Source organism: Accipiter gentilis, chromosome 2 (assembly GCF_929443795.1).
Source record: "Accipiter gentilis chromosome 2, bAccGen1.1, whole genome shotgun sequence".
Lineage (NCBI taxonomy): Eukaryota > Metazoa > Chordata > Aves > Accipitriformes > Accipitridae > Astur > Astur gentilis.
Genome location: NC_064881.1, coordinates 23,228,189 through 23,372,014, shown reverse-complemented (window position 1 = coordinate 23,372,014; position 143,826 = coordinate 23,228,189). Strand labels below are relative to the sequence as shown.

General features: G+C 41.6%; 1 protein-coding gene across 3 annotated transcripts; it reads left to right on the top strand.

Annotated features, from left to right (window-relative positions):
- The first annotated feature begins 23,222 nt into the window (after window positions 1-23,222).
- ZNF704 (zinc finger protein 704) lies at window positions 23,223-120,835 on the top strand. Of its 3 annotated transcripts, none has more exons than XM_049823130.1 (9): window positions 23,223-23,265; window positions 44,509-44,756; window positions 95,058-95,161; window positions 99,232-99,464; window positions 102,967-103,067; window positions 105,126-105,387; window positions 110,392-110,496; window positions 115,935-116,029; window positions 117,820-120,835. In XM_049823130.1, the coding sequence occupies exons 2-9, from the start codon at window positions 44,530-44,532 to the stop codon at window positions 117,929-117,931; spliced, it is 1,239 nt and encodes a 412-aa protein (XP_049679087.1). In that variant the 5' UTR covers window positions 23,223-23,265; window positions 44,509-44,529; the 3' UTR covers window positions 117,932-120,835. The 3 variants fall into 3 exon arrangements, with proteins under 3 accessions (XP_049679087.1, XP_049679077.1, XP_049679068.1); XM_049823120.1 differs by lacking the exon at window positions 23,223-23,265 and adding an exon at window positions 23,790-24,081 and having other exon boundaries at window positions 44,554-44,756; XM_049823111.1 differs by lacking the exon at window positions 23,223-23,265 and adding an exon at window positions 23,790-24,081.
- The last annotated feature ends 22,991 nt before the right edge of the window (window positions 120,836-143,826 follow it).

The following is a 143,826-nucleotide window of genomic DNA, read 5'->3' as shown; positions in this document are numbered from 1 at the left end:
GTAAAAGTTTTTTTGTGACCTGCTCTGAGAAGTACATACATGCTCCACATTTATGTAGTTAATCTTGGAATTCTGGCAAGAACAAAACTCTAAGGCTATCATTGTGGTTTTCCTTTGTCCCATAAAATTCTGTAAGGGTTTGGCTGAGCTACAAAAGCCAGATTATCCTAAAAGTCCTTGTTTTCCTTCTTTAATTTTTCTGGGAAATGATGGGAGCCTGCAAAAAAAACCCCAAATCCTGAACCTGAGCTTTCTAACGCTGCACTTGTGCCTCAAGCCAAATGGCAGAGAGCCAAACCTTGTCCAGCAGATACTCAAAGGCTAGCACTCAAACTAGCATTCAGAGGTCTTCTTCCTTTCTCCCCTGCAGCTTCTTTTCAGCAGCAAAGTACAAAGAAAAAAGATCTGGGCAAAATGAAGTCTGGATGGGATCTGAAGGGAGCAAACAGCTGCTGCTCCATGTAATGTAATGAGTCTTGTAACCCAGCAGCAGAACCAGCATTGTGCTGTTTCTGGGTTAGAGGGCTGAGGCTGTCACAGGCTGAAGAAGAAAGTTATCAGTAGCTTGTCTTTAAAATATCTAGGAATTGATACAAAAAATGCCTGTATTAAAAATTAAGTCACAAAATCAAGCACTCAGAACATGAGGAAATGCTAGATTGCCAGTTGTTAGATAAGCTCAGTTCTTTCCACAGTGCACTCACAGAATGGTTGAGGTAGGAAGGGACCTCTGGAGGTCATCTGGTCCAACCCCCCACTCAAGCAGGGACACCCAGAGCAGGCTGCCCAGGACTATGCCCAGACGGCTTTTGGATATCTCCAAGAATGGAGACTCCACAACCTCCCTGGGCAACCTGTGCCAGTGCTCAGTCACCCTCACAGTGAAAAAGCATTTCCTGATGTTCAGAGGGAACCTCCCGTGTTTCAGTTTGTGCCCATTGTCTCTGGTCCTGGCACTGGGCACCACTGAAAAGAGCCTGGCTGTGTCCTCTTTGTACCTCCCTTCAGGTACTTATGGACATCAAGAAGATCCCCCCTGAGCCTTCTCTTCTCCAGGCTGAACAGTCCCAGCTCTCTCAACCTCCCTGACAGGAAAGATGCTACAGTGCATTCATCATCTTTGTAGCCCTTCACTGGATGCTCGCAGTATGTCCATGTCTCTCCTGTACTGGGGATCCCAGAACTGGCCCCAGCACTGCAGGTCTGGCCTCAACAGTGCTGAGTGGAGGGGCAGGATCACCTCCTTCCGCCTGCTGGCAATACTTTGTCCAATGCAGCCCAGGCTACCATTCACCTTCTTTGCAACAAGTGCAAATTTCTGGCTCAAGTTCAACTTGTCCACCAGGACCCCCACACCTTTTCTGCAAAGCTGCTTTCCAGCTGGGCAGCTCCCAGCATGTACTGGTGCCTTGGGTTGTTCCTCCCCAGGTGCAGGACTTCGCATTTCCCTTTGTTGAACTTCATGAGGTTCCTGTTGGCTCCTTTCTCTAGCCTGTCGAGGTCCCTTTGGATGTCAGTATGACCGTCCAGTGTATCAGCCACTCCTCCCTGCTTTGTGTCACCTGCAAACTCCTCCCAATCACTTTCTTGTCTCACATGGGCCTGCTTCCACCTTCTATAGGCTTTCTTTTTGTGTTTGAGTTTTGCCAAGAGCTCCTTGTTCACCCATGCTGGCCTCCTGGCTTTTTTGCCTGACCTCCTGCTCCTTAGGATGGACCGTTCTTGACATTGGAGGAGGTGAGGCTTGTGTATCAATCAGCTTTCTTGGACCCCTCTTCTCTCCAGGGCCTTATCCCATTGGACTCTTTGAAGCAGAACCCATCCAACCACCTCATTCACCAAATAAGAAGATTCTTGTGGAAAAGTAGTATTGTGACCTTCTTTTCAATGACTTCATCTTTAATTGCTTGATCAGATGTGGTTTTTTTTCACCACAGAAACTGTCTAAGTGAGTTTTAAGCATATAGCAAGAAACTGTATGGAGTATGTGAAGGTATTTGTAAATCTGAGATTTCTTTCCCTCCACATTTTGAAGCCTAGGTAACACTTAAAGGTTTGGTACATGACTGAAAGGTGTTGATTGCCACATGCCTGTGACATGTGTGTAGGTGACACTATAAAGACTGCTAACTGGAAAGATAAGTTGACAAGGATCCTGTCCTTTGTAATTTGCAACTAAAATACTCATTGGGCAGATGAGTGCAAAGAGATGAGTGGGAAGAAAGGCCATTCTCCATTGTTCATTGTAATAGGATCCTTATGATACACTGGACAGTGGGATTATTTTTTTCCATGGCTTCCAAATCCCTGCTAGGTCCTCCTGGGTTCATCTACAGTGCTCTCCAATACATGTGATGTCTAGAGAGCCTCCTAGCTCAGACACAGCCTGCTTTTTCAGCCCACGTTAACAGAACATACATCTGGCTCTGGCACACAGTCTGACATCTTCTGAGCTGCCTCAGCACAGCTCCAGCCTTGGTCCCACAGGTCTAGCACCAAGCCGCAGCTAATGAGCCTCCTTGGAGCCAAGCAAGCCTGTGCAGAGGGAACTGGTATGTCTCTGCACCAGCACCGTGGTTTGGCCACAAACTAGGTAATTTCCACACATAAGGGAGATAATTGGGTGGTTTTATTTGTTTAATTATGTGTCTGCGTGTATGTCAAAGGGGAGGGGAGAAGACAGAGAATCACAGGTTTGATATCATGTAACTTCCCTTTTCAAAGCTTTTCTTACATACTTTTCCACTTTGAATTGTCCGAGCAATGGCCTATAGTGAAAATTGTCAGAAAACTCAAGATAGCATGAAAATGGGGGAAGAGCCTCCCACTCTGAGAAAGATTTCTAGTTGTTTGTGATCAGTTCAATGTGGTTCACAGAAGACAGTTTGGAAGCAGAGAACTCTACCACTGAAAATGTGTGAGCTGGAGGCAATGCCATCATGAGGTGCTACAGCAACAGAAACACTATTCATGAAGAGAAGAAGGCCTGGGGATTATCCTGCACCTTTCAGCCACATGTATGACAAAACTAAAACCAACATGACTATCCTGCTGCCTGGGGTGGCTGTACAGGCATGTTCTTAATAAATTAAGTAATTTTAGGTTAACCTAAAAAATCTTCAAAATACAAATGATTCCTTTTTAGACCCGAGCCGAGCAACTTTCCATTTGCTTTAAAAAAAAACAAAAAACAACAACAACTTTAACATGTATCAAGGATACTTGTGAGGATATTATAGCCCTAGATGCTTAACACAACTTAAGAGTTAAGTGTCTGGGTCCCCCGTACCACTAACGGAGTTACGTGCCTTCAAAGGAGTCTCAAACACGCAATGTACTGAAAACAAACTGCTTGAGGTAGTCAGTGAGGAACACAGAGGACAATATTAAGGGTTTCCCAGACCCTTTCAGGGACCAACCTAAAATGGGCAGGTACTTCCTGGTAGCCATCTTTCACAGATACAAACCATTCCAGTTTGTTCCGACAGCTTGTGTCTTGAAGCCTGTGTGTTAGGTGAGACGACGACAACTACTATTTGTAGCATGAAAAAAAATTAGCCTGAAGAAATACTTAGAACATGTTCTCTTCTGGAGAAGTGCAAGTATGAACTCATTCAGAGACTAAGCAGCCATGACTGCATCCATATGGGGAGCACGCGTCCTTTCAGTTAAAAATGTCTCTACTTGTGCATCCTTGCCCTCTTGGCAAATCTGCGTAAATCCAATGCTTTAAAGCACATGTCATCTCCATTATAGTATATTGAGAAATGTAAAGTGCTATGGAACACTTTAGACTGCATTCAGAATTGATTAGAGGAGTGTTTGGACTCATTTGAGATGAAGATCTGGTCAGGCCAGGACATCCCTCACTGATTTCAGTGAAGTCCAGATTTCCCTCTAGTTGTTTCAGAACTAACAACAGAAACTGCTTATTGAAGGACTTGTCTCCAGTGATGTGTGTGCAATTTTCATACTTCAGGAAGAAGAAAGTTACAGCACTGAAAGCCAGGCAAGTCAAATAGTGCCATTTGAAGTGTAGTTAATTCACGAAGTTAATTCACCTGTTCCTCTGTAAAGGACATTTTCAACAGAGGAAAAAGAATGAGAATGCTAGCACATCACAAGGGGTTCTTGCTACTGCTACACTTACTCTTCATGGCCAGAGAGGACAGTTTGAGGTAGGTGAACGAACTACAGGAATTTTCTTCAGACAGACTTTGCCGTATTCTGATTGATTTATATTTATTTTTTAAGTACACATTCACTGAAGGGGACTGCTAACCTGAAAGCTCCTGTTCTTGGCTTGAGAGATCCAGTTTGGTAGAAAGCAGTCATGTTAGGCTTGGGGCTAGAGCCAAGGGATGACTTAGATGCCAAATATCACCCAAAATCCGGAATTGCAATCTAGACCCACTGCTGTTTAGCAGCTACTTGGTTAGCCCTAGAAATATGTGACCTCACTCCATGCTCCCCTGTATAACCTGCAAGTCCTCTGAGCGTTTGCTTGCACACCAACAGGGCCATCCCAGCAGCAATGTAATTCAAGTAATTATGTAGGTGCCATTGGGATCCAGAAACTAGACAGATCCTATTCTGAGGGCAGTGATCCAGCAGGCACGTGCTGAGCACACCTACTGCAACTCCATATCATGGAGTTCAGCATAAAAACAAACAGCCACAGGCACATTCAGAGAAGGTGGGACATTTTCTTGTTAAATGATAGGCGAGGCGATGTGCTCTATTCCCAGGCAAAAGCCTCCCAGGAGGCTTTAAAACCACCTTCCTGCCTCCAGAAGAGATCTTCAACTATTGTGTTACCTGACATAAGGGAATGCTTCACCTCTCCTGTTGAAACAGGGCCACGTTACTGCACCCAGCTTGTGGATTTGACACCAAAGGCCTAACCAGTAACTGCTGTTGTATGTTTGCCTTTCCTCACCATACTGAAAGTGTTCTGTCTTTCCCACACAGCTGAAAGCTCTTGGCATGGCTGGCTCTGAAATCCATCAGTGGTCTCCACAGGGTCCAGGACTTCAAATGCTTTTCTCAATGCACTCCTGAGGGTGCTGTGTACATTTTGTTATGTACATTTTGGGGCCCCCACATAGCTTTCCTCAGGCACTAGAAAGGTACCTTGACTGTTTAGTTCATGAACTGCACTCCATGTTGGGTCAGAAATAAAAAGCTTGCCGTTAAGCTGCCAATAATTCCCCAACGCATTTCTGTATCTGATGAACAGATTCTGTAGCAAAAGGATAAGAGAGGCAGTCTCCAGAGTCCATGGTCTTGGACCACTTTAGTGTATTTACTGTTTACACAACATACAACCACTTGTAATAACAGCCGCTAGTGAACAATTTCTGCTCCTGCCCATTTTATTGTGAGCAATATTTGTGCTGCAAGGGATGCACCCCTCACTCCACTGAGTATAAAAGAAAGCATGCATCCCAGAGACAATTTTGGACCAGCACAGCCATCCAGGGAGATTGCCAAGTCTTCTGTTCCTAACGGGAAGAAATGGGTACTGCAACGTACAAGAAACTCTATTGTTTGTGCCTGATGGGGTGAAAGAGCCAGGAGGGGAGGGAAAAGAACAGGAGACAGAACACGGTCAGGATTAATTTTTGGTTTTAAGATTCCAAAATTTCAGTCTTGGGTTCTGGCAGATATGCAGGGCAGCAAGCACCCTCCATACGGATGTCTCAGAGTTCTGGGAGGTTTTAAGTTCAAAACAGTGACTTCAGTATTCAATAGCCCTGGCAAGTGTTAAGAGGAAAGCTTTGGCATGTGTTAATGATCTCAAAAGGGGGGGGGGGGGGGGGGACGGGGACGGGGACGACTGCTGCCAAAAGCTCCCCATTTCAGTCTTAGTTTTTCTCACAAACTCAGTTTCTACTGCTGTTCATTAAAGCTGCTATTCCTACACCTGGAAAAGAAGAGAGACAAAGGACAAGGAGAGGATGAGGATCTTCATTTCGAAGAACTGTTCACCTCTTGCATTCCCACCCCTAGGTTTTTGCTGTACATTCTTAAGTGAAATAATTATTGACTATGCTTCCCAACTAGAGTTTGGTTTAGGCAGTAACAAAGGCTTTTTTGGCAATTGGGCTTAATCTAGACACTGAAAACAATGCTCAGTGTTTCTTAAAAACAAACAATGTCCTTACTGTTTGTTAAGGGTGGGGGTTTTTTTGTCCTCTGGTGCTATTTTGAGTTCTAGTATGTCTATTGTACACAGGCTGGAGCACTCACTCTGGTTGTTTACAACTATTTCCCTCATGTTGCCAGGCTTTTCTTCTACGAAGCATAATTTTGTAGGCAACATACAAAACAAGCCACAGTGTAAATAAACCAAATATGTGTGAAAAGTGTTGGCTCAACACCCCTCAAAATTGTCTCTAGCCCTAAAACTGTCATGAGAGCATGAAACACTCATGACAAGTCAAAAGCACAGTTAGGTACCTACTTGGATTCAATGTTAAAGGATTGTTTTATTTGTGCAAAGCTGGAATTGAAAAAATTACTCTAATTTCAGTGTCTTTAGGAAAGGCTCTGGTGGTTACCCAGATTTCACTCTGGCTCTGCTGAGCTCACTGTGGTCACAGCTGTTGTTGCCACCAACACAACTGAGACCACTGATTTCAGGGCTGGAGGAGACTTTTTAATTGCAGTAGCCAGAAACTGTTTTTGTGGGGCAGCCATGTCTGACTGGCCACATCTGGGAGCTAATAGGGGATAGAAGTGCTTTGTACCATTGTGCTTCCATGTTCTCCCCAAAAGGTCTAACTAGCTCACATGATACACACCTGGGAGTGCCTTATGGTCCTAAGACAAATCCGGTAGTTTGCTGACTTTTTTATTAAACTTTCCTGGAAGAGGAAATAGTAAGCAATACAACATCTCACTGTGATGTGGGTTCTCTGGAGAAACAAGCAGAGAGTGAAGCATTGGGGAGTGCTCTTCTTATCTGTTCCCTCAACCTCAAAGATGGCTTGATAGGTGGCTACCGCACAGCATCCCCCCAGCCATATAATCTAACACACACACATCAGGCACTTCCACCAGCCCAGTCCTGCATGGTGGTCCCCTCATCAGACACCACTTGTGCAAGGAAAAGCTTTAAGAACCATTGTCTGAAGTTTAAAAGGGGGAAAAAAATGTTTCCCAGCCCCAAAGAAGAATGAGGACACTGCAGGACTGGAAGAGAAGAATCTCCCTGGGCTAACAGCACACTGTCAGTAAATCAGTTATTGGTTGTGATAGTACGCCAGCTCCCACAACATATCCCACAGGTGGTTCCCAGGAACTGAACAGGGCAATTTATGTACATCTTGAGCTGCTCTTTTCTAGCTGCTCCCTGACTGCAGCTCCAGAGAATGGTTCTGCAGGTGGCACATGCATTCTGTCTGCATCATTAGCTCTGATGTGCTGCCAGGATTTGGGCTTCAAAGCACAGTGAAGTTGGTGCTCGTTAACTTAGTAAGCTGCACTGAAGAACTTTTGCTTCCTTGCTTCAGAAAGACCAAGATGAGACCAAGGACAGTTCATGAAGTGGTTCACAATGTGCACATACAAATTACTGAATGCTCCTGCTCCCCCCCACTATGTAATACTTGCCAGCAAGCACCATTCCTTGGCTAGGACCATCCCTTGCTAGCCATTTTTCACTGCATAAAACAGTTCCTGGAAGGCACTGTAATGAACACATATGTAATGAACATATGTAATGAACATATTACATATGTAATGAACATATGTACCAAATACAGCGCCAAAGAGGGTCAATCTGTGGCTGGACAAACCTACCGCCTCGGCTGTAAGGGCAGGGTCACTTGCACCTGATGCCAATGTTGCTGTTTTCTCATTGGGTTTGCCCATCATGTCACATGTATTTTCACATGCTGTGCTGCGGGTCCCGTATCATTCCTATCTCTTCACCACCCACTCGTGCCTATGGCTTGTAGCCTAATCCTCCAACCAGGTGAACCACTCAGCCACTGATGAGCAGACAAACAAATCCAAGGCGAAGCAAACCTAGCAGTTTACTGCAAGTACTGCTAGCAGTGCTAGCAGAAAACTCCAGCTAGGATATTGCTGAGGGATCCACGTGTACTAAGGGCACCAATACATAGCCTTGTATCAGAAGAGCATTCTAAGATGAACACTAGCAAGTCAGGAAAAGCCTGAGGTAAGGTTGCCTGTGCACCCTTAATTTGGCATCCTTGTGTGCCTATGTCATATAAAAGTCTTTAATTATAGTCACATGCTGTCTTTAACCACTAGCCCTTTGTTTGACTCAGTGCGCAGAATGGACAATACCTACTTAATGAGCAGCTAGTCACTATTTTATTTTTTGCTTGCTGCTTAGCATGTGGCCCCATCCTTTGTTTACCACATGCTTCACAAATCCTGCTATGAAAACCTAATGATTAAGTCCCTTGTTGGGTGCTTCTGTCCTGCCCATCATTAGAGCATTTGATTGTTTCATGAACATTAATGGCATTCACTTCCCTAGCCCTATGGCATACTTATTATTTGGTGACTGTGTGTGTGGTACAACAAAGCTGAATACAGTAATACTAAAAAAGACAAAAGCAAGCATGCAAGGAAAAATTGTCCATGAAAGGGCCACACGTGAACTGCTGAGTATCTTCAAGTTAGAAGATTGTGGTCTAGAACACATCCTCAGGCAGTCTACATGAAAAGGGCTGCTTAATGGATGTGTTATTCTGACCAGTGACAGCTCTAACTCTTCTTATCTAGTGAGTATCTAAACAGAAAATTTGGTATGTGCATGCAAGTGTATATGTATAACACAAGGGAGATTTAAGAGAAAAATATTGCATAAAATAATATTTAAAAAAAAAAAATCCTTAGAGCACTGAAGCATAGAGTTATACTGTAAATTCTCCCTACTAGCTTCATGACCAACATCAGGGGCCAGCAGACAGGAGCTGGTGTCATTCTCCTGTGTGCCCCTTTTCACAGTTAGAGTTGTTACATGCTCATCCTTGCAAGTTTGGGGACAGCCTCTGAAACCCTCACTGATGGCTACTGCACAGACACATTTTCATTTGTTGTCATAACCACACTATGTAAAAGTTAGCCAAGAAATGCAGCTTTTGTGAATGGGTGTCTTATCTCCTCCACATGCTAACACGTGCACCTTCTTCTCAGCATCAGAGAAAAATCTGACACAAACAGACAAGAACACTGTCATGTATTTAAGAGCTAGGAAATTTGTTACAAGTCATTATTAAAACAGAATGACAAAGGAAGGTATTAACAAGTCTTACAAACTTCTCACTAGGATGCATGCCACTGTCCCCAAGAGCTGCCCCAACTTGAACATACTCTCAGACTTCAAAAGCAGTTTCTGAATGCTCAGAAATACTCATTGCCGGAATTACCTCCTCCTGAATCTGAAACAATTAGGCTGGCCCCAAATATGGTTAAGTAACTCAGAAATGGTGTTTTGGTAGAGTGTATGATCATGTAAGCCATCACAGAAAAGAAGATCCCTTTCTATTTACCAATTGCTTAAGAGATAGTTAATAACACTGCCCAGTTTTCTGATGAGCTGATGAAAAACTGTGTCCAGAACCTCTGAGAACTGGCAGTTGTAGTGCATCTTAGATTGCCTCAAGAAAGAGGTCAGCTGCACTCTGACACCTAACGTTAGAAAAAATTAGGGCTGCTGCCAGTGGGATTTCCCAAATAGAGTATGTACATATGCTATGTGGAACACAGGCAAGATAAATTCAAAACTTCATGGACATCTTAATTTTCTAGAAGGCTGCAAGAGACCCTGTGTTTCCTAGAGGTGTCAGAGGTATTATGTGTACTGCATTGCTGATCTGCCCATGTGCTAGATATAGCTGACTTTGACCAAAAGAAGAGACGTTTTGTTTACCTCAAATTGGCATGGATTCTTTGGTGCTTGTTTGCTCATGTTAGTCCAGTTTCCTAGCCATAATTCTACCCATCTCCCCAAATGCATGCTGTAATTTATTTTCAATATGCACTTTTCCACTTCTGTGGAAAGCTAAGGGGGATGCTTTGCTTCTAGAGGAGGAAGCTTTCCAGGAAGGAATTGCAGTGAAGTGCTTGAGGAAGCCATTGGCTTGTCAGTTGGCTTCCCAACCTGAGGATTTCAAAAGGTCAGGGGAAATGGATTACTCCTCCTCCTTTTTCTTTACTACTGAGTCTAAAAAAAAAGAAACTTCTAACCACAGTAAGACACTGATTTTAAGTCTATCATTGAGTCATTCTCCAATTTTTCAGTTGTAAGAGCTACCTAACTAACAGTGACATAGTAAGAGAACTTTATCTCCCCAGGTACCACTTGGTGTGGTTAAAGAATACAGTAAAACTGAGACTAACTCACTGTGAATGCTGGTGCACTAGACCATGAGGTTGTATGTCAGCAGAAAGCTGCATGTGACATGCAGATTACAGGCTATTTTTTATTGTCAAACTCAGTCCTTCATTCAAATGAATACATAGTCAGAACCCTAATTATTTCTTAGAAATGCTTCAGCTTGTTAAAAAAGGGGCATAAAGTCTTTCTCTGTAAATTCTTGATCATTACATTACAACTGCAAGCCATTTGTGAAATACTCCATCATTTAATTTACAGCCTGTTTCTCTCTGTGTGGGCTCTGATTACAGAATCATCAGTCATTGTACAGTATTAGCCATTTGATGAACAACGCACTATTTTTTTAGCTCTGGCCCCCAAATAATACCATTTCTTCCTCATTATCTCCTGTTCCTCATAACTGCTGTCAGGGAAGCTGGAAAATCTTGCCTTTTATTCAGTCGTCTTGCTTTTTTTCAGCAGTGGGAATTTTGGACAGATTCAGTAACAATCCTTCTGGCTTCATCTAAAGCTACCAAGTTTCATGGACAGGTTTTAAAATTCTTCATTATCAAGCAAATGTTCTGTGCATGCATTGGAAGCTGCTTCCCTGATTGTAACTCTGAATGAATTCAAGTTTGATCAACAGAAAAATTTCAATAGGCCCAGCCCCTATTGGTGCATGTCTACATGCAAAACTCGTAGGTTAATTATGCTTTGAGGGAACAAATGCACCAAAATAATAGTATCTCTTGCCATTGCTGGTATCTTCAGGCCAAGTCAGCATACCAGAACTGAGATGGCTGGAGCACAATTAGAACTCAAGAAGTAGAGATCTGTATTTTTTTACCTTGGATGGAAATGCTGACAGCTGAAAGATGTTTTAGCTACAAAGTGACTTGTGCTGGAAGCTATGTAAATCTGTAAATGTGATGTGATTCCAGTGGAGCACAGCCCAAAACAAGTGTGTGGAAGTGCTGGGTCTGGTAAGAAGAGCTTGAGGTGGCTACCTGAGTAGCAAAGACCAGGGTCACGCTGCAGGAAACTGTCTATTTGAGTACAAAACCAAAAGCCATGTTTTTAACACTTTGTAATGATATAAATCCCACTAAGCAAGATTTACTACATCCCTGGGCAAGTAATGATGCAGAGGCAACCTTGCATTGCTGGGTGGCAGTTCAGACACTGCCTTTAGTGAAACCTTGCCCTAGATTTAACAGCCCCAAGGCTATGGTATCTTTCCCACCCAACATCTTGAGCACCTGGTGGAAGTGATCAGTGGCTCACAGCTCAGGCTGATCTGGCACTTGAAGCGAGCGAGAAGTGACAGCAGTTATCCCAGGCAGGGGGCTACAGTGAACACATTCTTCATGGCTTATTGCCGTGAGTGTAGCACATCACTGACATAGCTTTCTTGCAAGATTTTTATGCCACCACCTTTGGTTTTAGGCTGCTGATGTCAGAGTGTGTGTTATATACAGAAGCAAATGCCCTGACTGACCCATTGGATTCATCAGTGGGAAACTGTACCTCAGAGGACAGCATAGGCCTTTGGAATGCAGGTAAACATACTGAGTAGGACAGATCTTCAAAGACTGGCCTAGAAGAAGCCTCTGAAATACCTTGAATAAATTATATCCTTTGCTGCGCACGGATTGGGAGTACAACAGCCAAATCCTGAACTGGGAGCAACTTCCCTGTAAAGAAACTACCATCAAGGTCTATTTGAGGTTTTTTTCAGCATTGCTTAATACTCGCTACTTCTCTTACCTGTTTTAGGTCTGTGTTGGTTGTTCTGGATTTTCTATAAACTAAGAGCTTGGAACACTTTTGCTTTTATTCTTTTGAGAAAGTTGGTTTAGTAAATTTCTTTAGTTTAGTAAGAAATTCACTGTCCTCATCCATTTTCTGAAACGAAACCCAGCTTTGGATATTAATTGCTGTTCTCCTGCAGCGATTAAAAGACAAGTCTACAGCTTGACCTGGCCGCAACACAAGGCTTTTGGGGCCTGTTTGCTTCCAGAAATTTAACCTAGGATTTTTGAAGGGTTTATAATTTTCTGTCTCATACATCAAGATAAAATAGTACTCCTTGTCTTAAGAAATTTTTGGGAAGGAGGAAGAGGCTGATCACCTTTCTTTGAGAAAATTTAAAATTTGTCATTCCAGGATCCTGCTTTATTATACAAGGTTGCGTTCAATGCATTGACAGAAGTAATGTGATAAACCGATATAAGATACTGTTTAGCTACGTGGTATTTCTTACTAACATGAACAAAAATAAACCCCAAATTGCAAATACTCCTTATTCAAAAAAGCCTAACTCCTGGTTTTACTTCTCTATTGCTGCCTAGTTCTTTTCACTGAAATAAATGAACAACATAAGGCCGTGTTTCCACAAGGGTTTTCTCTAAATGAATATATTTTCATGAGTTAGATGATGATAATGGTGATGCCGTGCTCCAGCTGGAGTAAGAGAAATACACAAATGGAAGATCTTTTCATACCTAGACCACCATACTACACCATCATTACTCATTAGAAAATCTTACGTGCGTGACAGTTTTGCAGTGAGTAGTATGAAACAAGGATGAGTTTGTGAATACTTGTTTTATTTTTAAAAGTATGCTATTCAGAACTGCTGAGCTCTGACTACACAAGAGTGCTTTACCTCTTAAATCTCTTCATTTCAGAAAAGAAATACTTCTTAAAATTGGGGGCAAGAAGAACTTTTAAACCCAAATGTTCTAGTGGTTAGGAATCCCTAGAGGAGACTAGGGACTACAAGTATAAAAGAAAACCTCTGGAGGTGGCAACATACAATGTGGCTCATGCCCATGACCATAATTGGAAAATTAGAAATTAAGATGATGGATGTCTCTAATGTTTCTAGATTTCACTGCATTTATTTTGTTATTACATCATAAAAAATAAATACCCATCTAATATCTCTCTTTCTAACTCAGACAAAGTTGAGGCATGTGTCTGGGGCAGAAAGATGAATTTGTTATGTTGCAGTGGAGAGAAACCTTTACAAGAAAACAATACTAAATAGATGATTTGAAGATAAAAGATCCCAGTTTGAAAAGCATGCTCAGCACAAATACTTTGGTCAGACTTAACAGCTAAATGAGGTCTGTATGTGTTACCTGCTAACATGTGAAGAGGTTAGTGGAGACATCCGCATGAAAAAAATAGAAGGGTCTGCTAATGTGACGTCACCTAAGGTTTTACTGTTTCCCATTCTCTAATTCTTGTGGCCAAATGAGACATATGGCCACATCAGGACATGTAATTGGGACCTCCCTACTTTAAAACCACCGGCCTTTTCCTGTTCAACTGAAGAACAATTTCTGTTAACCTTTCCTTGGGAGAGAAAGTTAAGAGGGAGATAATACATAGACATTTGCAATGTATTCACCCAAAATAAAATCAAAGAGGGGGGGTTGCATTCAAGGATTAAAACCACCAACAGATGTGTTCATGTATCTCAAAGAAGCAACATAAGAAGAAAGAGAAATTTTGAATTTAAACACTTTTGAATGGGATGGAGAATCAAACAGCAATGGAAAGCAGAACTACTGAGGTATTATCCATTCAAAGGCAAGAACACGCATGAAAATGACTACTAAATCCATTGTCACAAATGTCTTTGAGATCAGTGAAGCGGAGATATTTAGTGAGTTGGCATTGCTCAAACCCCACTAATCTCCATGAGCAGACTGAGATTCAAAGCAGACCAGAGAGCAACCCTTTGTTAATCATAATAAAGAATTTGCTGTATTCAAATGAAGTCACAGCAAAGTGGATGCGTGCCAGTGCAGCACTAGTGTTCCAAGAGAAAGGCAAGCTAGGAAATTATAGACCCTTCATCTCAATGTCTGCAATTTGCAAAATAAAGAGTACAACCGAGGAGTAAGTTTGCAAAATGCATGTGCAAATGGAGTATCATTCTCTGTAATCTCGTTGCAGATAACTAGCAGGGATGGATGGTGTCGGTTAACTCATCTCCTTTTTGAAAGAACTATGCTACACTTTAGTTATTAAACTTAAAATACTCAGAATAATAATTCACATGATAGGCTGCTCACCTAATGCTCTGTGGCAGAAGAGGTTAATTCTCCTCTAAAATCAGTATCTGTTATTCTGTAAGAAGAATTTCATGCTACTGTAGGAAAATGGTAATCTAGGTCCCAAGACTCCTAAGTTTGGGTTTTGCAGACAGCTGAACTTGGGAGCAGCATGAGGGGCAATGTGACCACAGAAATTGAGTCACAGAAATAAAATTATCCAAATTTTAACAAGAGCTGTATCGGGTATCTTCAGGACACTTACCTGCGCCATGCGTAATTATCCCAAGCCTCTTTCACAAGGATGTAATGTCAGTTTGATTACCTACTTCTCCTCTGTTCCAGTAAACTGCCTATGAGAGGAGTTGTGTTCAAGGGAAAATTGAAAAAAATTATCGGTTTCATCAACATCTCTGCTATCATTCACTGCCCCAGGGCTACTTTCCCATTCCTCTTACTTGATCCCCCTGCCTCCCCCTCCTCTTTTGCTGCATTTCCGCTGTGACTATAGCCATCTTCTGCTATTCCTGTTGCTCCTTCTCTATATTGTGTTTCCCCGAGCTGCTTCACTCTGCCTTTGTTTTCTGCTTTCAGACTGTGTTTATCTAAGTAACATGTTCCAAATGACTAACTCAGACAAGGCAGTAGATGCTTCATTAAACTGTAGCTCAAGTGAAACTCATTATCTTGCCATCCACACCAAACTTGTGCACTGTGTTAGCGCCTTTTGACCAAAATATCTTTAATGCCAAGAGGAGGGAAAGCCTCCAGGAGGACTTGGGTGGGCTTTTCCCTGTGCTCCCCTTTTACCTGCTGCTCCATTCCTCCCACAACAAAGCCTGGCATAGCTGTTCATTCATATTAAAAAAAAAAAAAAAAAAAAAAAAAAAAAAAAAAAGAAGTATATACACAAATAAGTTTGTTCTATAAACACTGGAAAAGAACCCTTTGTATTTAGTAACACTTTCAGTTCCTGCAAGGTTTTCTTTTTGCTTACACAAATGAGATTAAAATATAACACACCTCTACCAAAGGAAGCCAGCAAAACAGAACAGCTCTAGTGTTTCTAAACAAAACCCAACCATTTAGAAACCAAAAATTAATTAAAGGAACTTAGAAAATCAAGCCAAAACATTACACTTGAAAAAAATAATCACAAGAAAACACTTAACACAGTGCCACTTCAAAATTCAGTTTTGCTAGATCTTCTGTCTCAAAACAAAACCAAAGCCCTAACCAGCAGCCAGAGGAAAAAAAAAAAAGAGATTTAGTAAGTGAAATTTAAGAGCTTTTGCTATTTGCTGGGGGGGGGGGGGCTGCAGTTGAAAAACTGAACTTGCCACAGCAATTAGTGTGACCTTGATTGCATTTTATACTAAATGTATTCTACCCCAAACCCACAACGTGTTTAATATTACATGCTTACATTTGTGTTATGTCTGTAAAACAGGGAACTGCTAGAGTACAAATTGTCCCAACCTAATTCAAGTCCTAGGTTCCCAGTTAGTCAATTTTAGCTCAACAGTCATGAGGTGTGATGGAGCCACATTTTATATATTTGCTGTTTTCTGGGCTGTTTAGTTGTATCAAGTTTCCAACCTTTTTTTTCCACAGAGGAAAATTACCAAGGCTTTATTTGTTTGGTCTTTTTTTTAAGGAAGCTGAAAGTCTTACACAACGCTCCGACTCCAGTAACGGGGGCTTCGAGATGTTTATTTATAGCCAACTATAAACCTGACTATCGCAGAGAGCGCACCTCACAAAACGGAGAGGGCTTAAAGGAACGAGCTTTGCAGAGGAGGGGTGTACCGTACCGCAGCCGGGACCACAGCCCGCCCGCCCCCTCCCTCCGCCATCGTGTAGGAAATACGCAGTTACTAACAGCGGCGGGACGGCACCCCGAAAGGGCACAGAGCGGGCGGGCCCCCCTCCCGCTCGGCAGCCCAGGCCTTAACGCCTCCTCTTCCGAAAGACCGGGCGGCGCCGGGGCCGTCCCGCCGCCTTCCCCTCAGCGCGGCGGACGCCCCCCCTCCCCCTCTGCCGCCCTGCTCCCCTTGTTCCCCTTCCGCGTCGCTGCGCAACGAACGCCCCGGCGGCGGCAGCTGGGCGGCGGGGGCGGCGGGGCGGGCGGGCATGGCGGACCCCGCTGACAGGGCCGCACATGTTTACGGGCCGCGCTCCGCCGGCAGGAGGAGAAATCTGAGGCAAAAGCTGAACAGGATCGCGGGCGGGAGCATGGAGCAAGCGCTGTGGGAGCTGGCCCGGCCCTCGCACGCCCCGGGGGCAGCGCTGCGAGCGGCTGGCGGGCGGGTCTGTGCGGAGAGGGTGGCCTGCGGGCTCCCCGGGCGCCTGCCTCCGCTCCTCCTCGGTGTGACAGCAAAGGGCATGCACGTTCCTGGAGGGAGAACGTCCGTTTTCCAAACGAGTCCGCTTTATCTGTGCCTTTCCAGGTCCGTGGGGTGGGTTGTTTGGGCTTTTTTATGGAGGAGAGCTGGGTGGGAGAGGCAGGAAGAGGTCGGCCGGGTTTCTATGTGGAGAACGGGGCCGCTAGTTCCTGAAAGAGGACGGAGGAGAAAAGCAGAGCAAACAGTCTAGAGTTGTCTCTTTCAGCCTTTTTTATTAGGGAAAAACAGGCTATCAAAACCGTCAGTTTTTCTGACGACTCCTAAGGAGTTGACTGGAAGCAGCACCTCCAGAGAAACTTGCACGAGGGAGCTTCCCTGCAAAACCAAAACAAACAAACAAAAAGCTTTAACGAGCCCTCTATACTCACAGGAAAATGGGAACATGTACAACATGGAAAATGTCTCTTACATCTCAAGCTAGTGATCTGGCTATCAGCTGATTAATGAAGAAATCTTTGAGGTGTGGGTGATGCTCAAGTTGTCTGGCTATCCGGTGTTTCCCTTAAATTTTGGTTACAGTGCTATGTACTTAGAGAGCCTTTAGGGTTAACGTCAGTGTGGTACGCAAGCCCCCAAAAAAATGCAGAGTGCCGTTTGCAAAGCAGAGTATTCATCTCCAACATTAAGAATTTATGCAAATAAAACTATACTACCTTATGATAGGTAGCAAGATGATCAAAATAAAACTGTAGCCATTGCTGAATTTATTTGAGTAAATATTTTTATTGCTGGTGTTGACTGACAGCTGTGTAGGTTTTTTTCTCAGTTCCACAAGATTTACAGTGGAGTTTCCGTGTAAAAAGTGAGTCTGAAGTACTGTTTTATGTGGTCCTGTAATATTTATGTTTTCCTGAGTGCCTGATCTAATTTGTTCATTTTGAAAGGAACAGCTAGTTTCTTTGTAATTGCTACCTCAGCAAATTCAGCCTTGGCTCTAAGAATCAAGCTGAGTTCTTTGACACTTCACTGAGGAGGAAGTTGACATGCCAAGCTTGCATTTTTCTTAATATATGTTTAATCAAACTTACAGAGGATGTTCCACCTAAATTAAGACAATTAATGAATACACTTACTTAATATTTCAATTATCGTCTTTCCTTTTCTATATCCTTCCTTTAATTGTGGTGTAATTTTAGGTGTGATTATTCACCATGTTGCTGTTACCACATATGAGTGAGCACAAACAACTTTGAAATGCCCCCAAATAGGTTTTTTTGTGTAAAAAAAGAAAAAATATTTGTAGTATGTGCTCAAACATTCGCATGACAGAGGCCTATGTTTTCTGTGTGTCTGCCCTCAGTGTAGACTGATTATGGGTTTTTTGGTCCTGTGCTTCTTTTGTTAAGGAAAAGTGTTTTCCCTCTCTCTCTCTCTCTTCCCCACCTCCCCACCCCCATGGTGGTCACTCTGGGCTAAGTAAGTAGGAAAATGTTACTGTTTTTCAAATTCATCCCTTTGTCTTCCTCAAACTAGTTAATTTGAAAAAAGGGGAACTGTAACCATTGTATTAGTACTAGCATGAAACTGCAATAAGCTGACCTGTTTTTCTGGGAAACAAAGCCTTCTGAGAGACATAAACATGTAAATTGCGTGAAATTACTTCTGGATAACAGCAGAAACTTTGGGGAGGGGTTTCAAAAAAGCCGTGCAGTTCTGGTTGATGTTCCTTCTCACACAGTCCAAGGACAGACTATCCGGAATTCCTTTCCATACCAGTAACATTATTCAGAACTAGTACATGTTTCAGAGCAGTAATTGAAAAGAGTAATGCGTAATGGCTGATGAATTTTGCCACTTCATTCCAATGCATGGCTGGCACTGGAACCTCCTTCAAGCAGAAGGCGTAGCCTTGTCTGCAGGGTGGCATTTTGCTGCACAACAGCCAGACACAGAAGTGACCTTGTGCTCCCCGCTCAGTTGATGAGTGGGGCAGAGGCATGTCACAGAAGCGACGATTTCACTTACTGAGAAGGGGGTCGGAAGGTTGCCACCTCTCCTTTTGAGCAGCATCTGGTAGACAATTTTCTGCCTAATATTGTCAATCATTCCCTTGTTCTTGAAGGTGCCTGACTGTCCTCCCAGCTGGAGTGAGAACTTCAATGATCACTATAAAGCAAAACAAATGCAAAGTTTACAAAGGGGGTGTGGAGAAGGCAGGTCCCCAAATAAAGAAGTTGGCAGGGGCTCAAATGCCTGGGATTATGAGAGAAATGGAACACACACATGGTTAGTGCACATGCTGGTATGAATACTAAAGCTCAAACAAATGCATTTGTTGCACGCTAAAAAGTGAAAGACTACTCAAGCAGGTTATGTTTAAAAAAAAAGTGGTTAAATGCATAGAAAATTGAGGGTTCTTTGCTTCCTTTTGCTGCTAGACTTTTTTTAAAGGCGAGGAACTGTAGCATAGCATCAGTCTGGGAGGAGGTTGGAGCAGAGGGGATCTTGCCTCTAGTGATAAAAAGTTGGCACTCATGGGCAAGGGGAAGAAGTTTTCAGAGACTAAAGAAAATAAATCAAGAAATGTATTCTTTCCTGGCAGGCACATCAGAAAAAAAGACCAAAAAAAAAAAAGGCAGAGCTAGCCGAGGCAGGATTCTGGGTGGTCCAGCAAAATGCACGCTGCAATGTATCCGCCTGCTCCTGTGAGGCAAACTAAAGCATGTCCGTACTACTGGTTGTTAGCCGTGGTGCATTGCTGACTGATTGTCCCTGATGGAAGCAGTTCTGGGACCAGCAAACCAGGTGGTTACAGAGCAGTGCTTCCCTGAGCTTTATGGAAGAATCTCTGCTTTTGGAAGCAAAAGGAACTCTTTCTGCAATGTGATATCAGGCAAGCTTTGCCTGCAGTCACGATCACAGTATAAAGTAGCAGTGGCTGAATGGAACAAAGCATCAAACAGATCAGTAAATAATTGTATTAAAAATGAGAGGAACACTTCACTGAGAGATGGACTGTATTAAATGTTTGGAAAAAGTATGTATCATAAGAAAACTCCACCAGATGTTAATCAGTATAGACTAGTTAAGGCTGTGCTAGGGAAAGCTAGATCTTCTTCTGTGGTTAGTGCACAGAACTGCCCAGTGGATTTACTGAAAGAAGTTAGACAATAATTATTCAAGATGAACTGCAAAGCTGTCACTGTAATTCACCTTCACAGAGTGTTCTAGAAGAACTTATGGAGGGAGATATATATGCTTATATATACTTATAATTTGAATTATCTCACGTCTTTAGAGAGAGAAGCATTTTTTTTTTGGAAATATGAACTGATTGCTAAGGTTAGAGGCAAAGAAGCATCTGAAACACTTCTGCTGTGTTGGAAAGCTGTATACACACAGGGAGTGCAAATGTGCACATTAACTTTTAATAAGCTTGGAAATCATTGACATGTAAACAGCTATCATTACAGCCAGAGCCTGTACTTTCATTAGAGGCATATTAGGCTGTACTACAATCATGAGATAGCTCTGTTTAGCTAAGTGATACCATATTACCCTGTATATCACAAGAATTTACTCGATGTCAGGATGTGGCTATGGGCCAGAATTGTTCAGCAGTTCACCCCAAGAGTGCCAAGACTGAGTCTCGGGGAAAAAATGTTGATGGGTGGTAGGGGATTATGGTTTGTGTTTGACTCTTAACTGTTAGTGAATATAAAGATACTGAAGAGGACTGTGTCTAGGACTCCCTGACTGTCCTTAGAAAACTTTCACCACAATTTAACTCCCCTGGGAAGCACTGAAAAGGCAATATGGGTTCAGCTTCAGCTCCATTCATACTGCAAGTCAGACAGACTGGAAGAAATGGAGCAAACAGTCATTTCTATCTTTTGTTTGTATCAAATATTGTGAGAGAAGTTATTCTTACTAGAGCTCCAATCTGGCTCGCCTGAGAAGTGCTAGAAATCTTTAACCAATCTGTTGTAGAGTTGTCAACACTGGCTTCTCATTGCATTTGATAACCTAGCAGGAGTAAAAAGCATTAGCAGCTCAGATTACTAATCAAAAGTCAGCAGTATTCTCTAAACTCCTTCCTGGGATTGCCCTGCCCATCAGCCCAGTGAGCTCTGGACTGCCATTCCTTATCCCTCCTGACCCCAAAACTATTTTGCCTCCTCTGCCTCCACCAGAATTTGGTTACACTCTTCCTCTGTCACCCTGCCCACCTTTTCCAGGGCTCACCTGCTGTCCTGCTCTGCTTTGGGAGCTGAGGGGCCATGACCTGCCAGAGTCCCGGGGAGAAGAGGGAGCATCCTGGAGGATGGAGCAACCTCCTGCAGGCAGGCAGGCCAGCAGGCAGGCAGGCTGGACAGCCTGGGACATTTTACGTGTCCCTAAGAACCTCTCTGAGCCTCTCTTCTCTGCATCCTGCCACCATGCTCCCAAACCAGAGAGCCCAGCTAGTAATTTTTGAAACGATTGTTGCTGAACTGACAGCTAAAAGCCTGATTATTGGTTAACAGTCTCTGCTTTTATGTTTACCCACCAAAACCTCCGGGCAAGAGGCGTCCGGTCAGCTGTATCTTAGAGCGGGTCCTGGAACTAACCTGACAAAAGAGCTGAATACAGAGTTCAAATACAGGCTGAAGCGTGAGCTGTCCTGGAAGTTGACAGACATGTCTGTGCAAGCCCAACTATCCTTTATCATCACTGTTTTCTACAAGAGATCCTTTGGTCTCCATTCTGTTATTTGCGGTGTCCATGCTAGCACCTATTATCCAATTCAGTGATAACACATTCGGTGCATATAATTTCTAATTTTGGTTCTGGTTTTGCTACAATTAAAACATACAGACCTTTGAAAACCTCCAGGAAGTCTCTCAACACGTATCCCAGTGTGCGGCATATAGGAATAGGACCTTCAGTAAGGTGATTATCATTCCGATAACTGTGAACACAGGCCACTACAGAAGATCACAATTAGATTTAGGTGGTATTCAAATGATACAAAATATTTAAAATAATTTTAATACCAGGAGGTATTGGAATGATTCCATTTCTATGCCTTTGAGGTACAAGTATGAAGGAACTGAGAACACCATTTAAATTCATGGTGGAATTCATGTTTAAGGCAAAATTTAAGCATAACTTTTTTGTCCAATCTAAATCTTTGAATTCTGAACATTCAGTGTAGGAATAAAACTAAAAAGCATTTATCCTTTTTTTTTTTTCTTCCTCAAACCTATCTTTTATGCATCATCAGCTTCAAAAAACCATGACTGATCCACTCGACCAGGTATCAAGAAGCTAAATACTCATGCAGTGGCAGGAAAAACGACGGGGCATCTCGTGGTGGCGCGTACCAGGGGTTTTGACTGCTGTTCTGCTGCGAGACGGGCTGTGCCGACATTGCAGTGCAGCTGATCAAAGCCGCAGTAAAACATCTAGAAGTGTCATTTTTAGCTGGATGGGGAAATACTGCTGGAAGGCCTGATAGGCCAGAATTTGCCAGTGATTCTGTTGCGGATCTTGTCAGGAGATGCAGTCTCTGGAAACCTTGAAAGAGTGAACGAAAACAACTGGTTTGTGGGACTGAGTTGAGAAAGTTGAAACAACTTCGATAGTTTGACATGAAAAGTAACTTCATTATTTCTTTAAGAGTGGGTACTGTATGATCTATAATTTCTTGCATAGAAAGCACTGCATGCTATGTTCCAAAATGAATAAATGTAATTACTTTTTGACAGGGACAAATTAACTTAGCCTTAGAGGTGAAGCTTGGCCCCGTGCCAACATATTACGTGTACATTTGGCCTGTTGGCATGCCTCTAAAACAGAGTGTGTGGGGAGAAAGGTACTGAACACTGAAAAGGGAATTACTGTAATTCGCTTGTAAATGGAGAAGAGTATATATATGGCTCAAAAATAACATGTAAATGCAGACTTGAAACTTACTTATAGAGGAAGAGGTTAGGAAAAGCACGTGACAACCTTAAGTATAACTCAATTTCAGGAGGCTTTAATAAATGGTATAGAAGCCTGTAATAAATTTAAATGGTGACTGCAATAACTTAAAGCTCTGTTTGGAAACTATTTTAATTTAAAAACTTTTCAGAAAGGTATTTTAAAGCTTAAAGTGCAGAAGTACTGCAATTTAAACTGGGAGTTATTTCCCTAGCCGTCCTGGAGAGGTTTCTCCTCAACAGAGCGTAGATAGCTCTGCTTCGAATTTTCGTCTGGGAAAAACCCCAGTTTCTTCTCAGCTTTTCTCCCAGAAGTTCCATTTTTTCCATCAGTGTTTTCTGGGGAGGGGTGAAATAATTTTCTTTCACCCAGGCCCGAGACATCTGGCAGCCTGTCCCGCGGGCGGAGGCTGCCGGGCACCCCCGGCCCTCCTGCCGTTTGAACGGACTAAACGCCGGCGGGGGTGCGGCGGCGGGGGACGGACCGGCGCCCCGCTCCCCGCGGCGTACCCGGGGCGAAGCAGGTGGGCGGCGGGGGCCGGCGCGCTGCCGCTCCGCTCCGCGCCGCGCCGCAGGGAAACCCGCCTGCGGCTGCGGGCGGAGGCAGCGCGGCCCCGCGCAGCGCCTGGCGGAGCCGCGGTCGGCGGGAATCCAGTCCGGGTTTTGGTGCCGGGGACCAGCGGCGGCGAGGAAGGGCGAGCGGGAGCGGACCCCGCGCCGCGCCCGACAGCCGGGCCGGGCCGGGCCGGGCGGGCAGGCAGGCCGGCCGCCGGAGGAGGAGGAGGAGGAGGAGGAGGAGGAGGAGGAGGAGGGGCGGCGGCGGGAGCAGGTGGGCGAGCGGCGGGGCGGCCGCGCCGGCACCGGGCCCGCCTCGCCGCGCCCGCGGGCCCCCATGGCCGCGGCGCGCCGGCCGCACACACCCACCGCCGCCCCCCGGTGAGCGCCGCCGCCGCCCCTTGGGCTCGGCGCTGCCGCGGCGGGGCCGCTGCCCGCAGCCCGCAGCCGGGGCTGAGCGCGGCGGGAGGCGGGCCGGGCCGGGCCGGGCCGGCGGCGGCACCATGCAGGCGCGGCGCTTGGCCAAGCGCTCCAGCATGGGCAGCCGGCGGCTGAGCGCGGGGCCGGCGGCCGCGCAGGCGGACGGGGTCCGGCCCCCCAAGGCCGAGAGCGCCTGGAGGCCGCCCCGGCGGGAGGGCTCCGCCGCGGCGCTGGAGGAGGAGGACGAAGACGAGGACGTGGTGGTGGAGGTGGAGGAGGAAGAGGAGGAGGAGGAGGGCGGCCTGGGGAGCCCCCCCCCGGCGCCGACCGGCCACGGCAAGGGCCCCCTCCGGGGGAGCCTGAAGGTGCGTCCCGGGAGGGCGAGGGCGAGGGCGGGAGCGGGGCGGTGACGGCAGCCGCCCGGCCCGGCCCGGCCCGGCGCCGTTGGAGGGGCCCGGGCGGGGGTGCCGGGCCGGCCGGTGCCCCGGGCCGGGCCGGGGGAGCGGCGGGGGCGGCCGCCCCGGCCGGGCGGCCTGCGGCTGCCGGTGGGGCTGGGGGCGGGCTGGCGGCGGGGCGGCCGCCGGCGCGGCTGGGGTGCTGCTGGAGGGGCTGCGGGGGGCCGGGCGCGGACGGGCCCGCGCTCTACGAGTCCCAGAGGAAGCGGGTGCCCGCTGCGGCCCGCCGGGAAGGCGGCGGCGGGCCGGCGCCGGGGGTCCGGAGCCCGGGGGCGGCCGGGGCGGGCAGCTGCGCGGCTGAAAGGGGGCGTGCGCGGGGAGTCACCGGTACCTGAAGTAGTTTGAGTGCTGAGAATGAAAGAGTTTTCCTGGGTAAAGTGCGCGGCGGGGGCGGGGGGGGGTAGTGGAGGCTGTGCGGGCTGGGCGCTTGCACACAGGTTTCTTCAAGAGCTGGAGTCGTGCCTGCGGCGTGCGTGGGTTACACGGTGCTGGGCAGGGCGCTGGAGGGCTCCTGCGAGGGCAGGTGGCTATGGTAAGGAGATCTGGATGGGCGATTCGTGAAAAGTTTCTGAACGGAGCAGTACTGTGCAGAGGCCCTGTTAAAATCCCGTCGAAGCGCGCTCGGGCAGTCCTCTGAATTTGGTGCGTTTTGGAGCAACCTGCTGAACACGCTTGCAGGCTGAGATCCTGCAGACTTAGGCTTAATTATTTTATCGTGAGGGGTTTCCTGTAATTATTTTTCTCTTGGGATAACCCTGACAGTAGGGTTAAGTCTGTGTGTAGGTCTGCGGAGGATTCATGTGATAGATGTGCACTGGTTATGGTAAATAAATGTGTATGGAAGTCTAAAGGGTATCCATTTGGATTGATTTTATTTTATTTTATTTTTAAAATCTAGATAATGATTCTTAACTTAACAAGAGATCAGGGTTGGCCTAATGGTAGTGCCATATTAGCATATTATCATTGGGGTCTTCCCTGTATCCACAGAAGAAGAAAAAAAAAAAAAGGAACTAAAACCAAACCAACCAACCAACAACAAAAAATCCCTAAAGGAAAGTAGCAGCAGAATTACAAGTTATCCCCATATTGCTTCAGAGCAAGTTTGTTATAGCAGTGACAGGATATATCTGATCCACTTGAGTCATTGGACCCTGTCTGTGTAGCTCTTCAGTCAGTCTGTCAAAGGCAACGAGATGTGGTTACAGTCTGGCTGGGTCAGACTGTCCGTGCTGCTGAGGCCCAACAGGCTGGGACAATTTTGTTGCTACAAAACCTTTTGGCACTTGACTGGTAGCCTAAGGATGAAGGGTACCATAATGGGCTTCTGGTCCCACCAGTCTCCCCATCGCACTGAAACTCCAAGTGGTAGAGGAGGCTTAGAGAAACTTCCTCTGTGTGCCTAATAGGAAGAAAGTGTGAAATTCTCAAATGGAGCACAATAATCTGAAATATCAAATTACATAGGTATAATCTGCATATAGTGTTGGTTATTCTCTTTGTCAGCCCTCAACATGCTTTTGAGTAGTAGGTCTGTTCATATAAGTAAAGGTTGCTGGTATTTCTGCCTTGCATTTAAGACTGTATGTGCTTATAAGAACATTGTGCTTGCATGTATTTACTTCCCTGGACAGTAAATCTGCCTCATAGATGAAGTGAGTGGAGTAATGCGTATTAGGCTACTTTTAGTGTGTGTAATAAACTCTCAAGTCCTCTTCAGTAACCAGGTGCAGGTATCTACCCTCTTTGGAAGAATAATTTCTAACTGTCATGACCTGCTCGGTTTTTGCTTTCACTATTTGCACTTCTGAGTACTATAAACTGAGAAAACTCTTATAATTTAACACTTTAAAGAAATTGTCTTTGGCTTCTGTACATTTCTTTAGGGGTCGTTCGTGTAGGAGTACGTAAAGCTTAATCTAAGGGTTCTTCCAAGTAATTTTAAAGCAACGGATTAAACATGAGAAGTGGACATAAAATGAATGCAGAGGTCCAACTGTAAAACTGTGGGAGGGTAATACGACTGGCACGATCTGGCTGTGGTTTGTAAAACAGGACTCCTGCCAAATGGAGAACTGGCCTGGGGTCAGGAGCGTTTGACTCCTTGACTTGGCCTTCAGAGTTGGGGTTTGGGAGCAAAGGAAATTGAAGGGGTGTCCACTGATGAGAGAGAGCATAAATTGTTGCGGTGTCCAGCACTTTTCAGAACAAGAAATGTCCTAGAAGATCTTCAGAATTTAATCAGACTTGAAAGCAAAGTAGCCTGGGTGCTGGTTTTGCAGTATATGCTATCCAGATAATGCAATTAAAAAGCAGCACGCAATATTTTGGTATGTGGTATAGATACAGACGATGCATGCATACACTTGATGTCTGTGCCCTTGGTTGGAATGGCATTTTAAAGCTAGAGGTTTCATGGGCTCTTCACAAAGTCACTTCCATGGAGTGCCTGTGATGCATGGATGAATGCATCATAGGATCTGCAATGGAATGAATATTTTTTAAAAGTGCCTGAGAATTTGGTCAACTAGTCAAGTGGAAAAAAGTACCTGCACCATCAGAGCTTATAGCTGTGTTGTCTCCACCAGAAAGAAGTCCACTGTGTGGTTGCACCGCAGGTGGTCTGTTTTTGACCCTTACTCTTAAGCGTGGGGGGAGAGAGAGAGAGAGGAAGAAGTACTTTATAAAGACAAATCTTATTTCTCCAATTTCTAAAGTCTTGGAAGGAGAGAACAGATACGACAAAAAAGAGAGCGAGTGAGACTGTTGGTCATGGTGACGATATAACAATTTCTTCTTTATATTGCTGTAGGCATATAGATGTCCAAGTGGAGAACACTGGAGAACACTTTTTTTGCTCTTTTCCCCCCCCTGCTATTCTAACACGATACTGGAAGAGGCATGAGCGTGCTGTGTGTAGCTGGTAGCTAATGGCAGGAGAGCCAGAGAGACTTTGAGAGCCTGTAAAGCCTTGTTGAGAAATTCTGGGATTTCTTGCTTTGTCAGAACACCAAAGTGTCAAAACAGACTCCTTTTGCACTTGAAACTCTTTCTGTGCAACCCATACTTGCTGCTTTAGCTGCATCTAGATTTCCAGCCATCTGAAATTAGATGAAAAAGAACAAATAGCATAATTACCAGTACATTGTCTTGAAGCGTGGATTAATTTGCAGTCCTGTTTATTTCATCTTTTGTATGGAGCTTGGTTCAGATGCCACAGGCAGCCACATTAGTACCGTGCTGGGGTTAATTCACTCTGTGGAAACTGCTGGTTTTGGTGATGCAGAGAGAAGGTTTTGAAGTAGGGTCCATCAGTGGTCTGCAATGCTGAGTTTATCTGGTACTTAGAAGCAAGCCCCACTGCAAGTAGCAGAGCGATGCTAATTTCCCGTAAATCACTAGAGCGCTATGATTGAGGATTTGGGCTGGTAATGAACACGGGCTTGTGATAACTTGCCAACATGTTGCAATGTTTTCTCTACTGTGATAAACAGTAAATGGGTTGGTGCTTTCTTCTGTTTTGCCCAGTTCACCTGCCACTTTATCTCCAGCCCAATTTCTGTTGCCAGGCTCAGAGTATGGACTGAGGACATTTTTAACCCAGCTGACTATGGGGGCTGCTCCTGTTCCTCAAGCATTATGTTTCCGTGGTTTCTGCCCTTTACCTTAACATAACCACCCGTGAAATTATCCATTCGAGATACTGGCTTGTGTGTGAGCATTTCTTGGTAGTTCAGAACGGTGAATTTCCTGCAAATGGATTTGTTCCTGCAAATATGCAGCTCCCGGGATCATGGGAAACGGGCAGATGAAGAGTCTGAAAACTAAAGGCCCAGAGAGCTGTGCTGTGATGCTGGAGGAATATGAAGGCCCAAGCTGCGTAAGCAAGACTTCAACATCATGCACATTGGGCTCAGTTTTGCCCACCTTGCAAAGTGGAATTTGCAACAAGTATGAAGTATGGAGCACGTGCAGGTCTGTGCCAGAGGTTTCAGCACAGGGATGGCAGATATTGATAGGAGTCTCAGTCCAGGAAAAAGTATGCTTTTGGACATGATTTTTGTGGTTTGTTTTGTTTTGGGTTGATTTTCTGCCTTTTTTAAAAAGAAGGACATCTGTGTGGTATATGGGATGTAGAAGAATCTTCAGAGTTTGTCTGGAAGAAATCAATTGCCTGTTACTTACGTGCATTGTTTGGCTGGGTTGAATTTGCTCTCTGCTCCTTTTCTCCTTTTCTCTGCATTCTTTCTAAAGCCAGGTGTGAATTCATTGTTGACCTTTAAATCAGACTTTCAGCTTCACTGTTTGAATGGGCTATAGGCTCATCTTGGGCAAAACAAACTTGTTTTTTGCTTGATTAGCAAAGTGCTATTTAATTTAGCTTTCATATGTGTGTGCAAATATATTTTAACAGGCAATTTGCAAAATGCAAACTTCAGACACCACATTCGCTTAGTGTGGAGAGATCTCCAAAACCCATTAGGAATTTGCATGCTAACCTAAGAGTAAACTGAAATGTTCCCTCTCAGACTAATAATGATAAAGATATTTTTATAAATACTACTAGTTATTAGAACACCAGAACTCATGTTTTGATCTTGGAGCAGGATCCTGTTAGGCTAGGCTGTGTACAAACTCAGAACAAGCGTGATCCTGCTCTACCCTCTTTTGTGAAGTTTAAGAGTAACACAAGAGATAATGAATGGATACTGATGGGCTGTGGGGAATAACTAAAGGGTGAGACAAAAGCAGCAGATAAACACCAGCAGCTTAGCCATATTTTTGTAACTAGATAATTAATTTTAAATTTCAGTCTTCATTCAGTTTCTTGCAGTCCTTGAGTGAAAACCTGGCTAGTGAAGTTGGTGTGGAAACTGCATGACTAGACTTCGGGTTTTTTTTCTTTCTCATTAGAAATAAAAAAAGTTTATACGTAGTATTACTGGAGGCAGAGCTTGGCGTGGTGAGATTGTAAGATGGTATTTTTTCTCCACTGTCCTATAAAAAAGAATGGATGGGAGTAATTTGCTGAGGGTGTTTGATGTAGTCTTGCTGTTGTTTGTTGGACACTGACCAAACATCACTACTTTGTCCTTAAAAGTAATTGTATTAGAAAACTGTAACTATGTGAGAATAATGAGGTACAGTGGAGCCACTAAAAGTTTTGATCCTTATTTGCTGGACTGTTTTCAGTGTAGAATGAGTTCAGTTGAGAATGATCAGTTGGCTGCCTTCAGGTGTGCAGTACGTACTGGTGGATAGAGACGTGGTGCTCAGTCTTTATCACACAATCACAGAATGGTTGAGGTAAGAAGGGACCTCTGGAGGTCATCTGGTCCACCTCCCCTGCTCAAGCAGGGACACCCAGAGCAGGCTGCCCAGGGCCTTGTCTGGATGGCTTTTGGATATCTCCAGGGTGGGAGACTCCACAGCATTCCTGGGCAGCCTGTGCCAGTGCTCAGTCACCCTCACAGTGAAAAAGTGTTCCCTGATGTTCAGAGGGAACCTCCCGTGTTTCAGTGTGTGCCCATTGCCTCTGGTCCTGTCATGGGGCAACAGTGAAAAGAGCCTGGTTGTATCTTCTTTGCACCCTTCCTTCAGGTACTTCTAGACATCAATAAGATCCCACTCTTCTCCAGGCTGAACAGTTCCAGCTCTCCGAACCTTCCCTGACAGGACAGATGCTATGGTGCGTTCATTGTCTTTGTGGCCCTTTGCTGGACTCTCTCAGTATGTCCATGTGTTGTGGTTTAACCCAGCTCATAACTAAGCCCCACGCAGCCGCTCACCCACTCCCTGCCATCCAGTGCGATGGGGTTGAAAATTGGGGGGGGGGGGGGGGGGGGGAAGTAAAATTCATGGGTTGATACACAGTTTAACAGAACAGAAAGGAGTAAACTACGAATGATAATAACAGCAATAAAGTTACAATAATAATAAAAGGATTGGAATATACAAAACAAGTGATGCACAATGCAGTTGCTCACTGGTTGACCGACTGATGCCCAGGTAGTTCCCGAGCAGTGATCCCCCTGGGCCAACTTCACCCAGTTTATATACTAGGCATGATGTCACCTGGTATGGAGTATTCCTTTGGCCAGTTTGGGTCAGCTGTCCTGGCTGTGTCCCCTCCCAACTTCTTGTGCCCCTCCAGCCTTTTTGCTGGCTGGCATGAGAAGCTGAAAAATCCTTGACTTGGTGTAAACACTACTTAGCAACAACTGAAAACATCAGTGTGTTACCAACATTCTTCTCCTACCAAACCCAAAACATAACACTGTACCAGCTACTATGAAGACAATTAACTCTATCCCAGCCAAAACCAGGACACCATGTCTCTTCTGTACTGGGGATCCCAGAACTGGCCCCAGCACTCCAGGTCTGGCCTCACCAGTGCTGAGTGGAGGCTCAGGATCATCTCCTTGCACCTGCTGGCAATACTTGGCCCAATGCAGCCCAGGCTACCATTCACCTTCTTTGCAACAAGTGCAAATTTCTGGCTCAAGTTCAACTTGATGTCCACCAGGACCTCCATGCCTTTTCTACAAAGCTACTTTCCAGCTGGGCAGCCCCCACCATGTACTGGTGCCTTGGGTTGTTCCTCCCCAGGTGCAGGACTTCGCATTTCCCTTTGTTGAACTTCATGAGGTTCCTGTTGGCTCCTTTCTCTAGCCTGTCGAGGTCTCTCTGGGTGGCAGTATGACTGTCCAGTGTATCAGCCACTCCTCCCTGTTTTGTGTCATCTGCAAACTTGCAGAGGATGCACTCTGCCCCATCGTTCAGTTCAGTAATGAAGATCTTGAACAGGACTGGATCCAGGATTGACCTCTGGGGTACACCACCATTTACTGGCCTCCAACTAGACTTTGTGCCGCTGATCAACACCTTCTGGGCCCATCTGTTCAGCCAGTTTCCAACCGACCTCGCTGCCTGCTCATTCAGCCCATACATCAACAGCTTGTCTATGAGCATGTTACGGGAGATGGCATCAAAAGCCTTCTTTAAGTCTAGATAGAGAATATCCACTGCTCTCCTTCATCTACCAGGCCAGTCATTTCATCCTACAAGCTCATCAGGCTGGCCAAGCATGACTTCCCCTTGGTGAAGCCATGCTGACTGCTCACGATGATTTTCTTGTCCTTCACATGCCTGAAAATGATTTCCAGGATTAGCTGCTCCATCGTGTTCCTGGGAATCAAGGTGAGGCTGACCTGCCTGTAGTTCCCTGGGCTCTCCTCCTTGAAGGTAGAAGTGACTTTTTTTTTTTTTTATCTGAAAACTTAAGTATTCAGAAAATGCTTTTCATGGTCTGGTAATTAACATTTGTAACGTGTCCTGCAAGTGCAGATCCATGGACCATTTATGCCTTTCCTGACCCTGTGCTCTTCCAACCTTGCTTCTGACCCAAGGTTAAGGAGAAGCCTAACAGTCTTGTAGATCAGCTTTGAACCCTCGAGTCCTACTCTGTGTTTTCCCAGCTGCTAGATTAGAAATGCCAGTGATATGAGAGCACCAGAGGGATCTTAGCAGACTGTGGGATAAATCTGTGCCTCAAACTGTGCTATTTGGCCATCTCAAGGATGGGAGCTTTGACCTGGCTGGTGTCTGCTCTGTAAATACTGCTGTGGATTGAGCAATGATGCTCTTTTATATTTTTTTCCCTCAGAATGAGAGAGCCCATTGCCTTTGTAATACTTTCAAGTGATTTACTGAATTGCTTATTTCTAAAAATAGTGAGCAGCTTGAACCATTCCCGCTGCTTGAGGCCAGCCCAAAGACTACAGAAGGACGGCAGGCTGAGAGAGACACTCTTATTAGTGTTTTTGTTTATTTGTGAAAATTGAACGGGAAATATGAAGTGAATAGAAAGAGTGTTCATTAGCTCCTGTGGTGATCAGCTTCAATTTCACGAACTTGTGTTGTTTCTCACCGTAGCATGTTGCCAACAGAGCATGTAGGAATTTAGTATTATTGGTGTTGCTGAACAATCTGTGATGGGATCACTTTCACCACTCTGGCACCTTGCCAAACTTTCCAGTCCCAAATGATGATTGCAGTGACATTTGTCTCATTGTATTAAAAGTACATGTGTGGGTGGTATTTGTTGTTTGACAACAAAACTAATGAAGACGGGAAACTGAACAACTTCTGTTGCTTGAACTTTGGATAAAAATACCGATCTTTTTGTTGGTGTTTTTGCAAAACATAAAGAATCAAATTTCCATAAAATCCTGAGCCAGCTGAAGTTGATGAAGAAGTCCTGGAAGTTTAAGCAGATTTGGGATTTCAGCTGAATTAGGTAAACCACAAGGGTGAGTCCATTAGTCTCCTAAAACCTTTCCACAGTGGTCCTAATAATTTTTAAGTGTTGCTTCAGACTATAGAAGACCGTTATGATCACTGGACACAGAAACAGAGGGAACATAAAATGCCTCAGTGATTAGATACTCAAGAGTGGAATGATATAGTTTATTGTTTTACCATCTTTAATGTATTTTTTTAACATACTGGATAAAAGGTTACTTGAACTTTAGATAGGCAGCGCAATTATGACAAGCAGTCATAAGACTGGATGGTTACTTAATTTTTTTTTCTGCTTCAGCAGATAAAATGGCTAATGCCTGCATCATATTGACGTAGAGAACAAACTGTACAATCACCTTCTATAAACTGGACTTTGTGAAGTTGGCGAGCTAAATGTTTGAGCTAACCTGATCTTTTATGTATACATGCATATCCCTTTGAAATGGCGGTAAGAACTCTCTTTGAATCAAAAATGCTTTTGAACTCATATTTCTCAAGAAGTCTCTTTTTTTTTTTTTTTTTTTTAATGTAATTGTGAGAAATGTAAGTATTGCCAAAGGAAGAAAATCTGATTTTTGTGCTTTAAAATGCTTGTAAAGAGAAAACTGTGATGCAGTTCTTGCTGCTCTTAGGTCTAGGCTAGTGGTAGTTCCTCTTTAGCTTATGGTTCATAAGGCTATGGAAAGTGGTCCTCATCTGGCTTAGAGCTATATGGAAAAAGCAGAAAAATGAATAAGGGTGAACAGGTGGTTGCTAAGGATTTATAGTGATATTTTGCTTCAACATGCGTGGCAACCACTGTTCTAGACAATTGTCCTTACTTTGTCAGGGCAGGAGAAAAGTGGTTGTTCTTGCAGGTGTTCCCCTTTCCGTGCTGGTAGGTCTCTCTGCTGGAGCAGCAGCCTTTGCAGCACAGCACGCTTTGTTGCCCGGGCACTGGGTAAAACCAGGCGGTGTTTGTGGAGTCATGGTGAGATGATTTAACGTTTTGTCAGTTCCAAAAAGGGTAAAACATTCCCCTGTCCGGCCTTCCGGCCTTCCTCCAGCTTCCAACCATGCACTAGCTACCTTGGGCTTGTGCCAGAATTCATTGTGTGTTTTTGTGGGCTAGTGAAACAGCAGGAAACACATGCAGCAGAGAGTCTGTAGACTCTGTAACTCCAGTAAGTTAGGGTGACTCAGGGAAAGTCTTGTCAAGCATGTTGATAGTGCAGAGGAAAAGATGGGATGTTGCCGCTAGGGCATGCATAGTAGGGAGGAAAAGAAAGGCAAGAAAGGGAGCAAGCCTTCCTCCTTTAGAGGACAGCAGCCATTTGACTGCTGGTTGGCCGGGCTTGGCTTCGGGCTTGATTGTTCTTCAGGTTCTGTGTGAAGGCTCTTCTCCCATGAGACAGCATTGCATCCCACTAGTGGTTTGAGAGAAGGCTGGTTTCTGGAGTGGCTGAGGAGGAGGAGGTCACGCTTGTCCTCTGCAGGTTTCTGCTCGTGTTACTCCATTGCTTCCAGGGATAATGAGATGTAACTCTGTGATACTACTTCTCTGTGTAGTCAGACCCAAAAATAAACTCATTTTTGGCATGTCTCCCACTCTGAACAGGAAAACTGCTAAATGTTTTTGTCTGGAGCTGAACATAGATTTGGGAGAATCTCTTAACAGGGGACAGCACTCCTTGCCTCTTGATCTCCTCTGAAGGACCATGTTTTCTACTTACAGTCTTGAGATTAGTTAGAGGAGATAAGGATGTGCACTTAATTGTGATTTTGTAATACCTCCTCCAGGCTCTCAGCTTCAAGGATCAGCACAGGACCTTGAAGCTTTCATTCACAGTGCCTATTTCATTCAGAAGTTACAGCAGTTGAATACATCTGTGAACTACCTTGGTTTAATTTCACTGAAATCCCATCATTTAAACAAACAAACAAACGAGCAAAATCTCTTTATCCCCAGGATGTTAAGGCAAATGGATTCCATTTCCATACCCTTTTAAAGTGGTCTAGGATCTGCAGCATCTCATCTCAGCTGACTGCTTCCAAAGTCAGACAATAGCTTCTGACCTTAGAAATTTCACACCTCTCTGCACCTTACTTGCAGGAGATCTTGAAAATAAAGCTAATCTGTTTTTCTTTTCACTAGACACACTCCACTGTATATCTATATCCAGCCAGAGGAGAAGGGCTTTCAAATGCAGATGAACTGATCAAGGGTTTCTTACTGAGAAGCAGTAAGGCAGCATTTCAAAGTCTTCTACTAACTGTGGGGAGCTTCCCACTGCCTCTTGTGTGGTCTGATTTTTGGGAGCTCTGCTTGCTTGATCCTCAGTGAGATGGTAGAAGAAGTGATGGTATTTCTCCCTTCTGCTTTGAACCACTGCCATCCTTGCCAGTCCCAAGTCACCAACAAATGAAAAGAGAAACAAGTGGAGTTTCTCATACATCTTCAGCAATGGTCTTGAAATAGTTGAATTTAAAGATATTTTATTTGCACATGAAATTTGGGAAATACAGGCCAGATTGATATTTCTGTCTGTAAGACAGTCTATACACAAGGCTGTATTAAGCTACTTAAACCTTAAGCTGTTGTGTACAACTTCTTAATATAGACAGAATCAAAATTAGGGGCAGCAAAGACAGTAGATACTTGCCCACTGGCTTCTAGGTCCCTCTTTGCGTCTCTGGCAAGTAGGAAAAATTGTCATTTCAGAGAAGGTAGATGTTCATAGGCATATCATAGAAAATACCCTGACGTGAGGTTTCGGAGCTTCAGCCAGTGCAGTAGGAACCCCTGATTTGATGGCTCTCACTAATTACAGCTTGTAATTATAACCAGTGACGTAATAGAAATAAGAACAAAAAAGTTTGTTTGAACTTCCCTGCTACGCTGCATTAGCACGCTCGTTTTTATCTCCAATTCTAGTCTTTTTAAACTTTCCCAGAGGTGGCCAGCAGCACCCAGGTGTATCCTCCTCTTCTGTCCTTCAGTGCTCCTTGGCCAGCCCAGGGCACACGTTTCCAGTCCCTCTCCTGTCCTGTGCGTGGCCACAGCTTGCCCCGGTGGCGCTGGGCACTGCTCACGCTGCCTTCGCCGCAGGAGAGGCGAGGGGAACCTGCTTCCTGGCAGGCACGCTTCCCGCTTGGATGGCCAGGCACGTACGTCGCTGTGAGAAAAGGTGGTAATTGTTCGAGTTCATTTTAAACTCACTGTTTGTGAAACCAATAATTGGGAAGGCAATTATGGCTGCCCATTCTTAGCCCTCCAAGTCCTTTTTAGCCTGGTGGAGTACGCGAGTGCTCAGTGGTGAGCGTGTTTAGCAAAGCTTGAAGTGCGGTAACAGGATTGCTAAATGAAAAAGAAACCCGTTTTTAGCAACTGTGATCCTCCACTTTCCTTCTGTTTAAGGCTTTCCAAGCTAGCTTCTTAATTTTTAGACGTTTAGAGGCAATGTGTTTCTCAAGGTCTTGTTTTATTTAAGAAAACAAGGCTGAAAGGCCTCTGCTGAGATCTTCCCAGAGATGCCATGCCCAGGGGCCATTGTCCAGTTGAGCCCAGCTAGCCGGGTTTGCAGAGCGGTGACAGCAAGTCGTCCACTGGCATGCACAGCATACCCAGAATACAGAGCATGGAGTCGTTTCTTTGAGACTTAAACATTGCAAGCAAATTTTGAAGATGCGTGCATTCAATAATTAGTATTAATATTTGGTAATTGTTACTAATTGGTGTCTGATTACCTTAGAAGTCATGTCATGTACTTTTCTGTAGGGAACTTACTATGGCTGTTTATGGGGTGGGAAAGGAAGCTGCCATACTTTAACGGCGTGAGCCCTTTGTTCATGTGGTGGAGAGAAAAAGGCTCAAATATCTTTGAGACATTTTTGTTTAGACCTCAAAACGGTGTATGGGAAGGACCATGGATTCCCAGTGTTCCTCGCTGTCTTACCTGGTAATCTTAACTAACACCTCCCTGTCCCGTTTTAACATCTATGCTGCTTCTGCCAGTTAGTGCAGAATTATAGGTGTCACAAGTTGGTTGTTGTTTTATTTGGGGCACAACAGGTACCTGGATGGGTACTGAATTTCAGATGTGGGAGTGAAAGTTTTTGTCATTCATCTGGATAGATGCTGTATAATTCAGAAACACCTTAGGCTGGTGCTGGGGTACACGTTTTTTGTAGATGCATTATATTTAGTCAGATAAGCACTGATGTACACATGATAGAAACTTCTTGCTGACTCCAGTTCTTGTTGCCTAACACCGTATTGTGAATCCTGGCAACATTAATGTTTAGATTTGTATTTTAATATCTAGAAAATATATTCTATGCATCATTTTGTATATTGAGTGAAATGGTGAAGACAAGGGTTTTGTCCTAGTCTGGTTGAAAATGAATACTACATTACTATACGTTAATGCATACTATATATTGTAAAGAACACATGCAGTAACCTTAAAATGCATTATCTTCTGTATTGTTAAGAAAGCAGCAGTTTACAAATGCTTAGAGTGATTAGATTGACATGGTTTATGTGTAATGAGCAACCACTGGTGAAGTGAGTAATTAAATGCAAAGTATACTTGAAAATGTAATAATACATTGAAATTCAGGGCAGATTATTTCCAAGCATCATTACGAGAATCTGTCTTATCTCTTTGTATTCCAGTATGAATAGAGATTTCTGGCGAAATGGAAATTCAATGCATTCTTTCCTTCCAGCGAGGATGCCGTTTGGGGATGGCAAAAATTAGAGCCTTTTTACGTAAAATAACTCTGTTACAGGAACTTGAACTGGAAATACTGTACGAAGTAGTACAAATGAACCAAAACCTTTGCCGTTCCGGGGATTTAATTTAAATATTTTTTACTTGCATGATGTTATCTTGGTAATAAGTTTGGTGTTTCTCATTGCTGCTTGTTGTATTTTGCTGTGAACTTTATTCCTGATTTCTTTCTTGCTCGGAAAAGTGGCTTATTCCTGTCCCTAGAGCATAGCCTAGCTGTTCAGACTGGCCTGAAAAGAGTCTTGCAGTTATTGAGCTCTTGTTTTGGATGAACTTTTGAAATGTGTATCATCTTAAATGATACATTCCATTATTGTTTTCCATTAATACACTAGGCTGAAATATACTGATTCCTTCTTTCACTTCCCCCATTGAGCTGCATATTTGTTCTGTAGTGGATCAAAAATGTTGCTAAAGCCTTGTTTAAAAAAAAAAATCCTGTGACTTTTGTTTTCTTACCAGATGGAAGTTTTATTGGCAGTCCCTAACACTTAGCATGCTTACATCTATTTCAGAAAATGGAAAGAGATGATCACAAAGTCAGAATGAAAAAATTGTTTGTAAAGAACAACAGTTGTACGGCAGGTTGGCTGGTGCTAAACTGTCTTGTAGCTATTGGTGGTTTTTAAATTGGTGTTTAATCAAAAGTTTTTTGATGGAATTACACCAACTGATTACATAGTAATCAGATGAAAATCAGAAATCCTCATCCTGAACTGTGTCTTCTTTAGCAGCTATATAGTGTTAATATTGCACAATTAAGTTAAAATTATTTATCTGTTGACAATGCAAATTGATCCAGAATTGGAGCAGTGTGTTGGGTGAATGTTGTTGGGGTGGGGGTTTTTCGTATGTGTTTTTAAATTAGCATATCCCCTCCCTCTCCTGCCTCCCCCTCAATCTGGAAAGCAGCCAGTGTGGCTTGTGAGGAATACTGTTGTTTTTGGAATGAAGTGACACTGGGGTTGAGTCCAGTTATGGTGGCCTGTGGCTGAAGTAAAGGAAGTACAGCTTTACGGGTTGAGGGAGAAAAGGAAGTTTGTACAAAAATGGAAACATGACAATGGCATCAGGATTATTAAGATAAGCATATTAAGTTTTTTTTTTAAAGCAGCTAGTTTCCCAAAGCATATTCCCACTAGCATGGTTTTTTTTTTTACAGGGAGTTTTGGACGCAGCCAGCTTTTGTATGGATACTTCCCTCCACCCTTGTAAAGTGTTTTTAGAGGTACTTTAATGCTGTCGTTGTAAAATGAGCTCTTTCATCTGCATGAACAAAACATAATGGCACAAAATAGTCCATAGTTGCGAGATTATTTAATTTATCCTGGCCTGTAGGCTTCAAACTGTGCACGGAGGGGATGTTCTCAGACATCTAAGTCCTTCCAGAATCCCAGTCGGCAGCTTGAGGAGAAACAGGAGTTAGCTGGTGTCCCCCCCAGAAGATCAGGGGAGCCTGCGGTGCTCTCGCTGCCGTCCCGCTGCCTGACAGCGCGACGCAGGCCGCGCGGTGCCGAGCCTCCGTTTGCTGCCCTGCTCCTTGGCAGGCAGACGCAATCCCACGTGCGGCCACGTCGTCTTCAGCTGACGGACATCGGCGTAGCTTTGTCGAGGACGACGCTGTGTCGGGTTACGGGGTCGAGGCAGCGCCGCCCGGGCGAGCGCTGCGCTGGGCAGCTGCCTTCTGCCTCTGCACTTCGTCACAGCGAGCGCCCGCTGCCCGACCGACTCCTCGTCGCTAAATCAGCCCCCGGACTGTTTATGACACCGTCAGCAACGGAGGCGTGGTACGTGGCATGGCGGTTCTTTCAGTGGCTTTTTCAGTTGCCACCTCTCCCTGTAGACCATTACAAAGCCTGTTAAAAACGAGGTCTGTCCTCCTGGTGTGCCCACCTGGATCCACAGGTGCTGCACAGAAAAATAGGAAGTTTGAAAGACCGTGGGTGGGAGTCAGTTTTGACATTGGAAGGCGTATTTCTATACGTTTGGGTCACCTACAGGTAAATGATGCTAATGGTCTTGGGAGTTTAATACTTGCCATTGTATAGCAAACACAGACATCTTGATGCCTGTTAAATGCTAGTGGACTATTTGAAAATAAGTAACTTCAGTTTTTAGACAGCAATGCACCAGAAGCAAGGGAAGATGGTAAAGCCCAGTCAGGTTGTACTCAAGAGATGACATATATAGTCTGTCAAGTGTAAGTCTCTGCATTTGCATATAAATATGATAGGTCTGCTTATTCTAGTGTTTGCTGATCCTTTGACTAGGCGGTTCAATACTTGAGCTGTCTGTCTGATCAATAATTTTTTTGCTGTTCAGGGCAAAATCCAAGCTGAAATTTAACTGAAACTGGAGAAGGCTGAAGTTTGATTGCAACGTGAGCATCTTATCAGGATGTGCTTTTCGGCATAACAAAAATTGACTGCAGATAAGTTAGGGCCTAAACTACTGGAAAAATTGCAGTCTGTATATCCTCTGTAAAGAATAAAGAAAAAATTCTCTAGATTCCTCAAAATTTATGTGGATGTTGAGCATGCTTTAATTTGGGCAGGACTTCCATTGCAATGCATGGTCTTGATTGGGGCATGTGGAGTTCAGGGCTAGCAACTTGGTTATGACAAGATACCACCAGATACAAGTTCCTACAGGCTGGTTAAGATGGCTTTTGCTATGAAAAAATATTAATACACTGCTGAAAATATTAACTGTGGTAATCATTTAGCTGTCATGTGGAGTATTAAACTTCATCACTTAAATAATAAAAATGAGTCAAACAAGAACTTTAACTTTAAAACCCTCAACCTAAATATATACCATTGACACCTTCAAAACAGAAACTAAAATGCTTTCCTTTTTTTTGTTTAATAAAGTTTCTGCTTAGAAACCAAAGCAAGAAATTACTTTTTGCAGGAGGATTACCAAACTCCCTGGTTGGAGCGGCACCTGTCTCAGTCTGCCGGAGTAGGGCTGCCACAGCACCGTGCGAGCGAGAATATTTCAAAATGAGCAAGGGAAGACCACTCTGTGACCCAGCTTTTGAAGAAGTTAATGGAAGTGCTTGTGCTATGAGGTGTTGACAACTCGGAGGAGAGTGAGGGGAAGGCCAGTGCTTGCTGAGAAGCAGTGGAAGGAGTAAAGCCAGATCAGACCCCAAGTACAGGGCAGTGCCAGAGCTGGGCTCCATGGGGTGAAGGTGCAGGTAATACCGAGGTGTCGTTTCCAGGTGGCAGCGTATCAAATGTTTCCCTTGCCCAATGCTGATGGGAGGCAAGTTGTCAAAGGCAGATGAGGGTAACTGCAGACAGAAACAAAGCTAGTTTTTAAAATTTGCAAGTGGTTTATAACTCCTGTTTCTGTGACTGAACTTCCAAGCAACGTTCGTTGCCCGAGGCCAGGTTGCAAAGGACTCGGTTGAAAGTAAGCTGAAGGTTGCTAATGGCTTAAGGGTGAAAATATGCAATTAATTGCATAGAAAAAGAGCCTATTAAAAAATGGCTTGTATGAGCAATGATTAATCAAGCATATGGAAAAAACTGTAAGTTTTTATCCGCAGTTGATAGTGGAGGCAATAAGGTGGCAAATATGGAGGTACGATGATAAGAAAAGCCAAACCTTTAGGGAACAACATAATCATGGAGTTTGAGAACAACTAAGGAGAGAGAAAAGTAAGTATTGGAAGTAAGCTGAAATAAATTGATGTTACAGTGTTAACATCTGGCTGTCTGTGAGACAGGCTGCATCTGCTTGGACTAGACCTTCCATGATATTTTTGCTGAAACATGTTATGGACTTAGAGGACCACCACAAGCCTCAAAGTGGCTAAAAGAATATGAAGGATCTTTGGCAACAAAAAAAAGTTCCTGATTAGATATGACAGAACAGTTAACTTATCTAGAAAGATATGTTGGAAGTTGTCTGTGTTACCTCCAAACTGTGAGTGACTGTGAAGCAGAGCTTGAAAGCAGAGGGGTCCTGGTAGTTAACGTGTTTGCCACAAAGCAAGGAACCTGATCAGTCAAGTGACTGTGGCCCTCGGTGCTCCCCACATCAATGGCTGCTTGTGTAGGTGGTTGGATTTCTAGCAAAAGACCCCATAGCCTTCCAGATAGGGCAGGAGTCTCAAGTGGAAATAGCTCCCATAGACATGGATGAATTAAAATAGAAGAACTGCCTGTAGAGCGGGAGAAAGCTACTGGAGAGTGGCCACCAAGGGAAACTCTTGGCTTTCTCTCATGATCACCTGCTTTTAAAGCAGAAAAGATTCTTTATCTGCAGTTGCTCTCAAAGGAAAGTTTAGAAAGAGGTTCATATTTCCAAACATCCGTTGAAAACGGAAGGAGAGGAAGAGGGTTAGTCTGAGTGTTGGAGATGGTCTTCTGCTGTTTATGGCCATTTAGCCAAAGGACCTGAACTGCTTGGCGGCAGCTCTGCAACCTGAGCGCTTGCTTCTGTGGGTTTTGTCATTCCTCGCTTCCATACGCTTGCACGGGGCTGGCTATTAATTATGGCGCATTGACACATGAAAACCAAGCTGTTATCTGAATATATCTGAACTGGATGTGAATAATTTTGATCTATATGAATAGATTATCTGGTATCACTGTACAAGTGATCTGCTCTTTATGTTTTGGGCTTTATTTGTACAGCTGTGGTCTGAGTCTGCAACCTTTTGTTGTTACTATTTAGGTCTGTAAAGAAAACTTAATAATATATGGCACAATATGTTTGCTAAAACTGAGTAAAATATTACAGTTCCACAAATTGAGGGAAAAAAATATTTTTTTTTCCTTTTGTAAAATCATGGATTTATTGGGTTAAAAAAAGATAAAAATCATCCAGATGAATACCTTGAATCATGGATTTATTGGGTTAAAAAAAGATAAAAATCATCCAGATGAATACCTTGTTCAGCCTGGCATTGGAGAGTAGGGAAGGAGGGACGCTGCCCCTCTCCCATGCTTTCTCCATTAAGGATTATGCAGAGCAAGGAGGAAACTGCTGAGTCCTGCCTCGTACGTGTGTGCACCAGCACCCTACCGTGCACAGAGGGTGTAGCTGCTCTTGCCCCGTGCAATACTGTCCTCTGCACCAGATAGGGTGGAAGTCCTGGGAAGAGAGAAAAACATGTATGGTCATGCAATGGAGGAAGTGGAATTCAAGTCTTCTACGTACCTTCATTTGGCATTATGTAATTTCTAGGGGCTGGATATTGGAACTTGGCTGTTTTCAGGCTTTTTCTTTTTTTTTTTTTTTTTGCTTTAGTGCATCACTTCTAAGTCAATTTTGATGAAAATTGAAGGCAACTCAGCATTTGTTAAGATCTTCAGACCCTCAGAAAAGGGCTTACTGTAGATCTAAGTTTTCAAACAATTAATCATTAAATCAGAATTAAATTTATATTGTTTATATGTCTTCTAATTCTGTGTGACCACATGCTGACTGTTTTGTCTTCCATTCAGATTTTCTTGGTAATGTGTCATCTGTTTGTGTGTGAAGATGTGTAAAATGACTAATTCTTCCTACTTTTTACATTCATAAAGTAACAATTCTGGTTTTGTTCTTGAAGGAACTGCTAAAAGGCCTTCTGTGGAAACACTAGAATGAGACAATTAAATCATCGGTCGTAAGTGTTTATGTGTTAGTGATGACATGTACTTTACTGAACAGAACAAAATTACCTTGGCAAGATTGACTTTCCTGTGAACTTAAAATAGTTTGCAGCATTTTTATGCTTGCCAAGGTTTGAAAGCTATAAAAGGGGAGATTTGTGAGGAGAGAAATATATTTTTATTTATTTTTATGCAAAGATATATACACATACATATTCATTAATTTTTTTGGACGATGAAAAGGAGGAGGAGTAAGCTGGAAGAATTTACACAGGAATTCCAACATATTGGTGCTGTTACTATCTGAGGGTGACACACCCTGGATTTCTCCACTGTAAAGATCATCAGTAATTTACAAGTATATAAAATCCAGTTTGCAAGTCCTGGAATGCTTCTGGATTTCTATAGGGTGCTGCGTGTGGCATGGAAGTACCTCTGCTCAAGGTGGGACAAGCAGGCATTTTGTTGGGATGTATTTTGCTCGGCTGTTTGGGTTGGGTGGAGGGGTTGCCACCCTGGTGCATCTCCTGGACTTACGGCAAGTTAGTAGTTGAAGCTCCTGATACTAAAAACACAGATATCTAGAAATTACTGTGTTAGCAGATGCTTCTGGTAGGCTTTGTCTCTTCCACATGTGTTTGTAGGGACGCAAGGAAGGTAACCGGCTGAGGGCTGGAGGAGTTCGGCCGATGTACGGCAGGACGAGAGGCTCATGACGGCCTGTGAGATGGATCAGCCCCAGTGAAGCTGGGGAAGCCTAGCTCGCCAGGGAATGGTATTTCAGAGGAAAATGAAGATACTCGGTTTTGTTTTGCTTGCTAGGGAGGCGGAGTGGCTTGGTTCTGTTGGCTTTCCATGCTCTTCACTGCAAGCCTGCAGAAGTTTGCTTTATAAACACCAACACATTGTATTCCAGAGAGGTAGGGTATTTGTTAAGATACCTATTTGCTTGGGAAGTCTTTGCTTATGGGAAGCAGCAGGTCTGAAGATCTGGGAAGCGCTGGCAGCCAAAGAGGCAACCTGACACTGCTTCTGTGTGTGTCCGTGGTCCTCACCGCTGGCTGTCGGTGGTGGAGCTGGCCCGGGCTCCTTGCAAAGATCCTGCCAGCATCACTTGCTCCCCTTTGCCTTCTGGCAGCTGAGTTGGATCATAGTGAATTATTTTTATACTCATCAAGAAACCCTCTTTACAAATACATCTGCTAAAGAGCCCAGTAAGTGGCTGTCAGAAGCGCTTTGATTTCTTGGTTGCCTTTTATCTGGATAAATTCTGCCTTTTTTCCTGGAATTTTAGGAGGAGGGCAGCTAGGATTTCTTTTGTGTAGTTATGCAGTGCAGGTGTATCTACATTAAATACACGTGTGTATGCTGTGGTTTCTGATACTCCAATTCTCATACCTTTTTGATTTAGCATTAAGAGGTAACTGATTGCTTTATCAAATGGTCAAGAATTGCTTATTTTCCTGGATAGTCTTCAACACTGTTGAGAAATTAATGGCACTTTCAGACTTTATGAAGGGCAAAGAAATGGTATTCTCTGTTTCAAAGAACTAATTAGAAGTAAATGCCTGTGGGCATTGGATTCTCTCCCCCTTACATTTTAGGAGAATTAGATGAAAATTTAATAATTGCTTTTAATTTTACAGGCAGCCAGCATCAAGCGTGAAATGACCTTCTCTGCATTTCAACAGGACGATGTAAAAAGTGACATCAGTCAAAAACTGCCAGACCAACAGTTTCTCCTGTTCACCACAAAGGAGGAAGATTTAAAAACAGCAGAGACCAAAAAACCAAACAGAGCTCATGAGTATGAAAAGGAAAACACTCGCTCTGTTTGTCTTCTGGAACAGAAGCGCAAGGTTGTTTCCTCAAATATTGATGTGCCTCCAGCAAGGTAAGGAAAGTTGGCGGGTTTTGTGGTGTTTTGTTTTAAGCTTTTTTTTTTCTTCGTCTTTTTTTTTAAAAATAGGATATTAGAGGCAAATTTGGTAAGCAGTATAATGAACTGATAAGACTAGTATTCGTCTCTAAGCAGTCCAAAGTCAATTACAACTCCACTACTTGAGAGATCTGCTAGAAAGTTGAAACACTAGTAGCAGAAACTGGGACCATCTGCAGCGTAGGACTTTGTGTTGCTTTTGCAATGTTTTTGCTTTTCTGACATGCTGCAACTGAGGCACTCCCAGAAGAGGACGTGTCTTAACAGGAAGAGATTGTTGACCCAGCTTTACCTTGAGAAGTAATCTTCTAAATTAGACACAGAGTCATCTTACCTGCTAGCAATTGTTTGTTTGGTTTGTTGTTTTGTTTTTTTTTTTTACTGTCATACCTGCAGCCACTTTATGCTCATGCAGTGACTTACGCTGCATAGTGAGGATGTAGTATCTTATGTTCTGTTACATCCCTGGATAGGTATAGAGCTGAATCATAATGTGGTCTATGAAATTAATTAATAGAAAAAAGTAGGGAGGAAAAGCCAAGGCAGGGAAATAAAATTTATACAAAATGTGGATTTGGGGATTTTGGTATTGCTTTTTAATTTGTTGTCCCTTGAGGATCTGTTGTGAATGCACATAAATGTTTGTGTCTTCAGCATTTGCATCTGGGCAGTTACACTTTTAATTATAAACTATTTCTAGGGAATTATTTTGAGAAAAATAGTTGTTCTTTATCTGAGACTTGACGTATATCACAGCAAGAAATTCAGGCTTTATTTGTCTATTTTCTTCCTTCCTGCTATTTAAGTGGAATAATAGTAAGAGAAGGAGGAACCAAGAATTTCATACTGGCTAGTGATTTAACGAGAAGGGGCTTGAAAATACAGAGTCTAGAACCTTGAGCTTTGGGGAAGGACTTCACTTTGAGAGGGAAAGGGAATGACTCCTCTAGGAAATGCTGAACAACAAAAGCACAAATGCTTTTATAATAATTATAAAAGAAACATATCCAGTAATGCTAAACACGCACTTGTATCAATGGTGAAAAACTGACAACAAATTGGATATTCTACATTGCGAGATGACAAGTGCTTTTTCTTTTTGTTGTTTGTGATTTCATGTTGGCATCAGTCTGTCTGCAAAGATTTTTTTCCTTAACCTGCCTGTTAAATTCACTTGCACATAATATTCAGTGAAACACCTTCCAAGTTTATAGTGCCACTTAAAAAATATGTAGTCAAACTGGATGTTTTGTTGTTTTGTGATTTGTTTGCTTTCTAAAAGCCAACATAAACCAGCAGGTTCTGCCACATCATCCAGAACAGGATGACTGTCATTTTCCTCTGGCTCTCATAGATGACGCGTGCGAAAACGGCAAAGTTCAGGAGCATTTTGACAGGATTTGGCCCCATACACACATATCTAGTAAAAAGCTATGCATTAAAAGCTTGAAAATGTTAGGATACGTGTTTGAGATTTTCACCAGTAATCAACCCTGTAATGGCCGAGTGCCCTTCTCATTCATGCTTATGTCTCTCAAAGCATATAGGATCATCAGAAAATGCAGGTCAGCAGGGACCTCAGGAAGTCACCTAGTCCAACCTCCTGCTCAAACCATACGTTAGCATTTTCATTTTACAATTCAGGCAGCCAAGGTACAGGATTTAAGTGCCTCTTTGTGTGGCTTCATGCAGATAATCCACCTGAAGGAGGAGTTGGGCTCCCTTTTCTGTAACTGCAAGATATCCCTCCTTGGAGGGATGGAGATTTTTTCCCCAACAAGGTGGAAAAGAGGGTGAATAAACATCTTTAATGACACCTTAAGACTAATTGTGGCACCAGTTGTGAGCACAAGATACTTAAGATGATAGGAAATATGTTCTTTTGCAAAGGTATCTTCTAAAATTGTTCATTGTTCCTGTATTTTGTTGTGAACAGATAAATGATCATACCTTGTTGCATGTTTTCAGACATGCAGGTTGAGCAGCGCTACATTAGCAGAATTAGAGAACAAAGTAGAAAACAAAACTAGAGTTTAAATTTGGTAGTATGATAAACATCTCAGCCACTATTTCTACAGTTTTGAGAACAAGTTTAAGTTTGCCTTTAAATGTGAGGTGATTTATTGCACCATTTGTCCACACGGAACAGGATGAGCACTAAAACCTTTGCTTGGAGATCTTACTAAATACTTGTTGTTGTATTGAGGGGAATGCCACGTCTCTCTTCCTCTTCAGCACGGTGTGATCTCTTAAGTCATATTCTCTGAGAAGTGAGAGTCTAGGCATTTGATGTTCTCCTGCCTCTTTATAAGTCCCTTCCAGTCTTCTGCCTAGGACTGCGCTGATGGAGTTGCGTGTTCCCCAACAGTGAATTCCTTCTCTGTTCTCCTCCTGCCAGGACTTGTTGGGTCGACTGTCCTCTCCTCTGGTGAGAACGTCCATCCACCTTTGCAGCTTGCTTTCTTTGCCTTCACAGATGATATGTTGTATCCAGTTGTGAAGGGTAATCTTGAATTGATCAGATGATATTTACAAATGCATGGGAGAAAGGAGGAGTTTAATATGATCTTCAGTTTCTTATTGCTACATAATCCCTCCTTTCAAAAAACTTTCAGCTGTCATTTTGAAGCAGAAAAATGCTATGGAAATGAAGCTTGCTATTTTTTTTTATTTTTTTTTTAAACCTTAGTGGAGCTGAGAAGGTTACCCAGTTTATTTCAGTTGCCAAGGTAAAGGGTAGTGAATGTTAAAATTTGCTGTATCCTACTCAGGAAAACTCAGGAAAATATGTAAGGGATTTTGAGACAGAAGTTTATCATACTGCAGAATCCTTATTAATAAGGGCATATGAGTATCTCCGTAAGAGCTCTGAAAAAGTGTGTGCAAAAGAGCTGGTAACATGGGTAAGTATACTTCACTTTGACCACAAAATGAAACAAAGTCCACCCCATTTTACCTGTTTTTAAGAATCTCAATGAATAAGAATGAAAATCTTTGTGAGGCATTGTATCCAAAATAACTGACAGTTCAGAAAACACCAGCATAATAATTGTTGCTTCTGAGGCATTCAGCTGCAGGGCTTTCGTTATTACTTAATAGACTCTGAAATTTTAGAAATGTGAAAATATCTTAACTGAGTCCCTGATATTTCAGGTGATTGGTACTCAGGTGCAATGAAATTACAGTAGCTGGAACTGTAGAGCAGGGACAGGCTGGTGGCTGTCTCACGTGCACATTTAGGAAAATGGGAAACTAATGGAAATCGTGGACACTTCAGAACTATGTTTGTTAATGAAATCTGGAAAGAAGGGGTAGATCTAATTAATTAATACAACAACAAAAGAACCTGAACCCACACCTTCCACCCTCCAGGCAAGTATGTAACTGTTGGGCTAATTAGATCTAACTGATAGCCCAACAGTTACACACTTGCCTGTAGCATGGAGGGTTGTGGGTTCAGGTTCTTTTTTTGTTGTATTTGGAGCAAGGACCTGAACTACGGTTTGTGGTGTACAAGGGAGGTGTCTTAACCATCAAAGTCCTGGGATATTCAAGGTGCTTCACAGGGCAGCTCTTCGAAGTAATAGTGTCAGTCTAACTGTAGCAGACCTTTTATTGCATGCAGGAGAATTTTAATATTGAAATGAAATTAAATTTTAAAGTTCATTGTTTACATTTGCTATTTCATCTTGCAAAAATACTGCAGACCTTTCTACGTTATGTGCTGTACTGAAGTGTCTTTTGGATTAAAATAGGAGGAGACTATAACTACTTCTTACTGATTTTTTTGTTTTGGAATGCAAAAATGAAATGAGAGGTTAACAGTATTAAGTCTTTCCCTTTTCAGATTTCTTCATTTGGTCATTTTGAACAAAATTTATGAGTTAAATAGCTTTCCTACTTCTGAAACTCAGATGAGCATAAATGAAACTGTTCAGCTTGAGTAGATGAATTATTTAATATAACAAGAAAATTTGAATTCCTTACTTTACCTTTAAATTTATTGGTAGTTTTTGTGCATAAAGGACTGCTGTCTTGGAGAAAGGGGTCTGACCACTCAACTATAATAAACTGCAGTTATCTCTGAGAATTGAATTGTTATCTGTACAGCGGAGGAGAATACGCTTTAGATTGACCTCCAGTTCAAACATGAGTGATCAAACACAGCCCAGATCCCTAGGATCTGAGTAGTGAAACATCATTTTCTAAAAAGAGAGCAGTGTCACTGAGGGACTATTCGCCTTGTCTTGTGGGCAGAAGCAAGCACAGGTCTACCAGTGTTTGAGGCAGCTACATCTGTAGAGGTCAGATGTAATCAAAGATGATGTCCCCAGTGGGCAGCAGCATGGAAGTTAACAGAGCCTTTTTGCTCATTTGTATTTCCATCAGTTACTTACCGTAATGCATACTTACTCCCAAAGCAAGTCAACAAGAAAGATGAGAAGAAGCCTGGGCTGCTGATATGGTGGGTTTGAGTCATGATGTAGGGACCCAGTGCAGGCCAGGGCCAAGGGGAATGGCTTCTGCCTCTTGGAGGATGAGGATGGAAGGGCGGGCAATGGAGAGCAAGGGGTGAAGTTTCCTTAATTTTTGAGTAAAATGTGAGAATAAATGTCTGGAAATAATGATGGGGTTAAAGGTCCTTTTAGACAGAAGTGTTTTGACCAGCTGTAGCTGGAAACCCTTCAAAATTTACATACATTAGTGTCAGAAGTGGCGTCCTTTCTGGGACACCAGAAAGGAGTAACTGGAAACATCCGGAAGGTTAAGAGAATCAAAGAAGGAACTAGGCAGGCATCGCTCCTACCCCTCTGGTGGGTGGGAGTGTTTGAACAGTTTTGCTTTTGTTAACCTCTTGCTAGATGACATCAAAATACTGTGAAATTTATTATTACCCCTTGCCCCATCATCCTCCTTTTCCCCAGTCCTCCTGTATCCTATCTTCTCTAAAAAACCAGAAGAAATATAAACTTTCTAACTGCCTTATTCTACCTTAAGTTTGTGCTCTTAAAGGACAAGCCAAAGCTAAACCTTAAGCACTTCCTATACTGTGAAAATAGCTACTGTGCAATAAAACCTTCTAGTTCCTGTGCCCTTCTGGTTCTCTGCTATTAAACAGTGACATTTGCCATGATAATAATATATTGGATTTTGCTATCTTCTGTTTCTTTCATATAAAAAAATAGTTGCTCAATTACTGCAAAATTAATTTTTATTCATGTACCTATACTTTATCTACTAATTAGTTTATAATTTAATGAAAGAATATGTGAAATAATTGAAATAAAGTAAATGAAATGTCTCTAGGAGTTCTCACCCCCGTTGCCTCTGTAGGTCCTTCTAGAATAGCTACAGAAAACTGGGCAAAATGAATTGTAGCTGTGTTTTCTGACCATCATTATAAAGAAACAGTATAGGCAGTGCTGCATTTTCATCCCTAAATGATTTTCTTGCCTGGTCTCTCCAGGATCGTAGCTCTGGGCAGCCTTCTGCTTAGTGAATGTGTTGTTGATCTGTAAGGCCTGCTGGGCGTGATTGATTATGCACCGTGCATTTCACTGGAAACATTTGCATATTTTTCATAGCCAAAACTCTCCAGGAGCCTGACTACAAGATCAAAAGCAGTATCTGCTTAGCTATGATATCCTCACTAGGAGGACTTCCCAATCTGCTTGCAGAGGGACGAACCTGATGATCAAGTTGTGCTTTTCTGTTTATCCAGAGGTGGTGTTTATACAGAGATTGTCTTCTGTTATTCTTCTTCATCTGTTTTAGAAGGCTCCTCAGTTCTCCTTGGGAGAGCTCCTTTCCCGTATCTCTCTCAGTTTTGGCAGAGGGGATTGATGGAGCGGCTTCAGAGGGCATCAACTATTTGTTGGCTGCTGAGGCTTTTCAGTCAAATTGGATGAAAACAAAAGGCCAAGAAACCAGGCTGTGCTTCAGATTTACTGACTGTAGCTCTGCGAGCTTCTGAGCTCTGTAGCTTTCCTTCTAGCCCAAAAGCACTTTTCTCCAAGTTTTTTCACCATCCTATAGGTTGAGTGCTGCTGTTTCTTATGCTTCATTTTCTGTGCATCCATGATGGTTAGAAACTTTGAAAATGTGCTTGGATTTTATGTAATGAGAATTACTCCCAGAGTTATTCACGTATTTCAGGGCTTCTGTAAAAATGTTCGTAGATGGCAATACCGTGCGTTTAAAAGCAGTTTCTCCAAATAACCACACCAGCTAATTATTGAAGTCATAAATTGTTGCTTTGTTTTGCTAGACTTCTTTAGTTAAATATGTGTGCAGCTTGATTGGATTTTACCCAAGCAGTCATTAGAGCTTGATTATGTTTAATATTGATGGTAAACTGCTCGTCATGGTCTGCTGCTAAAAGGTGTGGTGCCTTCTAGGATCTAACTGCTAATGGGAAAAGAGGCTTATCCAAAGAGCAATCAGAGAATCGGTCTGTTAGCACATTTTGAAGTAAAAAACTATATATTTCTTGATACTGTTTTCTAATACTAAATTTTCTTTGTGTTCTAGAAGGACTGTATATATGCTTTAAGCTCTAGATGCCTCTGATCTGCCTGCAGCATGCAAAAGCAGTGTAGCAGAGACTTTTTTGAAAAGTGTAGGTTAAATTGCAAATGAAAACTCTGCAGGTAGCTACCGCAGAGCCAAACCAGAACTCCAAAAGTCACCTTTCTCATTTAAGTGGCACGTCATCTCCCAGATTACTTGCCTGGGTGTGTGTAGTGTTTGTTGCCACGATAGCTGAATCGGCTTCTCACGATGCTGAAACAGATGATAGCATTTGTGACAGCTTGCAAACTGTTGAAAAATCACCTTTGAAGTGGTGAGATGGATCAAGTCTCGAGAGCGCTTGGGAACAGAGGACACACTCAGTAGGACTGTCCCATTTAAAGGGTCACGGACCATAGGAGTGGTTGAGCTTGCTATAAATAAGGTTGGATTTCATAGCTGGGTGATACAGACTTGGGTATTAGCATTCAGAAGTCCCCACTGCCAGAGAGCAGCAGCGATGTGTTGGATTAGGATCATTTGTTGAAAAAGGTGTAACATCCCCTGCTGTAGAAAAAATGTACTCTGAAAGTGTGCATAATGTATCCTTATTTTTCAGTGGATTTTTGTCAGTTGCCCCATTTTTCTCTTTTGTGTTACACTGTGTGCATATCTGAGAGTTTTGAGTGGCCTTGTGCTTAACTGTATTACTGACATCCCCACAACAACCATGTTCAATCAGTTGCAGCTTGTAGAGGAACCAGTTATGTGACTAGCACAATTTATTCTTTCATCACCAGTCTTAGATATGCTGGCTGGCCTATCCAACAGGATTTTGCCAACATAATATTCTTTTTAAAGTGTGAATTTTGGATGAGTTAACATTACTCTTGAGTTGTTTTTTTATTTTTCCCCCGTAACGTACAAAGCAGAGGGAATATGAATCTCATTAATAAAGCAAAATGCTTTTTCTGTTCTTTACTCATTTTGCATTTGATAGTGATTTTCACACAATTTGATATAATGGCAGCTACATGTGGTTATGGTCTTGGAGCCTGGCTTACTATACTTGATCCTGTGAGAGCAGGATGTGATTTAAGAATGATGGACCTACCAAGAATGCAGATGAACTTTACTTCTAATGAATGAGTGGCTTTCTGTTTGGTGGGGCTTTTTGTAGCACCTGGTCATCACATGGACCTCTTAGTTCATTGTTCCTGGGTTTCCATAATTTTCAAATTTCACCCTGTCTTCTGGTCTGTGCAGTAGTATTAATATTAGGAACGGGAACTTCTAACACCAGCTGGTGTCTTTAACCATCTGGATTTTTGGCCAGTGTTATTGTCCAGTTTTTTAACTGTGGACTTGCAATGGCGCTCCCAGGGAATGAAATGCCAGTGAAAAATAAAAGCATGAAAATTTGATTGTGCAGTTAAATGTGGTAATGCTAAGTTGTCCTACTGCCTGATATTGGAGTCTGTATTATTTTAGGTAATTATTATTTTCAAAAGATTTTGCTTGTGCTTGTATGCATACATATGCACATACATATGTATATATATGCATATAAATAAGTTTCCCATTTCTCTAGAAAATCCCATCTTCAAAGCACTGCTGAGAAAGATTTGTCTTCATCTATAGAAGTAAACTACTACTCTTTAAAATCTTCTTTCACTGGTAGCCAAGACAAAAGGCTAAATAATTTTATCTGTGTGATGGAAGCTGCCAACGGACAATGATCTCATTACCAGGCAAATTTCAATGAATTCTCTAATGTGGTGTACAGGAAAAATGTGTCCTTAAGCTGCAGTGACCATTAGGCACTGCTTCTTGAAGTGCTGCATTCAGTCAGCATTGCTGCTTTGTCTGTTAGCCACTGATGTGAATGCACGGCTTGTTCTCAGTTCTTCAGTTCCTTTAAAAAATGGAGTGTAATTTCAAAACACTCTTCAACAGCAGGCAATATTCAATAAGAGTAATTTCTTTGTGGTTTGTGTTAACTGTGGCACAAAATATTCCTCTTGAAATGCCATCTGTGCTGAGAAAAAGAAAAAGTCAATGGGTACATAGTTTTTAACTTGTGTATCTGTGAAACGTGCAAGAATGGGCTACCATGTATATGGTTACATGGATTACATACATCATAGCTATGTTCATAGCTATAATTTTATTTAAATGCTATAAAATTAAAATATTCTAGTTTATGCAGTGGTATTTGATGTTGTATCATTGAGGTCAGCAAAGACACGAAGCCTGCCTTTCTGAGAGAAGTTGTATTGCTGATTGTTGTTTCTAAAATATTTTTAGAAATTTCTGTCTTAACTCCTTTAGCATCATCTCCATGAAAACATTCATTTTACACATTTTTTTAAAAAAGAGGAGGTAGAAAGTGTGACTTTTCTCCATTTATAGTAATATGCTTGCATTATGTGTACAAGGGTTTTTAAGTGTTTTGTTTGTATTCTTAGGACAGCTACACTACAATGAAACTCATCTAACCCTATTTTTTTAATGTGGTACATAAAGTGTGTAATTGGTTTGTATAGATGAAGGGCTATTTTAAGATGCCTGTTATTAATTTCTGTAAAACAGATTTTCTAATCTCTATTATATGGTGTTATATAGGCCTCAGCTACCTGTTCCGCCTATTACTGCTTCAGTTTTCGTGACAACAGGAGCGTTGTCAAAGGATGGAACACTTAATCACTTTGAAATATCAATATCTAGATTAGGATGTGTACTTAAAGTAGATTTTTTCAATGGGTTACTTTTATTTGAAGCAGAACCACATCTTCTTATGGTTTTGGTAACCTGCACGGTTTAATATAAGCTCCAACTCTTCCATTTTTACTCCTGATCATTTGGGGAAAACGGTGGAACAGAACTCTTGCTAGATACACAAGGTCTGCATGAGCAGCTGCAATTTTTGCTAAGTTGCTAGTCTTTCCAAATAAAATATCCTTTGACTTTGTTAATGAAGCACTCGATGGCAGTGTATTGCACTGGACATGTACTGCATGTGACTTGCAGTGTAGCTTTTGTTCCCTATGGAAAGCCTAGCTGCATACATGGCTGAATGGCTGCTTTTTGGCAGCTTGCAAGAGTTAACCTGCTGTGTTCAATGTATTTTTAATACATACTGAATGACTAGTTCACAGTTTTCTTGAGCCAACAATAAAAAATAGGTTTTGTTCTTCAGGTACGCTTGTCAAACTCACTACGTAAGGAGTTTTGTGATTTTGCATGGGTCTGTATTTTAAATTTTGCCACAGCAATTCCTGCAGGTGATCTGATACTGTGTCTGACAAGTGACCTCAGGCCGTCTGTGCTCGCTACCCCATGAACGGAACAGAGGTAGTAGCGTCTTCAGTGGACCAGGAGGAAGCTGTGCGTGAAATATGAACTTCTGCTATTAGTGGTCCCAGCAGAGAAAGTATATCCTGAAGTACCTTGCTCTTCCATCCATCCATAGAGTAAAAGATGAAATGAGATGGGACATTTTGCTAAAAATATTTAACATTCCCAAGCAAATGTATGTTTATACTTTGTATAGAACCAACATTTAGGAACATAACTTTGTTCTCATTTTGGGATAAAACATTCACTGTTAGTGGCTGTGTATGTGAAATGGTTTGTTTGATAACCACATCTTCAAAATAGCCTCCTTGGGGAACTGAGGGAAAAAGTATAGAATAACATTGCCAGAATACAGCAGCAGAGTGTTTCTTCTCTGTAATTATACATTATAGGTATCTGAGAGTTGTCCTTCCTTCTCTCCAGGAGCATTCCAGAAGCCCACATATGGCTGGACTCCTGAGCTGTGTTGTCCTGTGGAAATACTTGTCCTCTGCAGCATCAACATTGGCTTACTGCATTGAGGCACTTACTGTGTTGACATATGGATGTTTTTAGTAACAGCAGTATTCCAGATGGTAAATGGAATCAATAGCCAATTGATGCTTTTAATAAGTTATTCTTACAATGTAATACTGTTGCTCCTCATTTGATTTGGTTTGTTACCCAAAACCTAATGTCTTGGCCATTTCTTTGAGTAGGGACAGAGGGTGATACTTCCACCAGCAGCAGATGGACTGTCATTATGGTCAGCTTTATAATGAAGTAAAACCTATGTGTAGGTAATGCTTTCCCCCGGAAAACGCTGGTTAAAATACTTTATAGTCTTGTACTTGATTTTGTATATGAAGGACATTCTTCATCCCATAACCTGCTCCCAAACTTAAGCTCCCTGCTGTGTCTGTCCGCTTTTCCCCTTTACCTTAATTTGGATCATCTCTTTTGTTTTCACTGTGAATGTCCAATTGGTTCCTCCCTTGAAGCTGAGGCAAGCAGTGAAGTAAGGTTTTAAAAAAGGCATTTAGGGCTTTCCCATACACACGCACACAGTGCCACTCACCGTATGGAGCGGGAAGCACGGTGCATCCAACAGCTTGCCTGGCTGGGTGAGGAGGGATAAGGTGACGAAGAGGATGTATGTGCTGGGCCTATTTTGATATTTCTTTTTAAGGAAAAGCATCTGTGAAAAAAGGTTTGATGCTACTTCCTGATAAGTCTGTGCCAGTGATTTAGAAAGTATATTTTGGCTGCTTTTTCCTAGCTTGTTAACTCCTGAGAACTGCATCCTGAAGTCATGGACCTTTGTTTTGTTGATGTCCTCTTGGATTAAATGATTTGGCCTTCCCTCTTCCCTCTCCTCTCTAAATTGGCGATAGTGGGGCTACTAGTATAGGGCATGCTCATGCTATCTCTTGCTTCTCAGTGTTGCTTAGTTTATTTTACATAATGGCGGTTGCTTTTATAGGGTTCACTTAGCCCTTGGCTCCAAGATTACAGATGTGTAATTCTCATCATAAGTGCAGAGTAGCTATTAAATATTATTTTTATGTGTATATACATACATATATATAATCAGAGGGTAAGCATGTGTTTGTTTGACATACTTGTGCACTCATCTGTAATATCCTGAGAAATACCTTGCTGATATTTAACCTTTCTAAACTAGTGTTTCTACTTCTAGTACCTAGCTAGAGTACTTTTAGATCACAGGATTAATAACAACAGCAATAGTAAAAATCTAATCGATGTTGAAAGCCCTTTAAAACATGTCACATAAAAAGGCTTGTGGTTACACTTATTTATATTTTGTGGTATAAATTTTATGATGATGTTGACAGAAATTCAAAGTATTACAAAGGAAGATACATTACTATCTCTTGCTAATCTCTGAAGCAAATATGTGCAGGGGGATTTTGTAATTTTATTATGTTTTGATCTGAGTAAGAAGCTTGGAGAGAAAATCTACGTTGAATGTATAATATGGGTCTTACCAAAATAAACTAGATATGTACTATACTTATAATAAATCATTAACATTAAAGTAGTGCAAACCCAAGCTTTCACATCTTAATTTAAGACATAATGTGTAACATTAATAAATATGGCTTGTATTGGTCCTACAGATAGAAGCTTTGAATTACATTATGCAGCAAATGTTCTTAGTTATATTTGGGTGGTTTTTTTTCTTTTTTCTTGGGAATTTTTTTTTTTTGGCAACCTGTTTTGCAGACATCCAAACTGTTCACAGTATTAATTGAATTTGCCTGTCAGTATTATGGCACAGGAATTGGAGAGGCAGCATATCTGCAGTGGGGAGTTGGATATATGAGCCAGGGAAAAATGTAGTTGCTGTGAAAGAAACCATGAGGGGTCAGTAGATGTCCCGTGTACCAGCGCTACCCAGTAGGGCTGAGACTTCCTTCTGCAGGACAAAATTGAGGAGGAGCTCTGCATAGTTGCAGCTGAGCCTCTGCAGCAGTAGATGCTGTCCTCGTTTCACTCATGAAATCCCCCTGAGATGGAGGGGACAGCTCGGGTACAGCTGAGGAGACCCTGGCTCCCAGCTAGTTTTTATTTTATGTGTCTGGTAAAATACAGCCCTCATAAAGGAGCTCTGATTCATCACAGTCCTTCAGTGCCATCTGTGCTTTTTAAAGTCCTGTTGGCTCTATCGTTATTTGCCTCTGTGGTCCTAGAAGTATGGCTTATTTACCTGCTATCATATCTATCAGAAACAGGAAATATGGAAGATAAAATCTTTAGTCAGACTTCAGAACTGGAAACAGCCTGTCCTTCTGTCCATCCCTACATCGAGCAGCAAATATTAAGCCATTCTATGTATTTCTGCCTTTCTTACCTATTTTTTTTAAATTAAAGCTTGTCCAAGCTAAATGTATCCCTTGATGGCATGGGAGCTTACAAAGCATCTGGCCCACATTGCCCTCCTGCTTTGTAAAATCTCCTGTTGACTCACTGTACCGCACAGCCTCCTACCTACCCATCTATTACTGCATATTCTCTTCCTCCCACTTGTTCTCCTCGTGCTGTTTCTTCCGTGGGTATGCCTCTGCTCTAGCCATCCCTTACCAGCGACTCTCCAAACCTCACCTTCTTTCAAATACTTTACATTTTTCACAGTTGGACTTCTAAAACCTTCCCTTCAGTTCCAATGAGGAACACATTTTTCTTCCTCTCCAAAAGATATACTTCCAAATAATCTGAAATTACTCTCTCCTCATGATTCTGTGATGTATTCTATAAACAATGTTTTGGATAAATTGTATTGTGCTGAATTAAGGAATTACATGGTTAAAAGCTCCTGTTCTCATATTATGCACCGAGTGTATTTTTGTGCCTGGAAAATATCCAAGTAAACTTTGCCTGCACTATCACATTGGGAAGGAAGGCTCCTGAGAGCGGTGCAAGCTCACAGAGGTAAGGAAGTAGCTGGGAGAAAGCAAATCTGGCTAACCAAACAAGTGAGCCCAATTGTCATTTTTTCACTACTATTTTTGTGAAGTTATCAAGATGTGTTGTAAAAGCTGATTATATCCAATATTTGTTTGGGATGGGGGGGTACAGTGGACAACAGACTGAGTTCAGAATCTGCTTTGCTTGGTGGTAAGTATCTTCCCTTCTGTGATCTAGCCAAAAGTAACATTTTCATAAGCAAGGGCAGATGTGTATACATGCTAGGATATGTTTCTATACAACAGTAAATCACCAGCAGGATAATTAAGATTTGCTGAGTAACACCTGTGGTGAGGCCACAAACAACATGCACATTATTTTCTTTATATAAGCAATGATGGACAAATTGTTAACGATTTGTGTCAACAGTACAACGTAAAGAAAATGCTAAACTTTGAAGAAGCTTATCTTTCCTGTTTAAAAACAACAAGCAAACAAGCAGAACAAAAAGACCCCTAAAAAACCCCAGACCAAACCAACCAAACAAAAACCCCCAAACCGAAAACCCACAAGCCAAGTAAAAGGTAGACAACAAAAAGCCCAGAAAACAACCATTATAAGCAGGTGGCTAATTTTCTCTGTTTCTAAACCAGTTTTGTCAGTATGTATTGCTAAGACTAATGAGTTGTTTTTTGTTTACACTATACTTGAGCCCAAAATGTGCATAGTTATCTCTAGACCATTACAGGAGCCTGTTCATAGGAGTATTTTACCCCATTCTGCCAGTTCTACACAAACCTGAGTGGGTACCTGTAATGGAAATTATGTTTTACAGGGTTGAGGGTACCTTGGTTCCTCCCTGCATACAAAACCAGGCCCTTTTAAGCTATCAGAAAGCTTTCTTCATTACTCAGTAGGGCAGCTACCTCTAGAGGAAAAGAACTGGCAATGGAGTGAGCAATGCCAAGCTGCACATGCAATGGGCTGCTCTTGCAACTAGTGTAGCTCCGATGAAGCAAATTGGCTCTGCTACCATACATCTTCCCTAACTGATTTCAATGAAAACAAGGTCTGACCATCTTCTGCAGTACCCAACGTGCGTAGAAAAAGTTGTGGGATTTATAAAAGATGTTACAGAAGGCTACGCTGTGGTTGGTAAAGATTTATTTATTTCTTTGAAACATCTGTGTATGTATGTACATAGACTAAATTCTTATTTTTTGTTAGAGTTTATCTTGATGGGAAAATTGGATATGCTGTCATTACCTCAGAGCCTTGTCTTGTTGATAGAATTGCTGTTGTTTTAATGGAAAATATTTGAACAGATTTTAACAACCTTAAACTCATACCATGGTCTGTTTAAAAAATATGCTGAATACTTTCCCAAACTCTTATCTTTTAGAAGATGCATGACTGTGTGTTTTATTTCTGGTGTATTGCCAGATTTCCTGTATCATCATCTATGCCAAATAATTGCTCACTTATTATACTGGTAGCTTAAATACTGTTGCCTCAGAGATGTGTTTAGAAGATATGATAGATATTGGCCTATTTTGGTTTATAGCATTGGAACAGCAAAAATACAGGTGGAAGGTCCTCCACGTGTCATACAGGTCTTCACTTGCCCCCCAGCAAGATCAGTTGTATGTATCCCTTTAGATAACTGTTTGTCTAATCTGTTCTTACAAGTTGGTACCTATTGACAGGTCATCGTTCAGAAGGACTAGAATTTTTTCCAGTTACAGCTAAAACCTCCCTCGTTGCATTTTACATCCATTGCTTCTTCCCTGTTCCCCAGTTGGCATGGAGAACAATATACCCCCTTCCTTTATTTTCCCCTCCATCATTTTATATAGTGGAAGACGGTCTCTTTTTGGTGAGAGAAAGGGACACCTTTTATCCAATTGCTATTTAATATGGCTTGCATGAATAAAGTTGAAAATTAACATCCCATGGGTGAATATCCCATTTCATGGTGGCACAGATGTTCAGGCTCTGGCCTCTTGCTGAGGGCAAGGGATTGAGCCACCCTCTGGGGAATTGGGGGTCAGTTTGGGGATGGGGTGGGATGGGAAGGGGGCTGACGCTGGTCAGCAGAGACACACAATGGCAGAAACCCTTGACCACGTCACAAGCAGGAACCGAAGGTGCCTGTGGCTTCTGTGTTGCTCATGAGGAATTTGTGGATCGTGCCCTTTAAGCATCAACATTGTCTGTGGCTTTATTGGTATTTCTTTCCCCTCTGCCTCTATTCTCCAATTTTAACATAGAAGGTAAAATATTGATGAAGAAGGAGAGAGGAGCTCCACAACTGGTCAAGTTGAGTACCTCTGTGAAGTTAGTGAGTAGAATAATTGTGTGACACTGCTGGCGTTTTCGTGTGGTAATAGAAGTAACAGGTTCTGAAAACTGAATCCAGCATTTGTTTTCTGGGAAAGGGAGAGTAATATTTTCCACATTAATGCATTGTATGGGCTCAGCATTGGACCCAACCCAGTCTGCTGTAGTTCATGCGTGGCTGGAAGCCCAGAAATGCCACTTTTGTCCACTGAAGGATGGCACTAAAACTAGTTTAGAGAAGGCGTATCTGTTGTTCCCTTATAAAAGCAAGTCTTATCGCCACTGCTAGCTTTGCAATTTAAACTGAGTTGTCTCTTTTTTATGATGCTTAATATACTTCAGCTGCTCCTTCTGCCCGCATCTCCTTCCCTCTGTGCTCCCCAAAATGTACGTAGGTTTCCAACAGCAGAGTGCCACTGGAGGTACGGAGGCTTGGTTTGAGGATTCGGTGCTTTGAATGCCGTTTGTTTACAGCAGGTATAAAGCAGATGCCTTTGTTTATGCTCTAAAGGCGGGGAGGGGGAGGCTGGCAACCATCCATCCGTGCGGCTTTGAAATTTGATTACTATTCGTTTGAATAGTGATGCACTAGATAGGTTTTGACAAACTCCAGATTGCAAAACAGTGGTGATGAAGCATTCATTTTGTATAAGTATACATTTTTGCATAGTATATATAAAATATATATGCCTATCTGTAGAGCCTTGTGAACATGAATTCAAAAAGTCTGTGGTTTAGATGAGTCTAAGAGGTCATTTCTATTTTCCCTTCCCCTCCCAAGGATACTTTAATTGTTTTCTGTGGGAATTAGGTTGAAGTTAGACCTGGGGATGGTTGAACAGATGACCCTCTGTTAAAAGTGAAGGACTGTTTCCTACTGAGTGTTTTCCGGTGCATCATCCAGTTGAAACGCATGGAATCCAAAAATTAATCACTCTGAGAATGGCTGTTTTGCTAACTACATTTGATACGAATGGTTTCCCCTGTACTTTCTCACTTCAATGTGTGCACACTGTTACATACTGTAGCGCATCTTATTGGCGTGCTGTATAATTTAGAAGAGAAGATGCTTTCTGCTTTATAACTGAACTTCATGTGTGCACAGGGAAATGACAATTTATTTGGGGGATAAAAAAAGAATTACTTACATGGTGATACCTTCAAAATTTATCAAGTCCACTTCAATGCGTGCAGGATAGCAACTCTGCTGACAATAAAAATAATAATGCTTAGTACAGCATTTTTATGATTCATTGCTGTACAGACGCTAACATGTTCTAAAATAACAGAGAACAGTAAGCAAAACTGCTTTAAAGATGTTCAAGAAGTGATACAGCAGGAGGAAGTGGCTGCCCAGCAAGGTGGGGGCTGTACTAGGATTAGAAGTGGAGATTTCCTCACTGCCAGCCCTGCCCTCCTTCTTCTTCTGACACCCAACAGCCAGCTTCTGTTTCTAACTTTTATGCCCCATTTATACTTCCTGTCTGAGGTGTCGTATTCAAAATCTTGTCTCAAAGTTGAGTTGAAAAATAGGGGAAAAGCCTCTGATCCAAACCCAAAGCAAAATACTTTCTACTCCATAGAAAAGCTTACACCTCCTCTTATAAAAGATCTGTTTCGTTCTTGCCCTGTATGCCTAATAGCCTTAAAAAAAAAAAAAAAAAAAAAAAAAAAAAAGCAGCCCATATTTTCTTTTAGATCTTAAAATGCTTTTTCTGTTCTTATGTTTGGATTCAAAGGATGGTCAAAAGCATGTGTTCTTAAACTGTCATTTACTTATTTAAAACCTTTTGTCTTTTGGTGATTAACTCAAGTCATGTAATGCAGTTGTCCGGGACATTTTGCAGTAAGACCTGTGCACGAGTTTGTCATACTGGGATTCATCTGCTTTCTGAAAATGTTGGGGTAAGTGAATTGTCTAGATGGACACAACAGAGTTGTTGGCCTTGATAGTGGATTCCAGCTATCCGTCCTGCTGCACTAGCAGTTTTAGGTTATTGCCAGTCTCTGATCAGTCCAGGTGAGGTGTTAAACAGCAAATTTTAATAGTGGTCTGGGGATGAAGAACTGAGATTTTTATTTTTTCATCTGGTTCAAAGCGGATTTTGTAGTCAGGCTGGTCTTCAAACAGAAGAGTGTGTTTCACAGCAGTAGAGATCTAAAAGAAGAATAAAAGCATCCATAATTCTTTTTTTTGTAGCTTACCTTATGAAGTGCTCAGTGTCTGTGATACCAACCCTTATACCTCACTTATCCAAAATATAAAAGTGAATAGCAGAAGAAAGGAAGATTTTTTGGGTAAGAGAACACATGTTCATGAGTTTGATGTTGTCTGCAGCTCAGGCCACAGGAATGAGCTGGGTGACTCCTTTGCTACTGGAAAGTCATTCAAAGCACCTGTACTGTGTTTTCAGCAGTTATATGCTTATCAGCCTAAGCCTCATGAAGAATTACTAAAAATGGGACTTAGGCTCCCATGTCACTCCAGCTCCTGAGGAAAACCTCAAGGGAAGCAGACTCCATATAATCTCTTAGCTCCAATGATTAATTACATCTAGTTTGTTTATTTTCAGTTAAATAACAAATAACAAAGGAAACACCTGTGGACACTGATAATGTTTAGAGTCTGATGGTGCGTGTAGAAGAGGTTACAGCTGCCAGAGACTGTTTCAGCTGTCTAAATTAGCACTGTGTATTGTAACTGAAATGCATTACAGAAATGAAGTGCAAGCAGTCCTGCTGGGGGAACATACAGCCGATCACCTCTGAGGAGCACGATGGGCTGGACACTCTCTACACCTGACTCTCTGTAGCCTTTGAAAAGCCTTCTTGTGTGCTCATAGGAGGAAGGTGGGAGCTCAGACTTCACTAGTTTCTTGCAAACATGTTTATTCTCAACGAGATTTTTGAGACACAGTAAGTCACATTCAGTCATTGCAGATTTTATATGCACATAAAATTTTTTAGTATAACATACGTCAAAAAATGGTTTGTTTTTATAGATGTAGAGCTCAAACTGCTGAACAGATTTGGCTAAAATGTTCCAGATAAACAACCTGCCTGTCCCTCTGGGTCAAACCCAAACTCAGAGATGTTTGGGCCAAAGTGAATTTGTTTGAGAGTGTTTTTTAGAGGAGCTTAAAAAGGTGGGCTACCTTTTAAACTTTGAGATGAGTTTGTGATTCACAAGTAATTGTAACCAATCGCCTATTAAGTAAATTGTCATTCTAGGAGTGTTGTCACTGAGGTTTGGGTGATACCTGGGGAAGAGGAGGAGGCAGTGCCTGCAGTGAACAGTCTGGCTTAGCCATTAGTCATGATGCTGTTACGCCCAGTTGGACAAAAGCTTGAAAGATGTGGAGGTACTAACCCCCTACTCTTAGATCTCCTTTAAAAATCAGTGTAACTGATTCGGAAGCAGGAATTGATTTGAAAGCATTTTTGCAAGGTGGTTGCAAGGACTTGCCGTACGGCTCCATGCAGGTTGCTCTGCCTTGCAAGCCGCAGCGTGAGGAGCATGAGTGTGCTGGAGGTCTAGGGTGGTTGGGTAGTTGAAGTTAAATGAAGGTCTAGATAATTGAGATCTACTGCATTGCATCATGTATATTTTTTCTCTTACTGTGCACCATTATCTTAAGGCTAGAGATCTAAGAGGGAAGGTGAAGAAGAATTTCTTCTCAGAGCTGTATGGGCAATATAAATTTTTGTGCATTAGGCCATTTCTCAACTGTATAATAATTTCCAAGCTCTTGTTCTAATTTTCCTGTCTTACTTTCGGCTTATTCAGATCTTCCTTTGTTTGCTGCATCTCCAGTTGTGATACAGCTGCAACTTTGGTCATGCTTTAAATGTCTACTGAAGAAGCATCTAAGAATGCTTTGTAGAGAGAATTTTTTAGGTTAGTTTGCTGAAAAATAGCTTCTGGGAGACTTAAAACGGGCTATACAGTGTGTGTGTGTATTTTATAAGTATATATAAATAAATGAAACAGTACTACAGAAAATACATGTCAATCACAATCAAAGTGGTAAAAGTGGCTCAGTACAGCATCAGTGGTTCCCACACCTTATGTTGCCAGTCTCTCACAGTGTTTCACTTTTGTTCAGCAAGACTCCAAACTAAGCATCACATCGCAAGGATCGAATAGCGTGGAAATGCTTAAAAGACTCTAATCTCAGCATGATAAACTCCTCTTTCTTGTTCCACATAGTGGAAACCTCTGAGTCCAAAGAAAACAAAATTGTGTTTGAAATATAACGGTCTGCTGTTAGTCAAAGGAACAGAGCTAAATAAATGATTATTCAAGTGCATGGTTCAGCTGAAGAAAACGTATTTAATGACTGATGTGATGATCTGAAATAGCACATTGGTGCCCTGCAGTTCTTGTCTGTTGTTTATCTAGCAGCAGACATTAGATGAAGTTCCTTTCTTTTTACAGCAGATGTTAGGGACAGGAGGAGCTTAGAAGAGCAGAGTTAGCATTCTCCTGATTATGCCAGTGCTGTTTAACTGGAGAATAAGCATTTTTAGAACAGGCAGTAACTTGGGTCTATTTTAAAACCCTTTTTTAAAAATATTGACTAGAGCTGTGCTTTGGTGAATTGGTGATTTTCCCTGTTTAACCAGGCCAGCACAAGACGTGGGCTGATTTGCTGTCTCCTCTTTTATCAGTAGTATTTTATAATGCTTCAGTGGCACATCGAAGACAAACTGTACAAGCAGAGAAATGAAGTAGCCAGTGAGGAAGTGCAATTTTGTCTTCTCTGATGGTTTCTGAAATCCTGCGCTAGCCAGGGAGCCCTTCCACTCTGCCCACTGGCATTCCAGCACCTCTGCTGGTGTGTCCTCATCTCTCTGAGCTTTGTCCTACAGATTGCCCATTTTGTTCCCTGGGGATCTGTTCCCTCCGATTTTCACCTCTGGATGTGTTTTCTGGTCCACTGGGACCTACATCAGTGGTGAATGTTCTGTTCTCTGCCGTGATTTTACTTTCACCTATCACCTGGCACATAGTCCTGTCTTTGCTGGTTATCCTTCTGTGTTGTCCAACTCCAATTACTTCTGACCATCTTAGCTCTTCAAGTCTTTCTGGTTATTTCATCCAAAAGTCCCTTTATTGCTTATTCTCCATATACTTTCCTTGTGCCGAGCTGCCCGTTTCTTGTGGTTTGCACAACCTTATTTGTTCCACAGGTCTTTAGGTAGTCCCTAAAGTGCCTCTTCTGCCCGATGTTACACAACAGATTGACCACCTCTGTCTGTTTTCGGGCATGCACCTTCTTTTGCAGCTGGTGATGGTGCATCTGCCCATCTTGCATCAGGTTTAGATCCCTGCCTGTGAGAAACTGGCAGCAGTCATTGGGTCTGATCTTGTGTAATGCAAATCAAAGAAATGTAAATTAATATATACCATTATGAAAAAGCCACATAAGGAAGTCTTGCATGCAATTAAAAGTTGTAAATAGGTTAAGCTTGCTGTCTATATATATAGTAGCAGTGTCATTGAAACAATCCCCAGAAAAGATACTTTATATTTCATAGGTTTTCAGAATAACTTTTACAGAATTAGATTATTTTTAAAAAAATTAATAATAATAAGTAATCAAAGTGCACCTATCACTTTGACTGTCCAAGTGGGAATCATTCTGTGCATCTTCTGAAAGCAGCAGAAATACAAGTCTTCTATGTGAATAGAGTTTTTCTGTTATTGTAACTCTTCATTTACATATTTTCTGCCTGGAGAGGCTTATTGAGCACTAAAGACTAAAACTGTGTGCCATTAGTCACTAAATTGCATTAAATCATTCTGCTGCTATGTGCAGATGGAAAGAAGATGGGGAAGAGCTTAGGTAAAAAGGTTTTTTTCTAAACTACAAATCTAAAATTACTTTTTTTTCAGCAGCATTGCTGATGCATTTTGTTAGCATCTTCTGGGGCAAAGTAATAGCACAGAGAGTGATGAAATGATCTGTTGTTTCATCTAAACTTTCTGCTTAGCTGCTGTCCAGATTAATTTGAAGCATCCCATTTGGGGGAGGGAGAAGAGAGAGGTTCAAGCTGTTTGACATTATAAGAAGAGTAAATATTGCAGGATAAGGATGTATCCTCAAACTGAGGTAGAATCAAGCCACAGAATTTGGATCTGGGGGCTAACTGCCGAAGACTTTGATGCTAAGATGGGAGATTTCCAAACAATTCTTCGTAATACAAAGTCTGTTTACAAGATTGAAAACCTGTGCTTGGATCAGAAGGGATGTTTTGACTTGTTTTCCTCTGCTGAAATCTTACTTTTTGAAATCTTGAGCATGTCAATGTGCAGCTGTTTACATAGGAAGGCTAGGCAGGATTCCTTGAAGTGGAATGAGATTCAAGGAAGAGCTGAAGCATTTGTGCAGGCGTTCCTTTACTGCATCCTGTGTTTGTACATGTCCCAAAGCCCCCCTCCTCTGAGGGGGTCAGGCCTTGCCTTACTGTGCCCTCTTGTGATATGAGCCTCAGCTGTTTCACTTGCCACTCACCAAAAGGGCTTTGAACTGCTCCACCTGATAAGCCCCAGCAAGAGATGAGAGAATCATAGAATGCCTGCAGTCCTTTGCTTTGGACTTGGTGTTTTGTAGTAGCGTTTGTCTGTGCAATGCTGTGGCTGAAGTATGGTTTTGTTAATGCATTTATTCTTTTCTGGGTATATGTATTTTAGTTTTCTTAATCTCATATCTGAAAATATATTTGGGACTTGTATTAGTTTGAAATTCCTGCTCGTTCATGGAAAAATTACTTGGCAGTTCAGTGAGCAATGAACCTCTTCTGTTTTGTTTTCATGTTATTATCTGAAAAAGGTCCTAGTCCAGGAATGACACCACTGTGCTAGACACTGAAAACGCTCTACAAAGTCATAGTCCTGAAGTCCTCTAATCTAAGAGTCTGGCTTGTTCCTCTTCTGCTTCTGCACCAGGCGGGTCATGTCAGGCTGTAACAGTCCTTTACCCCTCTGTATCCCCTCTCCTTGTGTCCTCTGACCAATTCCTTTCTTCTGCTGGTTTTTCCAAGTGTTCCTCAGACACTTCTAACCCTTTCAAAACACCCTGGCTGTGTTTCCCTCTGAGGTGAGCAGCCATGCCTCCTTGGTGACTGGAAGACCCCTCTTGCTGTGGTGCACCTTTTTTCTTGGCTTATGCTGGGTGGTACCGGCTTCTGAATGCATCCTGCTGCCCCACATCCTTCAGCGCTGTCACGTGCACTGCTTCGGTATCTTGTCTGTGTTCGGTTACATCTCACTTTCTATTTTTCCTGTGCATCTAAAAAGCAATGATCTTTATCTTCAGAGGCCTGTGTTAATTCTCCTGTGTGTTGCTGTCTGCAAAGCTCTTCAGATGTTACCGAGAATCCACTGTGTGCCTTTTTTTTCCTCCAAACTGTGGATTTTAGATAGCATAGTTCAACAGGCAACATGAAGCCTAGAAAATCCAGCAATTTGGAATTATGACTGGCAAGCCTGTAAACCTCCTGCAGCCATACTCTGTCACACACACACAGAGCAGAAACCTGGTCCCTTGGTTTTGATCTGGACTACAAGGCAAGAGGTGATACTGCACATTAAAGCTACGTTACTTAGCTTTGGGTATTTTAACTTAGGTTGTTTTTTATAAAGGCTTTTACAAGTGGACAGAAAAAAAACCTATCTATAATTTCAAAATTGCAGAAAGCGTGGGGGTTTTGTGGTTTGTGAGAAATACATAGTGATAAGGTTTAAAATTTTTTGTAGATTATATTTCTTCCCCATTACATTCTCATATGGGGGTTTATATAGTATACCCTTACTCAACACAAAGAAAGAAACCTGATCTTTGCATAGGTTATTTACCAGACCAGTAGATGCTATGAGACTGAGAGATGTTTCCAGTTTTGTTTCATCGAGTGGTATGTGGACTGCACCAGAGCTGTGCTTTCTACTGCAGTCAGTAATTTTATAAACTTCTCCAGTAAAATAATAACTTTAATTATTGAAGAGTATGAAATACACCTAAATGAGCTTGTTAATATTAATGCTTACTGTACTTGCTGAAGTTACTAAGCTTGTTAAGGACCTGGGCTAGCATATTCATCAGAGTAAACAAATGCAGCTGCCCTTTCTGTTCATGGACAATTAGGAAAACACCTTGGTTTTCTGCAGGCTAGTATCAAAATCATTCTCCGAACATTTCATTCCCATACATTATTTCTGTCTATGGGCTTTTGGGTAACTGTTTAGTTTGCCTGTTAAATTATCCATTATTAATAGGTTCTGACTATTCACCTGTGTTGCATATTTTTGTATCTGCACCTTAAGTGTCTGATGGCTAACTGAAACAGGGTTAGAGAAATGAGAGATTTTGACAGTATGGCTATATGAACATTTTCTTTTACTAACACATCTGTTCAAGACCTGTTTTTGAGAGTGGTTTTGCGAGCTAAAGGTCATGTAGTTGCACGCTCAATGAAAATCAAGTAAAAACATTGAGTAGTCCTTTGAAAAGTATTTGTGGATTTTATTCAAAGGCATGTGTCTAATACTTTTTTAAGTATTTTTTGAGCTGGACTGATAAATATGCAGTTTCATTCTTTTCCAAATAGAAAGATGTATCTTTCGTGCCTGTACTGGAGCTGTGACAGATCTAACAGGACTAAACCCGTGGTTTAGTGGCAGGTCCTGCAGCTTCTGTTCCTTCTGCCTAGGTATATCGGTATATAATGATCTTTTTTGGAAAAAAGCTATGTGAATAAGTAGCAGAAATCCTCGGTGGGGAGCAGGAGACAGGGAGTGAGTGTGAGCGCGCGCCCGCAGCTTTGCAAGCATGATGTCATTCTAATTTGTACTGCTAGGGGATGAGCTCATCGGGGAGGGGTCTTGCAGATTTACAGCTGTGCCAATTCATCTCTGGTTTGATTAACATTCTCCAAGCTCCCTCCTTGAACTAAACAACAGGCGCTGAGTTATGAATTATTTAAAGACCTATGAGAGCTTCTACTAAATAAAATCAAGCATCAGTGCAAAACAAAAGAGTGAAAACTCTATTTTGCTTCCACAGTGTTGTTAGAAAACGGCATGTCTACCAATCCCAAAAGGATAAGCAGGGTTTGTTTTGTTTTTTCTCCCCTCATTCCTGCTTGTTAACATTTTTGTGCTACTAGTTTTCAACAATCTGAGTTGCCTTTTTGTGGAAGGTGGGTATGTAGACCTAATATGTATATATGTTTCTTGTTTAGATACAGTGTAGCATTGGCAAAGCTATATTATTTCACTCTATAACTGGGTTTTCATTTCTAATAGGAATTTAAATTTAAAACTTGGACTGTTAGAAAAAACCAAGCATATTCTTATATTTCTAGAAGCCATGTTTAGACTCATTTAATTTTTTAAAAATAATTCATAAATAATATTTAAAAATATCTGAGAACCAAATAGGTTTGCCCTTCACTGTTTTCCCAAAATTAACTGCATTTAATGTATGATAGTTAGGATTTTCCTTACACAAATTCAAAAAGAGGGTTTAAAAATTCTGCCCCCACTGTGAAAGAAGTTGGCCTCCTAAAATGGCTGAAGATCCAGTCTGGTTTTTTTCACAGAAACCATGCCATTTTGCAAATGGGTCAGAGCAGCCATTTGAAAATCAGATAAAGTACCTGGGCATTGCTGTTACTGTACTCTGCTTCTGCATTGCCATGGGCTAGAGGTGTTAGCAGTTTTGCACACTTACATGCAGTGAAATTCTCCTCAGAAACACGTTTAACAGATTTTTCCAAAGATTAAGATACTAGGTTAAGATATCGGGTGCGAATGGTGAGAGCAGAATTGTGCCTAGAATCTGGAAAGTACTTTGGGACCCCTCTAAGAAGTATAACACAGGATAAACGTTCGACAGTATTTTGGTTTCACATAGGTATCTGGTACCTTCTCCTTCAGTGCAACACCCACCTTCTGAGACAAGGATAGGGTGAACTTCTCTGTTTCTAAAGCCCTAATTATTGCTACTATCTGTAACAGCTTTATAGTATTATACCCTTCTGATGTAAGGTACTTTAGCCAGTTCCTTTAGATGCACCTGTCTTAGTAACTGTGGTACAGCAAGCAATACAAATACAGGGAAATCTGAAATTATGTAGGTGTTGGGCTTGAGTTATGACACCTGGTTACTCTAATATCACTGTGTCCCCCTTTCAGATTTGGGTTTGGGGTCTGGGGAGAGTCTGGCTGAATACCCCAAAAGTGAACAAACAGCTGAATATTTTGCTGGGGAATAATACTAAAAGAGCTTGTTGCTGAGGGAAGTAACTCAATCCAAAGGCCAAACTGGTTTTATCAGTAAGTTCACCAAAAAGTGGCCCAGTAGGAAAATAATCATTTCCTAAAAATCAATGCAGCCAGTTAGAGTATGGAAATTCTGCACTAGCCACCCTGTTCTCTGAAGGGAAAAGAATAATATTCTCTGTATAGAGTACTACAGGTAGGTTTTTAATTAAAAAAAAAAACCCAGCTCCTGCTACTGAAGGTGTAGAAGGACTTAGTGTAATTCTTGTAGTCTCTATAACTCAGTACAGATGAAGCAGCAGGTTTTATCATCTTCCTGAAAATATTCTAGAAGCATGGGCAGCAGGTAACAGCTCTTCAGCGCCTATGAAATGCTTCAGCTGGGAGACTGCTAGTGTTCCCTGTCCTTCTCCCACTCTGGGAGCTTTAGGAAAGTCTGGAGTAAAGCAAACAGACTTGAAATTTAAGTGCCTGCTTCCTTATAATCAGCTTTATCTGCAACAGACAAATTGTGTACCATGCTAGCTTGTATACTTTCAAAGTAGTAATCTTTTAATTTCACACCATGAATGGGAGCAGTGCCAAAATACACTTATTCAGAGGTGAACTCAAAATACCTTCAGTGTTAACAACCCAGCATGTCCCTCTGAACAAAACCCATAATGTTGAATAAACACCATTTAGTTTCCAGTATTTTACAGCACTTTATGTATAGCTGTGCTCAGGGATGAACTTAATTTTCAAGACAGCAAGCAGTTGCATTCAGAGACAAAAGCAAAAATAAGCCTGCTACCCAAATTTAGAAGTGTCGAGACAAACCCGCACCTTGGTTTTGTTAAGTAAAGCTTAATTGTTTTGGAAAGTTGCCTTGAAATGCTGTTGGGGATGCTGCTGGTTCCAGGAGTAATGATGGAGGGGGATCTGCTCTGGGTTTCACTGCTGAATTGGTAGCACCAGCTGATATTGATGTTGTAGCTGATGCTGGGCAAAATCCTTCGCTCTTTTGCCTTTCCATGTGTAAAATTGGGACTATTATACTGTATTTTGGGGGGGTCTAAAGGAAGAGCTAAATATTACAGGATAGTAGGGTATATCTTAATTTTAGGAATGTAGTTTTGATTAAGCATGTCGCTGAACAGCAAATACCTTGGTAAAAGTTGTTGATTAAATACAGTAGATTTCTTATTCTGAAAAGCTTAGTAAGAACGGGTTTTTCCTTTCAGATGGTGGAATGTAAGTGTCTCATGTAAGCCATCAGTGCGGTCAGGATATCTGCTCAATACAGAGTCCGGTTGATTTAGAGATCAGTTCGTCTCACCCCAAAGGAAGCACCACGCGGGAGATGGAGTTGGCTAGACATAAGCATCCAGTGCCGTGTTACATGCCGTCAGGTATGTGAGGCACCTCTGCGGAGCTCTGGATGTGACATGGGAAGTGCCCGAGACCTTGTTCTGGGAGCAGCGGCTAATGGCCAAGGGATATGTGGTAGGACATCTCGAAGATGCTGGACACCTAAATTTAGGCAAGCCCAGTCTTAACCATGCTGGTAAATGGCTGGTCTCTGTGCTCTGCTAATTACTGTGACCAGGTTTCTGTTGACAGTGGTGGGAGCGCAGGCTCATAGTCCACTTGTATACGTAAGTATAGATGTCATAAACCGGAGCTGAATTCCACCCTGCCTCAGCTAGTGTTGTGTGTATTTCTAACCCGTCCTTTAACTGAAGCTCAGTGTCCTGTATCCCAAGCTTTTGGTTTAAAAATCCTCAAAAGGAGCATTTTAAAAGCACATTTATTGCTTATGACAATGGTTTGTAAAACTTACTAATGCTTTAAAGACTATTTGTTTTAAAATGCAAACAGGCTTCTGTGAGAGAAGCACTTCTTGACAGAAACCCGTACCTCCCTTTGCAGATCCTACAGATGGAGCAGCACTGGGTGTTCCACTGACAAGCACACAGTTCTAGGCACTGAGGTTAAAATGTAGGTTTTTGAGCAGGGGGACTTGGAGGGAGATGTAGTGCTGCTTTCCTGCTAGCCCTTATAAGGATGCAAAATTGTTTTCAGAGCTGCGACCAAAAAGCATCCCTCAATTATGGTAGTTAAGCAAGCATATGGAAACTACAAATCAAGCGTGATTGCAGGTGGCTTGCGGGAGAGTGAGAATAATCAGCGCTCTCAACTATACCCTTTTTGTTCCCAAGAAACTGAATTAATCTAGCTGGAGGCAATATTTTACTACATTTAAAAACTTAAATACAGGCATGGGTGTCCTAGATTTGTTACCAAAGCCTTCTGAATATTTTTTGTTTTCTGTTGTTGGCTGTATTTTTTAAGATACTGCTGACTATAGGGTGGGAGGAGATGGGTCTGAGGGTGGAAGGAGGGAAACCACCACTTGGTTTCATATAGTAACAAACTCAGCAGAATGAGGATTTTAAATTTGGGGCTGGGTTTTGATTTCCTGAACTGCAGCCGAGACTTCCAGGTTCCTGCGGATGGAGGAGCTTTGCCTGGGAGATGGGGGGTGCAGGTTTGAACTTCCTTTGTTGGCATCACACCCCGTGGTCCATTGCCTGGGCCTAATCCTGAGCTGTCACGCTAACGGTGAGCAGCAGCACCATCGTGCCGCCTTCTCCCCCCCAGCGCTAAACATCCTACCTGTTGGGACCTGTGCTAGCTAATGTGGAGCTGACTTGTGTATATATGTACACACACACTTTATATACATAGAATATATATGCATGTATATTGTATGTAATATAACTCTGTTGTGTTGTGCCATACTGATGTTTTTTAACTCATGCTCCTGTTTAGTTATTGTTTATTTCAGGAGCTCTCATTTTGAAAATTATTATTTAGAAGTAGCCCGACATGTATATTTTCATTTGGCCGTTTCTAGTACACGGTTTCCAGAACTGAGTTTTAAATTGATGGGAACATTTTTCCCTCATTTGGAAATGTAAGGCAATTTATCCACTTAGCTATTGCTTAATCCTGCATTTAATTTTCCAAAACAAACAAATAAATAAATAAATAAAGTTGAAGTAATTAATCACAGTCCATTTTATAGGCCTAAAGTCATAATACAGATGCGCTTTCATCCTATAATAAATGCCAAACAGGCACTTTCTGGGTGGATGGAGGTCCTGTTCTAGAGAAAAAAAAATTATGAGTTTTGGTAAGATTCTTGGCACAAACTGAATTTTGCAATAAAAGTAAAATATTTGAAAAACCCCCATAGTTTTCATTAGCTGACCTTTTTGATTTTTCTAATCTGAGGACTTCTCAAAGCATTTCATGCAGTGCGCTGGTGGTACCCTGCTTTTTGGTGTTTTCCACAAGGCTTGGAATAGCCAGTCATGCACAAAAACATTGATTTTAGCACATTTGGCTTAAAAACAGCACAGGGAAAATGATCACTTGGCTGAAGGAGCCAAGTATTTGCAGAAACTTCTTGTTGAGTCTTTTGTGTTCCCTGCTGGGAGTTTCTCCCATGGAAAATTAATGGAAATTAAATCAAGTAGCAGCTCACCAGGGCTGTCAGCTGATTTCTGAGTAGAGCAGGTATTTATTTTCTCTTTCCACCAATAACTGTATTCTTGTCACCGCTATAAATGAATTTTAAAAAGCGTTACATAATCAATTGCTATTGCACATTAATAAGCTGTGGTTCAACCTGTTAAACTTCCCTTGTCAAATTATATCTTACCTAAGAGAAGAAAAAGGCAGCATATAACTTCATGAAATATTTCTGGAGTGCAAATACAGGGGGGAAAAAGGGTACCCCTTTTATCATGTCTGCTTTTTGTTTAGTACAGAGGACTGTGGGCTACTGAAACAAGATTTCAGCTAATAAATTCTCCCAGCAGTCCGACATGGGAAAATGTAGTCTGTAAGTGTGCTAAAATCCTCTAGTCTATACATACAGCTTTGCTATGTCATATTCTAAGGCACAGCTTGAACATGCACAATTTCGATCTGATAAAGTAGTAAAAATCACAACTTTCATGGGAAAAAAAGGGGAAAATGGATACTCTAAAGCTTAATTTAAGAGTACAGTTAAAATTCTGCCTGCAGAAAACCTCCTCAAAATGTTCATTTTTTACAAACTTCTGTTCATAGAAGGTGAAACTGAAAAGAGGCTCAGGTTAAAAAGATAAATACTGACCCCACACATTTTGTCCCTGCAATCTAGTATTGGGAACAGACTTATTCAGATCGCTGCCAGAAATCATTAAAAAAAGTCTCTCTCTTTTATAGCTGTCTCTCTTCTCCCAGTGTTTGAAGCAAATACCCCTTTTCAGAACTGACATTGTAATAACCCCCAACCCACTCATAACAGCTCACAAATATTGGATATTACTGTTGCAAACATTCTGCAGTGTTAGAGAACCTTTTACATATACTATAGAAATACTGTTCCATGTTGTGTTCGGTGAGAACATAGCCCTTGGCTTGCTAGATTATACTCTCAGCTGTAAGGTACTTGTGAAAATTTTTGTCAAGGCAACTTTTAAAACATTACATGTTTCTTTGACTCTAGTGAGTCTTCTGTGATTTTTTTTTTTTTTCAATAATGGTGGTTTTTAAAAAAAAGCTGAGAAAGAAACTGCTTATTCTTGAGGAATAAAAAATGAGAAGGCTGTGCTTACTTTTTTGATTACGGCATTCGGATTAACCAAAACCTTGACTGTTCACGTTGGCACTAATACTGCAGCAAAGTTGTGCTAGGCATTTGGGCTTCCCTGTATAACTCGGATGCCCTTCAGGCTAAAATGTGAAATCAGTTTTACTTCTACACGTCTTGGATTCAAGAGTGATGCATGAAACTGTGTTGATCACGTTGCCAGGCTGCAACAAGTTTTTTGTTTTTTTAAAAAAGTTGCTGCCTCAGTATTTTCTGAAAAACAGGTCCTTCCAAGACACATGCAAAAACATAGTTTTATTGTGCTTTATATTTTCATGAAAAATTTTGGAAAGATGATATTTTTGACAGGTCTTCCACCATACAGTGATTTGGGTGGTTCAAATGCGCTCCTCTGATTCTGGATACCAAAATAACATCTGCCAGCTGGGATTGACAGCACATGAGTATGTTTAAACAGCCCTAACGCACATAGCTTTATGCTACAGTTGTCTTTTCTCGTATCAGTAGACAAATGTTTCAGTTTGTCTCAAGTATGTTGTTCGGGAGTGAGGTGTGCTGGAGGAAGGTGTGAGTGACAGAAATTGGCCAAAGCTTTTTTCTTTCTTTTTTTTTTTTTCTTTCTTTTTAAATGTATTTGACTGCGTGTTTGCACCTAGCACTATCCATTTGAAAATCTGTGTTTTCTAGTTATTTTTCTTTGGCTAAGGCATAGGTGTTATTTAGGTGTGTGTTTATCTGAACGCCATTTAATCTGGGACAAACCTTTGCAGTTACCAACAGGTCTGTTATCCAGGCAGAATCGCAGAAAACAGACCAGTTCAAACCAGTGGGAGTCTTGCGCATCCGAGTGCCGGGGCGCTTGGGCCCCTGACAGACCAGCGGGAGCAAGAGGGAGCTGCTTTCTCTTTCTCCTCCTGGGTTGGGGTCTCCGCTGCGCAGCTCAACCACAAACGTGCTTGGTCATCAGGTGTCAGCCAGCCTGGATGGAGAGTTGGCAAAATAAAATGGTCGAGGCTGAAGCCTTTGCTTTTTCACCTCCTGTTCCGTTTTTTTGCTGGGTTTCTGCTTTGGAAAGGTAGGATTTTGCCAGTTCCCGGTACCGCAGTCCCAGAGGCGACGTAATCGGTGTGGCACTGCCAGGACTCCATGTGCTGCTCCTCACGAGCCAGGTAAGGCAGTGAGGAGTCACACGAACGTCATCCTTAGAGTTATTTAAAGAACTGGGAGAGCCTTTTAAACACAAAGGGAGGATGCTGACAGGCCTGGCTGTTCCAAGGCGAGCAACTAAAGCCAGCAGAGGGACCACAGATGGGCGCGTTGCGTAACAGCCTTGCTGGTTGGGCGGTTGATGTATCCCTTGTGACAGAGCATCCCTTCAGCGCGGCGGTGAGCGGGGAGGGCAGGGAGGAGAGCAGGCTTACAGAAACGATCACAGTCTGAATCTGCCCTTGAGTTTGTTTTCAGTTCTACAAAGCACGGCCCTGGTTGCAAAGCAAGACCACAAAAAATATTAGTCTTAAAGCAGGTGTTACTGTTTTAATTATATTTTTGCTTGTGAAATGTTTTTTGGAGGCTGTGACATTACAGATGCTTAGTTCAAAGTGATTCTGCATGTTGCTGTTTACAGCTGAATACCTTTTGTTAGAAAATCCTGTTTGTGGATCATGTACAGACACAAACGTGTGACTATGATTTTTTTCTGGCATTAAAAGTTAATGGCTCTCTTTTAAGATAGCCTTTAACTTGAAGAACAAATGTGCATCTGTTGCATGCTTCTTTATCTTATTTTACATGGAAGTAATGAATCAAAAATTCAGCTAAAAGGTCCTATGCAGGAGGATGGAAGATGAGATGCAGAACAAACAAAAATAATTGTGAATGGTAGAATGATGCTTTCCTAATGTTCTGTGCACATGCGCATGCGTGCTTGCTCACTCTCTTCCCAGTTTACCCCAGTTCAGTTGTGTACATTATGAAAACATTGGTAAAACTTCCAGCCATTGCAGTTAATGCAGGCTCTGCCCTGTATTTTTTCACTATTAGCAGTCATCCCTGCAGCACAGAAGGGCCACTCTCTCTCCAAACCGTTTGTCATGAATGTTGTTTTAATCTGTTTTGGTTGGCTGTGAGTGCCACAGTTCTCGAAGTCCCACGTCAAGCTGTCTGAAGTCCTTTTTTTCCTTCCTTCCCTGTGGAGTAGGGCCTGAAGCACACTCGTTTTTATGGTAGGTTTCCTCTGCATGCTGTCTGTGAACAATACCTTTCTGATAATACACTGAGGAGAGAGGTGAACCTACTGCTGAAGCTGTAGCCACAGCTATCAGGGTTATAAGAGTTAGCATCTTCTTTCCTTGAAAAAAAGGAGGAGTTTTGGATAATTTCCAAAATGTTCAACATCATCGGCAACAGGACGGTAGGCTGCAGTGGTCTGGGGTCATATTTTTATCAGCAAGCTATTGTTGCACTACTGCTGTAACGCGCTTCAGTTCACACCGTTCCTTGCCAGAGCTTGCTCCTGCCAGAATGAGAACCTGACTCGTGAGTGTTTGAGCCAAGTGCTTTGGCATTAGCGAAAGGCAGAACTTCACAAATTGAAGATGGCACAGCCTGCTAAGATAAACTTGGGCTTCCTTACTCACAGAATGCTGTAAAGAAAGATGCTGGCCTAGATTTGCTCATCTGCTAAGATCTGCTGTGCAAACAGCAAAAAACTGTCACGTAGAGGATGGAGAGCAATTCCCGCTGGCCAGGGAGCTCTTTGCTGGGCAAGTTGTCAGATGCACCTCCATAGTCACTTGTGTCAGCTAGACCATGCCAGTGGGGTTGGGAGGGCGAAGGGGGGCTTTTAAAGCAAGGAGGAGGTGGGATGGGTAGTACATCCAGGAAAACTTCCCTACCTGCATGTTTGCCTTAATGTCAGGTTATATAAGGACTTTGCGCTGGAGGTGAAATGAGGCAAAGATTACCCTAAGCAAGCTGGGGAGATCGGTGACCTGCTGAGTTGTGCTGAGGAGGGGAAGAGAATCAAGTTTGTGTGTGTGTAAGAAGAGATTGTTGAAGGGAAGTAAGAGAGAAATAATATGATTCATCTATTTTGAAAAGCCAAAAGGTGATGGTAGAGAAGAGGCTGCAGTTAGGCTGTGCTGTCAGCTCCACTGGGGACTCGCAGCTGCATTGCAGTTTTTACGTCTGTATTGAGATGTGCAAAGGAGAAAGAATAATTTCAGTTGCCTTAATTTTTCTGGGGGAAAAAAAATCAGAAATTATGGCTATTCTAAAGACCGCTAATTCCTTAAGTAAAAACAATAAATTTTCAAAACACAGTAATGTGCTGCAAAGATAGTGTTTAGCTGCAGTGCTCCAGGTTGCACAAAACATAGTGCATCTACAGGATAGCAGTGTGATCTGCCTCTGGAAGGTCATGTTTGTATTGTATTAAAAAGTGCTGTCAGGTGAATGCTGCTTTCAGACAGTGACTCATGGAGAAGTAACTGCTCTGCGTGAAGGCCACATCTCTTTTGTCCGAAGTAGGTAACATCCTAACTGGGGGCTTCCAGGAAAGCAGTGAGGAGGAGGCCATGGCTGTGCAGCACTGCAAAGAGGACTCGATCAAAGTGGATGTTAAGCAGGCACCAAACCTTGACTGCCAGCTTCTCAGAGCTGAAGTGACTCCTTTTCATCTCTTTGGTTAAAAGATGTATTTATTGTTAATGTCTTTATTTATCTTCACCTTTGAATTTTCATTTAATTGCAGCAGAATTTTTTTCCTCCCAGAAATTCTCTGATGGCTGTAGAAAAAGGCAGGTATGCTAGGGGAAGTCCAGTGTCAATCAAAAAGGGGAGGATAGGGAAACCAGAGCAGAGCATCACAAGACAGAGGGACTAACATGACAGGGGAGAAGTTGAGGAAGAAAGGATGTCTGAATTTACAGAAATTATGGACCATCTGCCTGATGGTATGCAAAGTGGGATGTTTCATATTTGCAGGTCCCTTTGACTCTCCAAGCCTACGCTTCTAGTGGGTATGATTTTAAGACTAAACTAATAACAGTGCTCCTCTGAAACTTTCCTCCATTCTGAAGAGAGAGGTGCCGTTTGCTGTGTTGTGTGTGAAAAGAATTATTTAAATATTTTTAGTGAAAACTTTAAATGTCAATGCCTCTGTGACTGCAAGTACTCTCTTTTGTTATTATGGAGCATTGCATATGTTCAGCCGCTTCTAGGTTTGTTATGTGAAGACAAAGAAACTAGACCATTAGGCCAGTGGTAATAGTATGGAAATAGAAAAAAAGATGGAAAATGTTGTCCATTGTTGACAAACAGTGGAAAAGAATCCACTTTTCTATATGGGAGTACGAAGCGAATTGAATTCTGTAATGGAAAATTATGCCCTCTTGTCTGTTATCTTTGGTAGAAGTAGAAAGAAGGTTAGTAGTATCAGCTGTAACATGGACATTTTATAAATATTCAGTAAGACCCTGGTGAATTTTTACAGTGCGCCTCTGTAGTTTAATGCAGAATACAGTTTCCAGGGGGCAGTATGGAAAGTGGTGAAGATGGTATCTTAAACTTGAAGAAGGTATCTTCATCACAGTTAAGCTTTTCCTGTGATTGCTTCAGGTGACTGTTACTGTTGTTCATGTACCTCTCAGTATCAGGAGTAACTTTACGGAAGTGTGAGATTGGATAACATGAGCATAATACCAGACCCACAGTAAGTGACTGGCTGTTTTATGTCATGGTAATTACTGCTTGTAATGTTTGTTACAGCAGCATTTTCCTAGACAAAATAAAAGCAAAAGCATTCTCTGCTATGTTATTTAAAAATCTACAAGAACACATTTCACGTAACTTGAGTCGTAAAACAGTGTTACGGCTTCATGAACAGTTTACTAACACAAACACATGTATTACCAAGAAGAGTGTTTCCATCTAACAGAACAAACTGGAGAACAAGTTGGACCTAGTACTAGCCAGAGGCTGGGCAGTGTATTCTCAATTTCCCTTTGATATCTGCAGGCCACAGTTCACTTAGTTTCTCATAATGAAAAAAAAAAAAAGGTTGAATTTTGGACAAGAATGCTAAAGATGACAGTAGAGTTAAGCCAGGTGCATTCTTCTGCTACCACATATTATGTCAGTGGTTTCATTCTTTTAAATGCAAAGCATTCAAGTAATTAAAAATAAACAAAGCCCAACAAAACCTCCCACACCTGGACTCACAGAGCAGACTTATTATAGCACAATGAATGTTTAATGTTAAAAGCACCTTGGAAAAACATTTAGGTCAGGAGTACTTATAAATATTCCTGGTACTTCCTTTCAGTTTTAATCCCTCTAAATTAACCATCTTTTATGCTTACAGTGGTTTATAAGAAAACCAAACAAGTTTCATAAGACTTCCTAAGTATCTCCACACTTTTATAAAGTTCTGTCTTTATTTCATTCAAAATATAAGTATCTATTTTGGTTACCTTTTCCTATAATGATGTTACAGATCATATGTAAACTACTTAGAAACAAATGACAAGGCAATGATTTGCAGATTGGGTTTGCCCAAATCTTCCACCACCCCAATAGGACCATAGGTGGTAATTGTTGCCCCCAGCTTTTTCTGGGTCCTTGACCACTTTGAAGGTGTTTTATGTATTACCATTTGCAGATTATTAAATATAAGTCTTTCCCTGCTCTCAAATGATGTGTTATCCCCCCCACCTGCTTCACTGTGCTACCTTTATTTTTTTGATGATTTGATATTACTGTGTTGCAATCATCTCAGTTACAGGGTCAGATTCCAATTTCAGGTCAATTTGTTCCACCAGGATTGTTGCATGTATTTTGGAAATATAATCAACATATAAAAACTATGATTTTTTTTTTTCTTCATTGCCATCTCTCCATAAAAGGGCAATGCTTTCCCTTCCCTCAAAGAAGGGGATCAAGGGTGAAAAATCAGAGCTCTAAAATTTCTCAAGGGTTTGCATGACTTCCCAATGGCTTTAAAGAGAATCTATTGTGTATCCATAGTTGTCACAAATCACCACTTTTTTGCTGCTGGTTTTTAAATACTAGAACTGTTTATAAATGAACAAATCTGTGTTAATTGGTGGCGAAGGGGTCCAAAATAAAATGTTTATTTAGTTTAAGGTAGATCTGAAGGTCTGATATAGTTACAATAACGTTGCACAGTATAAGTGAACTATGGCAACTTGCTTGATGGTCTTTAGTGGAGTGCAATGCAAAGTAGTGGTGCATAGTACTGTTTGCCCTACCACAGCCAATCTTTTCACTTCATGCTTTTCCAGCAGGCATGATTATTCCCAACTGCAATGTCACCAGATTTGTGCGTGAAACGTCACTTTTCACACTGGCACCTGTGCCCATGGTGCATTTTGAAAGCACAACTCTAGGTCTAGTTTTGTGATCTTTAACTCTCATAATTTGAGATGCAGGACACTTAACAAATAATCCTAACACGAATGAAGCAGAATAATGACTCATCTGCCACCAGTGCTCATTGCAAACATCAGTTAGAAAATTGTACCCTAAGAGAACATCCTGAGTTGGGAAATATGGAAACAATTTTAATCGCTTATGGACTAAAGAGGGGCCTTCCACAGGAGATTATTTTGAAGTCATCATCGGTGGGATTGTTAAGGAGGAGCATTTTCAGTATAGTAGTTAATGTTGAATAATGAAGAAGTATGTATAGTAATGGAGTCTCGTGTCTGACATCAGTGAACGCTGGTTGCCGTCTAGAACAGATAGTCTAGATGGTCCAGACTTTCTCATTTTCTTGTCGAAATCATTCTGCTTTACGTAGATACCCAAATACCCTTGTGAGGTTGTTCCTGCCTGGGGTCTCTGGGGCAGTCGCGTGCCCATGCTGTACAGCACCGAGGCAGGGGTCGATGCTCTGAGGAAGCCCTGACCTTTCCACGCGCTGGCTGTGCAGGCACCTTGGTTGGCCGCAGGAAGATGGCGGCCCCGGTGATGCTGTGGCGTGGCTCTGCGGTGTCCGTCACCTTCGGCTTGTGCCCAGTAGGTCCCACTCTGCCCAGAGGCCTCAGAGGCATTTCCTTACTGCACGTGCAGCTCCTCAAACGGTCTGGCAGATTTTAGTCGTTTTGTAGTGTCTGTTTTTATCTCCACTGTTTTTAAAGTATCTACAGTTCATATTCGTGCAGCAAATGTTTAAATCGTGGGATGAGAGGATGGCCATCCATGAGGTTGTGTTTGGTTCCTGTGGAAGAAATGAAGTTGTTAAGGATCTTTGAAAGGGTTGAACAATTGTTTTAAAGGCAAGAAGAAAGATTGGTGTTTAGCTTAAGTGTATTTCATCTTTTTAAGAGATGGTTCAGAGAAGAGATGGCTTTGTGCCCTATTTGTTTCAAGACCAGGTGCCCTTGTTGAGACACTCTGTGTTGGTTAGGCCTGGAGATGCGCCGGTGGTGGTATGTCACAGTTCAGAATATAATGTTCAAATTTCAGGTGCTAACCAGACAACAAAAACCTCTCGTGTAATTGTGAGATTTAAAAAAAAAAAAACAACAAAAAACAACCTGCCTGAAAAAATCTGAAAGACCTAATGGTAAACTACATGTCACCTGAAATGAGATTATACAGTGGAAAGGAATTATACAGTGTAGAGTGTGTGCAATATGGTTTTACTTACTGCAGAATGTATTTTTAATGTGGTGGTATCTATTTCAGTCTGTGATCTAGCATGCTCTTTCCTAAAACAGAAGGACCCAATCCTTCTTTTGGTCTTCAACACCGCCAGTCAGACAGAACATTCAGCTTGTCTCCTGAATTGTTATGGCACAGAATTGGTGAAGGCAGTTTCTTGCCACTGGAATAGCCTTGGGGGCTTTGCTTTATATTATTCACGTTTAATTTGGAGCAACCGTGGTTTGATATAAATCATGTCAAACAGTGGCCACGTCTCTGGCTGACTGAGACATTATTGTTCAGAAACTCCTGTTACCTTTTCTTGCTTGGCAATGGGGCTTATCCTGAACTGTGGCTTGATAAACATGGGAGGAGCTTGGTGTAAAGTAATAATGAAATTACTGTGTATGTTCATGTCAAAAAGGAAATTTATAGGAGGGGTCATCATAGTAAATAAAGCAATGATGAGCAAAAGTTGCACTTTGAGCTGTCGCTTGTCATGTCTGATAGTGTGAAAACAACAGGACAGTCAGAAAAGTAGCTGAAATCAAACCTGCTAAAAGGTGATATTCATCTTCTGAATAATGTAACTGTATTACAGTGCTTCTTGCTGTCAAACAGGACTGAAGCCCAGACACAAGGACAGTGTACAGAGGAGGGAGATACTATCCCAGAGTCATAGCTGATAGAAGACGTATTGGAAGATCTAGAGCATTTTGTTTGTGTTTTTTTAATCTGGTCACAGAGCATAAGGAAATCCATAATTCCTGGAAATGGGATAGTATATTGATCAAGGGAACGTCCCTATTGCATCTTCTTTGAAACAGACAGTGCTGGCCGCAGACTACCAGACCAAATGGTCTGCGAATCCCCACATATAAAGCGTGAGAGTTTATGTATCACTGATATTTGCACTATATACCCTTCTGCCCTACCTGAAAAGTATCTGGAAGTGCTGTTATCTCAATAATGATCTTTCTTGCAAAAATGAAAACTGAGAAAGGAGAATCACCAAAATCTGGCCTGCAATCAGGTTGAATGTAAAGATAAACGTCAGTCATGTTTGTTCCTTCTATTTTAAAGGAAACATTTTTGTCACCCTTTCAAAATAAAAAAAATAGTCTTCATTAGTACCAATTCCATTTTCATTAGCTGTAAACAAGTGATGAAGAGGACAGCAGTGGGGCTGTATTGTTCATTACAGGTGTCCTGGTTTTGGCTGGAATAGAGATAATTTTCTTTCTAGTAGATGGTATAGCTTCATGTTTTGAATTCAGTATGAGAAAAATGTTGATAACACACTGATGTTTTCAGTTGTTGCTGAGCAGTGTGTACACCAAGTCAAGGATTTTTCAGCTTCTCATGCCCAGCCAGCAAGAAGGCTGGAGGGGCACAAGAAGTTGGGAGGGGACACAGCCAGGACAGCTGACCCAAACTGGCCAAAGGAATACTCCATACCATGTGATGTCATGCCCAGTATATAAACTGGGGGGAGTTGGCCTGGGGGTTGGCAGATTGCTGCTTGGGAACTAACTGGGCATCGGTCAGCGAGTGGTGAGCAATTGCATTGTGCATCACTTTCCAATTCTTCTATTATTTTTATTGTCATTTTATTATTATCTTCATTATTATTACCATTACTATTATCCTATTAAACTGTCTTTATCTAAACCCATGAGGTTTACTTTTTTCCTGATTCTCTCCCCCATTCCAGTGGGATCTGCCCTGAGGCTGGATAATTATGAGTGGCAGGGTGTGTGGGATAGTATTCTTGTAAGCCAAATCATAGAGATTTCAGCAGACACAGGGAAATAACACTGTCCTTGTAGAAGATATGGGCAAGACCATATCAAGAACACTTGGAACAGCTTTGTTCATGATGGATGTACTCGCATCAGCAAGAGATGAAGAGAGACTTGTAGGATGCACAGGGAAATGGAAGGAGAACCCATCTGAAGAGCCGTACATGGATGCTCTCCAATGGAACACGTGTGCATAGACAAAATGACTTTGAACTAGCTATCACAGGTACCGTTGTCAACGTAGCCCTGCAAAATTAGTCCAAGGACATGGTGATGAAGGGAAGGCGGGAGTGGAAAGGACAAGATGAGCTAGCACTAATGCCTTCCCTGTTCTGAAACAGGTTTCTAATGGATTGAGAGGAACGAACCCCCAACCACTTAGGAGGTGAACCATGGTGTTTGTCTCCTGCATCGCTGCAATAGCAAGGAAGACCCTGGAGGACACTTTACAGTGCTGTGACCTATTGGCTCACATATGCCATAGAAACTATGGCTTAACATTTGGAAGTTCTACTCTTCGGGCTATGATATCTCACCTTGGCAGGAAGCAGAGGATCATCTCGGAGGTGTTTCTGCTTCTAGTCTCCAGACCTCTTTCAGCAGTACTGGCAGCTGTGGACAACCTTGTCCAGAATTCGTGGCTTTTTTTCATTCCAGTTCTGTTTACATCTAGCTTGAAAAAATGAGGAATTGGAAAGCTCAACAAGACATGTAAATACTAACAATAATCGGAAACTGGCCCCATGGGTCATTCTTGAGACTAATTTGACTTCAGCAAAATGCTTGCCATCTTGTTCACTTTAGTAGTTATATGTGGCAGCGGGACAGTAAGCATGTGGTTCTTTGATTTGGTGAGAGGAAACTGGGATAAATATGGTGTAGACTTGCAGGCTTTTTCAAATGTTTCATCAGTATATATTTTATTAGGAAAAAAATGTGTATTTTAATGTGTGGAGGGAAAAAAGCAGTTAATTATTTTAGAATTTACTTACAGCAGCTTTTTATAGATAAATTGTGCTAAACAAATTATCCATCTAGATGTGTTAGGACAGTTTATAGGCATTGATAGTATAAAACATATTTTAGGAATGTTAGAATTAAATATGTAGCAAGTGGGAATCATACTGTTTGCGATAGATAAAGGGGAAAGAAGAAGGAAGAGCAGAATGTTCCCGGCTTTGCATTTGGTATTTTACTTTGGGAAAGACAAAATTGACGTAGTATCTGCCATAAGGATATCTTCAGCTAATCACTAGTAAAATAATTATTCTCAAAGGTTAAGGAAGTTGTATGAAGAAAACGGTTCTGCAGAAGGCTCACTGAGAGCATTGTGAAAAAGAGACGTCAGACACAGTAGCGTTTGGGTGGCTCTGACTGCGGGGCCAGGTGAGGGTAGCAAACGGTGCTGCTCTTCAGCAGCAAGCTTTGTAGCGGGAACACCAGCTACCTGGAGAGGCAAGGTGTCCTACCCTCTCTGGGTGTTATCAGGTGGCATCAGTTGTCCCCTTAGCACATCACAGCGCTTCTTGGCACTGTTCTTGTTAAATTTGGTGAGCTGGGACATTTGGGGTTTTTTTAATTTCCATCTTTTTCCATTGTCAGCACGATAGTTTGCGTTGCGTTGAGCAGCACCTCTTGGGTGTTGTAGCAAGCAGCCCAGCCCCTTTCCCTGAAGAAAGCATCAGTGCTCAGAAGTCTGAAATTTCCTTTCTGTACACAGTACCCTGTTGAAACGATCCCATTTACGAGAGGGGGTGTGCCTTGTAAACAAGCTAAAACAGTAGCTAAGGCAAAGGCAGAAGAGAGATGAACATGAATGTATTGGATGATATTTGGAATAATTGGGGTTTTGCTTCAGGGTGCTATTAAGACTTGTAGAGACTGAGTTATTTATCACGTCAGGAAATGGCATTTAAAGTAGAGGAGATGGAACAGAAAATCTTCAAGGTTTGTGGGTGACCGTAAGGGATAACGGTTCTCTGCAGGTTCTGTTATTCCTTTCTGAATTTAATTTTTGCATTGCACTCATAATCTATCGAGTGATTACCATTTATTTGATTGCTCTGTTTTGAAGCAGACAATTTCTATGTCATATTCCTACTTCAGCTTCTGTCGTTGCCCCCAGGGCTGTTTGCCAGATAAGTTCTCCTGATGTGTCGCAGCTGTTTGAAAAGTAAAAATTATTCATTGGATTAACTTTTTCAATATATAGAATAAATTGTTCCTGTAAACTGCAGCTTATCTCCCAGTGTTGAATTTGACTTGCTTAACTGTTCCCATTTATGCAGAGCATTTAAAAACTGTAGATCTTATCACTGACCAGTAAGGAGAGCAGTGTTTTACTACCCATCCTCTCCCTCCCTCCGTGTCCCCAGCACACTCTATCCTGTATTTTGTAACTCAGAGAGCGAGACCTAGAGTTCAATCCTGTTCCCATTTGGATAGGTTTGAAATTTCAATTGCCTTTAAGGAAGGCAGGCGAGTTGCTTAAGAAGTGGTGATAAAAAAGCTTCTGTGAAAAAGACATTGTCCATCTGTTTTGCAGGCTTTGCCTTAAGCAAACTTTTCTGGGGAGTCTTAGAGGGCAAAGCAGCTATTCTTGCCACTGGGCTGCAGAGGGGTGGGTGGCAGCAGAGCGTGTCCGTGGGATGTGTTTGCACCAGACAGCAGAAATTGCTGTAATTTTGCATCCTTTTTGTTGCTGGTGCAGCTCTGCCAGCACTCCCTGAAGAGGTCTGGTGTGGTGGTAGCCTACAGAGCAGACAGGGCAGCATCACTGGGTTGTAACCCCGTAGGGAGGAGAGGGGCACCGGGAAAGGTGGCTCCAGGTGCTCCCGGGGACATGCCTGGCTTGGGAAGCCATCTGCCCTCCAGGGGCTTCAGGAGGAGGCAGGGAATGGCAGAGGGAGAGACAGGTGAGACCCCCATGTATAGGAGAGTACATCAGCCAGCCTTTGGAAGGAAATGCTGCGTTTTCTTGGTTAGCTAAATCTGTTGAATGGTTGTAGCAACAAATAGGTTATTTCCTGTCAAGTTTTAGTGCTTTTAGCAATAATGCCCAGAGAAATACCTCTTTTTACAGAGTTCTCTTTTTGAGGAGCAGGGGAAAAATGCATTGTCTGACGCGAGGAAAAATAAAAGACTTTGAGAAACACACCTGCATTACACGCTGCTTTCTCTTCAGTTTTTCTATTAAATGCATTTTCTATTCCAGGATGCTGAGAAACCACTCTGTGACTATCTCCCATCTGATACGACTAATTTGCAGAGACTTTTTGTTGTCTTTAAACCATTATGGTCCAGATAGAAAGTCAGTATCTGCATTACTGAGGACTCTATCAACTCCTCTTGGGATCTAACACACCAGCCAGATTTCCAAGGGTCCTTTGAATAATTGAGTTGCAAAATCTATCAGCTTGGCCAGGAGGAGGTGGAGAGCTTTGAAGTGGCCTTTCATGCAATTTCCTTTTTACCTTGAGAAGTTCAGGTATATGTGTTTTTTAGAAGAAAAGTTCCTATGTTTGTATAGTAAAGATATTGATCGTAATTAATTTCTAGTAGCTGTCACTATCCAAAAAAATTGCTTGCATATAGCAAGGACAGCAGAGACAGAATAACTGGCCTTTCTTTGTCTGTGTATGAACGAGTCTGCAAATGTCACAAAGTTAGTGTGGAAAAGGTTAATTTTATGTTTGGCCATGATGAGCAATGGCTGAAATCCCTAGCTTCTAATTAGTATTAGTGCATCATAGTACTGTATCTCTGCTTCAGATGGCAAACACCAGTTCTCTTTTTAGATGTGTGTTGTGGTTAACCCCCAGCCGGCAGCTAAGCACCACACAGCTGCTCACTCACTCCCTGCCCTCAGTGGGACAGGGGAGAGAATTGGGGGGGGAGAAAAACTCGTGGGTTGAGATAAAGATAATTTAATAGAACAGAAAAGGAAGGGAAAACAATAATAATATGATAATAATAATAACAAAACAAAACAAGGGATGCACAGTGCAATTGCTCACCACCTGCTGACCGATGCGCAGCCAATCTCCGAGCTGCAGTGTCCCCCAGCCAACTCCCCCCCCAGTTTATATACTGGGCATGACGTCACATGGTATGAAATATCCCTTTGACCAGTTTGGGTCAGCTGCCCTGGCTGTGTACCCTCCCAACTTCTTGTGCCCCTCCAGCCTTCTTGCTGGCCGGGCATCAGAAGCTGAAAAATCCTTGACTGAAAACATCAGTCTATTATCAACATTCTTCTCCTACTGAATCTAAAACATAACACTATAGCAGCTACTAAGAAGAAAATTAACTTTTTTCCAGCCGAAACCAGGACAATGTGTAAATAGTAATGCTCCCTTATGTTTTCAGATGTATCATTATAGTATTGTACTGATTTAATACAAACTTTGGAAATACTTTGCTTTGCTTTTTACTTTATTGTGAAAAGTTACAGCTTTTACCATGGAGTGCTGAGGACCTCGGGCTGTTTATATGGATCATTCTCTCTATAATTTTTGCTTTTGTTTTGGCAAGTGTGTTAATTTTTCATCTTCGTAATTAACAACCAGACATAACAGCCACAAGCTAGATCATTTATTTATCTGTACTGTCAGTATTTTGAGTTGTTAGATGGTAATCAAATACTGTTGTAAATGTAGAGTATTTTATGGATTAATAGTAATTTTCTGCACAGTATTTTAGATTTTTGCTCAAGACAGAGGAGAGTGTTTGTGGTTACTTTAGGTATCTGGAGACACAGCCACATGCATGGCTGTCCTTGCTGGTTCCTTGTTAGGAAGTTGCCTTTGCCATTAATGATGAATTGAAGAAACCTAAAATCTTTTTATTTTACCTGTAGAATGTAATTTAGGATTTTTCCTTCTTTCAGAAGTACTTCTGTGCACTGATTACAATGATTCATTATATGATGAATCATATTTTTGGTGTACAAAAACCTGTAACAACATGTTTATCTATCAGTATTGATACAGTGCTCAGTATGACAGCATCAGTGTGATGCGTTTATAATCAGGTGGTCAAAGTAAGTCTTTGGAGGTCTCTATGAGCATTTACAAGTGTAGGAGGGAGAGAGCAATTTCAATATACTGTCATTTTGTAGCATATTAATGCATGCATATTTATATGGTACTTTCTTAACAAAAGATCAAGGTGTTTTGTGAACCACTGTCATAAGCTGGTTTTAGGGTGGAGGTCAGTAGCCAGGTAACATAGCATATTAGCATTTTTGTGCTTGACTTCCCCTGTTCCTGATCAATCCTGTTAAAACTTTTTATTTTATTTTATTTTTACTGTGTCCCTCTGGTGATGATAGCAGTAGCAAATAGGTAAGCACATATCTCTGCCAAAACAAAGGAAAATGTAAGCCTTTTAATAAATCTGAATATTTAGGGCATATGGGCCTCAGGTGGTTGTTCCTTATAAAGTAGGACAAAGAAAGGCAAGCTCAACACTGCTGGAGCAGCAGAGGGACATGGCTCTGGATAATAAGGCTGGATCTGTGACCATCAACTTCTGTAGCCAACCTCCACTTGAAGTAATCGGAAATACCCTTCCCCTTCCCTTGTCCATGGGCTCATCTACTGGTGCTGGAGCTTCTACCCCACTGCAGTCAGGTCCTTTTGGCTGCAGGATGCTGCTGTCCCCGCTCCCCCGTCTCACCTTCTCGGCAGGAGTGGAGCTCTGGTGAAGAAACGCTGCCTGGTCCACGCTCACGCTGTGTTGGGGCAGCTCCGGAGCATAGGAGGGCACTTCGTGTGGTGAACCCGCGCCTCATTGCTTTGAGCATCACGTGCTGGAGCTGGAGGTTGCTGGTCAGGGAATTAACTGAAAGCTTTGTAGTTGTGGGCAGGAAAAATAAATTTGTTTGGTTTTTATTTTTTCTTTGCTTAAAATGAACTGAGCTGTCCTTTTGAATAAGGTCAATTTTATCAAAAACACCTGCTATCACTACCAGTTTCTCTGCTCTAAGAATATTCTCCAGAACCCTTAAAATACGTTTAGGTAAAGTACTGACCTAAGATGTGGTCTTTTCAAGAGGAAGAACTGCAGGCTTTTTGATCTAAGCCAGGCAAATAATACAGAATAGACTACAGACTTCAAAAGTAGAATAAAGTCAGTATTTCTAAGGACTTTTTTGAGTCAAAGTTTGAAAAAATAGTTCCAACCATAGATGATGGTGTGGCTGATAGAGAGAAGAAAAACCAGAGGTGTGGTATAGGTGTGTCCAGATGGGAGTAACACTTAATAGGGAGAGTGAAGGTGACAGTGGCCAGAAAAGGACCTGTGCACCTTTCCTGAAGGGAGGTCAGGAGGACATACCCTCACCAGAAAGTTGTTAGTAGGGCGGAATTGCACCAAGAGCTTAAACGGTGGATTCAGTCCCATAAGGAAACACAGGTCCTAAGGGGGAGTCAGCAGCTGGCTGGGGAAACAGGACAGTAGGAGAGTGGGTGTTGTGTTGATTTGGGACACTTGCGTAGCCTTGGACTCGTCTTGGACCTGCTTTTGCTCATCTTTTGGAGCTTAAACCCAGCGTTTCCTTGCAGAGAGCTCAGACTGAGGAAGATGTGGTAGTTTCTTAACACCGTTAAATTATTATCAAAAAAGCAGTAAATTCATCAGCAAAACCAAGGAAGGATTGAGCAAGAGTGAGGGTAGTAACTAAGTTTAATTTGAGCTTGGCTATTAAAGAAAAGGACAGTTTTTAAATACCAGGCTGGCTAGGTTAGGGTAGTGCAGGGATCAAGGGAAACCATTCTCCCTGCTGAGGAAGCAGGGAGACATGAAGCTGTGAGACACGGAGTGGTGGTAAAAGATCTGTCCCCCAGGTCCTCTTAACTTCCACTGCTTATGTCTCAGCTGGTTCATTGTAATTCAGCTATTGGCATGTGTTTGGATTTAGAAAGACTTGAAATAAAGGATCCAAAACTGCTTGGTCTCACGTGCAGACTGGGCTGACACAAATATATCCGTCCAGAAGTTGGGAGACAGCATTTGAAGACTGGGGTGTGGGATTAGAGGAAAGAAGAAATCTTCATAACTGATGTAGGAGATGATCTTACAACTGACTGAGATTTAATTACACCTAAAAACAGTATAAGCAGCATCAGGGATTATAACCAGTCTGCAGAAAATCACCTTAGCAATGGTGGAATAAATGGTTTGTGAACAGTCGATGTGTAACAAACAAGTTATTCTCCTCTCTGAGTGCAAATACTGTTGAACAGCTGTGTGCAGGTTCAACTTTCCAGCAGAGAAAGCTGGGAAAGACTGGGGCAGTCTTGAGGCATCAACTCACATGTGATGCTGACTAAATGCAGATGGCTTAAGTGGTTCCCGTCTTCAGTTTTATGCTTCGCCTCTCTCTCAAAGACTGCTGTTGCTGCAGTGGTGCTGGCTGAGTGATATATGAAATATGTGTGTTTACATTTGTAAGCCAAACTGTAAAAATGTGTTAGGGAGCAGAGTCACATAAGCCAGCACTTGTAGCTGCTAAAATTCTTGTGGCTGGGAAGTACGAGAGGAGCATTCCTTGTTTGCTGGATGCAGCTGAGAAGCGGTAAGTGGTAAAAATGACTGTGATTCAAAATGGGCAGACAGAAAGTCCAAAGTTTTATTTATTAGGGCTTTCCATGTTGAAAACCTGTTAAATTGGATCAGGTATAAAAAAGCATATCAGTAATTGCAAGAGTATGGTTTAGCATGGCTAGAAATGGCAGGGATTCTCATGGCTGTTCCTGTCCTTTGCCTGCCTGTGAAAACTTTCATCTTAGGCACAAAATGCCGACAGCTGGGGGCATTATTGACAAAATTATTTTGAGCAAATGTTAGTTTTTCAGAGCAGCAGTCTGAGTCGCTGGCGGGGGTGAGTGGAGGAAAACATTGATACAGAAGAGCTAGAAGTTAAAACTACAGACTATTTGCAGGAACTTTGGGATTAGTTCTGGGTCTAGACTCTGACATCTTGACACCAACTTGGCAAACGCTTACAACAACTGCTGTAGTGTGATTTTTGCTATTCTGTGCCGGGGCCTGGGCAGGAGCATGTTAGTCCTGTTGCCACACACATAGAAGAGCCTTGTTGGAAGGCTGATAGCAAACACTAAGGATCAGCTTCTCCAGCGTTATCATGGAGATAATGAATGACCTGTGGTCATTTTTTTCCTCATATGTTGCAGAAGTGCAAATATTAGTGATTCATCCACAGCAGAATAAAGCAGTAGGGACAGGCAGTGTAGTCTTGCAGGAGTGGACTACAGAGCAGCTGAATCCTTCTCAGAGAGTGGATTTTCATACTGAGATATTAGGTAAACTGGAAAATCATCTGGCAGTGTTGGTCTCCAGAAAATGTAGCATTTCCATGTCATCCCTAGGGAAAGGTCTTCTGAGTCCAGAGGTATTTGGCGTTCTGAGTCAAATACTCCTCTTCAGGTGAGAGGACCTGCTGGATGATGGATTCAGGTATTAGCTGATTACAGCAGACATCCAAGACCTTTCCAGTACTTGATGATGGCCATATGGCTGCTGTGCTCTTTGCAAAAGCCTTGGCTGAAGGAAAGGATCGTTTCTATGGATATAATCAGAACACAGCAGGAACCATCATCAGCGTTTCAGTTCCAGGCACTGATGTGTTGCAGAAGACAGTCATGAGAGCTAAGCTGTCGTGCGGCATGGGAGAGTGTTCATCGGCATCTGTGTGGGTTCTTGGATCAGCCAGAAAGCAGCTGTGAACTATTTCATGGACAAGTTCAAGGCTTGCTCGCTAAAATATCAAGAAGCTTTGACTGTAGCACAATTTCCAGTTAATGAGCCTTCCAGCTGATGGGTAATATGGGATTCTAGAAAGGCTGGCTGACATGCAGCCAGCATGTCCTATTCCTCTTGGTGGCTTACTGATCAACAGTTGATGGAAGGTAGCTGAACACTTCTCATATTAGGCTTTAAATGAAGACTTGATCTGATCGGTTAAATAGAGCTCCTGGCAAGACACAGAGGAAACTCTAGAAACCCCACAATGCAGAATAGAGGGGAGAAAAGTGTCCTTTTGTAGAACAAATTTAACTTGATCTCTAGGAAATGAGAAGATGGTTTTGGATGATCAGTTGTATGTTTGAAAGCAAACGTTTACAAGAAGCTGTCTGCTTTGATTCCACTGTCCCACAAGGGTGGAAAGCAAAAGTCTGCTAAACCTAGTGGGTTTAGTAGTTTTATTTTGGTACATTCACTCTTCAGAAATTGTACATTGTCAAGAATAGAGTTACTTTTGGGGGAAAAAAAAAGATAGTATATACATTTTTACAGACAAAGAAAATCCTGCATTGTCTAAAAAAAACATGACTCCTTGAGTGATGGGTCACTGAAGCCTGGTTTCTGGTGGCATCCATTGTTCTCCATATCCTCTCCTCCCTCCCCTGAAAGCTGGCCGTCCTCCTCTCCCTTCTTACCCCTTCCCCATGCCCTGTCCTCTGACTTAGGGCTGGTTCCCAGCAAGACCGAGCTAAGGCAGCGATGGGTCCCTCTCTTCCTGCTGCACTGTCCTGCTGGCTCCAGTGCTGATCACACCTGCAAAAAAAGTCTTCTCTTTTTTTTTTTTTTTTTCCCCTGCACCGTTTTTCTGCCAATTTGCTGATTATTTTAAATAACCGGTTTATAATCTGACCTGCAAAAATTTAGGATCAGTCTTTTGGAGAGAGTACAGAAAGGTTAATAGCATTAAGCAGAAGCAACAAAAAAAAATCGCATCCCTTAGTTCCAGTTCATAGTTGTTCCTCACCCTACAGAGAGCAGTGTATGTTATTAATGCTACTAGTAATCTTACCGGATTTTGCATCTCTGTGTCTTCATCCAAGGGAAAAAAACCCTTAAGTAGGCAATTAGCTCTAAGGATATGAATAGCTGAAAACTGAAGAAAAAGAAAAGGGGAACAGCGTCAAACTTATGCAGGGTCACAATAATCCTGTACAATTTTGTACGAAGATCAATTCTCTTTTCCTGCTGCTTTTCCTATTTGCACTGAGATGGTTTGCCTAAAGTAGCCACTTGACATGCTCAGGTTGCCAGAAGACAAAAGCTTTGAGAACTCTGCTCAGCACCTTGCTTTCGTTACTGTTCTGGCCTAGGGTTTGGGCTGGTATTAAAAAAAACAAAACAAAACCACTAGAAAAAAGTTAAATATTTGCTGATGTGTTTCCTGCCTCCCATTCACTGTGTTTCAGAAAATCTTCAGAAGAACTGGACATGGATAAAGTAACAGCAGCCATGGTACTCACCAGTTTATCCACCAGCCCCTTGGTCCGCAGCCCTCCTGTCCGACCCAACGGTAAGCCTTCAGAGCAGTGCCTGGGCAGGGGCTGCAGGGAGGGGTGCCAGGGCTGTGTGGGTGGGGGCTTGTTTCCAGTCACGGCTGTGGTGGAGGATGCAGGGTGAGTGACTGTCTTCGGGCAGCAACCTGTGCATGCTGGGCATCATCCTGAGCTTTGCTCTGACCTAGTCCAGGTCTTTGGTGCAGCGTTGGCAGAAATGAGAAGGAGTCTTTTCCGTAACTGTAGAGCGGCTCCAGTTTATGAAACGGGAGATGCCCCGTTCCATAAGTGGAGATGAGTGCTGCAGAAGGTCTACTGACCTCACTGAAATGCTAATTTTTCAAACAGCTTATTTGCATTTGCACATACGCAGTAAACATGACAGCAGTTGTTCTTGTCCCCACCCCGTGGAAATCGGATCAGATTTTACTCAACACTATGATGAGGCAAAGCACTTCCAGACCACAGCCCTCGGCTGAGAGGCCGTGCACTAGTGGTCTGCACCGTGACAGGTCTGTTTCTGCCAATGTGGGATTAGACCCTCAATTCCTGTGCCCTTTATGACTCTCTGATGGTCTACCATCAGGTCCATAATCCCTTAAAAGAATACTCCATTCATGGTATAGCAGAAGATAGGCAAATAAAAATAAATCTAAAAAGTTAGTGGTAATAATGAAATATAATTATTCTGTGCAAGCTTGACTGGAGTTATAAGAAATTTTTAACGGTGTTATATTTTAAGGAATAATTTAAATTAGGACACCCTTGTTAGGATGTCTCAGCATTGTTTGTATGACTCTGGCTTTTCTTACTCACTTGTAACTGTTAAACAGCACTAGATGCCCTCCTACTGTAAATAACGGGAGGACTTTGAGGAATACTTACAGATGTGAATTAATAGGGAAGTAGTCTTTGCATTTCTTCATGGAAGCAGGGGCAATCCACTGAATGATGTTCTTAAAAGGAATTTGAATCAAATGTCCCAGCTTTAAAGATTTTTGAACAAATAGTCTGGGTTTTCCATTTCTTTCCAGAAAATGTAAGTTTTACCCATTTAGCTGGAATTATAGCCATGAACCCCCCATGGCTCCTGTTTGTGTGCTTTCCAGTGTTGAAAACCAGAAATATTTATGGAGTAGCATTGCTCTGAGGAGCCCCGGGAAACCTCCGGCAGTGACATCCCTAGTGACTGTCTTGTCTCAGGGCTGGAAGTTGCTAGCCCCCAGGGAAGGCCAATGGAAGGGTGAAGGCATACCTGCTATCCAGCTGCTCAGCTCACAGCCGAAACCACAGATGAAGATGGATTTGTGCTGATGTGTCAGGCAGGGATTTGGAGCAGCTGAGGCACGCACATGTCCCACGTCGCATCCCTGGTCACGAGGAGCTGCTCTGGTGTGGGGCAAGGCAGAATCTGCCACCTTCAATAGTTTGAGCAGCTGACCCTTGTCAGGAGCCTAGTGCACGTTAGCTCGAAGCTGTCAATTGGAAAGATCTTCCAAACAAGTCCTTTTGAATTGCTAATAGGTAAATGGTAGCTGTTAGCTGCCTTTGATATTTCTTCACGCAGTCTGAGTGCTCTTTGATGTTTCTTCAGGTAGCTTGTGTGCTTGTTTCCTGAAATCTGGGAAGATGAGCCTGAAAAAGTAATTCACGTGTTTTCAGTAGTCACAGACAACATTTTGAAGCTGTTGTTGGGCATCTTCTCCCTGAATATCTTAGCTTTGCCTGAGTGAAGACTTACTAAAGACTTAAATAGAAGTGCAAAGGTTTGATAATTTAAAGCTCATTTGGTATTGTAAGTCCAGGCTCTGATCTTAGTAATATGAGCTACAAGTGTACTAATGATTAATTCTTTCTACATGCTTTTCCAAAAAAGGGCAGTAAGTAGCAGTGTAATTACAGGAACATTTGTTTAAATAAATGGAACTTTGCCTAGAAGTAAAAAAAATAACATCAGCATTAATATTAAAGTCTGATCTGTGCTGGAATTACTGGGGATGATCACCCATGTAAACTGGATCAGAGTTTGGCCCTTGTTTCCTTGCAGCTGAGTAATATTTGGTCTGGTTCTCTTTCACGCAACTCCAGCAATGTGAAAAGAGCCCCAAAATAAGAGTAAGTTGCATTTATTTATATTTTAAACTTTTTTACATTGACAGATTTGTTAGTATTAATGAGAACCAGTGTTTGGTTTTTTTCTGTTGTCAACCTCATTCAGTCTTTTCCATACTACTTTAAAATTGTTCTTGATTTACATCTCTTTCTCAGCAAGGTGAGGAGTAGCTGTAAACCCTGAGAATACAAAGTGCCACCATAAATGTGTCAGAAAGTAGTAGTCGAAAGAGTGCCGTTTCTTTTGGTTTTCTGAAGAAATGGAAATTTTAAGCTATGCTAAGGTCACAAGTTGATACCAGATGTACTTCTTGGCTTTGGCGCAAGACTCAAGTACAAATACTTAAAAGAAACAAAAACCACCTCCATTCCAGTCACATGAAGGCTGTAACCATGAACAAAAACATGACATTTTCATATGTTAACTTATTAGCTACTGGAAATGCGTATGTTCTTTTCCAAAGAGGAATTTGGGGGTGGAGGGAGGGTTGATTCCATTTATGCTCTGTGGCCCCCATCAGCTGCCTACACAACGGGGGTATTTTCATGCATGTGCTTACGTGATGGAGCACTGCATTCTGTTTTGTGAACAGCTGATGTTAATGATTAAGGGTTTCATCCAAAACCAACTGAATCAGGAGAAAGAAAATAAAAATTCATTGGTTTTGGGTTAAGCTTTTGGTCGCAGGTGGTAGACATTATTTTCTTGCTGATGTCATTAGTTAAATTTATCTGTAAGAAATTGAGAAGGAATGAAGGACTGACTTCTACAGAACTCTTAAAGGCAGGCGCTGGCTTGAAAAGACTCCTGTCTCACACTGTAGAGTTTCACAAACAGATAAGGAGTTATTTGCTTGCCAGCTCCAAAGTTGGGTATTGCACAGTTCTGAGGCACCTACAGTGTCATTGGGAAAAGCTTCCATTGCCTGACTTGAGGAGTTGCTGCACCTAAACCATCCCTGCACATGTGTCCGAGCCCTGGGAGAACCTGAAGCTTTCGGCAGAGCCGCCCATGGTTGCACTGCTGGACACACTCAGGCCATACCTTTGCAGAGCCGATGACCTACATACTCCTCTCCTGCCAGAAGCCCTTTAGGGATTGGGAAGAGTGACACGCCAATGTCTAATGCCTGAGGACCTCAGGAGGTGAAGCATGGCTCAAGCCGTGCCTCAGGCTGCAAAAGCAATGCCGTTACTCCCACCCACCATGTTGTAGAGTAACCTGTTAGTCTGAGTGTCTGCTTACCACCTAATGTCAGGGGAACTGCCGCAGTGAGGAGGGGGTCCTCCAGCGAGTAGGTGTGGAGGTGTGCCAGTGTCTGTGCATCCCACTTCTGAAACCAGATGCCCAACAATACACCTGTATGAAGAAAAAGGGATATCCTTCCAAGGATACATACCACCTCATTCAGAGATTCAGAGTCGGCAGAGGCATTGTGCACTGGGAGATTGTGAGAAGACAGAGTGTAATTATGGTTTTCTTTGGTGTTTTAGTACTGGGATGACAATCATGGTTTTGCAGATCTGCTTAGTGTCCTGGGGCTCGGAGTGTATGTCCCCTTCCCAGAGGATCTCCTGTTGGCCCATGCAGTGGCTTGGAGCTTGCTTTGATGCCCCACCACAGTCGTGTGTTCCTGTTGAAAGTTGAGGATGGATTTGAATGTTTTCCCTTAATCATGCATGCATTATCTGACTGCTTATTGCAGTTTGTGCTCCGGAATGGGTTATTTTTCCAAACCCATTGTTTCTTTATAGAAAAATAATTTGTTTTTTTTTTAAAAAACTGAAAAGTGTGGAAAATATAATTCGTGTGCAGTGGGATAGATGTGGTTGTCCTCTCTAGACCCAATGCTTTTTTTTTCCGTTATTGAACTTCAGGTTAATTACCAACATGGCATCTAAGCCTTGGATAAAAATGCTCCTTAGCCCTAACACATGATGCTGTTGTAATCATGGCTCTTGTTGTTCTTGACAGAATCCCTAAATGGATCTTGGAAAGAAGGAGGATTTGTGCCTTCTAGTACCAGCAGCAGTGGATACTGGAGCTGGAACGCTCCCAGCGACCAGTCCAACCCATCCACCCCATCTCCACCTCTGTCAGCGGATAGCTTCAAAGCTTTTCGGACACCTTCTCAGCCAGATGATGGTATTGATGAAGCTGAAACAAGCAACCTTCTCTTTGATGAACCCATTCCTAGGAAGAGAAAGGTTAGCCTCATGTTAAATTCCATGTGCACGGGCAGGTGGGATGTTGCTAGACTTATTTTGCCATGAGAAAGGAAGAGGTCACCCAAACAGCTCTGTATGTGTATCCCTCGTTGGCATCCAGTTGACATAGGTACTTAGCCTAGTCACTATGTCTCGTTCAACCTAGTCACCTACTGCACACACGTTCTACCATCAGCACCACATATTTGCTGGCAGATGGTGAGGTTCTACAGAGCCTCCTGCTCAGAAAACACTAGAGTGATTTCCAGAAGGTGTTGCCTCTGGCCATTCAAGGGATTTCTGTCCTACTTTGGCAAATTCTTTGTATGCAGGATGCAACAGGCAGCCTTTACATGTCATTACAAAAACTGGATATGGCCTTAATACTTCTTGTTCCCTGAAAGTGCTGTTTGTCTGACAGCATGTCAGATACCTTAATACTGTGAAGCTTTCTCTGCGCAAACATATGGAGTGAAAAAAGGAGAGAGAGATCAAACCTGATGGCTTTTGATACAGTATTAGCAGTGGCCAAATTTATCCTTAGTAGGAGTGCAAAAGCAGACTAAATAAAACACAATGTAAAAAAAAAAAAAGTCCAAAACTAACCCCCAAAAAGCACCGTTATGCTAGCAAGCAAGCTCCTCTCGAAGAAAAAAGAAAACAAAGAGGTGGCACTAGTCCAAGTTTCCTTCCCTCCCAACGCAACAGGACAGATTTTACATAGCAAGATGAAAAAGGGCTTTTTGTAAGGAGAGAAAACAGAGAATTTATTCTTCGTAGTGACTTTGTTTCTGGCTCAGTCTGAGACAGTTAATTGCTTCATCACCAGCAGGAAGAAGTTTTAATGATTGTTTCAACCTGCTCAGATTTATCCTTTTGCTCCAGAAGTTGCTTATTTGCCGACCCATGCTGTTCTGCCCTTGTTTGTGGAAGAGGGGTGTAAAATGTTTGTGCTTCTTGCTAAAAAGGAAAAAAAATATTTGGAGGAAACCTTTGCTATAATAATTTAGAAGTTAGAGGTGACTGTTAAACTAAAGACAGAGATGATTTTGAGGGGTGTGGGACAGGAGGAGTAGGAATGCAGAAGTGCGCTGGTTTGCCTGTTACTTCTCAGTTAAAGTTCAGCTTATTAGCATCACTCTTATTGCTCAGCTGTGATGAGACAGATGGGTTTGCAGCTGCCATTTTTATTGTTTTCTAAGTTGTCTTCGAATATTTCTATTTATGTACCCACCACAGATCTATTACACTATCTGTTCCGGTTTGCAGGGATTTTGCCCTGTATGGCAAATGTTTAATTTAGATAAATAATAACACTACCTGCCAAACTTTGTTTTATAAATGAACTGCATTTCCTGCAGGCTTTTTTAGTCTGGCCCCAGCATAGTATTTTATCTGAGTACAGCTTTGCACCTTTAGAAGCTGAAATAAAAATGTTCAGGTTATTTCTTCTTCCAGGCTGCAAAAATCAGAAGGAATAAACTTGGAAATAGAGTGATTGATAACTTTACTTTTACTCATTAAAGTTTCTTCCATTTCATGTTTGGAAAATGTCACGTTAGCAACCACTTCCCATTAAGAAAGTTGTTTGCTTAAAGGTTTCCACTAATGTAGTTACTCCTCACCAAACCATTTATGTTCCATTATTTTCTTAAATAAAACATTAAGCCTGATTAGGCAATTTTCGGACTAGTCAGAAATGGAAGCATGGTTTATGTTCTGTATTTCTACTGAGTGAGATTTCATTGGGTTACATTAAAATGCATGGGGTTTTGCAGACTCCTAGCACTGACGATAAAGCCAAAAACACAGCAGAGCTAGGAGATAGGTTTTACCATCAAACCAGAGATTGGTATTAAACCATTCTGTGTTCATAAAGATGCATATGGTGTTCATGATGTCATATCGGAATTCCTAAGATGTCTAGCATGATAAGCATGGTCTTCATCTTGTTGCTGTGGTTGGTTGTGGGGTTTTGAGCTGATGATAGTATTTAGTATTCTATAATAAAAGTAAGAAATGTATCATATCAGAATTGCTAGATAGATTATATTTAATTTTAGGAAAAAAGAGTTCTGTATCTATTTGAATGGTAGTTGTATTATCAGATCAAAAAATTATAGAGGGAATTTCTGTGTAATTTATTCCAGAGTAGATGGTTTTCATACAAACAGCATGATCAAGTACCTCAAATCTTGAAGCCCTTAGCATCCATACTTTCAAACAGACATTAGACTGCCAAGTAACTATGAGAATGTGCTACTACAATCAACTTACATTTTAAAAAGCTCACCAACTGAGATCTTTAAAAATTATATTCTAACCATCATTTTTCTAGCAAATGCTGAAACTTACCATCTACTGTCATGCAGTTCCAAAGGGTCCAATTTAAAGAAAGGACCAAGTCAACTTTTGTTCAAGAAAAAGTGAAGCATGGACTTAACTCTAAGGATGTGCTTGTTCCCTTTTTTTTTTTTTTTTCTTTTCAAATGAGCTTTATATGAATATATTCTTCTAATCTTACATGTAACTGAAATTATAGGATAATAATACAGTATTTTGAAGCTCCTCCTCATGTTTTCTTTAATAATGTGTTCTGTAACAATAGAGAAAATTATTTTTGAGAAGCACAAATCATTTAGATTTTTTTTTAATTTAGAATTTACAAAATAGATTTCATTTTGGGGTAAAATTAGCTTTTAAAAAAACTGTACAGTTCTACACCTTCTGTGTTGTTTGTTACCCCATACTGTGCTTTAAACTAAGATGTTTTCTCCAGAGTCTTCAAAATATTGAAGATTGGGCTAGTTATAGCCTTGTTGGCTGTGCTCTAAATCAATGATAACTCAGTTTAGGCCAATGAAGTTATATTAAAGAATATAACAAGCATATTAAAATGAGATTATACACATATTCTTTTAGAAATGCTGAACACAGCCAGATGGCTTCTCATTCTCTCGCCCATGTAAGGGTCACAGCAGCTTCTGAACAAAACAAAAGGAGGTGTTGCCAGCTCATGGGTGAACATTGTCATTGCAGAAGCTATGGTTTTCTGGCACAATATTTTTTATGTGTTGCAAAATTCATCAGCAGAAGTATACGTAAGAGCTTGCTTTGGGAAGATCGTAATTTGAGAAGATGCCTTGCATTAAATGAGAAGTCCTGATCAGTTGTTCTTTGAAAGGCTCCAAAGAAGTGTAGGAAGTTTTTATATCATCTACCTCCTTTAGCGGGGAGACAGAAACTGGAACTTGTAAGTGAAAAAGCCATGCCAAAGAGCGGAGAGGTAAAGTTTTGTCACAAGCTGCTCCTGCAGCTTTTCGCTGGGATTCTGTTGAGTTCAGTAGGATGACATTGTTGACAGAGACTATTACATCATTACAAATTTGGAGTTAGAGGCTCTGAACCTTCACAGTGTTTTGTAACTGTATATCTGGTTTGGGTGGTTTGGTTTTCTTTCTATCTTCCATAAAACTAATAATGCTTTACTCATAATTTTCAGAACTCCATGAAGGTGATGTTCAAATGCCTGTGGAAAAACTGTGGGAAGGTACTAAGCACAGCTGCAGGGATTCAGAAACACATACGGACCATTCACCTTGGGTAAGAGAGCAGTCTCTTTGGAAGTCTAAAGGATTTGGTATAGAAGGGAAGCGGTCACACTTGGCTGGGGAGGTGAACTGGGTTGTCCTTGGCTTTTCTATCTCAGATCCCTAGGTTTCTGAGGAAATTGCAGAGTAGTGCGTCAAGGTGAACAAGAACTTATTCCAACAGCGAGGCATTTTCTTTCCTGAACTTTTGTGAACTTTGCTAGAAGGTCAAATACAGCTCTAGGTCACACTGCACTTTCCTCACGGCCGCACAACTCAGTGGCATTTACTTTGTATGTGTTATCTGCACATCACATCCGAGCTGACGCTGTGCGAAAGACAGCAGGTTTCAGGGTCTTGCGTGAATACTTTCCAAGCCTTGTTTCACATCAGATCAGGTTCTTGTGCTAGTTCTGAGCCAAATTAATGCAAAAACCCCCAAACAAACCACCTAAGAAACCGAAACTGAGCTGCAATTCCACGAGTTACTTGGACTAGAAGCAAAAGTGAATGAAACTTGTACAACACAAGCTTGTTTCAGAGCTTTAGTTTGCAACTGAAATCTCTGCAATTCACCGAGTGACCTAGCTGTCTCACATATGGTTATAGCGGGGACTCACGGTCTTCACCTGTTAGTTATGTGGAAATGCATCTCTGTTGTGTAAGTCTGTGTTACCCAGTGCTTAAAAATTAAAGTGACCATGAGGAAGTAGTCTGGTGTGGAGCCCAGGAGAGTCTTGCAAAGGCCATAGTAATTGCTGTTGGGGTTAGGCTTTGAAGAGTGAGGCTATCAGGAACAGAGATAACCTCTCTCAAAATGCAGATACGAATATTGCTTTGTCCTGTATATTACGGGGACATCCTTTTTGTGGCATGGGAGAGGGAGAAGTAAACAGCAGAACTTCCCTGGAATTTGGAGTTTGTAACTTTGCCAGAGAGAGGAGTTCTGGTGAGTGACTGGCTGTGGTCTGATGGATGGCACTTCTGGTAGAGCCTTTCAAACCTGCTGAACCCATGCTCTCTCAATGAGTTCTATTGAGTAAGGTGATGAGAGGACCACAGGTAGAGGTATACAGGCAAGCAGGCTGAAAAACGGTCATGGGGCTGGTTTTGGGGTGCATGTCTAGAAAAGGAGAGGCCCAGCATTCAGCCATGATAGGGACATGCAGGCAGGAGGATGCTTAGGGCTCTCAGACTTCCCATATGGAAGATCCAGGAGCAAATACGCATGTATGAGCTATGAATTACCTCTGTAACATGTGGATTATGAATGTGCTAAAATAGTGGTTTGGTTTGGACTTCAGGATAATGTGTAGCCTACTGGGAATTACTGCTTTGACTGGGCTGCTACACTCCTAGCACTTACACTCAGACGCGCAACAGGTAGTGCCAGGGATGCAGGGGCGACGAAACCTTTTACATCTCTTCCTTCATTAAGTCTACTTCTGGAGTGTAGGACCAGAAAGTCCAGCACTGGCAAGCCAGCCTGTGTATGTCCTTTCTCTACCTGTGTCCAAGTGAGTTGCATGGTGAGACTGTTTTCTAGCAGCTTCTTCTGTTATGCCAAGGAAAGTTATGGTGAACCGTGGCCATAACTATATTTGGTTTAATTAAGTAACCTACAATGAGATTACATATTGTTTGCCGTAACTTTAGTGAAGTATATCTTGCCCGTGTTTGTTATCTTTACCCATCCTTCTGTGGCTGCTCTGTTTTCTGAAGTCAAAGTGCATAGAGCTTCTTGTTAACTTCAATAGTTAGGAATGAAAAGCTGATATTTAATCTCAAGGATAGAAGTTAAACATCTACTCCAAGGTCAAAGAATTAGTCAAGAATAACACAGAGAGAAAAAAAATCTTAATTCCTACTTCTCTTCCCTTCAGACTAGATGATTTTCTTTTCCTCTTGTCCTTCCCTGCAGCCAGAATGCTGATAAAGTAGGTAGGGTTGCAACTGGGAATATTAATTTATTGACAGTATGAATGTATTTGCTCATGCATCTAGAACTTAAAATTTACCTTGGGGTTCTTGCTTTCATTTGATCAGTCCTTCATTCTTTGTCTTGATGCAGACGTGTAGGAGAGTCTGATTACAGCGATGGAGAGGAGGATTTTTACTATACAGAAATCAGGCTCAACACAGACTCAGTAGCTGATGGCTTAAGCAGTCTCTCCCCAGTCTCTCCATCTTTAGCATCTCCTCCTTCCTTTCCCACCCAAGACGCAATCCGTCCTGAAACTTCCTGTGCCAAAACCGAGACTAAATTGATGACACCTCTGAGCCGCTCAGCTCCTACCAACCTCTACCTCGTACACACGGACCATGCTTACCAGGTAACGCTAGTGAGAGTGAACTCCGTTGATTACACTCATGTCATTAATGTATAAAGAAATGTCAGATCACAGTGTTTGGGTTTTAAAAAGCCAAGTCTAGTTTTAATGAGTTGAAAAGTTTTCAGGGCAGCCCAAGGGGTTCGTCTCATTTAAATTTAGATGTCCACTTCTGAGCTAGTTGTTTGTTTGTTTGTTTGTGCTCCCCTTAGATTTTGGGGTGCTATTTATCCAGCCACACATAGGTGCATACTTCAGGTTGAGAAGAGTCGCTCTGTGTGTCCCACTGCCTACAGTAGTTAATTCTCCACTGACCATAAAGAGGGCCCAAGGTGATGTGCTCAGGTATGGTCTCGGGCATTGTAAAAATTCTCATTCAGTCAGCTGAATCCCTCCCAGAGTCTTCATTTCAGCTCTCCTTGTACTGGATGTGTCTGTAGGCAAGTACCCAAGGGATGCCGGGAACAATTCATTTCCTTTATTTGTACAGTGTGAGATGTCAGTTTGCATATGTGAAGTATAGCAGGAAGAATGAAAAGGCATATATGGTATCCTCCTACTCTTAGAGGTAGTGCTTTGCAAATGGCAAAAATCCAATCAGATCCAAAAACTGCTGTTCCAAAATCTTCCAACTAAGTTCAGACAGAAAGCATTAATTTTAAAAGCACACTAAAATTTGACATGTTTTGGTCTGGATACCATATGAGAAAAGAAGAATGGAGGCTTTGAAGTAGTGTGTTCCATGACCTGCATCTGCACCGGAGACTTGAACTCTGTTAAATTTATCAGATGCAATAACTTTTTGTATACAGCATTGTGCAGATGAAACCTTTTTGTTGTGTGTCTGGAGCAGGCCCACTAAAAGGGCAGAGGGAACCACAGAGAATTCACAGGCTTATTGAGGACTCTTGTGCACGGTGGAAAGCATGGGTGCATCTCGTGGGAGCTGCATCGGGTGGCATACCAACCTCAGGACTGATCAAGCCAGCTAGGAGAAAGACTTTCTTCTCAGTCTAGCTTAAGCCCTGCCTCTCAGAGTGATGCACCACATCTAGGCTGCTGAGAAGAGTCTCACTTCATTTGGGATTTGCAGTTATGACAGTCTTCCCTGCACTTTGGAGACTCAATCCTTTTTTTATAAGCAAGCAGCCTTGGCGTAAAGCACTTGCCTAAGGAAATCCTAGTTCAAATGTTTAAGCCTCTTGAATTGGATTTGAACTGATGTATTCCGTGACACAAGACTGCAAGTGTCTGATCCCTGTCTCCTCTTCACGTTGCTCTGGTTTCAATACGTCATTTCATCAGCGAGGTGTGACACAGTCCACGCTGTTCAAGGCTTTCTGGTTGGAAGCTGGAGGTGGAGTCCCTGCACAAGCATTCCGGTTGTCCTTGGAAAGGAGGCAGCTTTTGCAGGGCAGGGCAGCAGCGTCCTGTGCGAGGGTCCCTCTAGCCCAGCAAGAAGAGCGCTCGCCAGGAGGCAGGCTGGAGATTCAACTCTCACCAGCACGAGGAGGAATTGAGCCCAGCTTTCACTCACAGCATTTAGGCATTCTTGGGAGTAATCTGTTGTGTAAAAGGCAATAGAAGAGAAGGTGACGACAGCATCTATATGTAATACCACCATATTTCCTGCCATTTGCTTGCTGAAGTGAGCCGTATACAGAATTTGAAAACTGTTTTTACTTCTGGTATCTGTATCAAAACTGAAAGTATTGAATGGGAATGTAGTGATGAAGACAATCTCTCATATGAATGAGAACATGAAGGTGGACATTACTTCACTGGCAGTGAAGAGGGAAAATTCACAGCTAAGGAACTCGGATAAGGGAGGCTGAATAATGTTAATCTCAGGATTCCTGTTAAAAAAGGGAAAAAAATATGGAACCCAAAGCTGGGTTGCAAGAATCCTAAACAGATCTTTTAACTGCCATTTCCCATATGACTGGAAAATGGCAAATATAATACCTGTAGTAAGAAGGGTGTAAAGGGGAAGTGAGCAGGCTAGTCCTGACTCTCTTCTCTGACTCAGTCCTATGGATGAGGAAAGATTTAGAGGAATAATTGAAGAAATTGTGGAAAGTACAGCAAATGAGGTGAACTGCAATGGAGGAACCCCAAAGAAAGATTATGCTAGAACAGTCTTATCTTCCTTGGAGAAGGTAGCTTTGTAAACAACAAAGAAGCAGTACAGAAGAATAAATCCCTCTGGATTCGAGGAGAACATTTGATCTTAAAACATATAGGCAGTATTTGTTGGGCTAGAGATTAGATTTAGTGTAGGAGAGAGAGCTGGGGAGTCAGGGAGAGCAGTGGTAAGTTATTTTGAAAGGACTATTGAACGTTATTAGTGCAGTTGAATGAAAAGCTGTATTTGGGCCTGATCTCATTAGTCGTTTTGGTACTAGACAAATACTATAATAAACTTTGCTGATAAAGAACTCGGGAGACATCAGCAGTACAGGGATTTGTATAGCATGCTTACGTGACTGGGTGATCTTAAGAATAATCGGGTTTGGATGCAGTTTTATGGTAGAACATGCAAAGTCCTGCACCTTAGGAACTAATGAGATTTTTCTGTTATAAACTGGGGTAGTTAGAAAATTACGTGAGGAGGAAACCTATGTTCATTAATCAAGCACAGAATGATTGTGAGCCAACAACAATAGAGTTGTGAAGGAAAAAAAAAGTTGTCAGCTTTCTTAGTTAAGAAATACCTAGGAGAGACAGGGATTTTTAAAGCCATTTTACAAGACCCCTGGATAACTTCAGCTGAGATCCTGAGTAGAGTTCCAGTCAACCAACTTCAAAGATGATGGGCTCCAATTAGAAGAGGTAGAAAGAAGGTGATCAGAGTGAAGAGGGAGGGCAGGGAAGACACGGAGGGCCTCTGCAGCCCAAGGACTGACAGCTTGGGCAAAGCAGGGGCAAGGAGAGGATGGGATTGCTGCCTGGGAAGAAAGTGAGGGGACAAACATGAGAGGGGAAGAGAATGAGCATGTGCTATCTCGGATATAAGGGCAATTGGCACAAATAAATAATTATAAATTAACCATGAATACATTTTGATTGGAAATTAGATGGAGGTCTCTAAGCAAAGTGCGATCAAGGTGTAGAAACTCTTCAGTTCCTTGTAATGTTATGGTTGCTTACCTTAGGGAAGAAATTGTCTAAGATGTTAGCCTGAAAAAGGTGACTGTGCTTGATCAGCAAAGACGCACGTCTGGGAAACAAATGAACAAGGTGATTGACTGTCTAAATCTGATCATGTCTGAGATAGATATTTAGGCACCGAGAAAAAAGAATTGAGCACCACGGTATTTTAGGCAACTGCAAATTACAACAATTTTAAATTTCTCATTCTTCATGTTTCATTATGAAACTAGTGCCTGTACCTGTCAAATTTAGCTACAGAGGAACTTCAGGCGGGCTCTTCCAGCGTTGAGGATTTCCCTTGCAGGCCTTATTCAAATACGTGAAGAAGTCGCCGTGCTGACCCCGGCTTTGAGCTGATGTCCTGGTGGAATGCTGAGGAGGGGCAGTGCTGCGTCGCTGGCCACCCAGCTGCCTCCAGTTGCTTCTGGCAGGAGTGCTGTGGTCGTTCACTCCTCCCCGTTTGAACAGGGTTGTGATGAAGCACTGCTGGTACCATCTGGAGTTGCCAAATTTTTCTTGATGCCTTTCAGCAAGGTTTTTACGTTTTATGGAGCTCAGTGGACGTTAGCTCCACATGTCTGTATGGACTCTTTTGGCGCTGTCAGCAGGCTCGGCAGCCCCGCAGAGCATCGCTGCCGCAGACAGAAGCATCCGGTGGTCTCGGTTTCTTTTCCTTGGAGAGACTCCAGGGATTGCTTCAGCACTTGTTTACTCTGAAGATTATCTTTAATGGGGAGTATCAGGTTGTAGTTTGTCATCACTTCTCTCTGCCTGGCAGCTCAGAGAAGCGCTCTCTTCCCTGAAGTGGTGAGACAACTTCAGCAGCCTCAAACACAAACACTACTTAAATAAGTGTATTGCGTTATTGTCAGGCGCAGGCAACTGAAAGGCAGAAGTAAAAGCTCATTTTTAATAGCACTTCATTTATAAACCAAGGAGCCTTTTTTGTGGTGAAAGCTTGAAATTCAAGAGTCAAAGGGAGCCTGTGTTCATGGTGGCCACTCGTGCCCCTGCTAGGCAGGGTAACTGCAAAGGTGTGAATTTCCTGACTCTCTAAATTAAGTGGGATTCAAATAGGGTCAGGGAAGAATTCTTGAGGGCTCATAGCCCAGTGAGAAAACCAGAGGGAAGGCACAAGATGAAAGATGCTCAACAGTCTGAGCTCATTATCAGGTATTGCACCCCGGGGCAGCACAGCCCAGATGGGAAGAACATAAGAGTTCAGGGGGCCCAGGGGTCCTTCAAATGCTTGCTGTAGCTTAGTCTTTTAAGAGCTGTTTTTTTGAATCCCAAGGATGCTTTTCAGCTCCTTGTTTTTAATAGGAAAGACTGTTTTAATTGGGATGATTCTTAACATATATCTAATAAACAAGAAATGGCTTCCCTTACGGTTAATGATTAACCCCCAAGAAGCCTTGCCAGCTGGTCTTCAGTTGTTTAAACCAGCTGCCATCAGTTTAAATACTGCCTTGTTTATCACTGTGGAACAGGTGATCATTTGTAATATTTTTTGCTGCTAGCTGGCATTATTTTAAAAATTATTTGTATGTGATGTTTGATTTTCTGTGGGTTTTTATCAGATCTAGCTTTTAAGGGTTTTGCATGGATTCTTACGAGAGCTATTGTTTTTCTCTAAACAAGGTTTTAAGAACAGTGATATATAAATATGTCCCTTCTTACTGGCTTATCCATGATTATCCCTCTCATAAGGGTAAAATGCTTGTCACCATGCAGTTCTTTTCCACCCCAGAAAGTCTCTCATAGCTTTACAGTTTCAAGGAGTGAAAGATCCTTTGAAATGCTTTGGAAGAGGAATGGTTCTTCTTACTGGAATAATATTTTCTTTTCACGCAGGCCACTCCTCCGGTGAACATTCCAGGGTCAGCAAAATTCACTCCCAATGGCAGTAGCTTTAGCATCTCTTGGCAGTCGCCTCCAGTTACCTTCACCGGCATTCCAGTAAGTGAATGACAAAAAAAGAAAGAAAGAAAAAATAATAAGTTTTTAGAACTTTTAGTTTTGTTTCACATTGTCTCACGATAGAAATAAAATTGACATAACAGATACTGAAAAGAAACAAATTAAATATATGCGTAGTTTGCCAGCATGGCTGATTTTAACACTTTTGCCAGTCTCTTTAATTCAGTACAGTTACTTTTTTTTTGCATCAGTGTCTACAAGCAGAGAATTGGATCTATAGTATACATTTTTTAAACTATATGCTTGCAAAAGGCTGTTCTGGTAGGTGCAGAGCGTGGTACTATAATATGCTCCTTCTTGTGCCACTAAAAGATTTCTTACAAAACTAGATGGAAAATCAGCAAGGTGATGGTTATGTTAACAGGCTAAATGGATTCAAGCAGTAGGGCTGTTACCTAAATGAACTCTGAAGATGAAGCATATTTGAAAGGCAACTGAAAGAAACAATAAGATAAAATGCAAAGTCTGATTCGAGGAGGCTACATATATGTAGCCCCTACTGATAGCAGAAAATTGTTGCTTTATACAGAAAATACGTTTAATACATACCGTACTTTGATATTAATATGTATTGCAGTTTGACAGCTTTTTAATGAAGATGTGTTAGATGTATGTATTAGATGTAAATTCAACTCTGACCCTTTCCTCAAAAAAGCTGGTGTACAAGGCCTAATTTCATGAACAGAACTGCAGAAATGCGATGTTTGCTTACATGGACTTCCAGTAGTCCTAAACGTCACACAATGTAAGTGTAGATACTATAGGGGGAGTTAAAAACCTTTACGAAGAGTTCAAAAGGATTAGGCTTCTAGTGCCTAGCATGGTGAATACTAAATGTAAATGTGAATCACTATTTATGGGTAATGGAAATCTTCTGTACAATAAATAGAAATAAATATTAATGTAGCGTATCCTAATTTTTATTGGAAAGCATTTTTCACTATAAATTGATATTCTCTAATCATAAACCTTTTTGATATCATAACATCTCACTTTAATATTACACTTTATGAATTTATGAATTTTAAAGTGTGTTATATACAGCACATTGCTCATCCAAGAACCATATAGCTTTTTTTTTCTCCTGACAGTGAATAGTAGACATGGCAATAAGAGATACTGTTTCCCTCCCTTTTCTTCACCAAGTGAATCTCTAAAGCTTCTTACTGTCAACCTTTGGCAAATCTTGGAGATTTTTTTCTGCAGAGGCTGTGGCATCCTGCAGGGCTGATAAAAAAATGAAAGTGGCTGAATCAATTACACTGCACTCTGCCAATGAATATTTATTAAATTCCATCAAGGAACAACTAACAGTGAAAGACATCATGCTGGCAGCAATTTCAACAAGAGTGCCTTGACAGAGCATGCTATCCATAAAGTTCCTTGAGAATTTGATTTCCCAACAATGGGGTTGATACGGAGTAATTATGAAACTGGCTCCTTTTGTGGAGTAGCAGAAATTGGTGCCAGGAGTATTGGGAATCTAAAAATGCAATTAGCCACATTGTAAATCAGACGCTTAAGAGGACAGGATTAGACATGTCTGCGTTGAGTTTACTTGTTCGAGCAACAATGTTGATCTGTGGCTGTAGAGTTGAGAGTTCTCAAAAGAATTTAAGAAATGCCAAATCACTTTCTGAGAATTGTATGGAGATGCCAATGATTTAAGTACAATTTAAAAATAATCCCAATACAAAGACCTGGGGAAGCAGTGATGATGGCAGAATTATAAACCACTTAGGGAACCATATGAGCTGCCTTTATATCTCTGTCTAACAACATTTATAAGGCTGTTCAGCAAAAAAAAAAAAACCAAAAACCAAACAAGCCACAAAAACCCTTGTAGGTTTACACACATTTGACTGTTCTGTCATCAGTGAGATCATTTATGAATTACAAAGGCTTGCCTGCAGTGGAAAATCACGTGCAGTGTGTGAGGGTGCAAATGCAAAACAATGTTACTCTATATTATATGAAAGTTTCATTTCTCCTGTTTCAAAGTAAATTATATACTGCCTTATAAAAACAGGGCTCTGTCAACTCCTACCCTTACACTGAGCGTAACTACTTTAGGAAAGCTGTAGTATAGGGGACTTTCTCCTTCTCTTACAAGGTTTATTTAAGCCCAGACTATGTGACAGAGCCAGCATACTATAAACTCGTGCAACTGTATACATACATGGTCCCTGAGATTAGGTGCACTTCTGTAGCACCCAAGGGAACTTCAGAGAGTAAGTCCAAACCATTACTTTCTGCCTGACCCTAAATATTTATTCAAGCAGTTTTCTAAAATGGCTTTGGGATACTTTTTTGGCCTGGACAAACCACTGAGCAGTAAAGGATTAGGTACAGATTTGCAAAAGTGCATATCTCTACACATTTCTTCACGTTACTAGTAATGTTGGAATGGGGCCGTTCTGTCCTTGACCCATTAGAGGGCTGTTGAATCCTGGTTTTGAACAGGCTTCTTTCTAGACCCGTAGGTCAGCAGTTAAGTTCATGAGAGAGACAAAATTTCAAAATAGTTTTCTTTTGTGGTTTTTTTCGACACCTACCTTGGGTGTTTCCCCATTCATTCCTGTGCACATTGAATTTTGATGACACTGAGCACTCCATGCTTGCTGTCCTGGGAATGGGGGTGTTCAGACAGACATCATGACTTGCATTAAGTCCTCACTGTTGGGCAGTCTTTAGCAGAGCAGCACCAAAAGGCCTTTGTGAACATGAGTGTGCTTATCAGCGAGTTCCTAAGTGCCTCAAAACAAGCTGTACATACAGCTGGATCAGTCGGGGTTCAGTATGTGGCTGCTTTAGGCTCAGGGGTATTCACAGTGTCTGACCATAGGCATTTAACTAGGAAGAATAAGGGGAACCTCCAAAGTTGTTATACTTTGTGCTCTGAATCATGTGTAAGTTAGATTCCCAAGGCAAATGGGAAATATGCTTTTTCTTACCATTTTCCCAAGATAACTTTGCAGGTGCAAGAGAAGGTTGAGTGTTGGCACAGCTGTGAGTCATTGCTAGTGTGATTCTCTGCATAAAGCAGAAAGGACAAGTTCATGTTTGCTCTACCGCTTGAGACTGAACGAGGAGAAAAAATAAGGCACAGCGTGGGGATGGACAAGGAAGACGGATTAAGTGATGCAAGTAGGATGAGCGACAGTGAAGTCTGTATCTCTTGCTACTGGAGGACTTAACATAATGACCATATAGTTCCACTTTTATGTAATGTAGTATAAAAGTCTTCTTGAATGCCAGAGCGATCTCCGCTGTGTGATACTGATTTTTACCTGCCTGCTGATAAGACCTAAAAAGGTTGAACAGGAGAGAAGATATCCAAGTTCAATAATCTGTTGTTTACAGATCACAAATCTTCTCTGTCACCATAGTTTCCCCCAGGACATGTAACTGGAAACTCCAGGTCCTCACCTCAAACAAACACTATGGTTTCCCATTCATTCTCTGTGTTAGACAACACTTCAAATGTGAAAAGCCTCCGAGGGCAAGGATTGCCTTCTCACACCCTCCTCTTAATCTGCTCTTAGTGTCACCTACAAAGGAGTACAGCTAAGTGGTACTGTTTAGACCTGCTGCAAAGTGTATCAAAATACACTAAAGCTAAACTTCAGTGCAGTTTAGCTGCCTTGGTATGCCAATCCGTGGAAACCATCGTGCAAAGAGACCCTCTCTGGAGAACGTGAGGGGAGACGCAGTTTGCATGCTGAAATTAATGCTCAAGCCTGTTCTATATTTAGAAGCAATCAGGATAATTGCTTATGACATTGAAGGCTATCAAAGTACTTCTTTGTTCAGTGATAACTGAGGAATATGTTGAGTATCGGTTAGTAGTGGTAGCTATAAAAATTTTCTGGTTTTTAAAATGTTTAAGAACCCTAGCAGAATTGACTAGAGATGTTGCTGGCAATGACTGGAAAACTATGCAGTGTGTGGTAAATGCCAAAGACTAGAAAAGTGTCACTGCTTTGCAATTTATCTTCAGTGTTTCAATCATTCTTAGGTAAAACAAGAGAAGTGGTTGATAAAAAATAGGAAAAAAGTAGTAGACAACAAGCTGCCCTGAATAATCTGGAGTGATAGGACAGAAGGAGTTAGTGCGGTCTCTGGATGTATAAAACATGACTTATGGTAAGCAGGCAGAGAGAGGGGAAACTTCTTTCAAGTTTTGGAGATCTCTGTCAGTAATGGTCTAAACATGTTCAGAGTGTGAGCTGCACATGCAGTTAAATCAAAAATTTCTGTAGTTACCAGCCAAGAGTGAAAGTTGAAAGAGTGACTGCACTCCAAGTATTAGTTTTTTGCTACTGTGGAGTAGCTATAAAATAGATTTATATCAAAAATCAAAGCACATTCAGTAACTCTCTTCAAGTCAGGTCAGTTCCCATTCTTCCAGGTATTATGAGACTTGAAAAGGACAAGGGTGAAAAGTCATAGCAATGCAGGGAACTATGACAGTATCTGCAGTTCCTGGCTGCAGGAGGCAGTGACTCTGTGCAGCAGATGCCCAAATGAAGCTTGCTACTTTCTGTACACAACAAAAAATGAGTGTTCATAAATTTTTTTCTGGTGTTTTAGATGTAAAGTGGTTGTGGCCTTCACCCAGGAGCAAAATAAGACCCTGGCAGTAATAATTTAGGACTTACTTAAGGCCAAGCTTTATGCCATGTGATTACTCAAATAATGTTGCCAACCGGCAGGCTCATGTAGGAGGCTTATTTGGAAAGTCTCAGAAGACCAAACTACACCCTTCACTGAGGAACATTCACAAAGGAGGGACACCTGCTGAGAAGGTTTACAGTGCAGAATAAAGGAAATAATCTAGTACATCTTGTTAGCTGTTAGATCAGAGGGGCTGCCTTGCATTCCTATTAAAACCTTGAGGGCTGCATCATAACTGCCCTGCAGCAAACCCCCTGCTCCAAGGCTGTCTCTCTACAAAGAGTACCAAGTCACAGATGGGAGCAACATGTGAAATCCCTTTATGTAACAGGGGGTTACTGGTATTGATCTCAGCACAGGCCGAAGTTTATTTTTCCAGTTATTGTCTTTGCTTAAATTGGAGAAAGTTTTCATAAGAGCTATTCAGAGTTCTTAAAGAAGAATGAATGCGTTTTCTGTATTTCCCAAAATCTGAAATTATGCCGATCCGTATTCTGGTTTGCTCTGTTTGGATGACGGGAAGTACAGGGAAACATAACGGAGCTAATACAATGTACCTAATACTAAATGGTCATCTTTCTAAATAGACCTACAACTTACTTATGTTGTATGTTACGTAATAACCTTCCCTGGGTATCCTTGCCACCATGCATCATGAATTGCATTTTCTGGCAAAAGTGTTTATACTGCATTCATATGTGTATGTTCTTCATAAGCAGCTTTTTTGTCTGTATTGACAGGTCTCACCAACTCATAATCGTCCTGCAGGGAGTGGAGAGCAGAAACAGTCCCACACAGTTCTTTCATCACCGCCTAGAGTAGCATTTGGCTTGAGGTATGGGACCATTAGCTCCTGCTGACAGACCAGCAGCCTCAGAACCTGGAGGGCATTTAGTAAATAAGATGTCAGTGGCCAAAGAAACAGAAAAACCACACCGCCAACTGTGATTGCAGTTGTCAGGCAGTTTCTTACTAGAATCCTTTAGAATAAGCGTTCTGGACCTGTTTTGCTTTTCATTACCATCAAAGGTAAAGTTCAGGGGAAAAGTGAGTTCTTGCAAAATGAAAAAGGCAGACTGGGAAGCAAAACTGCAGGCCTTCTGCCAGGTGTGTCTGGAGTTCAGATGCAGATCTAAATCACCCTGTGAAGCAACGCTGCCCAGATTCACTGCTCCAGCTGAAGCATCCTGAACTGCATTATGTGGCTTTGCTTTTTTCCCTGAAAGACTGTGCTGTCTTGTGTGTTCATCAACATTCAGTCAGTATGGTATTTGGCTTCAGCTGAATTGTAAGAGACCGTATCTTACAATAAATTAGATCAAAGCAAAGCTTTTTATACCTTGTCTTCCTAGACATAAGCTACATTCGATTCCGTTAAAGCTAACTGATGTTTGAATGGAGCCTGCTTTAGAAGCGTGCAGAACATAACGTTAAAAAATCAAACTGACACGCTAAATTTCTTACAGTAAAGAAACTCCTTGTTTCTCACAGTCCTAAAGGTGACTGTACCCTAAAACAAGACAAAAGGAAGATTTCATGCTTTTCATCATGACTCTCAGATCATTGCATATGCTACAAACCAAACGTAGGATCTTCCCAATTCATGGATTGTGCCCATTAATGAACATTCGGTACAAAAAATATATAGGTATGCAAGAGAAGAATCGCCAGGCAATTCCCATGTGTGCCACGCAGCATGTGATACAGGTATTAAACAATTCTGTCTGTACAGTTACTTGATTTAAAGATGACAGGACAGATGGCGTTGGCTGTAGCGAGCGTTGGGTTACTTGTTGTAGCGTTGCTCCTCAGGTTTGCTGGCTTGCTATGTGTTGAATAAAAAAAGTTCCATTTTAACAGTTACTTTGATCATTTTCTAAACTTGTGACCTTTTGTGTGTGGTTATAAGATGGAAAACATGACAATCGTTATAGCTTTAAAAGCGGATACTGCCTACCTTGCTGACTTGGGGATGACAGAGAAGCAGCACACATGAACGTGCTGCAAATGAGGGCAAGGGTTAAAACTTGTTTTTAATCACTTTGTCGTTTTTCAGTCAAGGAGCTCAGAGCAAACCACGAAGGAAGGACTGGCAAGCTTAGGAGCTGGTAGCTTTTCCCCTCTTTTGCATAGCTGCTACCTGCTGGTAGTCATGGTCTGCTGCTCAGAGCTATGCAAAATATTCATACCACAGCTCTACAGCAAAGAGGACTTCTCCCTGGCGTGACCTGGGCTGTATTGTAGAATAGCGATGACTATCCATTACACCTTGGCACTTACAGTGGCTAAAGTACCCTTTATCTAGACTGGGTTTAGTCGCTGGCTGAAGTCAGGGCTGTATGTTCCCGGGATCATCCCTGGAGCAGAGGAGCCAGCTCAGCAGCTGCTGCAGAGGCTGTAGAAGCCAGGCAAGGAGAGGGACTGGTTGCTCGGAGCTGTGGAGTCACGGCCGTATGTCTGCCTGCTTCGTCATCTCCCAGTTGACTCGAAAACAACCCAAATCCCTTTGAAACGCCAGGGGTTCTCTGCCTGCTTCGCTCCATTGAGATTGTTGTCCTGATCTTAGGGTGATAAAGCAAAGCTACAAAAGCATCTCGTTAACAAGCTTCCCTTTCTCTCTGACAGGAAGCCTAGAGGGGAGGGGAAAAAGTGTCGGAAGGTCTATGGGATGGAGAACAGAGATATGTGGTGTACTGCCTGCCGATGGAAGAAGGCCTGCCAAAGGTTCATCGACTAAAGATTGAATTATGCAGAGGATTTGGGGATGGGGGAGGACAACAGCAGAACCAGATTGCTGCAGCCGCACTGTATCACTTCCCATTTTCCCTTCAGTGATGTGGTGTTGGGCGTTTTGGTTTTTTGGGGTGTTTTGGGTTTTTTTAAGAGCTTTGTATTTCAAAGTGAAGCACTTGTAGCCAAGGAGAAGCACTAATCAAAACCTGTGTGGAGCAATAGAGAAAAAAAAAAAAAGAAAAGCAAAACCAAGGACATACAACAAAATTCTGTCTTACTAAGTATGGAAACCAGAGCAGCTATTAGTGTTTTTCTGTAAAAGAAAGAAAAAGTTAATTTTTTTGCTAACTCTGTGAGCTACCTGCTCCTTAGGGTCATTTTTTAACCATTTCAGTCTCTGTGCTGTGAACGTCTGTATTTGCTAAACTGAACAATTTTTCTTTTCCTGAAACGAAGATCCCTTTTGAAAGCTTTCTAATAAACACTTCAGAGTCATATAAGCTACAGTTTTCTCAAAAAAGCTGTACTAAGACTGGAGACTGCTAAATAATTCTCCTGATATGTGTGATCATGATTATGTTATATTTTTGGAAAGGGTGTGTGGGGAGGAGTTGGGATTTTTGTTTGTTTGTTTATAGGAGAAAAGCAAAGTCTGAATTTGCAAGAAGGACAGGCAGTGCTCCTGGAAGATTTTTAAACCAGGCACAGACCAGTGGAGTGGAACAAAGTAATTTTAAGTACCAAATTGGATTTTGATCCTCTAGAGGAAGAAAAGCAGCAATGGACAGTCACCAGCAGATATTGTCGCAACAAGAAGTTGAGGGAAGAAATCCAGTGATGCTTGATTGAAACCCGTAAGAATATAATGGGGGGCCAGTAGCTTTTCTTACCACTCTCCCATTTCTGAGGGAGGATGAACAGTTGGACCAACACGTCTGTTGCTGCAGGAGACCTATAAAGAACTGGTAAATGCATCCACTAGGATTACATGTAGTACCTATTCAGGGACATGATCCTGCCTAGCAGTTCTATTCTTGCTTCCTTTTCTCTTATTTGAGAGACTGTTGTTAAGATAATGGTTTGCTCAGCTTCCCCCCCACATTAAAGTGGCTAAGATTTATTTGACACAAAAAAATGGCAGAGAAAAGAAAATACCCCCTTTCCTCAACATCACCTCAGAAAAAGAAGTACAATAGCAAAGGAGCAACGTATTTATGGTAGAAGTCCATTTCTTAACTCATTTTGATATACGAATTAACAAGTTTTTCTACTTGCAGTACTTGGATAGATTTGGGTACTTCAGTTTCTCTGTCCATTAGAAAGTATACACCGGAATGTGGCAAGCTGGTGTCCTGTCTCAACTTATATTGAATTATCATTAATTAGTGATTATTTCAATGCAAAAATAAAGTAAGGATTTACTAGGATATGAATGTATATGCTTAAACAGTACTTTCCTATTAAAGAAAAAAAATCGAAGAAAGACAAAGAAGCAAAATTTTGCCTATTAATAGAGGCATGGAGGCCTGCAAATTCCTGGGGGGTTTTTTCCATACCATTTGAAATTAGACCAGATCTTTTTCTCTTTTTTTTTTTTTTTTCCCTCCCCCCACCCTTTGGCTCATTCTCACTGAAATAAGGGGACTCTAAGTATCTAAACAGCTTTCTAAAATCTGGTCCAAAGTTCACTTGATAGCTTTATTAAGCGTGCATTGACGCTTATGCCTATGTAAAAGCACAAAATAACAATGCAGTTGTTGAGAATATACACTATGAGTTCAGTAAAGTAGTACCGAGAAGTAAAATTTATAATAGGAGCTACCGAAGATTATCATCTGTTTTTCTTTGAACAAGTTAATTGGGCAATCAGATGCCTAATTTGAACATGCTATTTCTGCGGTTGTTTACAAATTGTGTAATTTACATGCACAAGCGGCAAGATATGCTTGTGTGCACGCAATTACTTGCCCAATTGTGTTCTCTAAGTCATTTAAAAAAAAAAGAAAAATAGACTCTGAAATCTAGTAAGACCCTGAAATATATAAGCACATGTGTGTGTATGAGCATTTTTATATATATAAAAGACTGTATATTATATTATATATATTATATAGGGTTTTATATATATAAAATCTGGGATCAACAGGGAGGAGGAAGATTGTTTTCTTTATAAATATAAAAACCAAGACGCTAAAGGTCAGTGGATATACATAGCCACTGTATTATCTTCTTTCCTCTTAATAAAATGAGGGTCATGGGATTTTTTTGGATGTTGTATTTTTTAAATTTCCGTAGTAAAATACCTCATAGCAATTCATAGTCATTTCATGTTCAAACACTGAGCTTGCTAATGGTGTATTTACTTTGGTAGAACTTAGAAAATCTGGGACTTTTCCAAGATACTCCTGCCAATTTGCCCCCCCCCCCCCCCATTTTTACAAGCACTCCAAGACTAATTATAAAGCGTTCTGTAATTAATTTGACTTTTGTTAGACTGACAGTATTTGCCTGTATATTTGTTGTTGCCCTCCTTTTATATTTTCCCTTCTTGCTTTGGAGGATTTTTTGAAAATAACGTATCAGATTGTATATTGTTTCTATAATGTCATGGCATTGTGAGCACCTTTCCCGAGGGCACTTTATGAATTATTGTAATAAGATTATTCTTTATGAATTTCTGCACGGAAGAATGGTTTTGTCTCCAGACCAGATTGCCCTCTGGTACAATTTTGATATGGATTACATATAGGCACAAAAGCCTCAAATCATCAAAACAGGATAGAAAGTTGGTGTTAACAGAACAGAGGACAAAAGATACTTGATAAATCCTGCCAGGAGAAAGCTAAATTACCAGTATTTTTACACAACCTTTAATCAGCAGTTTATATTAAATCAGTTTTGCATCTTATGGCTGTGGCATTTTGATTCAAAAGTAGGCACTCCTCGAGTTACTGTGTCTCAACCATGGCCTGCGGTAGCGGGACAACACAGCCGCCTGGACCTGCGTGAAGCGTTCACCAGTTGCTTCGTGCTTTGAACTGAGATTACTTCATGTTGCAGGAGCACTTCACCGCCCGCTGAGATCCCCTTCACCTTCCCAGTACACCCAGCAAGTACAGAAATGTCAGCAAAGCCTTTTCTGTGCTGGCACTACTGAGTGTAATGTGGAATAACCTCTTCAGTTTTCGGTCTCTTGTTTCTGTGTTGCTTTAAGCTGCATCACTGTCCTCCTAACATCTGACTCATCTCATACTTCTGCACCGGCCTCTCTGAAAGTCAGATTTCTTTGTTTCCCCAGGGAAGAGCTAGCCTGAATGCCGTGGTCACTTATTGTCATCAGTACACGCCATTTCCCCTATTTTTGGTTTCTCTGTGGGAGGTAGGTCATTGTCTCTGACCTCCCGGAGAAGTTGGAAAGAACAGCCTGAATGCATCACGCAGTCTCTGTGTGCTACAGGGATTTGGATGTGGGTTCATTTATGTCAAGAGCCAGAACTTCCCTGAGATACAAAAATGGAAGGATCTATTTTATCGGGTTTAACCACTTACTAGTATTGATGCTGGTAACAGAAGTTGCCAACGTCAGCATCAGAGTAGATATCAACTGTATAGATCCCAAATATTTTTCTTCAGGAGTTTTCTTGCTGTAACAAAGCTATTTCCCACTTCCCCATTTACCCCATTACCAAAAGTCTGGCAAAGGAGGTAATTTTAGAAGTGGGAAATTTTAATGGCAATTTTTAAAATGCGACTGTGCTCCAGCTGCTCCTGTATGAAGCTATTGGACAGCACAAACTCAGATCATCTTAGTCATAAAATGGTTTCCACCCAAAGCAATGTGCCTGATTCTCTAGTGCCTTGCACAAATGTAACAGGATACAGAAGATGCAAAGTGAGCAAAAGCTCTTCCATTCCAATTTGCAGGTTTACACTTACTCTTAACCAATACCAGTCACCACCTAGCAGGTATCTGTTGTCATGTAAGCCAGATGTGTAAGCTCTGCTTGTGTGAATAAGCTGAGCAGAATGCCTGTCTGTTGAATTACTTTTTCCAAATCATTAGCCTGGTATGAACGTTGGCTATCTAATGATCTACAGATTCCTTGCACGCATTTGACATCACTGACATCACTTTCTTCATTCCTCCTCCCCTTCATTTTTTTAAGATAATGACTAGGTAAGCAACACAACAGGAGGCAAAGCTTTAGCCAAAAGTTCTTCATGTAAGAACAGATTCCAGCTCCGTGCAACATCACAGATGTTCTTGTCACTGACTTCTTATTTTTTTATTCATTCTGATCCAGTGTGTCAGGATGTTTTTTTATTTCCTGCTATGATCTGGGACCATCTAGAGTGGCCCTGCCAAGAATTCAGGACAATCACTGTAAGTGTGGCAATACAAAGTGATTTCTTTTCTTCCCCTGCCTGTAAATATGTTGAAACACCATCTCAGAAACAGGTCATGAAATTAGAAGCTTGCTAGCCATGTGCAGAGATGTAAGAGGTTGCCAGTGAGGCTTGTTTCTGTTGGTTCAAACTTCAGTCATCTGTTGGAGAAAGTTGTGCTGCGCCTTTTCTTAGAAACATTTTGATAAAGTCTCATCTTGATCTTATTGTTTATACTTGATTCAATCTTCCTGTAAGGTGGCAGCACTGGAACTGAAACCTGTACAGAGTATGGGATTTAATCTGCATTTGTCAGGATTTTTCTAGTAGATAACTGCGGGCTGTTGCAAAGCACCGTAGTGTAGATTTTGTTCTAGTATAAGTTCAGGAGAGTTTTATGGCACCTTTAGCAAAATAGCTAGAAAGTAAGTCATGAGCAAAAATTAATCAAGCTGAGGGTTTAAATACATTCTGTATCTGCTAGATGTAAGCGGCCCTTGTCTGCATCTCTGTAGATCTTGAAAGCCTTCAAGATTGCAAAAAAGCCAATGTACACTTATAGTTGATGGTGCCTCCTTGAACTGGTTTTTCCAAGACTACAGTGCTTCTGCATTGACCACGCTCTCACTTCTATCCAAATGCAAGATTAAAGATGTGTATCTTCCACTTGCAACTTCTTGAGTTTATTCCTCAATAAGAAAAACACTAATCATGTTCTTTGTGCTTGACATGGAGCATTTCTAACAGCAATCCAGAAAACCCCTGAAAACAGAAATCAGTCTGTTTCTGATGGCACCATGCAAATTAAAATATGGTTTGCTGCTATGCTTGCTCATACTCACAGCAAGAATTCTTTTGGCCAGTCAGCTGATGAAATGTAAAGGAATAGATAAATTTTAGTAACAAGCTAGTGTTCTGGGTTTTTTGTAACACAACACCAAGAATTTTCTTCCAACTGTGTTTGAATCTGAATGTGAGATCTCTAATATACCCTTGAGGGAAATTAATTTAGCAATAGAAATGCTGTTTCAGCTTTCCTATTACTTGGGCATATACACAATATTATACTAACGAGGTAGGGTTTCAAGATTAATTCCAAATTCTTGATGTAATTCAATGCTAAAGATGGACTTGAACATTTTAAAATGTTTGAATGTTAGTGTTTACTATTTGCCAGTCCTCTTAAAAAATTCAGGTTTGACTTTGGAGTCCTTATCTTAGTATGTTATACCCTGCAGCAATTAGTATATGCTGTGTAATGGTCAGATAAACAAAAGTTACTAAAATGGTTGTAAAAAACTGCCTTGGGAAGACAAAAAGATAAAAGTTAATACAGATTTCCTCAGGGAACATAAGAGGGCTGCAAAGGCAGGATGTTGGTTTATTTGAATGGAAGATGGCTAAGAAATTGGTGGGGTTTTTTAGTATTGTAGGCAAAATTTAAAAAGCAGTATGTCACTACTTGAATTACTAAAATTAGAAGGAAGTACTAATTAGTGAACATGGTCTTACTTAACGCTATAGCTTATGAAGTTCCAAACAGAAAAAAAAAAATGTTAGATGATATAAAAATATAGAAAATGAGCTTGAACCATAACCTAATTATAATATAAATCTATACCTTTGTATAAATCTTTTCAGGATCTACTCTAAATATAAAGGCTTCTTGTTCATAGCGTTGCTTGTTCAAAGCATTCTTTGTCTATAATTGGATTACTTCTTACCAAATTACTTCAGCAAGCAAAAAAAATAATATGTTAGCATGGTATCCTGGAGGTGTTGAGTACTCTACTTTGCAAAGTGCTAATTCTACGTGAAATTAAAAGAAAACATCCCACCACGGGTTTTTTTCATATCTGCAGAGGTATCAGCTTCAGTAAACCCAAGGTTTTATTGAACCATGTTAACTAGTATTTTGAAGAAATACATAGGCAAATTCTCAAATTTTTCTTTATTTGTATGCAAAGAAATTATTTTTGGTCCATAATAATTTTTCCTATCAACTCTTTTTCCTGTGTCCAGGGACTCCATTCTGCAAATTCCCAAATATTTATACTGAAGTGAATAAAAATCAGAATCTTCAATATTAGGACCTAAAAATGTAAATAGCACATGGCATCAGAATTCTTAGTATCAGTATGTAACTGTAGTAATTAATTCTTACAGTGATGCCAACAAACCTGTCATGGTAGGGGTGCACATAACCTATAAATTATCAGGTACAGCTATGCAGAGTTAGAACCACTGATAGTCCAATAATAAAATGTAGGTTCATATTCATCAGAGCACTCAAGTATGTGTTTAACTTCACTTGCGGAGTTTGTTGATGAGACTGTCTTTCTAAAGTTAGGCGCACAATTTTACACTCTTCTGAAATCAGGCCTTGGCAAGAACAGATACTCTGATAGCTCTGTTTGAAATAAGCACTTTGTAAGACAATCTATCTTTTTCTGATTTTATGCAATTTATCTTGTATTTAGAAGACCAGACAAACTTAGAGAATTCTTTTTTTAAATTATATTTTGCATTGCAAAGGGAAAGTGAGAAAGAAGACAAGTTTAACTGTACATTTTAGCATGTGAAGGCATTGCTTAGGTTTGTAAAAGGTGTCTATTTGCCATCAAGCTCAAAGGAACTTACTTGAGCACATCAGAAAAAAAAAATGCATGACAAGCAGGTCACGTTATATAAACCTATATAGTTTCATCTGTATTCCCTGTACGCTCAACACTCCTCCAGGCAGCTGAAGGCATAGGAGCTGAGTGTACAAGGAAATAACTAAGTTTACCTAAAAACTTAGTGTGCTTTTAAGCCACAAATGATGTTGTCTAAGTATCATTTTTAGTGTTAAAAGAAAATAGACAGTAGCCTTATTAACAAGGTGCAATACTTACAAAGGGCTAATTACGGAAACAAGTGGTGTGTGTTTGTACATCACTGCGAAACGTGCACTCTTTTAAAACTGACTTTTATAGCACTGGGATCTTATTACCTCTCTGAAATGATAATGTTGGTATAATTTTATAACCATTTATTACACATTATGAAACAGGATTTGGGATTTCCTAAGAACCAAAAGGAGAAGAGGGGGAATTGTAAATCACATAGAATAAGAGTATGTTGTTTTACATGGCAGAAGTAACATAAAACACCTTTACAAAGCTATACAAATTCTGGAGTACTGAAAGAAAAAAAAAATATTGCCCTTGGTTACAGATAGTTTAGTCTGAAATTTCCCATGATGTCATGAAAATGCCTACATCAGTGTTCAGTGTTTGCTTTGTCTCTTCTTTTTTATTATTGGGTTTTATTTGTTTGTATTCTGATTGTGAAGATATTCCTAAATTACCAATACTTATCTTGAAATTGTATTCTTTTGAAAATAACTTCTAAAATGGAGAAATTTCTTCATTATCCTGTACAGTCTGAATGAAATTGTACAACATGATCTGCTCTAACTTATGTGGAGAGTTCATGCAAGCAGGTTATATAGGAAAAGATTATGCTGAGGGTTTGGTGTTCAGTTATAAAAAGGGTTTGAACAATTAAACTAAAAGCTCCGCTCACATATTTCTTCTCTCCATCTGCACTGTGGGGTCAATAGAATATAGGTTGCCAAGTATGGTGTATCTTGCACTATTATTTTTTTTTTGCTGTTAAATAATGACATACATGCCATTTTCCCATGTCTCTTACTGGTTTTGTCTTATGCTCAGAGTCCAGAATTAACTGAAAGGCAGGATAATCAGATCTGTTGAACAGAAGACAGTTTGGTTGTTTCCCTGTTTGACTGAGTTCTAGCAAAGGGCCAAAGGACAAACTGAAATTTAGAGACATTAGTCAGGAGAGGCTTGAGCCAGTCAAGTAAGACCTGAAACAAAATTGCTCAGAATTGGATCCGAGTAGGAGGAAACTAGTGTTAAGCAGTCAATTACAGAAGTTTTTTGTGTTGGGTTTTTGTTTTTTTTTTAAATTACAAGCCTGATAAAAAGTCTTTTTTAGTCAGTTTTTCAGTCTACACAATTAAGAGCAAAATGCAGATAGCATTGCAACTAGGTGAGCCCTTGAAGCATTACAGATTTTCTCAGGAGAGTTGCAATTATTCCCGTGAATAAGTGCATCGACTAGGACTGCTCACACAGGTAACAGTTGTAGAACAAAGGCACTTGGGTTTTCCTCTGTGTGACTATTTCCACTGTAATTGGGAGTATGAAATGGTGAATCTTCTTTCCTGAGTGCTTGAGAAAAGAATTTTGCTGTTAGGCTTTGTGAGAAGGATGGATACTTACCGAGGCACATTTGCCTGGCTGTTGGCAGATGTTGGCTCAGTTTTTACTAATACCAAAGTGGCAGGACTTTGGATGTATCACTGAGTGACAGATTTAAGGGCTGTTAAGCACATGGTATTCAGCCTGTAATCCATCCTATTGATACCAGGCCCAGGGAGAGGAGGTTTTTCAGAATGGGATCCAGGATAGCCAAGCTGTTGTGGAGGGAGTTGCCACCATAATCATGTGCTGTCAGCTGCAGCAAGTGCTCCATTGGTTGTGTCCAGCTTGAGCGAGGTGGTTATCTGCATTCATTCCTGACCCACAGTACAGAATGCTCTTTTAAAGCATATTCTTTCTTTCAGGGATTAAAATAAAACTGTTGGAGAAGTTTTATGTTACAGAAGGTCACTGAATAAATTACAGTATTGTCAGAGCTGACATCCGAAGTGGTGGTTTCCCTCCTTCCAGAGCCATGCTGCAGCTCCCCAAGTAGCTGGTGAGAGTATGCTCTTGTGTGGGCTCTTGTGGAGCCCTGTAACCTTAACTTAATCCTTTTCCCAAGACTTGCTGGAGCCCAGCAAAGAACTCTAAAACCACACCAACGTGAGTTTGACCCCCCAGGTAAAGGAGGCTCTTTCCAACTCTTTCCCAACTCTTCCACTTCCCAAGCAAGTGTTTTATTAGTAGACTTCTATAAAGGCAACATTGCCCCATCACTTTCCAGTGGCATTTCTAGCACAGCACCAGCTACCCCTGAATTTGCAAGGAACCAGACATTATCTTTGTGAGTCATGGGATTTAGGGAATATTATTTTAGATTTAGATCTCTACATTTCACCTAACAAACACTGTAGTTCCACAGCAGGTTAAGTTGGCATAAGCTTGTGCTACTGTTGAAAGAGCTGTTCCTACCCTCTGGCAGAGGCATTTCTAGAGAGAAGTATCGGGGGTTATGCGGGCTTGAAGCACTCCTAAAAGTGTAGGTATGTATAAAATGCCTGAAGGCTAGATCAATATATGGCTTGCTGGGTTTGTACCTCTGCTCTTCATGTGACAGGCATGATAATACTGCCTTTATCCCACCCTGTCTTGGCTGGAGTCTCATTAAGGGCCTGGACTTGCACATACTCCCACAGCAGCTAGCTCAAGAGAGCTCTACTAACGGCTGGTTGCTTAGCACTACTAGAATACCATTAAAACAGCATTGATTTTGATATGAAATGGAGTCTACAGGGGAAAAAGAAGAGTTAGATCAATAATCCTACATGCAGTGAGCCTTAAAAGTACATCTTAACTGTGCCATGGTTTTGCTAAGCAGATACTGGACAAGTTAAGGGACATGAAAAGCAACCTTACGGGACCTTGCTCCCCCCCAACCCCAAGGGTGTCCTGATGTTTTTCAAGGTAATCTCAGGCCATAAAATGTTTGTTGGGGGTTGCGGAGACGTGGTCTCTGTAGTACAGAGTTCTCTGGGCCACAGAAAACCAGTGTATACTTCTTACCCGGACTTGGTAGCAAATAGGAAAGATCCTCAGCTGCTTTGCTACCGCAGTTTTTCAGCCTCTCTTTATTCTTGCATCAGTGTAGCAGTGATGGGGAAAAGGTAACGGTTCATAAGGTAACTGAAGGAAGATAAATGTCAACATCAATTGCACTACGGTTTTTTTAAACTCTGTGAAAAAAGCAATTATGTTTTCTTGTCATCTGCTACTCATATTACTTCATATAAGAAAAGTATTTCCATCACGGAAGGCGATGAATTTAGCACACGTTAAGCAGCTGTAGGAAAACAAAAGCCCAATTGCCCAGTTTTTATGAAGGTGGGATTTCTAATACACTCTACTTGCCTAAGACGGCAGTATTTAGATCCATGCACCCTTTTGTCTGGCTTCAGTCACAAAAGGGCCATATCTGCCCACATACATTGTTTTTCCTTTGTTTCCTATCAAATATTGTTTTAGAGAATATAAAGTAAATTTAAGTTCTTTTTCAAAAACATTTTATCTGAATTATTATTTTTAGAACCACAGCATATCCTCTTTAACTCAGTGTAAAATTACTGAGCTTTAATTTGCTCTGCATTGCACTTTATATATTTTTTCACTTGTTGGGCCAGGTATTTTTGATATACAAAACAATAAAGGTTTTGTTAATCTAGTTTTAACTAGAAGTTAACCATGAAACTAAGATGTTTTTATTAAAATGCAAGTTCCGTAAAATACAGCAAATAATAAACTATTTAGGTCAGAGACATTTTTAATGATACATTGAAAAATATTATAGCTTCTGAAATGATTTACCATTTGGTAAATTCAATACATTAATGGATAGCATGGTTTAAAATGGAATATGAATAAGCAGGAGACAAAGGTCTAGACATTGGATTTGCTTATATGCAAAACCTGCATTAGTTTAATTGCTATGGGTCTTAAAAAATTAGCCTAATGTAGTTTAAAGAAGTATAAAGCTATTTAATAAGCCAGGTTAAAATAAAAAGAGCTCACAGAAAAGTTGAAATCAGTTTCACTTAATTACCAAAGAGACACATTTTTCACTATGCTAATGCAATGCTGTATAGCGGGCAGTCTGAGAAGCCCCTTGTCTCTGGAGGGGCTGAAATCATGCAAGTACAAGGCACCACCAGAAGCCGTAAAGGAGTGTGTATTTTCCTGCTTTAAACAGCAGCTCTCCAAACTCTTGCATTTACAGGCCCGCTTTGAAGTTGACAATGGTATTTCCATTTGTTTTTTCCTGCCTTCATCCCTTCAAATTTTGGGAACTACTGTCCTAAAAACAATCGTCTTGTTACTAGATGAGCTAATGAAGAACTCGTCTTCCCTCTGGTTTTGGTGTTAACAGCCCTAATAAAATACTATTCCACATAGTCTAGCGTAAGAATTTTTAGATGCCAGTTTCAACATTTTAAGCAAAGAACAGCTACTCTACCCCAGCACAGAATCCTTTCAAGTCTTATGGAGGATATTGACAAATAAAGACCTTTTTTACTTTTACTTTGTCCAAACTCTTTATTCCAAATCACACCTAGAAAAGTGGAAGTGTGCAGTGACTGGAAGACAAAGCACACAGCAGTAAAGAGAGGAGAGAGAGAGGGCATGCTCTCATTTCCTTCCCAGGGTGAGTCCTCCGTGGGCTCCCCTCTCCCAGGCTGATGAGCATGCGTGCACAGACCACGCACAGCTCTGAAGTCCTCAACGCCACCATGTGAAATTCCTGCAAAAGTGCCCCAGTTCCTTGTAAGAGACTTTCAGACATTCTGCTTTTTCATTTGTGCATCCATAGGTAAAAGTAAAAGCTAACCGCTGCTCCAACAGCATGAGTACAGTCTCACCTTGAGCTGCAAATATATTGCCATTTTTAATCAAGCTTCAGTTTCACCTACAAAAGACATGCAAGATCCAGGTATATCTGCATGCTGTAAAGCTGTTTTGTTCTTTCAGGGACTAACAGGCATCCCTGGAGCATGGCAAGCGCACTGCCAGTGCAAGCTTCATGCTTAACATTGGTGAGCACCATGTTACCTGTGCTGAAGAGAAAGCATAGATTAATGTTAGCTATACGTCCTACCACAGAGATGAGTGCTGCACAGCGCTGCTGAGGTCTTGCAGTTGTGGAAGAATTAAGCTTAAAACCTTTGCACTAAGGACAGGTGTCTGAAAACTCAGTTTGTTTTTGGCTGAAGAGCAAGAGCAGCAAGAGGTCTACTCCAAGGTGACAGTCTATCATGCAGCACAAATAACAGTTCTGTTGCCTGACTAGTTTCTGTGCTTTGGTATACGTTTGAAGGAAAGCTTAAAAGAGAAGACTTTTGCATGTCAATGATACTCCTTCCCAATCTGATTTGATTCTGCCCTCTGGGGGCAGTCTGTGGGCCAGCACAGCAGATTTAGATAAGGTACTTCCACTGCCAGTGACTTGCAGATAGCAAAAAAATGTTTCTTACTAGAAGCTGGTGCTTTTTCTTTACTGAAGATAAAAAAACCCACAGAACAACAAAATGCCACTGTGCAGACCTTCATTAAACTATCACTGTCTCCCTGTAGCGCTGGAAGCTAGGGAGAACTCCAGAATTCGGAGGACCTTGGCCACAACTTGCCAAAAAGCCTCTGCAGTCTACTGCCACTGAAGATGTTTTAGTGCTAGATCAAAAACATACAAACTTGGGCTCTCCAAAACTCCTCTAAGAATTTTGCTGAAAGTAAGTGTTAAAATCTTTGTGCCTGCATCTGAGTCGATTCTGCCTGCTGAACCAAGAGCACTTCCAATAGGCTTCAGATATGTAGGGAGTCATTCTTGGTACAAGTCACAATGCTCCAAACATTTCAAATATTTTTCTTAACTTAAAAAACATTTGTGAAAGTAGCAATGTGTATATTAATGCCTGAAAGTCTATGAAAATAATTGAGTTCTTTAAAATACTAAAAGAAGTATGTGCTTGCACTTGAAAGAAAGACTGCTGAATTACTGATTTGCTAAGCACTGGCTCCTGCTTTTAATGCACTAAATCAGCTTTGGACAGAGTAACTTTTTCTAAAAATTGAGAAGGAATGTTTTTTTCTCAAGTTATTCAAGTCATGCAGGTAATGAATTGTTTGTTTCTAGTCACTGGGTTTTAGTATGAGCAAATCCCATCGTTTTGCACTTCTAATATTCATTGTTTGTATGGAAAAAAGTATTTTCTGCTTTTTCATTTCCCAGTGAACGATCAGTTTACTAGCTACAGGCAATGATTCTTCCTTTAGATTGCAAAATATGCTTTGATAAATTTACTCTACCCCATGTGAATCCTGATTATCCAATTATTTTTTTTTCTAGCTTCAAAAATGCTTTTATGCAATTTTCATAGATACGGTTGAGTAAAAATTGTGAGGAAGAATCTAAGTCATATAATAAATGCATCAACCACTTTTTTCCTAAGTAAAAATTTAGAACATGAAGAAATATGAAGTATCATGAACAAAGTCAATTAATTGCTGAAATGGAATGTTTATAGAACATCTTGATTAGTAAAAAGCAGTGATCTTTCTTTGTTAAAGTTACATTTAGTAGCAAACCATTGTGTTTTAGTAAGTATCACAAGTGAGAAAGCAATTTTTCTTCAGAAGGAGCATAAATGGAAAACTAAGATTAAAACAGATCATTCGAACCAGGGTTTACTCCTTGTCTTTAAGCCCATCCTAACTGGTACATTACTGTTATACATTCAGAGATGCTCAGGACAATAGACATTCCTCATGGGAAGCAGCTAGGTTCCAAAGTGTTGACTGAAATAAAAGCAAAAGTAAGCAAACGCATAGAATTTTCTAAATACTAGCTCAGCTATTGCCAAAAAAGCACTACTTGCTACTGAACTAGAATTTCAGCATTTTAAAAGGATCGTGTTTTAATCTAGCTCGCACACCATAGTTAAAACATTATTTCAGTTGGTTTGCTTGTTTGTCTTGCAGGGCTTATACTTGTTAATAAACCTCAGAGCAGGGTATGCCAATACTCAGATGACCATGGTTGAACTGGAATCTCCTGAAATCCCCAAATCTATTTTACATTGTTACAGAAACAAGTGTCTTCAAATTAAAAACTACTTAAAATTATCTCCAAAAAGTGAGAATAAAAAGAAGCTAATTCTTTATTTGGGAAATGCCATTCAGCTACCATTAACTCCCAAGCTGTGTGCTTAACGGGTCTCCTGCAGCTTTGTCAGGTCGCATTTTTGTTGAAAGCAGATGGTGATTAAACTACATAGCAGAGAAAGAACGTTCCTTTGATCTTTGTAAATGAATGTATACATACAAACTATGCATTTTCATACAGCTGCATACTGTATCTTGAATCAGTTCAACGCCAGCCTTTTCCCCTAGGTTAGCAACTCCCAAACTTCAGGGGCTGCAGGTGCTCCCATGTCCTTCAGCGTATATTTGTCTCCTGTCTTGTTTCTGCTCTCCAAAAACCCGAGGCGCGGAACAGCAGAGTGCTGAGCTGCAGGGCCCCAGGAGCAGGGTTGCTGGGGGCCTGTGGCCAAGGCAGGGACCTGGCACGCTCCAGGGGACCAGTTAGGACTCCCGGGCCCAGTGTGGCCAAGCAGAGGGACATGCGGTACCTGTGCTTGCTCAGCCAGAGCTGCTGCTGCTCTGGCACCACTTGCACTTTTGCTCAGCGTCTTGCACGCTCAGGCAGCAGAGCAGGACCGGCAGCTGCTCTCTCACACAGGGTCAGTAGGAGACTGCAGCAAGACTGGAACAAGCAATGCCAAGGAGGAGGCCACTGCAAACTGGGCTTGCCACCATGATCCTCCCCCTCGGGAGAGCCTTTTCAGCCACCCTACCGGCCCAGTTTCATTCTTGCCACCACTTCTCCACGGTGCTCTGCAGTACACCACTTAGGAGGCATGGACGGCTCCTTAGGGGCTGTGGTCTCACGGCTGAGACCTGCTGCCCCACATGATACATTGCTCAAAACTCTCAATCCTTCATCCTAATCATTGACTGGACTTCAGGGCTGGGGTGTGTAAGAGACGAAGGATCAGGCCTTGGTTTTAGTGTACCATCTGTTGGAAGGGAGTAGGACAGATGAGAAACAGATGTCTTGCTCTTGTAGCTGGTGTAATTAAATGAAGGAAAAAGGTATTGCGTGTAACCTTCTTACACAAATTTTGGGTTGTTGCTGTAATATATTTCAGCCCAGCCTGGTCAATGAATGAAGTGTGTTTCTAACAGTTTATCCTACAGGAAGAAAGACCAAAAAAATAGAAGTGTTAAGAATATCCTTGCTTTCGAGTAAAGCAAGCCTGGACTCAACAACAAAGGAAGATTTTGTTTATATGCAAACTATTCAAATATTTGATACCAGTATGAAGGCAGTAGTATTCTTAGCTATCCAGAGAAGTGCACTCATCTAGGTTACGTTTAATTGAAAAATATTTTTGCAGTATGTATTTGTATTTGATGGGCTAAGGCCTTTAATTTTATATTCTTTACAAGAATTAGTGTGGAAATTATGTTTTCCCATTTATTGAGCTACCTGTCCATGCTAGTTGTCCATTTGCATAAAGAGTATTTCCACTACTTCAGAGGTTTTGGGGTTGGTTTTTTTTAAACATTGTTCTTTTGAAAAAATGCAGTGCTTTTTGTATGTTGCTTAATAGAAAAACATATTCCTTACCAGGGCCCCTACAACATGATCCACAGAACGCAATGACTTGAAAAAAGTGCTTGAGGGCAGGTCTTCAATGGTTATCAGCTGCCATATCTCCCATAGCTGTGACCATTTATATCGGTGGAGGACCTGCCCCCAGGAGGGTTATGCAGAGGTAGCTGTAGGGATGCTCAGCGTGGTACGGGAGGCTCCCTGGAGCTGGCAGATCTCTGTTACCAGGATGTGGCCTATAACAGCAACAGAAAGACACTACTGCATTTCTCTGCAATCTGCAACTGTCCCATGGGCCTGGTGTAGCTCCAGCTGCAGTCCCTCAAATCAAAGCTCTTGACTGCAACCATCAGTCCTTTGCTGTCACTTACTATCACAAAGTTAACTTTTTAAAATGAGGAAGAGCTTCCAATTCTGGCACTAATGGAAATACTGAATACTTTTAATATATATATATATATATATATTTGGAAAGAATTTGAAAAAAGTGTTTTGTCTTTTTTTATACAACTTTTAGCCAAATAGAAGTATTCTGATTATTACTTCTGTGGATACCTGTCCACCTGTAAATAATCTCATATTCAGGTACATGAACCTGAAGAAAAAAATAATAAAGACTGTTCACCAGCTATGCGCTTTGCTAGCTGTTGGTTCCTTTGTACATAAGAGGTAACTGTTTAAATGTTGGTTGGGGTTTTTTTTTATTTAATTGTTGTTCCTCTAAAGAAAGAAGAAGAAAAAAGCTTTTGACTTTGTTTTCTCTTTTCTGAGTTAATACAAAGATTTTCTAACTTTTTACTGCAGAAATGGATAAATACCTGGTGCTATGTGAATTTGAGTCAAACTGGCCATAGCAGACACACCAGTTAGAATGCACTTTTCCTGTGGCACACAATGTATTTTCTCAGAAGGGACTTTCAAAGGACCATCAGATGTTTACATTTCTTCTTGTTGCCCAAAACAGTTTTGAATATTGAAATAACTCCCAAAAATAGAGAAAGTCATGATCCATTACTGATGTGACGAATCCTTACATTTAGGTATCGATGACAGGTTTGTACAAATACCATTTTAGAGATAGTTGAAATATTGGGCTTTCATACTTTGTAATGCTTTGATGTGACAATAAATATGCTGTTGCTATCTAGTCTAACCTCATTGTAGACCTGTAACTTCCTGTTTATGGTTATGTCATGAATTGCACTGGCTTGAATTGAGCCAAATACTGACTGTTCTGCTGAAATATTCCGACTGTTATGATGTCCACAAAACATTAATTAAATGCACTTGTATCTGACTGCCGTGGAGTATGTCAAATTATTCATGTAATAAAACCCTCGTGTATAACTTTTGCCATTTGTGTATGTGAACTTTAGTTCTCTTACAACCATGAATGTCAGAGCATCAACCAAGGACCACCTTGAGTCAGTGGTAGCCTTTGCATCGACTTCATTACAAGCAGGACTGATTCCTTCCCTTTGATCTGAAAGCAGATATTTAGACACCATAACATGAGCTAAGACACACAGGATAGGAATGTGGCCCTTGAATTTTGTTTTGGCCCTGTGAATTTTAAGTGCAGCCTTTAGCTAGTGACTGTGGTTCCCACTTCCAGGCTCATGCTATAAAACTGGCCTTCCTGATGCATTAAGCTAGCAACTCTTTTCCTGTCCTGCTCTTGCCTGGCAGTGGAGAAGTAGCCTCCCTGTGCACAACCAGGAGCACTCCTGATAGGCAAAGCTTCATTTGAACAGGATATGCATTTCTCATGGTAAAGCTCATGAAGCTACTGCTTTAAACTTGCAAGTTGGAGAGACGTTCCTGAAACAGAAAGTAGTTTCTTAAAAAAAAAAAAAAAAAAAAGTATAAACTAGTACCATTTCTGCCCAAGTTGTCAACTCCCCTTCTAGCTTTATTAGGTCGTATATAGATTTTCCTTTCGCTAATGCATTCCTACCCACTGCTGCAAAGCCAACTCCAATATAAATAGCAAGGCTATTAAATTTAATGAGAGGTTTAATCACTCTTCTTCTCTTTGCATTTTCCTTCCTTCAAGCAACACCTCCTCACCACACACACACACTCGGTCATCCATCTCCAGTAAAGAAGATCTCTAATCTGTTCTCTAAGCCAGAGGCAAAACAGCTCAGGCAAAGAGACCCTGCCCTGCTGTCCAACAACATGTATCGTCACTCACAGTCGGGCTTGTCCAAACGGTCCCTTCCTGAATGTGCGTGTAATCCAGCGGATACCAGGCACTGGTGGAGTGAGTGGTGCAACTTGTAGCTTCTGTTGCAGGAGTCTGTTGTCTTCATAGCCCCACTTCTACCAGGCAAAGCTGTCTGACTTGTATCATTAGAGTAGGTAATCCCACAGCTGATTCCTCTAGATATAAAAAGAAAGGGATTTGAAGTCATATAATTAGCCAGGAAGCGTTTTAGTGGTTATTTCAGATTAAATTCCACTAATTAAATGCTACTTTAAGAGAGAATCATCTCTGCTGTAATTGATATTTCTGATGACAGGCAGATGGACCGTTACAGTTCTCTTTATGCAAACAACATGTTTTCTACTTTTGTACATTAAAGAAAAGGGATTTTATTTTAGGCCAAAATTCAACACCCACAGTCACCCCTCTCCACTCCTGCACAGGCTTTGCCTCTTTTTGAGCCAGTTCTAAACAGTTTTAAGAAGTGACTACCTTAGGTGCATTTGGTTTAGAAATATTTCACACCCTCATGTACTTCCTTTAGAAAATTTTGAGACAGAATGACTCTTTCTCTGCCTGCATCAATAACTTCCTCTACCCTCATTTCTTTTACCTAAAATAATGCACTAAATTCAAATGTGGGCTTCAAATACTCTTAGCTGCAAGAAAACAAGTTTTGTTGAAATGTCCTGTACATTTTGTACTTCAAATGCTGCCATCATCTCATTTTATGCCACTACCTTTGAGACCTGTTCTCCAAATGTGGCGTTACAGAATCATTATGTTATAATCTTACTTCTTCTGTAAGGTTCTACTGGGAACCTGCTGCACCAAAAGCAACTTTTTAGCAATGAAAATTCCACTTAGAGAACAATAACATTATTTTGGTGCCCTTAATTGAATGTATTATTTTCTAGTTTATTTGCTTAAACTGCCAACTTTTTTATCCCTGTTCCACCCACTCTTTATTATGATGCCAAGAAAAATATTTAGGTTATAAAAATTGCCATATTGGTTTGGAGACTAAGCTACATTTCTCTTTTTGGCTAACAATATAAAAACCAAACATTATTCTAAGAAAGATTTATGTTCTAAATTTAGCTTTGGAGAGGAGAGAGAGAAAGAATCTGCATCTTCCTGAATTACATTTTCCTGCTTTATAACCAGATAATGCCACCATGAACAGATGCAGCTCTTTTTTTTTTTTTTTTTTTCTTTTACAATTTTGGGGGAAGAAGAGTTTTCAACCATTTGTTTCAATGCAAGGCAAACGACAAGCAAATTTCTCATTACTCTTTGTCTCAGTTTTGGTTTGTGGTCACTATAATACAGTGTCTTGCTCTGAAAGAAAACAAGACTTCATTGATTTTTTGCCAGGTTGTAAAAACAAAACAAAACAAAACTTATGGATGGCGAGACAGGAAGGAACCACTACCAAAGACTGGGTTAAATGACCAAGCTTGGTTTTAACCAACCTTATGGCACAGCTCCAAGTGTCTTGATTTGACTCTGCAGATCACTGGTCCACCAAACTTTAACTGCAGTATTTCTCAGTAATACATGAACATTCCCTTTTGGCTAAAAGCAGACTTACCCTCCTTCCCAGAGTTTTTAACTGTTAGCTTTGCAGGCTTTTTAGTTTTCCTTCATAATAATATAAGCAGCATTTTATATATATATTATAACATATAAAATATATGTATAAATATATATGTGTGTGTGTGTGTGTATAGTGTGTATATATACGGTTCAGAGACCCTTTTCACAAAATTAGTTTTCAAAATGAGAACATGCAGAAAAAGGGCAAATAACTAGAAAAAAGTCCTTTTTCGGAGTGATGACATTAAAAATATGTGCAAGCTAAAATTGTATTACATAGAACTGTCACTGAAAGCAACTCGGTCCTCACCAGTTGTATTGAAACAGGTGGGAACTACACATTCTCGATAGGGGAAAGTTTTTTTAAGACCATTCATTGGAGGTGCAACCTTATCCAGTGCTGTCCTCTTGTGGTAAGCAACGAATCTGCAGTGGCCAAAAATTGGCAAAAGTCAATAAATACCACGGCGAGGTTGGAGAAATAGGAGTAAGCTGGCCCTCCAGACCCAGGCTGGGAAATCGGAGAACACAAAGAGCACATCCCTGAGGGCAAACACACCCACCTTTAAATTTTCATTTTTAACTCTTGAGCACACAAAATCCTGCATCTTTCTTACACAATACTGAAACATGGCAAATCTATCAGGTAAAACCAGTTCTTAAATTTGAGAAGGATTTATCTAAATTCTTCACAAAACTTTTGGAACAGCACTAGCTGGGAAGCAGGAGAGTAACAGAAATCTCATCACAGATCCTTGAAGATCAGAGCTGTATTTGTATAATTTTATCACAAATATTGAACTACCTTGTTGTGTACAAGGCATGGAGCATCCCTCTCTCATTACTTGTGGTTGAGTGCATTTGACTAATTAATCTATGGAAGTCCAAGTCTCCTGTCTCTCTTCTGATCTCTTTCTTGTTGCCCTGTTTCCTACCAGCATGCTATAACCAGCCACAGTGAGGCATATATGCTCTATATCTCCATTATTCACTCCTCTAAGCACTTGTCCATATCACTCGAATCACTTTACCCTTTCTACTTAGGCACCAGAGGATCAGAAAAATGTGTCAAAAAGTGGAAACCCAAATATTTTTAATAACATCCCTCAATGGTGAGCCCATTTAAGGTCACAGGAAGCAGACACTTAGCTCTGCCAAGAGTGAACTGTCAGAGCCTGTGGGCTGTGACAAGGAGGACAAGATTAATCACATTCTTACCCGTCTGTGCGGTCCACCTGCACTAGGCATGCTTTCATTTTGTTACATTTATACCTGTCCCACTGGATCTGTTTCCCACTCCCCGGGATACACCTTGCCCACTCTCCAGCCCATGCAGGGCATCCCCTGCCCTCAAAGCAGCAAGGCTCTCACTAACAATACTTATGCAAGCATTAAACAAAAAGGGTGCACTGAGTCCTACCTCAGAAAAGGGAACAAATTCATTCCTGCAGCCTTGCTCTTTTAGCGCTGTCAGAAAAAGCACTACATACAAAGGAGGCCTTCCCAGTGCAGCCTCAGAAATAGGAGCGCACCAAGGATGCTTTCACCTTCCCACACAGCTGGAACTGCTACTCAAACACAAACAGGAGAGTCCAGGAGCTGAAGTGCCTGTGCTTTAAAGTCTCCCCCCCTCACAGTGAGCAGAGAGCAAGCCACCCCCACAAATCAGTGCCTGACATGCTTTTTAGTCCTCTTTAGGCCATCAATGTACCTTCTAGCCACCTTAGAGCAGAAACTGGGTCTTCGTTTTCACTCCTCTTTATTTTTCCCCTCTTCTGTTCCATGCAGGTTCCTTGCTCTGGTGTATATTAGTATTACCGCTGTTATTTCCCATCATGCCTGAGGTATGACGTTTGTAGAGTGGTGACTCACGTAACCAAGTTTAGCCTGAGCTTTTAAGCTAGGAGTGACCAGGCTTTCTGGAGTGCTGTAGTGTGGAGGTTTCTGTTAGGCAGCTCAAATGATGTCCTCTTTAGAAAGGGCTGGTTCCTTCCTTCTGGTCACAGACCTCTTGACCTGTGAAACTAAACAGGATACAGAGTAAGGGATGGAAGGAGGAAGGAAAATGTTTTTTACTTCCGCAGCTTTGGTAAAAATCAGAAATTTCCAAAAATACCTGCAAAATCCCACTCCCAGGCTGCTTCTTTCTTGGCTTCTCTTTTCTTTAAATGTTTACATTTTCTCCCACAATGGTGGTCAGGAGTTTTGGCATTTCGGGCTGAACTTACTCCATGTGGAGTATCACCCTGCATGGGGTGATTTTCAGAGCTCCCCCCTCTGCCAGCTGTGTTGCTTCCCAAAGTCAGCAGCAAAATGAGAAGTACAGTCTCTCACTGAAGATGTTTCGTATTTAGAATCAGCACTTGATAAAGATGTATCCTCCACTGCACTGCTACAAGACATGTGGAGGGAGGCAGACCTGGTGTAGTGTCAGGGCAGGGGAACTAGAAAGCTATCAGAGGAAAGCAAGATGAAAGTGGAAGGGAAATGAAGTAAGTGGGTGATAAAATAATTCTGTTATATAGGGAGAAAGCCAGAAGGATCAAAAGATCTCTTTTATTTGCATTTTATCCTAATTTCTGTTTCTTGCAGTTTCCTTCCTCTGCTGTATATTATTATCACCTCTATTATAAAACTTTCTGGTTGCTTGCAATTATCCCCCCTTTAATCTCATGCTAGGCTCTTCTCCTTTGATCCAGCACAGTACACGCCTTCTTGCCATATGACTGATTGTGTGACTGCTGCATATATATGTAAAAACGTATATTCTTTTCAACCTAATTTCCCCATTGTGTCTCCAGTTTCAGTCTATAAAGTCTAGGCAAAACTGTGCCCCCTTCACAAAATCCTTTCTACTTACCTCAGTTAGGGTGGATTCAGCTCCCAATAAAAATGTTACAAACAGAAAGCTCCTTCTAACATCTTTGTTTTATTTTTGCACGTAAGTTACAGTTATAATTTTATACAATAAAAAAACACAAGCTACAGAGAGGGACATCTAATTATGCCCTTCATTGCAAGGCTAAGCTGAGTTCAATGAGAAGAGACAAACCTGTTACTGGCAGACCCTTGATCCTTCCTCTTCCATTTCAAAAAAAAACAACCCACCTTCTCCTGGTACGGCCTCCCTCCTACCACCCTCTCCTGGGACCACAGCTTTCCCTGTCCCTGCAAACCAGGCTTGACAGCTGGCAGGGCTGAGATATTACTGAAGAAGGCTGGGACCTGAAGGCCAGGAGAAGAGCCCTGAGATGACAGGGAACAGGGCAGACTCGCTCAGAAATTCAATAGGAAAGATGCTCCTTCTCCAAAGGATGAGCCGGTGCTTCCTTCTCTGGTGGGAAACAGGAGGCAAAGCAGAGCTGCCCAGCCCAGCCTGGCCCCATCCCTCTGCAGAGGGCAGCTCCCCACTCGGGAGCAGCTGCTTTCTCACAGGGCTGACACCAGGCAAGGCCAGGTGAAGCCGTATTCTCTTTCCTCTCCTTCTCACTGGTTTTAGGTCATATTCTTTTAGCTATATGAAACACGCTGACCCTGGTTGGCAAGAAAGTCTCATCTTCATTCTTCTTCAAAGAGAACACTGAAGGAACAGTCTGGATGGTCTGAAATAGGCAACGATATTTCTGAATGCTATAAGGAGTGTCAAAAAATACCAAAGCCCACACAATATTTAAGCAGTTTGTAGCATGAATATTCTTAATTAAACCTTTTTATTTTAAAAGGAACATAGAATCGTAGAACATGATGGAAAATTTCTTCCTTACCTTGTTCACACAAGCTGAATTCCTGTCAAACAGCTACAATAAACACCCCGGTAGCTCAGGAGAAAAAGAGTCACTGAAAGGAGCCATAGAAAGGAGCTAGAAGAGCACCTAAACTGTAACTCTCATCCTGGCCTACACAAATCTTCCACAAAGCAACACATCTCCCAGAAAAATCAAACTTTCACTCTCCTTGGCTATAAAGAGCATCTGCTCTTCATGTCCTCCAGAGTATCAGTTCCCCTCCAGATTCATTCTCTGTCATTCCTTGACTTCCACATCCACAGTTACAAATTTCTATCCATCACCAACACCATACTGTCTTCACTATCACCTTCCTTCTGAAGATGAGAACTATTTGAGATTTTAAAAGAGCAACAAGTGATTTCATTTTGTTTTCCTTCATGTGAGTTTTGTACTCACTTAATAGGCACTGAACAAAGGATCTGCAGAGATGGGAATGACAAAATGTATTTAGATTTTTTGCTTTAAGCTCTTGCACATGCAGCATTGTGTCTCTGGAATTAAATGGGACCGCAGTTGTTTCTTATGCTGCTCTGCATTCAAATAAATTCACTAGCAATAATGCAACATGCAGTACCTCATTTTCCAGTATACTTAGATCACAACATGACCTTGAACAGCTTTCCACTGCCACCTTCACAGACTACACTGCAGAAACACAAATGATTTGCATATGTTATTGAGTTAAAAGAGAAACCTCAAGTTCTTGCTACCTCACCTCCTTCATATGCCCTACTCTCCTCAACACACTGGCATATCTTAGAAGATGCAGCACAGCTTGCTTTTCTCTTTTTAAAATCTCAAACAATGGTGACTTTATTGATGCCCCCCTGTGCTCTGCCCTGGTGATTACATTCCCCTCAAAAATATATTTCACTTGATATATTTTTGGAGGTTCTAACATCAAGAGCAAGAAACTGGATCTTGCTATGCAGAACTGAAAAGCCCTGCGCTAAAACACCTTTTGCAGCTGTAAGTATCAACACCCACTCATCACATTGCCTTTTTCAACGTTCTCTTTAGTAAGGTGCATTAGTCAGGCTCCTGAAATAAGCACCTTCAGGGCTTATTTTCAGTTCTTGTGGTCCTCCTTTGAACTCAAGCCAGCCTGTGCCTTCCCAAAACGTTAACAACCCTGGTAATAAATATATCTGATAAGAGTTCACAGAACATTAACATCAGCGAGCCAACAAATGACTACCAAGTGTTGGAGAGCATTACATGTAAGGGATATATAACAGACCGTGGAGGCCCTTTAAGACCTCCAAAGGGCAGCTGCCCTCCTGGGGAGTGTGGATGGGCACAGCTGACATGAATTGACTCTACAGGGCTGGATGCCCAGCTCACAGACTTCAAAGGCTTCCAGTTTGGGAGAGGACTAGGTTGTTTGCCTTGCTGATTCAAGTTTCTTATGATTGACTTGAAAAAAGAAAGAAATGGACTCTGTTGGTTTATTTTTATTGGGTAGTGGTGTTCTGATTTCCTAGGCTTTCGGAGAGAAATAATGTTTTGTATGCATTACTACTGAAATAATAGTGGTAGCAGTTATCTTAGTAGGCTGGTGTATTGGGTCTGGCGGAGATGGAGTTAATTCTCCCCATAGCAGCCCTCATAGCACTGTGCTCTGCATCAGTAGCTAGAAAGGTGTTGATAACACACCAGTGTTTTGGCTACTGCTGAGCAGTGCTCCCACAGCATCAAGGCTGTCTCTCCAACATTTTCTCCCCCCCTCAATGGCAGGCTGGGGCTGGGCAAGCTCTTGGGAGGGGACATAACAGGACCTAAACTAACCAAACAGATATTCCATACCATATGACATCAGCTCAGATATAAAAGCTAAGTAAAGGGAGACGGCAGGGGGGCATTTTTGTCTTCCAGAGCAACCACTACGCGTACTGAAGCCCTGCTTCCCAGGAAATGGCCAGACATCGCCTGCTGATGGGAAGTAGAGAATAACATCATCTGTTTTTCTTTGCTTTCACGTGCGACCTTTGCTATCACTTTATTAAACTGTCCTTATCTTGACCCATGAGCTTTTTGTTATAATTTCTCCCCCCTGTCCAGCTGAGGAGGGGGAGTGATAGAGCAGCTTTGGTGGGCACCTGGCATCCAGCCAGGGTCAACCCCACCACAGCTGGTAAGAGGTATGATGCGTGGTCAGCCTGCTAGTTCACAACATGAACAAGAAGCTGTGGATGGGTTGTGGGGCTGGACCTAGAATATGTAGAGCATTGGTGAAATATGTGTGCAAATGTACTCTTTGTCTGATGTGGTGATGTGTCTGACACTCACAGAGGGGAGATGGATACACTAGGGGGTAACTTCTGATGTTGCTCCCATGAGATGTGGGTTCTGGGGTTCTCTGTTTGGCCTTACCTGTGTTAGCAGCACAAAGGAGAAGGGCTCTCCCAGGCTATGCTGGGAGCTCAGATTTTCTGGGGTGTCAGAACTTCATAGGCAGCCTCCAGCTGCCTGGACCCCAGAGTT

Excerpts from the sequence above, each read along its gene's own strand:
- ZNF704 (XM_049823111.1), top strand. The coding sequence starts at position 23,800 with ATGCAGGCGCGGCGCTTGGCCAAGCGCTCCAGCATGGGCAGCCGGCGG. Across the intron at positions 24,082-44,508 it reads CCCTCCGGGGGAGCCTGAAG|GCAGCCAGCATCAAGCGTGA; the intron begins GTGCGTCCCGGG and ends TTAATTTTACAG. Across the intron at positions 110,497-115,934 it reads TTACCTTCACCGGCATTCCA|GTCTCACCAACTCATAATCG; the intron begins GTAAGTGAATGA and ends CTGTATTGACAG.